This window comes from Clytia hemisphaerica, unplaced genomic scaffold, assembly GCF_902728285.1.
Source record: "Clytia hemisphaerica strain Z4C2 unplaced genomic scaffold, Clytia hemisphaerica genome assembly, whole genome shotgun sequence".
In the NCBI taxonomy this organism is placed as follows: domain Eukaryota; kingdom Metazoa; phylum Cnidaria; class Hydrozoa; order Leptothecata; family Clytiidae; genus Clytia; species Clytia hemisphaerica.
The window spans coordinates 768,185-888,376 of record NW_027104374.1 but is presented as its reverse complement, the minus strand read 5'-3'; the positions used below and the strand labels follow the sequence as shown (position 1 = coordinate 888,376).

Below are 120,192 nucleotides of genomic sequence, written 5' to 3'. Positions count from 1 at the left end.
CGTGTTTGCGAATCTTATATCCAGTTCAACCAAGACGAACGAATGAGATATATGAAGTTGAACCGCGAATTTATGGGCTTGTTTCATAAATTAATGAATAATGGCTTTTATGGATGGTTCTGTCGATCCGTTGAGAAGTACAAGCGAACCGATTTGTTGTTGTGCGCCAAAACCAGTTACGAGCACTTCGAACGAGCTAGCGAGGTGTTATGCTCCAACAAAACACTTCAAGAAAGGGCAGTTTTTTTAATAAAACAACCCCCATGATAACCAAGAGGACAAGGTGAACAAAATCAACGATCTCTTTGACCGACAGATCGAAATGGCCAGAGAAAAGATTTCCACCTTGAAAACCGTACTGGAGAATGCTCAAGACGAAGTTGGCACTCGAGTCACGAAGAAGAAACTGAAGACACTCATGAAGTATGTGGAGTCAGCCAAGATTTCAAGATCCGAAACCGTGGCAATGTTTGAAATTGACGAAGCCGTCAAAGAAATTGAACTTCAAAGAAAACGAGAAGAATGCGAGGCGAGAGGTAAAAAGTTTTGGGAAATCCCTCAGAGCCAAAAACCAATCAACAAGAAAAACATCAAGACGCGAGACGAGGTCGTCCAAAACGCACTTCGAGGCAAATCTAACAAAAACACAACTGTCGTGCTTTTCAACACTGGAGATGAAGGAATTCAAAGTGTGTGTTTCGGAATGGTCTCAAGTCCCAGAACGAGTATTGTAATGAAATCCAAGAACGATGTCGCCATTGCAGTACTTTCTCACGCGAAAGCTCGAATTGGTGAGTTTTTCAGACTCGTTAACGATTGTTTGCCGAGTAGAATGGGTGGGTTGTCACTCAAACTCATGATGACCGACACTGATTCTGTCGCTCTTCAAGCCACTTGCACTGTGTTGTTGAGACGCAATCTGATCACACGTCAATTGGAATTCAGAAATGAAGAAGAAAAGGAAAGTGTAATGTCTGGCCTTGGGAGTGACAAGATGAAAAGACATATCGAAACCTTCTTTTGTTGCTCGCCCGAAATGTGTCGAATTATAGATGCAGCTCACTATGAGAAAGACGCGCCGTACTTCGACGAAAGCCGCAAAAAGGTCGTGGGTCTATACACAGACGAAACACCCCTACCAGGATTAATTGTCTCCTTTCAATGTGTGGGACCTAAAAATTATCAATTTAAGATGTTGAAAGATGTGAAAAATGCTGACGACACTGTGAGTAAAACCAAACACAAAGGTGTACCAAAGTCACAAAAAGTCACTGAAGAGGACTATTCCATGCTTTTGGTGACCTGGGACAAACAGTTTGACCAAACTAGAGCCATAAAATCATATTCCCTTCAAGACAGAAGAAACGCATTCAAAAAATTGGACAAACGTCTGGGCGAAGAGCTTCAATTGTTTGTGGAAAATCAAAAGACCAACAACAAGAAAGGCGGCAAACGTGCTCCCAAAAATCCTAAAGTGGAGCCAAAGATGGTTAGAAACAGTTCCCACTTGGAAGAGATTAATGCAAAACAGTATGCCTCTTACAGTTTTTACACCACCCAACTTGGTGTTTATATGACCAAGGTCGAAAAAAGATTGGGCGTTGCACCCTCAGACAAAGTTGTTTTCCCAAGATATTCATTTGGTGCTTATTCTATTGGTAGCAGATTCGCCAATGCTGTTAAAAGATTTAACAAGAACAAATCGTATGATGAACTTTTTGATAAAAATCATCTTTTTGAGCTTTATACCTTGGAGACCGCTTTCCTCGAAAAAATGCCCAGGTATTACCCGAACGGTGTCGAAGCGAATGCACTTGTGAAACTCGAGGAGGAGATTGATTACAATGTTTGCTCGGAGTATTTGGAAAAGCAGACAGCAAAGTGCAATGAAGAAGAACTTTCGAACAAAATCAATGCTATGAAAGTCGAATATGATAGAAATGTTGACGGTGAAAGCGATGAAGAAATGGAGTAAATAAACACTTTCGCGTTTCATAAATTTTAAATTTTCTTTGTATATTTTGTATCAAGCTTATTTTAATACATTTTTTTTTCATAAATATACCTTTTTGATTTGAATTTATGTTCATTCGTTCGAGCTTCCCTGTGTGAAATGGTTGAGTTTGTGAGTCGATACGAAAAGTTTGAAGGGCACGAGTACAACCCAAACTTGACGGGTCATGGAGCCATTTACGGCACAACTTCATGTGGTAAATCACATCTCGTTGACGACTTGTGTCTTAATGGTCGCTTTTCCCACTGTCGTACAATAGTATTTTTGAACGGGAAGTCCACTAAAAAGTCTGATAAATTCGTGGCTGACATGAAAGACATGTGGGAAACTTTGATATACTCGTACCAAATACGTACCGAGGAAGAATTACTGGCCAAAATAAACGAGATAGAAGATGCTCTAATTCGTCACAGAAACACAGAATACAAAAGACTCGGCGTACCTTCATGTGATGACATAGACCTCAGACCGGGCATGGCTTTTGCAAACGTTAAAATTGTTATAGACGATTTGCACAAACAGGTTGTAAAATCTGTGGACGTGGCAGCAAAATTCGCTTTCATTAGACATTCTGGTGTAGAGATGCTTTTCGTTACACAGTCCTTTAAAAATGTGAACATGCACGATTTGGTGAAGGAGAATCTCATGTGGGTCGTGTTGTTTAAATTGTCACAAAATAAAGTGACACTGAATAGTTTTTTGGACGACTTGAGTTTACACTCTTCCAAGTCGAGAACGAAAGGCCAATTATTTCGATCGTCCCTCCAATACATTTACACAAAATTGGTGTTAATGAATGACTCTGTGCTGGGTTTCGACCCCGATGACACGTCTTACTTGTATATAGAAATGCCTAAAAGAGCACCCAAAAATGTTTCCCACGTCAGAACCGCGATTGCCAATCCCCACCGACAGGTCTGTTTCAAAGAGGAAGGTTGTGCTCAGGTGAAAATTTTGTTCGCAAAACGAACGGAAAAATTGACTTTTGAAAACCGAATGAATGCCATGATGCGAGTGATGTCGGAAAGAGAACAAACCAGATACATGAAAGAAGGACAAGGTGAAGACCATTTGCAAGAAGAAATGGAAAACCCCGAAAATGGTGGGGAGGTTATAGAATTAGGTGAAGGTAGAGGGAAAACAGGTAAAACTAGTTTTGAAACCAGTTTTTCAAAACAAAGAGATTCATTCAAAAATCATAACAGGGGTGTAATCAAGGACGAGTGCGACAGTGGTGATTCAACCGATATTCCAAGTGAAAACGAGGATATTTACCCCCTGAGTAAATCCAAATCTAGATATAAAAAAAGAAGAGAACTGCCAGAACTTCATTTTAGTAGTAGACAGTCCTCAAAGAGCAACAAGTATAGAAAAAGAAGCAGAAGACCAACCGAAAATGGAAGAAGAGAAAACGACGTTTCAATCGTTTCCTTTTCTCGACACGATCGTAGAGGGAAAACAACAAACTTTCCAAAACGGAGACGAAGAAGCAAAAACTTCGCAAAGGAAGAACAATTTTCATTCTCAAATGATATCAACCACAGTAGGCGAAAGTCCCAATCCATCGCAGTTTCTGCTCCAACCGCAAAACACAACAAAGAACAACTATCAAGTTCCTCAGACTTTGACTGACATGAGCAACGTGACGGAAAAAACTATTATAAGTAACGAACAACTCTATAAACAGTACATCGAAGCCCAAAACAAGGTCAAACATCGTCAAGAACAAATAGTTTTGGACCGAAAAATGACAGCTGAAATGGAATCTTTAAAAAAGAAATCATCGAAAACAGCTGCTGCGACAGCGGCTGCGGCACTCAAAAAGAACGAGCAGAGCAAGAATAAGAGGAGTTTTGCCGCAACCATTTCATTGGTTTCCAACATGAGAAAATACGAGAACGTGTGCATGGACGTCAACGGTGAGAAAAAAGTTCAGAGAATTTTACAGCCTTTAAGCGACGCAACCAAGTATCGTGACCAGTGGACCAAACTACCCTCTGACTCTTTGAACGACGAGCAACGTACTAGGATGGGAATCATGTCAGGAAAAAGCCAAAAATCCAGAATGAAGCAAGCTGCTCGTAATTTTTGTACTACCAACAACCCGATTGAAGAGATTCAGAGAGGTTCGCTAGTCTACATTATCATAATGATCTTGGAGACATTTTACCCTTTCAACCCGGCCCTTATCGAGCTGGGAGCCTTGGAGATTAGCAATGCTTTCGTATTGATTCACAATATCATTCCTCAAAAGTTACTCTACGCCGTATGCAGTTCTATTTTCGAGGCAGAAAGGAAACTCCGTAAATCCGCCTCACCCACGTCAAAGAAAAAGATCCCTTGCAAACACGAACTTCTCGTCAACAAGAATAGTTCCACAATTTTCACTCTCGTCAACGATTGGATGTTTAACCAGCTGGAAAAGAGTACGCCCGAGCAAAGTTCCACACCTTTTGCGGAGTACTATCTGGAGAAGTGTGTCAAAGTTTTAAAGGAAAACCGTTCAAATATTGTGATGATGTTCAAAAAGCTCGAACAGAACCAGTGTTCAAATGATGCAACCAACAATTACAAAAAGATGGTTGACCGTGTCCAAGAGATGACTGAAAATGCCGGCTCCATAATCACAAACAGGGCTGCTAGAACAAAACTTAACGAAAATATCTCATACATGTCTGATTTGAGTGCTTGTATCACGAGAATGCTCCAACATCGCAAACAACAACAGCAAAGCCAAAACCAAAGTCAACCTCAAAACCTCAAGAGAAAACAAAATTCAGACGACGATAGTGATGAGGCACATAAGAAATATAAACTGGAAGACCCTAGAAAGACTGCGTTGTCTCAAAACACTAAAGGCTCGTTAATTTTACCTGCCAGTAAAATCGTTCCCTACAAAGTGAACAAAGAGTCCGAAGACGAAGGTAGTGGGTATGAGTGCAGTAGTGAAAACGATAGCAGTGACAGTGAAAGCGAAAATTAAAGCATCGGACAATGTATATTTTACTTGTACATAGTTTTTTTTTTTGTGATTTTTAGTATTTTCCCTATTGTTTAAAAAATATATATACTCAATGAAATAGTTAAATAAATATTATCTTCTTTCGAGACTCCAGGTAAATTTTTATTGAAGTTCAAGCTGAACGGCAGACACATAAAAAAATGTTTCACAATAGAAAAAAGTACAACTCTGAGCGGGAATTGTTGGCGCGTCTCAAAAGAGAAGTTTCAAAATCTCACGAAGAGACCTACAGGCGGGTAACTAAGGACTTTGACGGCGTAAAAAATTACGAATTGTCACAGTATATTTGGTCTAAATTTCAAGAGTACGGTTTCGGCTATCCGTCCACTAACACCCAAATTTTAAGATGTGTCGGGGAAGAGCATGCTTTACAAACACTTAACCAATACGGTGGTAAAAATTACCAAGATGCCTATTTTAACAAATTTAGACGTGAGTACGATCTTTCAGCCAACAAAATCTACTCGCACAACCAACTGGAAAATGAGCTCTTGCAAGCCGAACAAGACAAAACGAAGGCTTATGAAGAATTATTAACAAAAAAACATGAGAGTTTCCGCGAACACATTTTTGGTAAGAAAGACCCACTGCAAGGCTCTCCAGATGTCGATAAGAAAACTAAAGAGAAAATGGATGGTGATAAGGGTGTAGATGATGATGATGATGATGACGACAGTGATTCTAAAGGAGATGGACGCGCCAAGAAAGCAATGAAAAAATCCGTGCAAAAAGAAATGAGAAGATACATGACTTTTACCGGGAAAATGGACGACAACGACCAGGGCAATGCTCCACAAGTTGGTCAAACAGTCGTCATAGAAACACCCCGTCAAAAGTTCGAAAAGGACGCCTACAAAAATAGGGCGATGATTTTGGACCCTTTAAGTGGTCAATACCAGTACGGTTACGACAACGTTGACTCCACGTTCATGCAACGTCAGATGAACGACTCGTCCAAAAACACCATGATTACTAGCAGTGTTGACGCGTTAAGGGCAGGTACAAACAAATCAATTTTAAGGAACGACCGGCAAGTGAGAAACAAGCTCACTGAATTTATTGATGCCAAGGAAAGAAAACGAACGGACGGTTTTAACGTTGACCAACACGGTAATTTCTTGGAACCGCTGAAAGCTCTACAGTCGACCAATGAAAATGGTAAGGAAACAACAAGTTGCTTCGGAGGGCCTTGTTTGGGTGAACTTTTCTCTTCTAGACCCAAAAGACCTAAAGACACTGATGACTTGGATTGGGATCAGTACACGGCTACTTATGTTAACGGTGACAATGATCCAGACGAGGATGGTTTCGGGGGAGGTACACCTTTGACGCTGAGTGGATCACAGCAAGAATTTGATGTCGAGGGTGAAGGAGACGAAGGAGACCAAAATATCGAGGAACAACAAAGTGACTTTTCATCTCAACCACCTTCTTATCAAGGTGGTATGGAAATAAGAGTCGGAGCCATGAAAGAGATTTTAGCAATGATGGACTCGGAAGGCTATGATGATGGTCAAATCAATGATTTTCTAGAAAATATGACCGTGAATCGGGACGAGTTCAACTCCATGCCTTTGGACTTGAAAATCAGTGAGATCACCAATACCCTTGAAAACTCCGATTCTCTTAACGGTGTAGATCCATCAAATTCCACAGCTAGTGCCAAAGACAAGATCGAAATCTACCGCGAGAGACGTTTGAGAAAACTTTTGGGTAAACCCACAAACTTCATGTCTGAAGTTTTCGCCAAAGACAAGGCTTTGGATGCTCTCAACAACTTATCTGGTAGGTTTAAACAACCACTACCCATAGTCCAATCTCAAGTTCCCGCTAGAGAAATAATATCCACGGCTCCCGGCCAACCAAACGATCCATACAGGAGCATTTTAATTGATGATGATGATGATGATGATGAAGATGAAATTATGACTTCTTCTAGTAGACCTGGGAACAACGACGATGGGAGTGGTGCTGTCGCTACAGGTGGGGATACTGAAGAGCTGAAGGAGAGCACTCGTGAGTTTGTCGAAAGGTTTGACGAACGTTTAAACCAATTCATCGGTTCTACCCCTATGCAAGATGAGAACGCAATTGCTCTAAATCAATTCTTACGCCACGTGGTAAAAGAAGATCCTCGTGAATTAGCAAAAGAGACTAAGAGACGAGAAGAGGAAATTGAACTTTCTAGTCGGTTAAAGAATAATTACAATCCAAACCTTATACCCGTCAAAGACGCTCACCGCTATGACAAAATCGAGACTGGGGGCTTTTCCGTTACTGGACCAGAAATTCGATTCAGAAGAGAAGTTGTGCTGGACGAGCAACAAATTGATGATGCTTGTTTTAAAACAACAGACGAAAACGGAAAACCATCTGTTGTGAAGTCTGTGGAAAGCGCAATTAACGAGATCCGGTCGAACGAAGAGAGCACAATGGGAGGCTTGTTGGGAAATACTAACGGCACTATGACTTTCAAAGATTTTACCACAAAAGACTATTATCGCTTGGTTGGTGTTGAAAGCGAAAATCAGTTCCAAGAATTACACGATGATAGAATAAATGCCGACGGGGAGTCCTCAAAGAATATTTTATCCGACTCTAACAAACTCAATTTTTTACCAGGTGAGAGACGTCCTAACATCAACATGCCACCTCTTTCACTTTTGCCCACAGATAATAGTCAACGCATAATCGGTGCAAAACCTTTGTTTGGTGGTCTGCCTGATGAACAAACTCAAGACTTGGATGTAGAAACACCTGCAAAAATGATTTCCATGGAGGTTGATGAGAATTTGACTAACACAAGCGAACAAAGCATAATCGCCGACACTGCAGTTAACGATGTGAACGTCATTTTAGAGGATCATAAGGAGACGTCTTACGCGCGTAGAATGGCAGAACTTCAAACTGTCAAAGACCGTGCTATGTACATTGTTAAAATGATGATGAGAGATGCCTTGCAAACAGGTCGTATTGATCAAACAATGCTTCAGAACAAAGAAGTCGTGAAGATCTGTCACATACTCACACAGGCTATATCTATCTTGTTGAGTAGGCAGAGTAGTTATTTTGCTGATTTTAACGATCCTTCCCGTCAACTGGAAGTGATAAACATAGAGACTATTGCAAATCCAGAGTACGGATATTTTTCACTCCTACAAGGTGGGAAATTTTTATGTAATCTCATTGAAGTCAGCAGAAACGTGTTCAACTTTAAAATGGAAGCTGTGACGGAATCTCAATTCCGAGCAACTGCCAACGAAGAGACCCCTAGAATCCGTGTCTTTAAAGAATTCCTGTACTATGTATTGAGGGAAAACCAAATAGCAGATCCTGACGACATGATTGTTTTCCGAAGCGAAACTCGTTTCAGGCAGTCGACCGTGATCCGTTATCAAAGTTTAGATCCTCAAATGAAAACCAAACATTTTTTTCTCATGCTCGAAAATTACCTCCTTCAATTATTTGTCAGCGGTAACACGTCTGTTGATCAGTCTCTCAAGTTTTTCAACCTTTTGGAGTCTGACTTGCATAGGAGATTTAATGCCGTTATTATAAACTTCATGGCTAACGTGAACGCAACCGTGGAAAGGTTGTTGGCTAAATCAACTTTTGCCCTCTTATTCACTGAGAGTGAACAGAGAATGAACAATGCTCGCTCTTTGTCCTACCGTCGAGTGGTAATCCCTATTTTGAACAATATGTTCGGAAATCCGGCCACATCGGATTTTGATTCCAATTTTGAAAATTGGAACATGATGTTCCATTCCCGGGATGCCGAGCACTTCAAAGATATGGCTGAGGCAGACTTACCACCCAACGGAGACACGATAAAACGGTTAATGTACTCTTACCGTGATCACAACTTTTCTGCATCCACAACCAGTTCTGGAGGTCCACAGTGGAGCAAACTCGAACCTACCAAGTTGATGGACGTGCTAGTCAATTTGTTTGTTGAACATGAAGTAATTCCACCTATCAGTGGTTCTTACAAGAGAAACCTTTCAAATTTTTTTTCTGTGTTGATGGCCGATCCGATTCATCAGATGTTCGTGAAACACCTGAAACCGTTATACAGACGAGGCTGGCGAAAACAAAATTTAGCCAGACAGGCGTGTTTCATTGTGGTGGAGCATTACGTCGGACTGGTGATGTTAATCGTTCAGCGTGCACTTATGCAGAACAACTCACAAATGTCCAATACTGCCAGCTTCATGAGCAACCTTGACGGTTTCACACCAATGATCAAACTTCAAGACGTATTGAGAGAACTCATAATGGCTTTTGATCCACTCGCTTACATTGCAGACGAGATCGGGAATCGTGACTCGCACGAGGCTAAGTTCCAATATCATTTCAAGCGGTACAGTGAACACGTTGGAGAAATAATGAGATCATACGAGCTGTGGTTGCAAGAGCAAGTGGATGGTTTCGATTTGGGTTCAACAAGTGTGATGTCAAGAGAGGATCTTTTTGCTCGAATAAATTCTGCTGGAGGGTACGAGGAGGGCAGAGACCTGTTTTTAGAAGGAATACAAACGGAAATCACCGAAGCTGATGAAGTTACAATGGTAAATCAACCCATGATGACAGAAGGAAATCGTGACAAAAGAGTCGATGAAAAGGGAATGTCTATGCGAGAAGTTGGAATAACGATCAGAAACGCAGGCTCTCAAACTATGGGAATAGCCGAAGCCAACGCAACCCAACCGATAGAGGTAAAAATAGAACCGAATAGCGACAAAACCACTATTGATGTAGACGCATCTCATCCGCAAGTCCAAGGTATGAGTAACGTTGACCTTATGAATTCAATCAGGGAAATCATGAGAGAAGAATTCTCAATAAACGTTCGCCAAGTTGGAGTGCCTATGGAAAACGGTCAATCAAACAGTTCAACTGATAACAGATCTTACGTGGCTTACGCTTCCGATTCAACGTTTGGAGGTTTGCAAGAGAGCGTGTTGAGCAACACGGGTGAACAAGAAACTTTGCTTTACAACTTTTCTGTGAGACCATCTGACAGTGCTAGCCAAGTTGGCTTAGATGGTACCAGTACAGTCGATTATAATCCACCACAGTCTCTGCTTTCAAATGATGCGCGCACCGTCGATTACAACGCACCAAACTCATTGGCTCAGCCAGATCTAGCTGCACCAGGTGAAATCATACTCACGACAGACTCTCCAGATTCTACATCCTTGGTGAGTGTTGATATGGGAAGACCGACCATTCTCACTATTTCAGAACCCACAGTTATAACAGCTATTGGTGGAAACGTTTCGAGTGTTTTGCAAGACAACACCGTTGTGAATACTGTCACAGAAGAGATTGACATCAACGAAGCAACAACACCCTTGATTAGTGATGAACTTTCAAACCGTATAAGACTTTTGCCCGATAAAGATGATCGGTTTTACGAGGATGAACTCACTCTTCTTTCCTATAATAGTGGCAACGATCAAGAAGAGGTCGAGGATCGAATTCAAAGCGAACTTCACGTCGATACCGTTCACGCTAATATCAATGATAATGATGACACGCACCCCGATAACATCAAAGACATATTTTCAGCTAGCAAGTCACTGGACCACACCAGCGTAAAAATAGATGACACGATAGCCAGAATAACAGCCGATGCAGAAAGCAAAATACGTGCAAAACTGTCTCGATACAAAAAGGAAGTAGTGAGCAAGAAAAAGAAACAAATGAAAGAAAAAACTTTGAAAACCCTCAAGGAGAAACAAAAGAAGAAAAAAAATAAGACTGGAGAGTACCTACCTCCCATGGTCGGTAAGAACCAAGCAAACATCGTTGGTGATGACGTGGAGTTCTTAAAACAACGTGTTAGTTTACCCACAAAAATAGGTAGAGACGTAGACAAGCGAGCCAGGAAAGAAATCGAACTCACCAACCAAGAGAAAGATTTAAACAATAGAAAAGTGAAAACCGTGAGCATCAGAAAGAAAAAAACAAAGACCCAAGGGATAGCACCACCTCCACGAAAGAAACCAAAAGAAGACCAACGACAAGAACAGTTGGATAAGGAAGAAAACACAATCGAAAAACGTCTAGAACGGATGGAAAGGAGCAGACCGGAGGTTTTGGTAACCAAACCTCTTCCTAAAAATTCACCATATTTCAATAGGACCGGCGAGGATTCGATTTATTGGGCTACAAAGGGAAAGAAACGGACGGTAGACAATTTGGAAGATGACGACGGTTATTTGTCAGAGTTGTCAGTGGTGTCCTCTACCACCTCAAAATCAATGTCGCAACACAGGAGAAAGAAACAACGAAAATGAACATTAATATTTTAGCAGTTGAAGTGCACATTATTTCAACATTTGTAATTTTCTAAACGTATGTATTGTCACATCATGTTTATTTTGAAATAAATCTTTACAAAATGTTAAAAAAGTCTCGTTATAAAGTTGTCGACAGCAACGATGATTCTGACCGTGCAGAATTAATGTTTAAAAAGAAATTTCAAAAAGCCTACAAGTCTAAAAATTTGGAACATCCCCTTTTTGATGCTAGCAAAACAGAAGCCAAGCGCTTGGTGAGCACAATTCGAGGAAGGCGAGAACTGAAGCAGTATGACCCAGCTCTTTTCAGAGTGCTCACCAAATGGTCAGACGTGAGCACTTCAGAATTGAAATCAAAAGTTGACAAGTGGATAACTAGTCTTAAAATAAAAACCGGTGACACAAAATCCGTATATAGAAAACCAACTCGTGTTTACAACACTCTCACAAAATCAGGAAGTGTCAATCGTCCGTTAGCTCTCATTCATATGGATTTGGCTGACGTGGGTCGTTTGAATCCAGATAACAGACGTTACAGATATCCATTCATTTTGGTTGCAGTGGATGGATTTTCCAATTATTCTGTGTTGGTGCCTGTGAAAAGCAAGTCTGCCGAACACGTTTTAAACGCCACCAAAAATGCTTTTTCACAATTCGGATTGAAATTGTCATGTAAACCTTCCAAGAGAACTCTGAGAAGTGGTAGAAAAGGAAGACAAGCAGACTCTTGTCTACGAAAATGCATGACCACCACCAGAGTGCAGACAGACAGGGGCACAGAGTTCATAAACAAAGATTTAAAAATGTTTCTGAGGCGTCGGGGATACGATCTATTTTCATCTCGAGGTAGCGGTAAAGCTTATCTAGCTGAATCGAAAATCGGTCAAATGAAACGTCAGCTTGTTCGCATTCAAAATATCCTTGAAGACTCTTCGAGAAAACATTTGAAAAGAAAACGAAAATTAGAAAAATCGTTACTGAGAAAGAATAAGAAAAAGAAAAGATCTGATTCTAGCGATGACGACGATTTTGAAGATTTCAAAGAGTACCAAGATGACTGGTCGAAACACATGAGGAAACTGCAAAATAAAATCAACGATAAGGTGAACAGTAGAACAGGTTTTACACCACGACAATTATTTAAACAGTTTAGTGGTGACAAACAGGGAACTAAGAAAGACGTGGAACGTCGAGAAATTGGAATGAGAAACGAAAACGAGACGACCAACAAATTTGAGCCGATTGGCGACACGATAACGAAAATGGTTTTATTGAGAAAAGGGAAGGCCGTGCAAAAGGCAAAACACAGAAAATTTGATCGCATTGTCAATCGCAGCAAAAAAAAAGGGAAAGACCCTAACCTGAGCTGGAAACGTAAAGAGTTGAAGGTTGGAGACCTAGTTTACTTAACCTACTCACGCCTCGAAGGTCACCCAAACGAAAAGGCATTGAACATTTTCGAGAAAAAGTCCACTCAGACGAAGAGCGAATGGAACACTGAAAAAACGTATGTGGTGGATAAAGTATTGCGATATGAGGGTGAAAGGGACTTACCCGTTAGGTACAGAGTTAAGAATAGTAAATCGGGAAAGCATCGAAAGACATTGTATTATCGAGAAGAGCTCTTATTAAAAAAAAAGGAGATAAATTAAATAAATTCATTTTTCAACTTTAAATTATCATTACCTGTAGAAGAAGGATGAAACATGATAGAATTTCTTATTTATTGAGTGAAAAATTTCCATGGCTGAACACAAAAAGAGGTGTGAAAACCTCGTCAACGATGGAAGGTTTTTCGAGAAGGAAAATTTTATGTTTACCAAAACGTGGGGGATAGACCCGATCACGGGAAAATCACCGAACTTGAACACAGAAAAAAATGTCACTAATAAAGTAACACTCCGAGATCCACTACTCAACGGCGTTTCTCTAGATTTAGTGAAAGAAAAACCCGGTGACATTGACAGCCGTATGAATTTTGGTGAGAACTCATTGTGTAAAGTGAACTCAATTCAAGTTCCATCACTTTTGGCTACTTCAACATCCGGTGGTGATGGAGAAATCAATATAAGTAACGATTATATAAAGTTTATCGAGGAAATGCAAAACAAGCACAGTGTGAATGATTACACGATGTGTGCCTACGTAGACGAACAATTGGAAATACTTACTTTTCCGAACTTGCATTTCAGTAGGCACAAAGACAGAATTGTTAGATTGCAGCAAAGATTCCGCACATCAGTTGGAGCATTTGACACGCACTTTCACAGGTCCCTAGACCAAAGAGTAACGTTTCAAGTCGGTGATAAATTGATCGAGACTGGTGAAGCTTACGATGCCAAAACCTTTACTCACACGAGTTTGGCCAAAAACGTGAAACAAAACTCGAGCGGTGACAGAAACAAAATCGAAGAGAAAAATGTACCACGTCAGAAAACAACGTTACATCTCATAAGAATGAACATCAATACAAATGAGTACGAATTGGTTCCCAAAGCCGACATCACAGAGGTCATCAAAATTAAAGAGTTAACCACGGACACAGAGCTCAGGTACGAAATTTTGAATCGCAAAAAGTTTTTCTTTGCTAATTTAGCATGGGGCTATAAAGAAAACACCATTTTTCACGACGATGACAACTTGAAATTCCAAACTGTAAAGTGGTTACCATTGATTAAAATTGTCAATGGCATAAATAATGATAGGATATTTTTGGAATACGTTGTCCAACCCCACACTTACGCACTGTGCGTTGAACGGCTCTATTCGAGGTACGTAAGGGGAGACGGCAAGAGTGCAAATGCTGTGTTCAACGAAAAATTGATAAAACATAATTCTTTTCTACCCCACACAATGGAAGAACTGAATAAACATTTGGGCGGAGACGTGAACAATGATAAAACTTTGTATAAACAAATTATTCACGGTAAGGAGGACAAAGATGCACAATCAGATCCTGCCATGTACGATAGACCAAACAGAATTGATCCGGCGCTACCAAAGTTTAGAATGAATAGAATGTTATCAGCTTACAATAAAACGACAGGAGAAGTGTGTGTACAGTTTTTACCGATAATTCAAGATTTATTAGATGTCACTGATCCCAAACTAACCTATGAGCAATGGTTCATAGCTTTGTTTAAGGTGTCAGAAAAGTTTATGGCCCACGATTTATCGTCATTCGTAGGAGAAAAAAGGAAAATTTTCACTTTAACTTTGATTGACAATGGAAATAACCGCCAACCCGAAATACCAGATTGGACCCACGACACCATGCCCTTAATTAACTTGACAATCAATATTTCAAGAGACCTGCCACAGAAGACAGAAAACATAATCGATGTGTTCATTAGAATTTACTACAATGTCGAAAAACTAGGATTCGACTTGTACGGATCCTCTGACGCGCTGTATACAATAGAAAGATTCTTTACTGAATATATCGTTTTATATGAAGGTGCTTACAACAGTCACATAAAAAAAAACAGAGACTCGCAACCTCTTGAGGTTACATACAGACAAAAGAAAGTAGATTTTTTCGAAGGAGAATGGGAAGACAGTCGGTTGGAGACAAAAACCACAGGTACAGGAAGATTTGGGAAGAAATATCGTCCAAGAATTGTAACCGTGGTGAACATGAATGACAATGAAGACATCCAATCGAATGTGAGATCACAGGCTGTGATTGACGACCTTAAAAAACATCACTTGGGAAGGTGGGTTAAAATTTCAAATTTTTTAACCACAAATCTTTCGGATCTTCAAAAACAATCTCTCGGCAATGGCGGCAGTGACGAATTTTACAAGAACGACCACAGATATCGTCTCGTGTTTCTTGCCGACCTACGTAGTCATGTTGATTTCTGGGTAGAGCCGAAGCTTATTTCCCCCCCTGGCAGTAATTTCAAACACCGGCTCAGCGAATTCGGATTAGACCAACTAAATTTAACGCAAAGAAGAGCCGTCATGAAATTCTACTCAGATGTCATAAAATTGTTTGGTCCAATGACGTCTAAAGGAGTTAAAGCAACTCCAAAAACTCACGATATAGTATCAAATTTAACAGATTTTGGGATTTCATTTACCAGTTTCACCTTACCCGACTACAGGATGCTACCCAAATATGCTAAAGAAAAATTTGTAAAATCTACTTTCTCCATACTGATGATGAGTGGTACAGAATTCGACCTGGTAAAGTACAACAACTACCTCATTGAGCCGTGCAACGAATTGAAAGAACTGTTGACATTGAACAGCGACAAAAACATTACCATTGATGACTATCAAAAGATTAACAACACCCAAAATTATGAAAACAAAGCTAAAGCAGAAATGAAAAGACATCCATTGTATGACCCTAATACCGGTAACTTTATTGGCAGCCCAGTGAGAGGAAGTTTTTGGCAATTTCCCATGTCTACTAAAGAGATAGGAAAAATAAGTCTCAACTATTACTTTGACTCCCAAACCTCTTTGTTTCATCCGGGATTGAAAGGTATTAATGCCAAACCGGCTAGCATAGAAATTGATATAGACGACAAAAACAACAAATGGTTCTTCAGTGACAACGAAATATCCAACTTTGCCAAGAAAAACCTTGCGTTAGGTGGTAAAATCAAAACGAGCTCAATTCGTCTCGAAGCTCCAGACTTTTTGGCTGACGCTTACAATCACCGTGAGCTTTATTATCAAGAGCACGCTAAATTCACGATCAATTCCGATGATAATTTCAAATTAAAGCTTGAGGACGTTAGTAAAGAGAGGAAAAGACAACGCGTTTACAATCTCACCGACGTGGCTTTGCCTCAAAAAATAAAGAAGAGACGGACAGCCAGCATGAAGTGGCATTTCTTTCTGGCCAACGGGGCAAGACCTCAGCAGGTGTCTTCGGAAAACTTGACAGACATCGGGATGGACGGCGTAAAGATTGCACCAATCAGAAATTTTGACGTCACATTTTACTACCCAAAGTTAAATAAAAGTGTTTTCGTAGAAGTCGGCAAGGACACTTTCCTAGAACGAGCAGTCGTTGAGTTGCGTTCTGGACAAAAAAATTTAAAGAAGCTCAACTTGATGATTTCGATTCACAACCTTTACAAAACCGAGCGAAGACTCACAAGTGTCTATGGGTTGGACAGCAAAGACGAAGTTCCCAACATCGTGAGCGAAACTTTGGACGAAAATGCTGACTTTTACAAACGCTTGTTTCGCATGTGGATGTCAATCAACAAGGGCAACGAGGCTTTCAATGTAAACTTCAGAAGCATCTCCGGCAACCTGTCAAAATCCATCAAAGATTATTTCGCGTCACCTGTGGCAGACGAAAAGCCTTTTGAAATGCGATTACACGTTGAAGACATCTCCATGTCTTTGTCCATCGAAAATCTTGAAAACGACGACGTAGTTTATGTGTTGTCTGACCTAGATTTTGAGGCAAACGAAAAGACAAACTTTGATGGTGCTTTTTCCAAGAAAGTATTATGCATCATAAATTTAAAAAATGTACTTAATTTGGACCAAAAGGCTAAAAAACATTTCGTTCAAACTTTTACGTCAGTGGTAGATCCGAACGATAATCACAGTGGTGCTCTCAAGAGCTTTCCGATAACCGTCAGAAGAATTCATGACTTAAAAAACTATAAGTTCTTCTTTGTGAACAGTAAATTCCAGCCAATAAAAATCAGACAACGCGCCAACGATTCTTTTCCTGGAAAATACATTCCCGAAAGTGTTAGTGTTAAAGTCAAATTTTATATCACCAACAAGTTGTCCACTGTGATATAAAAATAGCATGGTAAACCAAAATACTTTATTTTCTTTATAATATAGGCGTTGGTGGTCGCAAGGAGCACTTTTCTATTATGTCTTACAATCCATATGGTAGGCCCGGGTTTGAAATGTCTTGTTTCAACGTAAACAAAACGCGAATGAGACAACGTTTTGACGATTTGAACAAACAAGACTATTCTACCGGTCAGGTCCAGGCCATGAAAGCGAACTAGTTAAGCTCAAGAGTCAACATTGCACTGGAGTTTGAAAGAACCAGGAAAACAGTTAAGTCAGGCTCTGGAGATCATCGAAAACAATCACAAGACAATCAACGAACTCAGTAAAGATAAAGCAATCATAATCGCATTCAGGCTTCGCACAGCTCAAGACGTAAAACGAGCAGTATTTAAAAACAAATTTAAAAGCCACCGAACGTAAACAGAGAAATGAGCAAGAGTTGAAGATTCTTTTGATCGAAAAAATAGAATAATCAACGACTTCGATAGACGTTCGAATGATAAAGATATACGCCAAGTAATAAGCACTAATCCTAATCATGGCATGAACAATCATCAAAAGAGTGGAAAGAAAATATCTTTTGCTCAGCCGTCAAGCCACAGCCTAAGAACTTCTAACAGACCTAAAGAAAGGCGTTACGAATCAAAAGATCAGAATCCAGAAGACAATGATGATAGCGACGAATACGAGGGCAGAAATTATGATCAAGTTGACGGTGGTAGGGATGAAGAATCTTGTAGTGAATATGAAGTGACAAAGATAGTGAAAACTATGATAGTGATAATTCTTACAGTGAAGAAAATGATGAGAAGATGAAAAAGATACACTAGAAAAATTCACAAAAAATCTCACAAAAACTACCAGCAGAAAGATCCGAGAGAAATACGGTTTAGATGATTTTTTGTTTGTCCTTTTGTGCTAGAAACATTTTGTAGTTTAACATTTCACTTACTTGTAATAAAAAAAAATTAAAAACCATTGAATTCTATTTGTCCCATCATTTCTTTCAACTAAAAGAATGAGTAAAGACATGAGACGAGTTTGAAAAATTGATATTAAAACTATGAGTAACTTAGGGTCTAATCAAAACGTGGTGGCAGGCGTGAAGAGAAAAATAACTCAGACCGCCATAAACACGAGCGTTCAAAATGCAAAGATAGCCAAAGTGTTGAATGATTTCGTACAAGACACAAGTTCTGCACAGATTTGGAAAATCGCCGAAGGTGACGATTTCATAAATGTTAAGACCAGAGAAACTACGGCAAAAGCAACCGAGCTCACAAACAATGAAATCGTTTACGATTTGTTGGGTGGAGAAAAATACGTCTTGTTGAACACTGCTCGCTTCACGTTCAAGGTTACAGCACAAAAAAAAAACGGGGATGCTTGGATTGTGGTTCCCGACGACGACATATTGGTTGTAAAACCTGGTGCAATCATGGACCTCTTGAATAGAAATCTTGAGTGTTCGTTGATTCATCCCGGCGAGATTGTGGACAATAAAATCATCAACATTAAACAAGACAAAACCACCCACATAAGTCCCTATGACATTCAAAGAAAATATGACAAATTATACGTGGAAAAAGAATTGGAAAGTGACATGCATATTTGTAAAGAGTGGACCTATGAGCACAATTTTACAAAGGACGCTACCACTCACAATGATTACATACCCGGAAAAGCGAGTTCGATTTACAGGCCAAGAGCCGTCGATAAAAAAATTTCTTTCCCCGAAGGAAGTCTTCTCAAAAAGTGTAAAGAATTTGGTGATGAGTTGAAGGTTGGTAAAAAATACACCATGCACGGATCTATCATGAATGCAATTTTCCAAACTCCCCTTTTACCATCCAGGCACGGAATGCGCGTAAAAATGACTTTGGGTCGCGACGAAGACCACAAGGAATTTTTTGAAGATTATACCGAACTTGCTAATGGTACTGCCCCGAACGTCTACCGGTTTAAATTAGAAAAAATAGGAGCTAATAAAGTCCAAGCTCGATACGAAGTGGCAACACTTACCACTTCCGCTTTTGAGAAATATAACCAATTGTTCGCAGGAGGAAAATCAGTTGAGGTTGCCCAATTCATGGTTCACAACCATTCACACAGAACTATCGAAGCTAACTCTACAGAAATCCAAAACCTAGAATTACCAAACACCAGCAATGTACCTATCTATACTGGTTGGCAGATCAAAAGTCGAACAAACTATGATCACAAATCATCCAGAGACAGTTGGATGGATAACTCTTTCTTGAGGTTTGTCAAGAAAATGCAGTTTCAGGGATCCGAACAAGCAAACACGGGGATTAGAGAAGGAACTTCTACAATCGATTTCGATGAGGAAGTGGACTTGGAAATGCTCCATCGTCAACAGAAAAGGTGGTTTTTGGGTCGCGAACACCAATCAATGTCAGATCAAAAACCCACTTACGGTATCTTGAACGGTGCCACTTCTGAGGTTTACGACAATCAAGGTGAAAGTAAAACCGAGTTTATGAAATTGAATAAGATAAGGCACACCAATCCGTTTATTATAGAGTTTGATCAATCGCGGGGAAAGTATGGGGCAGATGAAAGACACGCCTCAATCGCTAATCTAGCCATTAAGACTAGCTTACAATTCAGAGAGGCAATTCCTGTTGCTTCCGAAGTGATCATGACTAGTGCCTACCGCGGTAAATACGTTCAAAGGAAAAATACCAACGGAACTTTGGACATGAATTTTCTCCAAGTTGATATTTCATCAAATCTTTTGTAATATATATTTTTAAAAGGAAATAAATATTTCTAAGATTTAAATCCTCCCGCACTTGAATACCTCATTCATTCTCGACGGAATATTGAACACGTAGACTGGTTTAAAACCATAAAATAATGGCAGCCTACAAAAGGAGAAGAAGAAACTCAATGCCTAAAAACTCTTTATGGAAAAATTCTCGCAGAGGTAAAAGAAGAACACGTTCGAGGACCTATCATAAAGGTCGTGGGATTTACAACACGACAAGTGTTAAAAGAAGACGAGGTCCCACCAACCCAAGTGGGCGTGGTTTAGGAATTGCTTTAAAAGGGTTGGCAAGATTTGCTGCTAAAAACGCCCCGTCCATACTTAAGGGCGCTCGTTTTTTGGCAAGAAAAACCGGAAATAAAACAATTCAACAAATCACAAACTCAAGAATGATGGATTCCGTCGCCAGAATGATTAAAGTAAGATTTGGTGGACGCGGAGCTGTGACAAAATCGTCCGTAAAACGTCAAGCTAAAACAGTTATAGCAAAAATGAAAAAGTTGTATGGTGAGGAAGGCACTCGGAAGATAATAAGAGCCTATTTGAAAGCTGAAGGGCGAGGAGTCATCGGATCAGTGTTGGGAGGAATATTATCAACTTTACTTCCATTTTAAACATATTGTATATTTATTTTACTCAATAAAAAAATACAAATTAAGCATTAATCTTTTTTTTGCTTTTTTATGTTTTTCTTCTTTTTGTTTTTATCCTTCTTTTTGTTTGATTTTTTCTTTTTCTTCAACCCGCGTCCAAACAGCTTTGGAAGACCTTCCGAATTTAATTTTCTTCCCTGGAAGCGACCAGTGAAATGATGAAATTCATTTGGCGTCAGGATGGTCTTCAGACGTCTCATTTGTCTCGTGGTAAAGCTAGTTTTTCCAGGTAAAACATTGGAACCGAAATGAACAGCAGACAAACCCAATCGATTGGGAATTTTGTAGTTTGAGATTGCAATCTCATAACGTTGGTTCGGCGTTAGTGAACTCATTGTTGATTACGTCATGAATAAATGTTTTTTTTAATTATTACACATTTTAAAACTGGTAAAATTTTAGTAAATCATTCATTCTATAAAACGTTTTCAAAGTGGAAGGACCAATTAACTAAAAGGGAATAAAAAATGTCAGACCTTTTTGCTTCACTCATCAAGCTCCCAACCTTCAAAGATAACTACGTGAAAGATGGAATAGTCGCAAGTTACAACAGCTTGACGGGAGCACTTGAAGTGAAAAAGACTGAACTGGTTAAGGACGCCGACCCAGAAAACAATGTCTTCAGAAAGGTGTTTAAAAAGCTTCCTTCGCATCAACAAATAATAGAAGATTGTTTCAAAAAAGAAAAATATGAAATAATTGAATCTAAGGACACTGACATCGTGGTCGTAGAGATGTGTAGAGAAGAGTATGAGAAACATTTTTTGATGAATACACAAAAAAACAATAAACTCAATGATTTGAATGGAAAATGTGAAAACCGAAGCTTTCACGTTTTTCATTCCAAAGATGTTTTTCATTCCAAAGATGAAAATGAAGAAGAGGACAGTGGTAAAGTTTTCACGCTGGGAAACAAAGAAATGGATACAAAATACAAGGATTTTATTGATCGTCAACAAAAAATGAGCCTAATCAAAAATAACACTATGCCTATAGTCACGATCCAGTTTCTATTTGAGTTGCTCCAAAACTTGAAGTGTTCTTTTGTTGCTATTCTTCCACATATGGACATGTACAAAGAGTTAAGTGACTATACCGAAGACGTCCATGTAGATGAATGTAATGAGGATAATAAGAAAAACTTAAAAACTTTCAAATCATTCCCAAGTCTATTCGATAAATCAGATGACAAAAAAACAATTGAATCATTTGAAGAATACATTGAAGAAGGTGATCGAATCATCATGGAAAATCAACATGGGGCTTGGTACGTATTAAAAGCCCAGGAAAACAACAAAAAGGTTTCAAAAGAAAATCTAGATGAAGTGGATGGTGAAATATGTGACTTACTATTACAAATAGGTGGTACTCTTTTGACCACTTTGGTAATGCTAGTCTCAAATCATGTGAAAAAGTATATCCAAGAAACAAGAAAGAATGCGAGGCATCAGGAATGTTTCAAAAGAGAAAGTTCCTTCATTGACATGCTCAAGAACAATGTAAGAACCCAGAACTCTGAAAAGGAAAAAACTGAAGAAGAACCAAAAATGAAACTGAAGAGGCAAGAAAGTATGGTTGAACAATTGTAATTTTTTCTATTTTAAAATTTTCATCTATATATGCTTGTAATCTTTCCATTTTTTATCAATCAAATAAAATGGATCTTTTTAAACTGTCACGAGTTATTGATTTGATACAAGAGAATCATAAATCTTGGTTGTTAGAATACAAACCGTTTTTGGGTGTTTCCCACTTTGACACTGGAACAAATTTGCTCTTTGAAAACAAGGAAAACGTCAAAAATTGGTGCACAAATTTTAAACAACAAGGAAAGCTCTATTTTTTCATCGCGAACACTTCCACGTCAGACTTAGAAAGTGGTGAACATTGGTTCCTAATAGCATTCGAATCTGATGTAAGAAACGTTTTTTATACATTCAATTCGTATGGAATTGTGAATACATTGAGAACTTTTGGTTATGTTAACGCTGATAGCGAGTTTGAACGAACAGAAAACAATTTTGGCAACATTTTTGATCGGAGGAAAGCGGTCTTGGAACTTTCAAATTTGATTTGGGATCGTAGTTCGAGTAGTGAATGTTGTCTTTACCCAAAGGTCATTGGATATAATGGCATACATCAAGACTTTGGTACAGACGAATGTGGTTATCACGTAATTCGTTTCGCCATCTATCTCTTTAAAAACGTTGTACCAAAACATTCAAAAAATACCTCGTATAACACTGATTGGAAAACCGTTTTAAAATCTTATTTAGAAATTAACTATATTAAATTATTACCTTATGAATCGCATAAATTTAAAAACAAAGAAGAGAGTGACAACATTCTACTTTCGAATGACAACGGTGTGGTAAACTTCGTAGAAAACTATGTAGCATTGGATAAATTGGTTAAATCAGCCGATCTTATCGAAGTGCATGACGAGTACGACTTGTCAGTCAAAGAGTGGTCAACAATTACGAAAAATTACAGGAATAATTACCTTAAAGCAAAAGCCTGTGACTATTTTGAGCACTCAGGTCTCGTTGCTGAATTTGAACCCAAAGGAATTTAGAAATGGTTAGAATGAAAAAGGGAATCCACAGAAGGACATACAAAAAACTCTATAAAAGGGAAGGGAAAAGACTAAAAACAGTGGAAAAACCCATGACATCAACAGATTTCAATAATGAAAGAGTGGCGAGAACAATCACAAGTGTTTCGAAAATGCTGATTCAAGAGTTGTTTCCCAGTAATTTAATTCACCGCTATGATGATCCAATTATTAATAATATACAATATTCTGGTATGGTTGATGACCCCTATTATTTAGATAATTACAAGATAAGCACCCCAGGAGAGGAACATGTAATTATAAGTGTCCGAGATTATTTCAAATCTCTCAATGTGACTCTTGACGACAAGGATCCTTACACGTACACATTGGCTAAGCTGATTAAGAACTATTTCGAATATCATCCCGAAAAGAAACTATCACAACAGCTTTCTTTGAACATTCAAGAAAATCACGCAAATAGATGGCGAAAAGTCAGATAAAAAATTAATAACCTATATTATAATTATCATCTTTGTTATTCGGATAAGAAATTCCTTAACTATGTAATTAAAAAACTTAAAAATATGTATTTTTTTTAATTTTATATTTTGATATTTCAGCTTTATTTATTTCATAATAATTTATCTTTACAAATATAAAACAATGACGTTATAATTACACCCCCAATAAACACTTGAAAAAAGCTCGTCCTGAAATTAAAATTGCTTTTTGACTTTGCCTCAATCAAACTAGTCAACTGTTTTTTCCAACCACCATTTGCGTTAATCCAATCATGATTTTCGACCAATATTTTTTCCAAACATTTGGTAGAGGTTCGGAATAAAACATCTTTGGAATGATCACTCATAATCTGGAAAGGTCCGTTCATAATTTGTTCCACGAACTTGTAGTAGTACAGGATGCGACCCCAATTCATATTACATTTTGGGTTACCAACTCTGATTACAATATTCTCCATTGAAGCGGGTATAACCCTTTCTGACTCTTCGTCAGAAACCGATTGGAAATCCAGTTGTTTAACCAGGTTTTTGATGATCTTATTATCGGAATCTTTTATGGTACCAAAAGCCTCATTCATTAGTTGGTTAAATTGGTTTGCAGATTCCCCAGATTGATAACCCGATTTTTCGGTAGAAAATTCCATCATGAATCTTTGAGCAAATCCGTCGAATTCTGCTTCGAAAATTACATTCTGATTGTCCATTTTCCCCTTTCTGTTTCTCAAATGTAAGTGGTATGTTTGAGCCCTTTGGGTTTTTCTTACTCATTCATATTACTCCTTTTAATTATATGACTGATTACAATTATAAAACAATACATATATAGCTATAAAAAAGCTAAAAAAAGACTTACAACAATAATTACTACAAAATATCTCAGGTTTTTTACACAAATGACTAAATATTACATAAAATTACATTACAAGTACATTGCATCATCATCGTTCGACATCCAAATGACAATCTACACAAACGGAAGTAAGATTGTCACTCGGACCAAAATCAAAAGGACAACTATGTGTTATTTCTTGACCTTGAAGGTTAAAGAGTTTTATGGCTAAACATTTACATGTGTCTGTTTCCAAAGTTCTGCATAATATACATCTTATTCTTCTCACAAGAATATTCTCTCCACCAATCAATTGGTGAAATGTGGCGGAAAACGTTGTTGGTGTGGAACTTTGCGAAGCCATTCAACTTTAAAACGTAAACAAATTCAAATATCTTGGAATTTACAGAAAAATGTTTTAATCCATTCAGGTCTTCTATTTTTTCGGCATTGAGTGATTTTGTTAGAAAAATTATCGGTTTTTATAGAAATTTTTGAATTTTTAATTACAATGGTTTTCCATATACGGTTCACACATAAAATACATAAATTAGAAAATAATTAAAACATTGATATAGCAATGTCGTAAATATTGTACGTAATTAGGGGGGGCATGGTTCAAAAAGACGATGTTGGGGCATACTTATGTCGAAAAAGCAGGGTCTGAATAGAGTGGTAATTATGATATATTGGAATGAATGATTGCGAAGAATATTTTAACAAGTTTGTAACATAATTACTAAAAATGTTATTTGTTAATAAGGAAGTACAGTCTGTGACGTCATTTGCTCAGGTCTCGCGTAAAAATCAACAAAATTTGTGCAGGCAAGCCTCGAATTTTTTTATTTTGATATGTGTGGGGGCAATGTTCTTTTTTTCAAGATTTTTGAATTATTTTAAAAAATTTTGAGAAAAATTTTTTTTTGGTGAACACGTCTTTTTTTTGGGGGGGGGCATGGTTCAAAAAGGCGATGGGGGGGCATATGTCGAAAAACAGGGTCTGAATAGAAGTCACGTGTCAAGCTCGAATCTGATTGGAGTTGCTATTGGATTCAATTGTCTTTTTTTGGGGGGGGGGCATGTTTCTATCATCATCACTAATGAATGCATATGTATCCATAATATTTTTAACAACTGCTGCAATGTGAGCAAAAACAACTTTTCGATGGTCCCCTATGGTTACGTGGGTGGCTGACTTTGTAACTTTAAAATTTCCCCTTTTCTCAAATCGTCTTTTCATTGTTTATGTTATGTACTTGGTTCAGGTCACCTCGGTGGCTAGAATAGGCATGATCACTCCGGTGGTTAGCTTTACATAACTTCCAAATCTCTTCCCTTCTTACGAATATATGCCCTCCTTCCATTATTATAAAATCTGTAATTTTTAAATTGCTTCCCTTTTCACAAAACTAATTTTCATTGTTAATGATATGGTTTAGGTAAAACTTCCCCTTTTCGTGGATCGTCTGTTCATTGTTATGTACTTGGTTCAGGTCACCTCGGTGGCTAGAATAGGCATGATCACTCCGGTGGTTAGCTTTACATAATTTCCAAATCTCCTTCCCTTCTTACAAATATATCCTCTCCTTTCATTGTTATAAAGTGGTTCATGTAACCTGTGTCACTGAAATAGGTTAGGTATTTTCGGTAGTCAGCTATCTGTAACTTCTAAATTGCTTCCCTTTTTATGAAGCTTTTTTTTCATTGTTATGATATGGTTCACGTAGAATTTTCACTTTTCATGGATCATCTTTTTCATGGTTATGTAGTGGTTCAGGTCACCCTAACTTTCTACATTAGTCAAAATTTTGTGTCTGTAAGCCTCGATGATATGTCTTTTTAAGATAACGGAAGTTTGTGTTCAATGAAATGCCATAGTGACCCTGTCAAAATTATCGAGGGTACCCGTCGTTGCAGACGCCCTAAGGTGTCTGAGGTGGTGAGAGGGTTGCTTCTAGGAAAGAAAAAGCCTTAGTTGTGAAGGAGAGGCTCGCGCTGTAATGCATGATGGTTTTAATATATAAATGGTCAAAAATTTAACTCATTCAGCGTCTTTTGTGTCATTTTATTCAGTCCTTTGTTTCTTGGTCTTACGTCACTTTTCTGTTCAGTCTCTTGACAATTAATTCTACGCATTCATTTAAGTTCTTTTGTATCATTTTTGTCATATAATTAGTTTATTCACACTTAGGCAATTATCTAGTATTTTCAATTTTATTCAAGTACGCGTTTTTCTCTCTCGTTTTTCATGAATCATCAATCAAGCTATGAGAAGCGTTGTGTGTGGTTACATCAAAATATGGAGTTTCAGACTTAGACAGTTTTGGTCTTAACTTTCCAAATCAAAGTCAATTCTCAACTTTGTGCACAGTTTTCACAGTTTTCACATACTGGCTACCTGGTATTTGTTTTCTGCTTTCTGCCTTGCCTCTCTGTGTTTTTTCTGTCCATCAGCCTATTTGGCTCAGGTGTCTGGAATTAGATTATTTTTGATATTTTTAAATCAATTTCTTTAAGCTTAAGTTAGGTTTCATTAATTTTGGTATATTTCAAGAGATTTCTTGTGCGATTTTCATGATACTTTTAAGGTCAATTTGATCAATTTCCTCAAGATTTCTAGTCAATTTCTGTTCAATTTTCTTGTCATTTTTTTGTCATATTTCGTCACTTAGTTTTGTCATTATTTTTAATTTTCAGTTTGAACAATCGTATTCACTTCAATCGAAGTTCCAAACTGTGTCAGTTTATTTCCGTGCACAACACGCGCTTTGCGATTGAGCACTGAAGGTTTTCCTGTTTGTTGGCTTCACATGCGGACAGCTTAAGAATGGCGCATATGCAATGCAACCAACGTTGAAACCTTTTTAAATAATGTTAGACGAAGTTTAATCATCAAACAACAATGTTGGATTTTGTTCCGTGTGTTGATATAAAATAATTCGAAATGGTGCAACAAAAATGCCACACCTTTTTATTCTAAACTTTGTGACGTCGCAGTACTTTTTCATGAAATTGACGTCAGAACTTTTTTTCGTTTACAAATAGCAGTGTAGAGTCTTCTCTAATCCGAGTTTTCTACGCTTGTCAAACTTAGCACGAGACTTTTTGTATCGAAGGAGGATAGGTTTTCCAGTCGCAGCGTTCAAATTTTAGAAACCTTAATATGTTACTGGGCTAGCGTTACAGAAATCTTTCATAAACTCAATTAAAGTCTATTCACGATAAGTGTGCACTCTTTTTTCTTTTACCAATAACTTTTGAGGGAATTCTTCAATCTTTATAAATCTGGTATCATTGGAAAGATATTAGTGAGTGGAACAATTTGAAATAAAAAAATCTTCAAAATAATTCTAAAAATGAAGATGAAAATGAAGAAGAAAAAAATGAAGATCTTGTAGAAAAGTGCTATAACTTTCATTTTCATTGGAGAGATTCTTTGATCTTAGGAGATCATTACTGTGAAGAAATTTCATTAAAATATTTATTCAATATAAAGTTATGATACAAAGTTAATAAGTGATTGACCCCAAAAAACAGCAAAAAACTGCAGAAAACAGCGTTTTTAGACGTCAATCAGCTTATAACTTTGTTTGATATCTTTTGACTGAATGATTATTTTTGAGAATTTTTTTCACATTGATGACGTTCGATAATTAAGGATTCACTTCAGTGAAAGTGATAGTTATAGCACCTTTCTACAAGATCTTCATTTTTTTCTTCTTCATTTTCATCTTCATTTTTATAATCTTTTTAAAGTTTTTTTTATTTCAAATTGTTCCACTCACTAATATCTTTCCAATGATACCAAATTTATAAAGATTGAAGAATTCCTTCAAAAGTTATAGGTAAATGAAAAAAGAGTGCACACTTATCGTGAATAGACTTTAGTATAGAAGATAAAATTTTAATTTTTGGTGAGAACTAATTTTAGCAAATTTCGTCACTTTTAAATTACTGTTAAGGGTAATTTCTCTAGCACATAGTTTCAAAGAGATACAACTCAGTATAGTAAGTGTCTGCGGGCCGGGTATGGGCAACTGACGGTATGCGCAGCAGCAGAAATAATTGGCTGAAAATGAAAATTGAACGCACCCTTACACAGCAGCAAAAATTTGGTGAATTCTATACCCGTACAGTGAATTTCCCTGAAATGTTTGGGCACAAATTCTTAGTCTTTCTTAGATTTACTGAGATTTCCACACATACCCGTCGGTCAATTTCCCTGGCTGCCCCCTCCCCAGGAATAAGTGATATTCAGGACCCTCTGAATAGCGGACAAATTTTTTCGCACAAAATGGCCAAAACCACAGATCTGTAAAGCCCGAAGCCTGTGAAGCAAAAAAGTGACTTTTTAAATTTCGTGCCCGCGGATAGGATCTAGCATTTTAATTGTTTTTGGAGCGCGAGATCAAAAAAAGTAGGCGGCGAACGCTATTTCACATCTCTCAAACCGGTGAAATTGCATATTTTAGTCACGTGACATTGGTAGGAAATTCTTCCAAATCTAGGCTTCACTTTTCGATAAAAGTCGCTTATCTAGCCCTTCGGGCTTTACAGATCTGTGGCCAAAACCCCTATTTTAGCTCTCCACTTAGCGGACATTGAATATCAAACGGGTCACAGACGTCCAAAATTAGCCTTATTATTCAAATCATTTCTACAAATTTCCAGTTTTCCCTTGACCAATTCAACGAATTTAGGTGGGCCAAAGAAATCATAAATCACTGGTACTTCAAGACCGTACCCACCACCTCGATTTAACCTTTTGCCAGTAACTCGAGCTCTTTTATGGCCTAGTGTCTGCAAATAAGTACTTTAGACCCCAATTTTGTATTTTCGACACCCTGGGATAGCCTAATTTCAAAATTGGAGCTCCGAGATCAAAAGTTTCTAAAAGGCGGACACTTCTAATAAGCGGACACTAACCCCTTTCCCCGACGGTGTCCGCTAATTAGAGGTTCCACTGTATATCTGAATCAAATATTATAATATCGTATAACTACAAATAAAGGCCTTCTTGAACAAACGGGGAATGGGCTACAGTAATACATATCCACAAAACCCACTTAAAGTTAGATAGATCAAAGATATTTCACGTTTATTTTCAGTCAAAACTGTTTAAACAAACGGTACTTTTAAAAGCAAGAGAGAGAACAGAAATGATTTCGGACTTAAAATATTCACTCAATTTTACATGGACAGCCTATGCTTACGAAAGACAAATTTCCAAGTTCAAAGTTAGAATTTTGAGATGATGTCATAGTTTAATTGCGCAATCAGTTCCGCGTCTAAATGCCACACCCTTTTTTGTGACATGCAGGCCATTGCTCTCCTTTTGGGGGTTTTCTCTCATCAGCTATGTTTTTTCCTCATATAAATAGAGCCTTATTTTTGAATTTCGAATTTCGAACAAAATTTCGAATCAAACATTGTTTTCAAATGGTGCCATTGTTTTGGATCCAAAAAAAATGTGCCCACTTTTTGAAGAAATCCAGAGGAACAGACTAGAAAGGATGGAAACAATTTTCTTGCTCCGATAACACTTACAGAATTAATAAAGTTAAGTATTTTTTTACCTTTCAGTTTTCCTGAATCCATTTTATTTTGCCATAACTTGACTTCAAAGATCGTAGTGGTCCTCAAAACTCAAAGTCTTTTTTAAAATGCTACGTGTTATGGTTTAATTTCAAGTTTTATAGGGGTGAGGGGATTATAAAATTAAATATTGACAATCAGAAAAAAATATCAGAAGTCAATTTATTTTTCGAACGATTTATTGACAATTGATATAGAAATAGAAGCAATGTTTATCAGGTCATCACCAACAGCATCAACGGGTGGTCCGTCGCCAGAATTGCCAATGATCGAGCAGAATTTTCAAACATACAGCCATCTCATAAATTCGCACAACCTCCTCAACTACATGCAACCACTTCACCAATTATCATTAAACACTCAACAAACACCACCTTCCAACAACCGCCCAACTCCTAAAATTCAAATTGCACGACCATCAGAGCAAATAGAAGAAGAAAACTTAACACAAAATCAATCACAATCAGAGCTAACATTTGAATTCCTGTTGGAATTTTACAACAAATACAAATATATTGTCCCGTTTTGTCGGTGTGAAACTGACTTCACGTACACACTTGAAGAATTTAAGAACAAGAACCATCCCAACAATTATGCTGCTCGTATAGTGTATTTGATAAGTTCACGTTCTTAAACTTTAAATTTTTTCATCGTCTTTTGATCGTGATCGATTTTAGAGTATTGGAAGATTTATTCTAGTTCACCTCGCCTCCTTACTACGACCTAGTAATAAAAAATATAAGTCATTCTTTCCTTTACCTTTTCTGCCGAATTTGGTTTATTTATGAAAAACGTGAAAATTTGTCTTAAGGGAATTTTTGGGACTTCTGGTTTTACCCTTTTTCCTAAACGATTTCCTGTTTTTGTCCTTAAACCTTGTACTATATTCAAGAGGTATAACGATTCATTTAATTTTTTTTCAGAATGTTGCTAATAAAGCTATCAAGAGGTTTCAACTCAACGAAGGAGAGGAAAACCATGGTAACGAGATAGGGAAGGCAAATGCTCTTTACTGGGTAAATGTTAACTTAAATTCTGTGTCTCTGATTATGTCGAATTCTTATACGTATCCCGCTCCTAAATTGTTGTTAGAAAGAGCTGTCACTTTAAGCGAGAAATTTGCACTCAAAACATTTTTAGTATACATAGGCTAATAAATAATGCGCTTTTGCTTTCTTTTTCTATAGCTAATGAAGGCTTTAAAGATGGAAACCACGGACAAGCATGCGAGAAAGTTCTTTAGCAAACGATTTTCAGCTCTTCTGGCAACCAAAAAGCACCAAGAGAAGGAGAAGTAAGTATATTTTGATATATTCTATTGATCTATTGTTATTTCAAATTCTCAATAATCATGGTGTAATCTTTCCATATGAACAATACCTTAATCCATGATAAATTTGAATTGGTGTGTCAATCAAAGAAAAGATTACATCATGCAAAATATAAAAATTGCATGCAAAAAGGGAAAATCCTAAGGTCAATTATTATTTTTCCACTTTTTCTTTAAGATTTGGTAATTTTTATAAGAATCAGGAAATTTAGACTTTTGCTGGGCTGCTGTTATTCTTTTGCTGAATTTTTTTGAGTTATTCTGCTTTTCATACGCTGGTATATACTACTTAGATCTGAGGCCAAGAATTAGATATTTATCGAAGGTATAGCCGAATTTTAGCTTTGTGTCTTGTATAACAATGTTCCTATAAAAATACGTGTAATTACCTCAGTGTTTTACGAAAAAAAATTTATGCTTTAAGGATGCAAGCCGAACAAGAAGGAATAAGCCTTTACCAATATCGCCAACGAAGAAAGCTGGTAAATCAGGTGAAGAAAAAGAGAAAGAGAAATACCGACCAACCTACCGACGATCTCGCCACCGACCAACCTACCGACGATCTCACCACCGACCAACCCACCGACGATCTCATCACCGACTATCTCGCCACAGACCAACTTACCGACCATCTCCCCACAGACCAAGTTACCGACCATCTCGCCACCGACCAACCTACCGACCATCTCGCCACTGACCAACCTACCGACCATCCCGCCACCGACCAACCTACTTACCATCTCGCCACCGACCAACCTACCGACGAAAACAGCATCTATCTATAGAACGTCTATCCTCCAGAAATCAAAAAAGGTGATATCGCTGCTGTTGCTTGGGAAACGGAGCTGGGATTTTGTGAGGAGTGTAAAGAAATCAAAGAGGGGGAGATGAAAACGGTGGATCTCAAACAATCAGTGATCAAAGTTCTTCCGTCTCAGACGGATTTCCGTCTCACAGAAAATTTTGTCAAAGTTTTCCGTCTCAGTTATAGCAAGAAAAAGTGATTTTATTCTCTGGAATTATTCCATCAGAAAGAAAGAAAAAAGAGTTGTTTTTAATTAACAAATTTTAGTGGGGCCTGCGGGTGTCACTGTATACTAAAATATCTCTATCAAGAAATTTTCCGTCTCAATAGCATTTTATATACTAGCGCATAGTAGTTCCACTTTTAAGTACATTCAAGTTTTATTTATAAGTATTCGAATTAACTTATATTGATCAATATTCATGGTCACAAAATTGCATTTTAGTTGTTCCAATTTTATTTGTAAATATTCGAATGATGTCCAATAGATTCAAAATAAATGACTATTAACATTACGGTCACCCAGTGTCTTGTACAATCTTCTGTCTGAGCTTCTTTTGAAGCTTTTACGTAGCTGTTTATCTTGAGTGCGAGCTAAATTAGAATAATAACATTCAGGATTATCTTTTTTACGAAAAGAGGCCTAAAAAGATTTAACTTGATTCAAAACTGAAAAGTGGCATTTTTTTTTTTTTTTTTAAACATCGAAACTATCTTACCCTCGTTAATTGTGTTGTTTTGGCTGTGTTTAGTAATCCTTGATCAAGAATCCTTTATCTACCTTCTGGGAGTTTCACTTGGGCGATCTCCAAATACTATAATCGAGAAAAAAAAACATAAAAAGTTAGTAAGAATATTTTCTTTCTTGGGATGGAGTTTGGTTCAAAATTTTAGTTCGAAACAACTGCGAAGGAGCGTTCTTTTTTTTTCTGAGAAACATTGAAACATTGTTGTTGTTTGATTGGCTCGCTCATTGTTTATGGAATTGATTCTACCAATCAGTACGTTTCGAATGTCATGCGTAGAGATAAAATTTGTAAACAAACTAAAATTGAAAAAAACTACTGCTGTGATGGTAGGCAACTGCTTAGCAAGATAAAGGGAAATAAGTAAGTAACTGTTTTGTTGATCAAAAAAAATAAAAGTCAGTATATAAATAAGGCTAAATTTATTTTCATTCTTTATGTAGTACAATTACAAGTTGTAGAAACTGTAAACAAAGTTTTTACATATAATAGTTAACATCATTGTAAGGCAAGACATCAAGGCAAGAGTATCTTCTTAAGAATTTTTTAAGAGGAATTTAAACTAAAGAAATCATTGAATCGTCCTCTGATGCTTTCAAGCTTGACAGTCAATGTAAAAAACCAGCTGTCATCAAAATAATTGACTGTCAACATGTAAATATTGATTGTCAATAAGAGTACTTGACAGTCAATCCAAAAAATTGACTGTAAATAAAGAAATATTGACGGTCAATATATTCTTTTACTTTTCAAGAAAATGGATTGACAGTCAATAGAAAAATTTTTTTGTCAATAATCTGTAATTGACAGTCCAATAAAACTGTTGATTGTCAATAAAAGCTACAGACAGTCATTGAAAAACATTGAACATGAGCCTAAGTCGTTGAAGATTTGAGGTCAACGATTCATACAAGTTTCCTTTTTTAATGCGTCCTATAATATTATTTGATTGATTGATTTTTCTCGCATTTTCTGACTATAACGCAGTAATATTAATATATTTTGTTATTTCTACTGTATTTTATCATCTCACAAACTTTCGCTGTTTTGCCGTTTTCACGAAACTATCCAGGTTTCGCTCTGACTAATTTAAACGAGTGTCTGTCCGAATTTTTTGATTTGATGTGTAGGTTTTTTAAGATAGTTTCATACGCATAACCGTGAAAGCTTTTCTAACTTATCGTTCTGACCTATTTTCATAAGTTCCCTACAATTACTATTTTGATCATGTTTGGTAATCAATCCGTAATCGTATTTTTGTCCCTTACTTTTAAAGTCAAAATATGTCATTAAGGAAGTCATAAATTTCTAGATAATTCATTAAGCCTTATTTTGTACCAAAGAAAACAATGTTTATAACGAGATATGTGTCCTGTAATAATACACCCCCTCTCACATACCCACTTGGAAAATAGACGAAAAAGTCGTCTTTAGTGGAAAATTATACTCCAATTTTTGTCCCCGCTGAAAATAATCAGATAAACAAATCCCTGGTGCAAAATATTGTGCTATTTCTTCCATCCCCAATGAATTTTCTGGCTAAAAAACAACGAAATTCAAATCCCTAGCTATTAAAAACATGCTTATATCAATCCTATTAAGTTTTTTTTACCCCCATTTGCTGATAAAATCTCACCATATCTGTGAGAAGGGGTGTAAAAATTAATAAAGCCGATTAATCTGTATTTCTAAGTACCTCCAAAACAAGTTAATTACGATTCCCGGAAAATTCCCCCTGGTGAATTCCCACCCAGTGAATTCCCCCCCGGAAAATCCTCCCCCTGGTGAATTCCCCCCCATATATTTTTTATATATAATTTTGATCGAGTTTTTCTAGAAGAGGATAAATCTCATTTTCTATGTAATGTTCTTATAAATAAAGGTGCAGTCTGGTTATAGTTTTAGATTGCGTGCGGTTGTGTAATACGACCGTGTAATGAGTATTAATGAATGGTTTCAAAAGGTGAGGGTTGGATGTATTGTTTTTAATAGAAACAACAATAAAAGAGAAAAAGGTACCCTGAAAGGAACCCGCTTTTAATTATATTTTTGTTATATCATTGTATCAACTTCTTGTTCGTCGAAAGTCATGCTTTTATCTTTTATCTCATATCTTTCAATGGGCATCGCAACAAATTTCTTACTTACTTAAAATCTCAAATATTTTGGTTCAAAACGGAATAATGAAAATGAAAAGTTTGAATTTAAATCTTAAAAATGTCTTTCTTGTTACTTGATAGTCAAATTTGTGTGCAATACCCTGGATTTCTTATTCTGTCTTATTACACGAGGTTAGCTTGCTAATTCTGCCTTGTATACCCTTATTACCCCTTATTACACTTTTGATCTGAACTTTGGTCTCTGAGATTTTTGAGATTTTCTTATTACTGCTTATTACATGAGGTTAGCTTGTTTCATCTGCCTTATATACCCTTATTACCCCTTCTTACTCTTGGGATCTTAACTATGGACTTTGATGTTTTTTAGATTTCCAAGCTGGCACACAACGTTGTTTTGACGTCCAACAAAAGTTAAATGGACGTTATGGACTTAACGTCCAAACAACGTTAACTGAACGTTAAAGGCGTTAGATGAACGTTGAAACAACACTGTCTGAATTTTTGGATTTACTCAGATATTGGCTGAAAACCTGCTTACATCAGAAGCACAAAACTTAAAATCTGTGTCAGTTCCGTTGGGATCCCAAAAATTAAGTCCAAGGAAAAAATACCTGACAATTTTATTCAATAGACAAAAGATAATATTTATTTTCTCCAATTCTACTCTCGGGTACCTGATATCCGAGGGGTTTGGAATAAGCAAGGATACTTTAAAAGCTTTAGCTGAAATCTTGGAATGAGCGGGAGAGTTGGAAGGAGAATGTCCTGGGCGGATAATTTTCAAAAAATTAATTAGCGCCCCCCGCTTATTAAGTACCACAGAGTAATTAAATAGTGCCTGTGAGTTTAATCTAAGTTAACTTAACGTTTGTAAACTAACAAAGAAATAGAAATTTGCCTAACTTCATATGCTAAGTTTATCCACAATTTGCCTACCTTCGTTAAACCTAAGAATGAAGCATCTTCAATTTGCGGCACAATACGGAGTTTGCCGAAATATGGCCTAGTTTACCGGAAGTATACGAAGTAGGTAAACTAACGGTCCGTCAAACTTAGAAAAACCAGTTTTCTAATCAAGAAAACTTAAAATTTTAGCCGTGTCAGCAGACCAGAATGGACCGACAAGCTGCAAAATTCACTGAATAAAAAATAAATTCACTGAATAAAAAAGATTTTCACTAAATAAAAAAGAAATTCACTAAATAAATTTGTTTTTTCACTAAATAAAAGAGAAATTCACTAAATATTTCACTAAATAGAAAATATATAGTGTAGCGGCTGAGGCACAGTGTCTGTTTATGGTTCTCCTCAGGATGTTTGGGGTTTTTCAGTTTTTTCTGTGTTTTTCTGTTTGGTCAGTGTTTTCCCTTGTTTCCAGTCTCTTTTTGTTTGCAGTATCTTTTGTGTGTCTTTTCAGTATCTAAGTCATTATTTATTAAGTCTAATACATTTAGTAACATTTATTTATATATTTTGACTTTGTTCTGTAAATTATCAATGTTAAATGTTGGATTGTAAATTACACGTTTTTGTTGTGATGTATCATGTTGTCAAAATGGTAGCATTTTCAATTGTCATGTTTTGGAGGTGTGTCAATGTTGTTATAGTGATGTCATGTTATGTTATTGTATTATTGTATTGTTATATGTTAACTCATGCATACTAATTGTCTATCATCTTGTGAATGTACTGTTATGTATAAAAGTATTGTGGATTCACTTGTCACTTGTGTATATGTTTGTCTAGTGGTGTGCTAATTGACCTAGATGGCTTCCTAACCTTTTTCACTGTGTCCTTAGTAAGTTGTCTTTCTATGTTAAATGTTCTCTTGTATTCATCTCTTGTTGTATGCTTGTCTACATTGTATTATTGTACCTTTGTACAGAGGCTTTTGTATGTCTTGTATGTTTAGTTAATACAGACCTTAGAACTTGTGAATTTTGTTAAGGATAAAGTTGTAACTTAGTTTTTGTGCTATTTTGTTTTAGCCGTACAATATATGTTTATTGACGAGTACAATCCCTAATGTCAGTTCCTGTGTGGCATTAACAGTAAGGACACATACCGTGGTTTTGTGGGAAGGCCATGTCAACAGTTCAACCGACTAGAAAGTCAGAAAGGGTTAGTGTACCCACTGAGAAGAAAAGGCTACTTGATTTAGAAAAATTGTACAAAGCTAATGAAAGCAAAGCCAAAGAGATTTACAAGTTGATTTCAGAGATAGACACTATGCTCCAAACAGATGCTGATTCGAAAGCAATTAACGATAACGAGGCAGAACTTCAAAAGATGTTTTCAGAATTTTCACAACCTAACATCAGCAGCCCTTATGACAGATGAGGAGGAAGTAGAAGTAGCTGATAGGCAAGCTGAAAAACTGAATGAGAATGTTCATGCACATCAACAGAGATATCACGAACATCTCCATGCAGCTTCGTCAATCAAGAGCAAGTCAAAGAAAAGTTCACAGTCAGGATCAAGGTCAAGTAGATCATCAAAGATCCTCGACAAGAAAGCCAAGCTAGCTGAGCTGCAAGTGCAACAAAAGTATCTAGCAGAGAAGCAAGAGCAAGAAAGACAATTAACCATCAAACAAGAGCAGTACAAGCAAAAGCAAAAGGAGCTTGAAGAGGAGGAGATTTCAATCAAGAAAATGTACGAGCAGGCAGAGAATCTCAAGTTGAAAAGACTAATGCTGCCCTGAAGGTATTGGAAGATGAGAATCAGCCATGTCTCGATGATGATCTAGCAGAGATTGAAAAAGTTATGTTTCCAAGTACCTGGAAGATCATGAAAATGCAAAGGCTGAGCCAGACAAAAGTGGGCCAGAGTATCACGTCAAGAAAGAACCAGTTGAGCAAGTCAACCACAGTACAACATCAGAAATTCTGACCTTGATGAGAAGAACGAAAGCACCCTCCATCGAGTTAGAGGTATTTTCAGGAAGTTCAACTGACTACCCATACTTCATTGCTACCTTCACACAAGTTGTAGAGGAGAACATTTTGAATAACAGAGAACGTTTGACATTGTTAGTCAAGTACACCAAAGGAGACGTAAAGGAGCTTGTGAAGTCTTGTATCTATTTGGCAGACATTGTTTGCTATTCGAAAGCAAAAGAACTAATTGAGAGGAAGTTTGGAAGTCCTTTCAAGATAGCAGCTGATTATAGAAAGCAACTAGCAGAATGGCCAAGAGTGAAGCCAAGTGATGCTACTTCGTTGAATAGATTTGAGACGTTCTTGCTTAAATACCAATCATCCATGGCAAGTATCGGTCGAGCCAGTGAGAACAGCCCAGAATTGTTACAACTTCTTCAAAGCAAACTGCCAACGTACCTACAAGACCGATGGAATCGTACTGCATACAAAGTCAGGTCCAAGCATGAAAGGGAACCTGGCTTAGAAAATTTTGTCGATCTGATCAGCAAAGAGACCGTACTCCTTGACGATCCGTTGTATTCTAGGGAGGCAATCAGTGACCTTTCAAGAACACGACCAACAACAAGAGACAAGATCGACAAAGATTCAGAAGTAACCTCATCTCAATGGATAAATGCATTTGTTGTAACTACAAAACACCGCACGATTTGGAGAAATGTCAAGACTACAACAAGATGGATCTAGCTGACCGCAAGAGGTTCATTTTCCGCAAACGCTTATGCTTCTGCTGTTTGAAACCAACCGATTCTTCGCACAATGCCAAAAGTTGTAAGAACAAGCGAACCTGTGCTGTTTGCAGCAATTCACATCCAACAACTCTCCATGAATACAGATTCACTCGAACGACACCACCATCAGCAAATCCTACTGTTTCGACTATCATTACTCCTCAACATCCACCACCTGCACCCACACCTGCACCCGCACCATCAACGTCAACGCAGACAACGTCCTCAACTCAACCGTCTCCACCAGTTATCTCTAATTGCATCTCCAACAGTTCAAAATCCGTCAGTCTGAGTATCGTCAGAGTCATCATCTCTCATCCATCAAATCCAACCAAGTGTATCGAGACGTTTGCACTGTTAGACAATGGCTCACGAGGTACCTTTGTCACTGAAGACGTCCTATTTCAACTCGGTATCGTTGGAACCAAGACCACCATTGAAATCGAAACCATGGCTGGTAGTCATCGAGAAGATACCTCGTTTATCAATCACCTTAAAGTTTCATCTTTTGACAACACGGATATTATCAACCTTCCCAAGTGTTATACTCGTTTATCACTGCCTGCTGATGACAGTGACATTGCAACATCCGACAAAATCAAAAAGTGGACGTATTTATCAAGTATCAAACATTACCTACCAAAGGTTTCTGAGAGAGCTGTTATCGGTTTACTGATTGGAACAAATTGTCCTAAAGCCTTGGAACCAATAGAAGTCATTCAAAGTGAAGGTGACGGTCCCTATGCATATAAAACTCGTTTGGGATGGTGTGTATCCGGCCCAATGAGCAGCAAAAGTAAGAATTCGTTTTCATCTAATCGTGTCAGTATTAATGTTCGAGAGACCATCAAAGATCTTCTCATTGAAAGATATGATAATCACCACTCAATCAATCGATTTTCACGAATCAAATGACTACCAAGTGGTATCCATGGAAGACAAACGTTTCATCCGAATGATGGAAGACGAGACAACATTTGAAAATGGTCATTATGTTTCACCACTTCCATTCCGATCCAAAGAAAAGATAGTTCCAAACAAATTCAAGTACGGCGAGCAAGCAGCTGAAGTATTGCATCGTAACTTCTATGTAGACGACATGCTAAAGTCCTTTCCAGAAGACGACTCAGCCATCTCAACAGTAAACAACACACGACTGATGTGCAAAGAAGGTGGCTTTCGTCTAACTAATTTTTATTCGAATAGTCGTTCAGTTATCGAATCAATACCACCAGAAGAAAGATCAAAGTCTCTGAAGGACCTTGATATGACAACCGACACAATACCCAACGAACGAGCCCTGGGCATGCAGTGGTGCCCAGAACGTGATGTGTTCACCTACAAAGTTCAATTCAAAGAGAAACCATCAACACGACGAGGAGTTTTGTCGACCGTCAGCTCAATGTACGATCCGCTGGGCTTGATTTCACCCTTCCTGTTAGAAGGAAAGAAGATTCTACAAGAAATTTGTGCCAACAAACACGGTTGGTATGAACCACTCACTGAGCAGCAATTGAAACGATTCGAACAATGGAAATTACAATTGAAGTCCATCGAGCAGTTCGAGATCCATAGATGCTTGAAGCCAAAAGATTTTGGTACCATCGTCAATATATCCCTTCACCACTTTTCGGATGGGACGGAGGAAGGTTATGGACAGGTATCTTACATCAGGTACTTGAACGACAAAGGAAGTATTCATTGCCAACTGGTGTTATCAAAATCAAGAGTCGCGCCATTGAAAAGACCTACAATACCTCGCTTGGAACTATCAGCGGCTGTTGTATCCGTCAAAGTTTCATTGTTCCTTAAGAGAGAGCTTGATACCACAATCAATGATGAGTATTTCTGGACCGACGCTCAAGTTGTATTGAGTTACATCTCAAATGATACCAGACGATTCCACGTATTTGTCGCAAATAGATCATCAATTTGTTCGCGAGAAGACTCAACTTGACCAATGGCATTACGTCCCAAGCAAACAAAACCCAGCCGATCATTCGTCGAAAGGTTTTAACCTGACAGCAACCGAAAAGATTAGACATTGGTTTAGGGGACCCGATTTCCTCTATCAGAGCAAAGCACAATGGCCAAAGCAACCTAACGTACTGAAGTTGACAAATGACGACAAAGAAGTAAAGAAGGTCAAGGTGCAAACGTCCAAGGTTCAAACGTCCAAAGTTCATCCAGAATTGATCGATGTTCTCGAAAGCCGTACTAACTCGTGGTCAAAGATGGTACGTATCATATACAGAATGATTCGACTTCGAAAGTCAAACAGGCAAAAGTCAGAAGTTGAAGTCAAACAGAAAGCAGAGAAAGCTATCATCAGATTAGTTCAACAGAAGGCCTTCCCTGACGACATCAACCAATTGAAGAAGAAGGAACCACTGAAGAAAACGAGCCCGATATATCAATTGGCACCATTCGTCGATGGAGAAGATATCCTTCGAGTTGGTGGCACAAGTGTTACGCGTAAGCCAAATCGCGTATTACGAACAACCTCTAAATTGCCGAGTACAGGAGAAAAAAAATCGAAATTGAAAATGGCGGCCAAGCCCACGATGATAACTATCAAAAATCTTCGTTTTTCATTCAGCTATTGCAGCTCAATAAATCAATGAAATAATTTGAAATAAAAAGTAAACAAACCTTGAACCTTTCATGAATCCAAATAAATAAAAGTATTCATCTAAAGTGAAGATTACATTTCAAAATAAAACGATTTCCAAACCAACATAAAGTCAGTGTCTGCAAACTAAAAACTTCTCTGCGGGGTCACTGACAAGGAGTTACGACTTCAGACTTTAGATTCCAATTCTTGTATAGGTTGCAGCTACACTGCCAAATGATCTGTATTACAAAGACTTCCAATTGGGTCCATAAGTTAAGAAAATGAGATTATCTTATAGCACGGGGGTTCTGCTTTTAAAAACAAACTTCAAAATAAAATTGTTAATGAGCTTGTTACTTAAAATATCACTTACTTACATAATTTATTTATGATATAACACCCCTTTCTTAAATAAATGGCCTCTTAAAGTCTTTTATGTTTGCCGCAAGAAGAAAGAAAAATTTAATTTGACCCCCGGTTTTTTCTCTCGTTTTCTAGCCATTTCCCGCGTGTTAGTGTAGACACAACTTTAATCCGGGGAAATGAAGCGTTTTCATTGGTCTAAAATCACGGATGGTCACGTGACCAGAATTTTTATCCAGGGAAATGCCGTGGCCGCAATGTTTTGCTTTAGTGAGATTGACCATTTTGTTGTTTAGATTTGAGCGGGCGAAATTTCTGTACAAACCAAAATATGGCTTCGTTGGAATACCGGTTGAAACACTTGTGGTAGACGTATCAACAATACAACCAACATCCCATATGAAGAGAAGCATCCCATCGTGCTACCCAGACGATCAACAACAACAAAGAGTATCATCCAAAAAGTTCAAGAAGAGATGCAACACGGAGGGCGCAACGCAACGTTGTATAGACTGAGAGAAAAAGGATTCTGGTGTATCAACGGTAATTCCCTTGTGTCATGTTCTTCATCAATGTGTAACTTGTCGTAAGTTACGTGGGAAGTCTCAATCACCAAAGATGGCTGATCTACCCAAAGATCGGTTACAAGATGCACCACCATTCACCTACGTCGGACTGGACCTTTTTGGTCCTTTCCTCGTCAAAGTGCGACGAAGCGAGCTCAAACGTTATGGTATTATCTACACGTGCTTAAATTCACGAGCTTGCCATCTAGAGAGTGTTAATTCTATGGACACTGATTCGTTCAACATGTGTCTACGACGTTTCATTGCAAGAAGAGGACCAGTACGACTGGTCAGATGTGACAACGGTTCAAATTTTGTTGGAGCTCGAAACGAACTCGTCAAAGCGATCAATGAACTGGACGATCAAGCAATCAAGATTTATCTGATGGAACAAAATGCAGACTTTGTTTCCTGGAAGTTCAATCCACCATACGCAAGCAACTTTGGAGGCGTATGGGAAAGACTAATACGCTCTACACGTGCAATCTTAGATTCATTATTGACCACTCATGGTCATTCGTTAAATGATGAATCTTTTCGAACATTATTAGTTGAAATAGAGGCTGTCTTGAATTCAAGACCATTAACTGTTGAATGCCTCAGTGATGTAGAGAGTCCAACACCTTTAACACCAAATCATCTATTGACAATGAAATCTAGCATTGTCATGCTACCACCAGGACGTTTCGAGAAAGCAGACATGTATTCAAGAAGGCGATGGAGGCGAATTCAGCATATTTGTAACGAGTTTTGGTCACGGTGGAGAAAGGAGTATGTACAACACCTTCAAATACGTCACAAATGGAACGATACTAAACGTAATCTACAAGCTGGAGAAATAGTTCTCGTTAAAGACGACGCTAAACGAAATGAATGGAAAATGGCTTTAGTCGATACGGTTCGACATAGTGATGATGGAGTCGTCAGAACTGTTGAAATTAAACAAGGCCAATCTAAATATATTCGGCCTGTTAATAAACTTGTTTTGATATCGGAAAGTGATTCCAAAAATTGAACTGATTTTCGGTTATGGAATTGAATTCCCCACCAAGGAGCCAAACAAAAGGACCTATTAAATACAAAGTGACAATTACAAGAACATCAAACAATTACACAAAAAAACAAACATAAAATCAATGCCCAAACGGCATTAACACTCCCTACCGTCAAGATACCAATCTTGACCACAAACAAGCTGACTTTACCAACAAACAGAAATAAAACAAAAAGAAAACTATCAACATAAAAACAGAAAATTCGAAATATTTTAATATATTCAAAAATTAGTTTGAAAACAATTTGCTTGTTAGTAATAGGAAGATTTATTCAAACCAAAAACATTTTTTGCTTGTTAGTAATAGAAAATTTATTTAAAAAAAAAAATTATTTATTTTAGGATTTTTCAAGATGTTTTGAGGATCAGGCACATCTTGAGGGGAGCCATGTAGCGGCTGAGGCACAGTGTCTGTTTATGGTTCTCCTCAGGATGTTTGGGGTTTTCCCCATTTTAAGGTTTTTCAGTTTTTTCTGTGTTTTTCTGTTTGGTCAGTGTTTTCCCTTGTTTCCAGTGTCTTTTTGTTTGCAGTATCTTTTGTGTGTCTTTTCAGTATCTAAGCCATTATTTATTAAGTCTAATACATTTATATATTTTGACTTTGTTCTGTAAATTATCAATGTTAAATGTTGGTCTGTAAATTACACGTTTTTGTTGTGATGTGTCATGTTGTCAAAATGGTAGCATTTTCAATTGTCAACATGCTGATAAATAACGAGATTGCTCACGGGAATTTCTAACCTGCGCGAGCAAACCCGCACCTGTCAATCATTTTTTAGACCTGTCAATCATTTTTATCTGCTTTTCTTTTCACTTGTGGTTTTGAAAAAAGTGTTTGTAAGATAATAAAAAAAGACGAAAGTCGATTTTCATTTTTTTTAGTTCAAAGTTTTGGAATACTGGATTTTCAAGAGAAAGGGAAAGTCATTTCATAACTCTTGACTCTTGACTCTCCGCCCGCTAAACCAACCTGATCCATTTTGAAATACTGTACTTGAGTCAAACTGCACTGAGGTGCAAAATTTTTGTTTCTTAAAAATATAACGGGAACTTCCAAAAATATCAATAAGACCTCATAAAACCAGAAAAAGGTTGGTCAATGCTCAACACACCGTATAGGATTCGAACTCTCAAAAATGGCATTCACATATCTGACATCCCAACGCCTTATCCACTCGGCCACTCACGATGTTATTTTCGTCACTGCGATCTTTAGAGTAATGTTTAAAAATCGGGGAAATCGAAACTCAATTTCTGTAATAAGTGCTGTAAAGTATCTTAAAAGGACCCCATTTTTTGGGTGAATAAAGCCCTAGTATGTACCATTTGAACACAAAAGTTTTTTTTAAGACAGTTGTTCAAAATCGGATAATTTCGGAAATGTTTAATTTCAGCTCCCTCAATATCCCGCTACATCCCGCGTGAGCTCCCTCGAATTCGGAATTGGAATTATTCCCGATTGGAAAGGAGTAGAACTTTGAAATTTTCACTGTATCTTCGAATTTTAGTTCTTCATCAGATAAAGGAAAAATTATGTCTTTAAACATCACCGATTTTTGTTTACAACCAAAATTGAACAATTTTGAATCCAATTAAAGATCGCCGTGCGTCGAACAATGATTAAGAATACTATCTCTTGATTTCCCATGACCTGTATAATTTTATTTAAATTCTTAAACAAATAATTTTAGATCATTTCCAACATGTGGGAGCCGATAACTCATCGAGATTTTCAGGGGATTTTCAGGACTCTTTAGTCTTTAGTGGGACTGCAGCAAACGGGTTGTAAACCCTGCTAGTACCTTTAAAATTAGAACTTCGATCTGGGGGGGTTAGGACACTCTCCAATCTCCTTGAATTCTCAAAAGAATGAAGAGAGGAGCTTTTTCTAGTATACTGTACCCATATACAGCAGACAGAATTCACAGAGCGTACACGCGCGGGCGATTAAACACGATCGCGCGGAATGCGGGTCAAAAAATTTCCGTGAGCAATCTCGTTATTTATCAAAAAGTAATTGTCATGTTTTGGAGGTGTGTCAATGTTGTCATAGTGATGTCATGTTATGTTATTGTATTATTGTATTGTTATATGTTAACTCATGCATACTAATTTTCTATCATCTTGTGAATGTACTGTTATGTATAAAAGTATTGTGGATTCACTTGTCACTTGTGTATATGTTTGTCTAGTGGTGTGCTGATTGACCTAGATGGCTTCCTAGCCTTTTTCACTGTGTCCTTAGTAAGTTGTCTTTCTATGTTACATGTTCTCTTGTATTCATCTCTTGTTGTATGCTTGTCTACATTGTATTATTGTACCTTTGTACAGAGGCTTTTGCATGTCTTGTATGTTTAGTTAATACAGACCTTAGAACTTGTGAATTTTGTTAAGGATAAAGTTGTAACTTAGTTTTTGTGCTATTTTGATTTAGCCGTACAATATATGTTTATTGACGAGTACAATCCCTAATGTCAGTTCCTGTGTGGCATTAACATATAGTTTTGCTACAAATGAACAACTATAAATAAATACCCGCAAAATTTTCTGTTCGCGATTCGCGAAGATTAATGCCCGCGAAATGCAAATTTTTTTACCTCGCAAAAATAAATCTCCGCGAAAATCTCTCGCCTTAAGGTATTGCTTATTTCTTTCCTAATCTCTTCCAGATTTATGCCCAGATCTCCTTAGCTCTAAAACATTAGAAAGCTATCGTGAAACAAGTTGCATCATGTTTTTAAGCTTACACATCTCTATGCTACTTTTTTTTCGTTTGAACATTTTCATTCAGCATGTTTCAGTTGATTTCTTTGCTAAAAGAAATTGTTCCTCACTCTTCTAGAGACGAATTTAACAATAATAGGAGAGTCTGGTGTTGGTTTGGTCCGATAGCTAATTGCAAGATCAGTTTTGACCATAGCTATGTCCAATTTAGCTGGTCAGTGTCCTCGTTGACTCACATGGTATTCCACAAATGTCAACCATATCGCGCCGACCATACTGCTCAAGATCATTGTTAGCAGTTGAGTTGTTGTTTGTCTTAGTTTGTAGGTCAGTAACTAGTTTTTCAAGATTCTTAACGTCAGCTTTTGATGCTTTGAGACTCGATTCCAATTTTGCAACTGCTTTTACCAGGTCTTTGTGTTTGGCGGTCTGATCATTAAATTCTGCATTGATATGCACCTGCGATTTCACAACCTCCTGCGCGTCAGTATTAAGGGAGTTGACCTTTGCGTAGAGGTCTAAAATTTATTTAGTTTGCTTAAGTCTTTTCTTTTTGAATGAATGGCAGTTAGGATCTTGAGGATCTCAGTGTTCTGTTCAACAAGTTTAACTACTGTTGCTTTTTCAACTTTCGTCTCATCCAATGTTTTTGTAGAACCATAGACATAAGAGTAAAACCATAGACGGGACGCGAACAATGGCCTTTTGTTCGAACTCTTTCAATTTGATTTTACTCGGACCGAGACTTCTCGACGGGGTCAAAACATTCAAAATGGCGGCCATGGCCAGTGGATTCTGCTGTGAAAAGATATATAATGTGTTTATTTTTGTGATTTAGATGTGAATAATATAAGAATTAGAGTAAAAAAAATATGACAGGATCAAACTGTTCCATAGTAGGCTGTAGTACAACCAGAAGACATAAAGATATCTCACAGTTTCGATGTCCAAACCCAAAATTGCACCCTCAATGGAGTAAAGAATTTCTTGCTGTTGTGACAAGTGGTAGAGTCATAGATGCAAAATTCAAGACACAAATTGAAAGAAACAATGTTTATGTGTGTGAAAAACATTTTAAGGAAGAAGATGTCTGGCGATGTAAGTTTTGATTAACCCAAACACTTCATAAATTTAACTGTACATTGCATTGCATTGGGGGGTACATGATGAGACATGGGAAACTTTGGAATTTTTGTATAATTTTTATGAAATCTTGCTCGTCATGATTGTTTAATCTGTCCAATATGTGCAAGGACTAATCTTATATTGAAAATAGAATTGGTTTAATCTTGTTAATTTCCCCTTCCATCTATTGAATTGTTGTAAATATTAAGAAGGAGGAGACAGCCAGTATAATAGCTATATAAATGATATGATAAAAAGTAATATTGTTGTCAGTTGTTTGATGATTTTTAATCACTATCTTTTAGATGCACGCTCCACGCAGTTGTAGGAAGGAAGGGTACCAACATTGGCGTTGCCTGTCAAAAGCCATGCTAATCAATCAGAACCACGATCAACTTCAGCCATCAGCAAGGGGGAGGATTTCCAACACTCTCAACAGATGGAAGTCTCAAATGCTCCTCCCAAGCCATGTTATGCTGGGTATCAGGATTTTGCTCTGAGAACGAAAAAACTTAAACTTTCTATTGGTTGGAATGTAATTGATTATATTGATTTTGTTGAGGCGAAATACAACGAACCACAGTCACAATTCCTTGTACCAAAGTACCAAGTTTTTATAAACCAATCACTGGGCTATGTTCTTAGATGTTACGGCTGGACGATACCACCTAATGCAGAATTTGTACAATGTTTCCCATCATTTAATGTGATCACACTCAGCGATTTTATCAAGTCCCTGGATTCATATAAAAGTTGTCAAGGTATATACTACGTTAAAGTAAAAATATTCAAATATACATCAAATCAAAGACCTGTAAAGTTACCAGTGGGATTTGATGGAAATTAATTATGAATGAATAACAACACGATGTGTCATTTTTTTCATTATTAGGCATTGACCTCGTGGAATTCAAAGAAGCAATCCATCTGAAACACCATTATATCCCAAAAATCTTCCGCTACTCCGAGAATGTCACACTTGATCAAAATTCAGTACCTTTATGTCAAGAGGAATACCTCAGAGCTCCTGCATGTCCACTACTTATCAAAAGTGAAAAATGTTCAGAGTGCAAGAAGATGGAAATAAAAGTGCGATCACAACACAATCAAAAACGAAAGATGTTAACTTCCCCAGTCCACCCAAATGCACCATTGTCCTTTGTTTCACTAGAAAGGCTAATATCAACAATCCAGCTTCAGAGAAAAGAGAATAAATCCTTGGAGCTAGAAAATAAAGCCTTGGTTCAACGTTTGGAAGCCGCATTATCCAAAGATTCAGTCCCTGTTGATGCAAAACTGAATGGTGATCTGATTAACATTTTTGAGGGTATACCTGAGGGTAAAGTCCCCCCCTTCATGAAACTTTTTTGGGAGGAACAACAGAAATACCTCAGAACTCAACATAAAAGCCAGCTGCGATATCACCCAACTATCATCAAATTTGGTTTGTCTATTGCTGCCAAATCTTCATCTGCTTATGAGCAGCTCAGACTGGACAAGGATGGTTCTGGGGTACTAATTTTGCCTAGTCAAAAGACACTGCGTAGCTATCGAAACTACATCAAACCAAAACAAGGTATGTTGTTCTATATTGGAGTTAAAAGTTTTTACTTTAATTTATAGATCTGATCTGATTTGCATATTATGAATATAATTTGCTGACACCCATGTGAAGTTGAGTTGCTCTGTTAAGCTAGTTAATACTCCAAATAGCAAACTTCTGCTGGCTATTAGACTGCACTATTGGGTTGTAACAAATTGCAGACCAGAAAGGTTTCTCTCAATGTGGGTTTCATGAAAGTTTTGTCCAGATTACAGAAGAGCAGCCAAACTATAAAAACATTAATATATAATTAAAATTAATTTTGCTTTACCACATTTGACATTTGAGAAAATTTTGTAAATTCGAGCCTACTTTCTGAACAAAGTAACCCAATTTTGAAGGTACCTGATTTAATCTTTTAGGCTTCAACCCTGATATCATCAAAGATTTAACTGAAAGAACAAAGAACTTTAGTAATCCTGAGCGTTATGTAACAATACTCATCGATGAAATGAAAGTGCAAGAAGATCTTGTTTGGGATAAGCATACGGGTGATTTGGTTGGTTTCGTTGACTTTGGAGATGAAGAAATCAATGAGGCTTTGATTGATGATAGGGAAAAGTTGGCTACACATGTCATGGTTTTCCTAGTAAAGAGTACAATGAGTCCTCTATCCTTCAGCTTTGCAAATTTCGCAACAGATTGTGCTACCGCATCACAAATCTTCTCACTCTATTGGAAATGTGTCAGTATCCTTGAAATTTCATGCAATTTGAAAGTCATTGCCACAGTTGCTGATGGTGCATCAATAAACCGCCGGTTCTTCCAAATGAATAGGGTATGTATTTTAATTGTTGGAATAGTTACATTATATTGGGCTATATTGGTATAACACAATCTATCGAAAGATAATGACTGTCTTGCTTTTAAACATGCATGTGAATAGCTTGACTAACTTGATAATGGCTATGGTACCTTATTCAATGAAATTTTGGGGGATTAGGGAAAAAATAATTTTAGCAGGAATTTAAATTGGTGGATGACAGATTTTTAGGTCGAAAATCAAGGTCAACCCATTGATATTGCATACTTTTAGTGCTGTGAAAAATCAGACATTAAACGAAAAAAATTAAATTTGGTGGGGATTTAATTTTGCAGATGGCGAATAAAATTAAATTTGGCGGAACTTAATTTGGCGGATTTAAGGCAAATCCCGCACATCTGCCAAATTTTCTTCCCGCCAAAATTTCTTCGTTATTTTATTGGATGTTGCTTTGGAAGTATAATTATGAATTCTTTAATCATTCTAACTTATTCCATATTCAGGATCCAGATGATACTAGCTCAATCGTTTACAAAGTCAAAAACCAATATGCAGACTCTGATCGTTACATCTATTTCTTCTCGGACCCTCCTCACCTCATGAAGACAGCACGAAATTGTCTTTGGTCTTCAGGAGCAGATTTCTCATCATGACTTCTTTGGAATTCAGGTGATCTATTTTTTGAAATTTTTGATAACACTTTAATGGCAGTCTCACTTATCTTTGATTAAGATGTTTTTTTACAACATCCCACTCAATTTTTGTGTTACTTTTAATGTTTTCCTCTTTATCTTATAGGTGACTACCTTCTTTGGTCCCACATTAAAAGTCTTTTTTTCGAAGACTTGGAAGATGATTTGCACTTTCCAACCAAACTGACAACAGACCACATCATGCTTACATCATATTCGAAAATGAGAGTCAATCTAGCTACCGAATTGCTGAGTGAGACAGTTGGCAACATAATCAGGGATTTCGGACCCAAAGCTGCACAAGCTACATCTGAATTCTGTCTCATGTTCGATAAATTTTTCGACTGTTTTAATGTTAGAAACAGTGTCGAACACAACAAAAAGAGGAAACCCTTTCTTGAACCATACAGAAAGGATAATTGTCAAGAACGATTCGACTTTCTTGATAGATTTGTTGATTATTTACACGAATGGAAGGAGAGCATCAACGACCGCCAGGGAGAATTCAACCCCACCCAGCGAAACAACATGTTCCTTTCCTTACCAACGTACAATGGAATCATTATGAGTGTAAATTCGCTAAAGGAAATTATTCCTTATCTTTTGGATAACGGAATGGATTATGTTTTCAGCGAAAACTTCTGTCAGGACGACCTTGAGAATTATTTTGGGAGACAACGAGCTATTGGAAGACGCAAAGATAATCCAAGTGTCAAGGACACAATCAAAAATGATAGTATCATTAAATCTGGGTTTGAGACTAAGCCGATATGTGGAGCAAACTGCGAAAGCAAAATGGACTTTTCTATCGATGATACTCCATTAAAAAAGAAAAAGTGACTTTGGAATTCCGAAACCTTTAAACGTTAATAGCAAGGGATTGTACTTAGATTATATTAGAATTTTCTTAAAGTTTTTTTTCAATGCTAAAAATCATACTTCGAGTTGGTAAATGGTTGATTAAGTAATACATAAATACTGACGCTTTGCGATCTTTGATAAACAATATTCTTTTTGAAAATTTATTTTATTCAGTTGAAAAAATGGCGTCCGAAAGAATAGCTTTTCCCTTTTTCCATTTGTCACAAGGATCAAGAATAGTTACTTAGGCTATTTAATGAAAATATACAAATTTTGTTTATTATTTTTTATCCTACTATTTTACCAAAAAAATTTCTAACTTGTCTATGGTAAAAAAAGTACATTGAAAGCAGTATTCGTTTTTTTTCAGTATTCCAGTCATTTCCGATCTAAGTTTTGTTTAAGCCAGACTCCTATTATATCTATTTCAACCAAGTACCAAAAGGCTTTCCCCAACTTTTCGACATTTGTCCAAAGATTTAACCCAATTCGTTGTTGGCCCGATCGGAGTTAAAAGAATCTAATAAAATTGATGAAATGGTGATATTTTTCATCTTCTCCTCTGTTCTCCTACCAAGATAAATCGATTTACACAAAGAACTTTCTTAAGCATAAGAGTAGATATAATTGAAATTAGGGACCTTTTTACCCGGGATAGCCGGATAGTCTTGTGTTTACCTCACGGAACTGCCATTTTTTAACTACCCGATTGCCTGGTCTTTTCCGCTAGTTGCAAAGGAATCTTAGTGCGGAAATGGGAAACATAAGAAACGATGGTATGTTCATTGTTTCATGTGACATGTTGCTATTGTTATTATTCAACTCGGGACAATAGTGTTCTAGACCAATGGGTTTAAGCCTTCGTAACAATTACCGTCGTAATCATGCCCCCGTTTCAGAATCTTTTCCGCTATTTTTACGGGACAGCCGGCATGTGATCGGAAAAGGTTTTTTTCTAAAGGTACAGGAAATCTTGTGTTTTACTGATGAGACCAACTAACTTTCTGAAGCTTATTTTTCAGCTACCCGAAGTCCTTGTCTTTTTTCGATACTTGGCAGAAGAATCTTAGTGCGAAAACAGTAACCTTATACAAAATGACGGTATACAAGGGAAAGTCAAATAGGCCAAAAAACATCGATTTCAACGATGATGATTATTTTTTCAAAATAATTGAGTCTTAATTAAATTTCTGAATTCCAAGACAGGCTATTCAAACTACTCAAATCCTACTATTTTCTTTCTTTCTTATATGTATAATCATTTTTTCAGGGCTTTTCCGAAAGTTTCATTTTAAGGCTTACGAGGCTCATACATGTTTTTTATAAGCATATGTAGGCTCAAATATGGGGAAAATTAAGGATATGCCACCCATTACCTCGAGCCTATGAAAGGTATAAGCTACTTTCTAGTATAGCTGGTTTGTTCTTTTGTGAAGCCATTGCAAAGAAAATCAAATGTTTACCAATAAAAAATTCGAATGTTTCATAAGAATTCGAATGTCTATGAAAAATTTTGTTTCCCTCTTTCCCCACTTCCGTATATGGGCATTAACTCAGCCAAGAATTCTATAGGCAAATTTAAGCATATTTTGAGCCTGATTCATCACCTTTTGTAAACATCCTCGAATTTACCCCAAGCATTTTTCATGATTATTGAACTTTCGACCTAAGCATCTCTGGGCATGTTTTCGGATTTTTGTATACTTATAAAAAACATGTACCTTGAAAGTGAAATTTGGAACCAGGGGGAAGTAAAGTAAAATAGCCGATTAATTATGGAAAATCCTCTTTTAAATAAAAATAGCAAACAGCTTAAAAATTAGTCGTAAAAATAAAAAAAAAAAGCTTTCACAAGTCATATGTTTTTATACATACAAACTACTTTCAAGAATAAAGTTTCAAATAGAAATTCACCTCATTAAAAAAATCTGGTTCTTATAAAAAATGTGTTATAAATTTTACCAGTAAAAATCTGTATCATTAACCTTCCTTATGATCAATGTTTGGAAAACCTTACATGAAGGGAATTGTAACAAAAATGAAAAGTTTGAATAAAAATAAATTATGCAAAAAAGATAAAAGACTTTAAACATCATCCTTGTCTCCAATCTTAAGTTCATTTCTTAATGAGCGTTTTTTTCCTTTTTTGGCTTTAAGTTTGTGTTTTTCTCTGACATTTTTAGCATAGGAAAAGCCCCTGACACGTAGGTACAATCCAAATATTTGTTGGAGCAAATCTTTGCCAATATCACTATTAGCAGATATCAAAGAATTATCCTGCAAATTTCGCCATTCACAATCATGTTTTGCATCAAATTTTCAACAAGCGGTTTGTAGGGAATTTTGGTAACATGTCCAGCAGTGTGTTTTAGAAATAGAAGCTCTGCTTGCTTTAAAGCCAGAACGATGTCCATTGACACATACCAAAGACCACCACGGTCTTTGGAAAAAACAAGTTTGTAAGCTTCTGTTTTATCAATTTTCATTGATTTGAGGAGCTGGATGCATTGCTGAAATTCATCTTTATGCCAGTGCTTGCTTTTACGTAATTTACGATAAATTTTTTGAATAACATGCCCAGCAATGTACTGTAAAACATAAATATCTTTCTCTGTTAGAGTAACTTTTGCTCCAGATGATGTAGCTGCAGATGATTTGTTTAACAGGTGCGAGATACATTTGTTTGAGACATAATGCAGTAGTATGTGACTTGCTCGTTTATTGGTTGTAATTATTACCATTTCAATCGAAATTTTACAAAATTTTTCAAGGAAAGAATCAACATTGCTTTCCTTGAACTTAAGAATTTCATCCTTCAAAGAGGCGAATATCGAATCAGCCTGTTCATCTGTGGCTTCGAAACCCTCAAAGGAAGCACAAAAAGTCTCTGGATAACAGGAATCATTTGCAAGGTGGGTACAAGAATGTTTAATGAATGTCTTAATGTCATTGGGTCCCAGTCTCTCCTTAGCAGCTTTCGTAATTTCTGCTTCAACTTTCTCTTTTTCTCTCAGCACTTCAAATGGGTGCTTCACAGCTTTATGTCGCTTGATTCCACCTTTGGTTTTGCATACTTTGCCACAGCCTTCGATATCACACACATAGGTTTGCTTCGAACTTTCCACGTTTCCTGGAAGTTCAATCCACCATACGCAAGCAACTTTGGAGGCGCATGGGAAAGACTAGTACGCTCTACACGTGCAATCTTAGATTCATTATTGACCACTCATGGTCATTCGTTAAATGATGAATCCTTTCGAACATTATTAGTTGAAATAGAGGCTGTCTTGAATTCAAGACCATTAACTGTTGAATGCCTCAGTGATGTAGAGAGTCCAACACCTTTAACACCAAATCATCTATTGACAATGAAATCTAGCATTGTCATGCCACCACCAGGACGTTTCGAGAAAGCAGACCTGTATTCAAGAAGGCGATGGAGGCGAGTTCAGCATATTTGTAACGAGTTTTGGTCACGGTGGAGAAAGGAGTATGTACAACACCTTCAAATACGTCACAAATGGAACGATACTAAACGTAATCTACAAGCTGGAGATATAGTTCTCGTTAAAGACGACGCTAAACGAAATGAATGGAAAATGGCTTTAGTCGATACGGTTCGACATAGTGATGATGGAGTCGTCAGAACTGTTGAAATTAAACAAGGCCAATCTAAATATATTCGGCCTGTTAATAAACTTGTTTTGATATTGGAAAGTGATTCCAAAAATTGAACTGACTTTCGGTTATGGAATTGAATTCCCCACCAAGGAGCCAAACAAAAGGACCTATTAAATACAAAGTGACAATTACAAGAACATCAAACAATTACACAAAAAAAACAACATAAAATCAATGCCCAAACGGCATTAACACTCCCTACCGTCAAGATACCAATCTTGACCACAAACAAGCTGACTTTACCAACAAACAGAAATAAAACAAAAAGAAAACTAGTCAACATAAAAACAGAAAATTCGAAATATTTTAATATATTCAAAAATTAGTTTGAAAACAATTTGCTTGTTAGTAATAGGAAGATTTATTCAAACCAAAAACATTTTTTGCTTGTTAGTAATAGAAAATTTATTTAAAAAAAAAATTATTTATTGTAGGATTTTTCAAGATGTTTTGAGGATCAGGCACATCTTGAGGGGAGCCATGTAGCGGCTGAGGCACAGTGTCTGTTTATGGTTCTCCTCAGGATGTTTGGGGTTTTCCCCATTTTAAGGTTTTTCAGTTTTTTCTGTGTTTTTCTGTTTGGTCAGTGTTTTCCCTTGTTTCCAGTGTCTTTTTGTTTGCAGTATCTTTTGTGTGTCTTTTCAGTATCTAAGCCATTATTTATTAAGTCTAATACATTTAGTAACATTTATTTATATATTTTGACTTTGTTCTGCAAATTATCAATGTTAAATGTCGGTCTGTAAATTACACGTTTTTGCTGTGATGTATCATGTTGTCAAAATGGTAGCATTTTCAATTGTCATGTTTTGGAGGTGTGTCAATATTGTTATAGTGATGTCATGTTATGTTATTGTATTATTGTATTGTTATATGTTAACTCATGCATACTAATTGTCTATCATCTTGTGAATGTACTGTTATGTATAAAAGTATTGTGGATTCACTTGTCACTTGTGTATATGTTTGTCTAGTGGTGTGCTGATTGACCTAGATGGCTTCCTAGCCTTTTTCACTGTGTCCTTAGTAAGTTGTCATTCTATGTTACATGTTCTCTTGTTGTATGCTTGTCTACATTGTATTATTGTACCTTTGTACAGAGGCTTTTGCATGTCTTGTATGTTTAGTTAATACAGACCTTAGAACTTGTGAATTTCGTTAAGGATAAAGTTGTAACTTAGTTTTTGTGCTATTTTGATTTAGCCGTACAATATATGTTTATTGACGAGTACAATCCCTAATGTCAGTTCCTGTGTGGCATTAACATATAGTTTTGCTACAAATGATCAACTATAAATAGATACCCGCAAAACTTTCTGTCTCGCAAAAATAAATCTCCGCGAAAATATATAAGCCGCTGCACCTGTCGCAAGTCAGGGACTCCAGTTTGCATTGGTTGGGTTTTTGAGTGGGTTTTGGTGTTTGTGTTTTTCTGCTTGGCTTTTTAAACTTTATGTCTATTGGTTTGTTGGTTCTTTTTCGCATAAAATTCTCATTTCTTGACAGGATGTTTGATTGGTTTGATTTATATATTTAGAAAAATTCAAAAAAATGAAAAAAACGTATAATTATAAAAATATTAGTGCCTTTTTATGTTTCATCTTTATTTTATTTCGTATTTTCAACACTTTCTCTCCTTGAGGTCAGATCTCTGATCTTCACCATATATATATATATATATATATTAACACTGCTTGGCCTACCTACACAACCCTATTTCCATCATATAGGAGGATATTTTCGTAAAAGGCCGAAATCCTGTGTAGGTCGAAAACTGAGGAACAGATAATGTGTTTTCTTGAAATATTTTTTGACTCATATTGAGTTACTTCATTCCATCTTAACTCATATTGAGTTACTTTCTTCCTTAAAGTCATTTTAGATCACTAGTTTTACATTGACGGATTTCTATGTCATCATATTTTCCTTTTCTACTCCAACCTGATTGATTTTCTGTGAATGTTCATTCTAGATTTTTGTTGTATTTGTATTGTCTTTTTGTTTTGTGGGGTTTTTGTCTTTATTGTTTCCATTTTGAGTAGTTGAAGGTTTTATACTTCTAGACTATATATATATATGTGTGTTTATCAAAAAAGTTTTTTGCAATTCATTGTTTCTCCACTATTACTTTTCTTCTGTCTTCATTTGGATTAGGTTTTTCTTTCACATACCACTATTTAAATTCCCTTTAACTTTTTGCTAAATTACCCTCTGTTTCGGAATGATTAAAAAATAAAAAATACCAAAAAAATCGTAAATACACACAATTAACAAAAATATTCTTAACTTTTTTCGTTTTTATCAGTTTGAGTTATTTATATATCAATACTTTTCTTTTTCTAAAATGACAGATATTACATATCTTCACTATATATATTTCTTTCCTAATCTCTTCCAGATTTATGCCCAGATCTCCTTAGCTCTAAAACATTAGAAAGCTATCGTGAAACAAGTTGCATCATGTTTTTAAGCTTACACATCTCTATGCTACTTTTTTTTCGTTTGAACATTTTCATTCAGCATGTTTCAGTTGATTTCTTTGCTAAAAGAAATTGTTCCTCACTCTTCTAGAGACGAATTTAACAATAATAGGAGAGTCTGGTGTTGGTTTGGTCCGATAGCTAATTGCAAGATCAGTTTTGACCATAGCTATGTCCAATTTAGCTGGTCAGTGTCCTCGTTGACTCACATGGTATTCCACAAATGTCAACCATATCGCGCCGACCATACTGCTCAAGATCATTGTTAGCAGTTGAGTTGTTGTTTGTCTTAGTTTGTAGGTCAGTAACTAGTTTTTCAAGATTCTTAACATCAGCTTTTGATGCTTTGAGACTTGATGCTTCGATTCCAATTTTGCAACTGCTTTTACCAGGTCTTTGTGTTTGGTGGTCTGATCATTAAATTCTGCATTGATATGCACCTGCGATTTCACAACCTCCTGCGCGTCAGTATTAAGGGAGTTGACCTTTGCGTAGAGGTCTAAAATTTATTTAGTTTGCTTAAGTCTTTTCTTTTTAAATGAATGGCAGTTAGGATCTTGAGGATCTCAGTTCTGTTCAACAAGTTTAACTACTGTTGCTTTTTCAACTTTCGTCTCATCCAATGTTTTTGTAGAACTAGTTTCTGAAGTTTTTGTGCATTCATGAGGTTACTTTCGGTTACAGAAAATATTGAAAAAATTTACGGATGCTAGTAAGTATTCCATTCCCTTGCTAGCAATGTAACACTGTTCTTGAATAGCCTTTTTGGACCTACCCCGTTGGGGTGGAGGTCCTATAAATTAACCCGTGTTCGTTAGTTAGTTAGTTCGTTCGTTAGTTACCAACTTTTCTCGAGATTGGCTCATTTAATTTTTCTGATTTTTTGCACAAAGGTGCATTACTATAAACCCTCGAATGTGACGGAGCCTGATTTTCGAAAAAAAAATTTTTCCGGCCGGTAGAACCGGAAATGTCCCGAAAAAAGCGGTTTTTTGAGATTTTCTCGAGGTTTTATCATTAGTTTTTTGCGATTTTTTGCACATAGATGCACATTAGTACTGCCGAAAAGGTGTCGAAAACCGTTTGCCGAAAAAAAAATTTTTCCGGTCTGTAGAACCGGAAATGTGCCGGAAATCGTCGTTTTTCACATTTCCGTCACATTTTTTAACTTATTTAATTGTTTCTTTACAGAAAAATGTTCTTTATGATGATGCCCAAAACTTAGCATCGTTTGATTTCCAAAAAAATCATCCTTTGAATCCGGAACTCCTTAAAAATCGCCGGAACAGCCGAAAACCGGCGTAAAACGGTTTTCCTTCATTTTTTCAACTTATACTCGACAGATTTTCATGATTTTTTGCACGATGATGTAAAATGGCAATGCCCAAAATGTGACAGAGCCCAATTTTCGAAAAAGAAATTTTTCCGGCCGCTAGAACCGGAAATGTCCCGAAAAAAGCGGTTTTTTGAGATTTTCTCGAGATTTTATCATTAGTTTTTTGCGATTTTTTGCACATAGATGCACATTAGTACTGCCGAAAAGGTGTCGAAAACCGTTTGTCGAAAAAATTTTTTTCCCGGTCTGTAGAACCGGAAATGTGCCGGAAATCGTCGTTTTTTTCACATTTCCGTCACATTTTTTCAACTTATTTAATTGTTTCTTTACAGAAAAATGTTCTTTATGATGATGCCCAAAACTTAGCATTGTTTGATTTCCAAAAAAATCATCCTTTGAATCCGGAACTCCTTAAAAATCGCAAACGACTAATTTTAATAGATCGTCACTATTTTTGTTCTGAATGATTGTTTAACGGTCATGCTCACGTAGATATCAATTAAATTATATATGTGTTAAATGCATAACCAGGTAGGTCCATAAAAGTATCACTTGTTTAATTTTATTTCATCATTATCTAAAACATTTTCCAGATTTACTATTTTATTAAAAAAAATTTTAGTTTGATAATTGTGAATGAACTGACTAGAAAGTTTAGTGGTTGGTTCATTCACAGTGATATAATTTCCCTATAATTCGTGTTTTATGTTCAAATCCGTCATTTCTTTCTTCTCTTTCAGTCGTACGGCCACTCGGATACGGCACGCCGAACCGGGCTCTAGGCCAACTTTTCAATATTGCTTATTTCTTTCCTAATCTCTTCTAGATTTATGCCCAGAGCTCCTTAGCTCTAAAACATTAGAAAGCTATCCTGAAACAAGTTGCATCACATTTTTAAGCTTACACATCTCTATGCTATGCTGGTTTTTTTTTTCGTTTGAAAATTTTCATTCAGCATGTTTCCGATTACCTTTATCAGATAGGTCCATTCAGCATGTTGCTTGTTCTTTTTAACCTCAAGGCAAGCTGTCAAACAGCCTTGCCAATTTCCCTTCCCACATTCCCAACCTTAACCATCAGTTACCAAGAACACCATTGGCTTTAGTGAACCGTGTTCAATTCCGATCACTCTATCGTTGTAATGGCGTTTCTTGTCCGTTTTATTTAGCATGTTGAAGCTTTGAGGTTCTAGGGAGACAGATAAGATAAGATAAGATAATTATATATTTCACCGTGGATGATCATAAAGAAAAAATTTACACTGACCTTCTAAATCTAAAACTATGTACTATGTTACATTTAAAAATTTCTTTTTAAGGTAGCTATGCAAAATGTCTAGGGTATATAATCTTAAAAATGTCCATATTTGTTAAATATAGTTTTGTTGTAACAAAAAAAGTATAGAACTACAATAAAAACTATAATATAAAGACTACTTACTATAAAGACTGACTAAACTATTTATGATCAGTTTTATATAGGGGAGCTATTAGGTTTGTATTGGATACGGAAGGAAAACTAAGAAAATTAGACGAGCTAGTGATGACCTTAGCAACCTTGAAAATTTTAGGGAAAGGCTCATGGAAAGTTTTATTTCAAAGAGTCTAGTGTTGTCATAATTGTAGTAATGCATCAAAGGATTTATAAAGTTTCAGAGTCGTGTTCCAAGAGGGAGACTAAAATGAGATTAAGATGTTTGTGCTTAGGAATATAGGGGTGATAAAATGAGAGATTAGGGAAGGGTGGGGAGCTGTTTAACCCCAGAGGGTGGGTGGGGTTTAGCCAGTAGCAAGTTTAGTAAGAAGGTATGCGCGAAGGTGGGCTTTGAAAGTGGGCTTTGAAAGTGGGTTTGCTAGTGATTTCATCAAGGGAAGGCAGATGGGTGTGGATTTCGTTCCAGTCCTTTGTGATGAGATTTGCTACGTTTTGGGATCCATACATTACCGTTTTTGTCATGGTGATAGACAGTTGTTTGTTTCGTGTGGCATGGAGAGCATTATTACCTTGGATTATGAGCTTTATTTCTTCATCGGAGGATTGCTCAAAAGGTATTTCTGATCGGATACATTTGAGACAGGACCAGGATTCATTGGATGCGATCAGTTTGGTATATTCATTGATTGAGGTGTGGTTGCATTTGATGTGGATCCAATAAGAGCAAGTATCACATTGAATGGCACGATGGTTTTTGGCAACTGGTTTCTTACAGAAGCCACATGGGAACTTGACTGGCATAGGCAGATAGGGGTAAAGTACAGCTTAAGGTTGGGTGGACTCGAGACGCGGGAGAAGGTTTATGGAACTTGGAACAAGGGTGACTCTGGAGGTAATTTACAACAGACTTGCAAGCCTTATAAGTACATCAAGAGGCAAAAAGGCTAAAGGAGGGCTTTTGTTGCTCATCAAGCGGTAGGGGGGGGGGGAAATGTTATAAATATGAAATTTATAGCTAGAATTTTTCTACAGTTTGGAATTTCGTGTTTGAGTCCTTGATTCTTCCGGTTAGAGTTGCTGGATAAATAAGTCTGTACTCCATTTGGTCATCTTCTTTCATTAACTGTTGTCTACGTTTGAGGGCAGCATTTCTCTGACGGGTGGTTCCTTTAGAAAATTGCTGTGAAACCAAAAGATTACCATTTCTACTGTTCTCTGTAATTATTGTCGAAAGTATTTCATTGGAGTCCTTCCAGGAGAGAAACTTCACACTGATGGATGGATGAGAGTTCATGTTCTTGTCAGTGATTTTCCTGTCAAGTTTAAAATTTCTGTGTCCCCTTTCCACTGCATTCTTGAAGAAATCTATGCTGAGGTCTGGACAGTGGTGGTTGACAGCTGTGGCAAGGATGTCAATTGGTTTGTTCGCATCGGTTTCAATTCAATTATCAAATTTAATGTTTCTGAAAATAAGCGTTGAGCGTAGGCTTCTGTCAATCTGTTCTTCCTGACCACCTTCTAACGATTTGATTTTATTGTCAAGTTTTTGAGATGATTCGGTGAGCTTGTTATCAATTTCAATGTCAGCAGTGAAGTGGTCCTTGTTGATTGGGTTGTTGTTGTTAGTGTCAATCAGATTTTGAAGATTGTTGACCTTTGTTGTCAGATCCAGGATCTTTTTATCGTAATCAGTCCTGATTTCTTCTATTTTGCTTTCAATAAATTCTTTGAGACTACCAAGTTTCTCTTCCAGAGATTTTGTGATTTTTGTGGTAATGTCTTGTGAAATGTTTTTTATGATGTCGAATTTGAGTGTATTAAAATCCATTGTTGCCATTGTCAGTTGGTTGTTGGATGCAAAATGATATCAAAAAAGAGTCGACTATAGATTGAAGAATGATTTTATCAAGTTTTAAGAATCTTTAGAGTGATAATTGAGTAGATTTATTTTGATTTGTATTGGTGTTTGGTTATGACAAACGTTCTAGTGAATTAAAAATCTTTATTTCAAAAAGTAATTTATGGCCTGTCACCCAAAAGTCTCTTGCTGGAACATGTAAATGGGCTTTGTCTAATTTCACTGATGACTACAAGGTTTTCGACCCCTACCAACGATAGGAGGCGGTTTGTGTGGTAATTCTTGCGCGATCTAACGATTCATGATACGCGATGCACGATCCATGCATACATTATGTTAATTTTTCTAATTATTCTAAGTATGCATGAAAAATTTTTCTTAATATATGAGTTAGCTACAAACATCATATAACAATACTGGAAAAGAAAAAAAGAAGGGAGTCAAAAAAACTGTTTTTGCCCCTGCATCTGTCCAAGTCTTTGACAAGGATGGTAAGGTTGTATCGTTGAAAAGGCAGATGCAACCAAGCATCGTGGTGAAGAGTTTGCTGCCACTCCAAAAAGTAGGACTGATTCAAGAAGGAACTATACCAACGGTTTTATAGACAGGTTGATTCAGAACAAAACCCGCACAAGCGATGATGGCATGGTTGTTTTACAAGATTCAGCTCGAAATGAAACCTATTTTTATGCAACCAACCCAGAGAAACTTAACGAATTAAAGAATTAAAGAATTAAATACTAACAATACGGGTATAAATAATTGAAAAAATCTGCTTTTTATAAGAATATCTTAGACCTGATTTTAGAAAACGGCCCAAACCAAATACTATCTTCAACGATGAATTCTCCTAGTTCCTATATAAAAAATATTTCTTTCAAATTTTTACACTCAAACTGCAATTAATCTGATCATGATTCTGGGGCATATTTAGTTGGGTTCGTGATTCTAGGGCAGTTTCAGCTGGACTCGTGATTGTCGTGATTCTAGGGATTTTTTAGTTTTTGATTTTGAGCAGTTTGAAGCACGAGAATTCGAAAAATTTCTTTAACCCTTAGAAGGCGCACTTTTTTTTTGAAGACAACAATTTTTTCTCAATTTTTTTTTTAATTGACTTCAAATGGCGCGATTGAGGCTCAAAAAATGCGTTTCAGACAAAAAATTTGGCACCGTTGGAAAGCCCTCGGTCTCAGCTTTCTAAAACAAGGACATTTTTGCTGAAAATGCAGTAGTTTTGAGCTATGACCGGCCGGTGGAGGGTCGGTAAATAGCCCTTTTCCGAACGTATGCCATTAAAGGTTAAATCCCGTTAAAATTAATCTCTTCCCCAATCCGCCAAATTTAATTCCCTCGAAAGAAAATGAAACTTTTTCGTCCATCCGCCAAATTAAATTTCCGCCAAAATTTGTTCTGTCTTCCAGGGAGCCCATTCTAGTAGAACGAAGAGCTTTATCGAGTCCTGAATTTTTAAAAAGGTTCCCCCAGTTTCACGCATCACGAAGATCGCTCATATTTGTCATCAGGCAAAAATTAGCGAAAAATAGCCCAAATCACGCATCACGCCTCAAACTTTCGCTTTATCATTATCAAGTTAAAATCTCGAGAACGCCATCACGCCAAAAAAATCTCTAATCACGCCATCATGCAAGAAAAAAGTCCCAATCACACAAACCACAAATCGATGGGGGGGGGGGGGTCTTTAAGAAAAGTACCAATTTTCAAGACTTTTTGATCATTTTTCAAGATTTTATGGAAGGGGGGATGTTTTGTCCCCCCAGTTTATTTAATTTCAAAAAAGCCCAGTCTAAATAGGGTTAAAAGGGTTAACCTAACTTAAAAACACTGTTTTAGGGTGTTCAGAAGTCTCTTATTTTCGTCTTATCTATATTATTCAGTGGGTAACGTAGGCTAACTTTCAGACAAAGCCCCGTTAATCCTATATTCAATGGGTAACGCAGGCTAACTTTAAGATAAAAGCCCGGTCCAGAAAAAAGGCGTCAGAGCTGGTCAAAGCGTCTTCATTCAACGGACTTTTCTGACATAAAAAAATGTATTAGTGGGCGGGGCATTTATAAGCTTTGAGAATGTGAAAAGATGCAAAATGCAGTTCTAAATCTTTTCGCAGCATCTATTCAATTCAATTTGTATATAATAGGAAAACCAAGGCTGTTTATGCGTAAGCAACACTACCCATCATTTGCGACAAAAACCACCAATATTTCCATTTATTAATGTCATTAACAACCCTCTCGTTTATGATATTTTTCGAAAATGTTGATCACCCCCTGCTAAGACCCTCCCCACAATTAGCTGCTAAAGAGTACATATTTTATTCATCAGGATTTCAGTGGAAGGCTCTCTAGTTGCAGAGTAAAATTGAATCAAAACTGCTCTATGCAAAATATACAAGCTGGATGCTGAATGGACCTACCTGATGAAGAAAGTTAGCCAAATAAAAGAAAACATGGACATTAATGGAAGAACGAACGAACGAGTAAACGAATGAAAGAGCGAGTGTAAGAATCAAGCAAAAATTAATGAATGAAATATTGAGTAAGATTCGAGAAATTGAAAAAAAATTATTTTCAGCAGGAAAAAGATGTTTTTTCGAAAATCGGGCTCCGTCACATTTTAAGTTATGCCATTTTGCATCGTGCAAAATTTCATTAGAAAATATAAAGTACAGCTCGAGAAATTCAAGAAATACAGTGTCTCCGGCGAAAACCGGCTGTTCCGGCGATTTTTTAAAAATTCCGGCTTCAAAAATCAGTCTTATTAACAATTGAACCATGCTTGATGGCGGGCATTGTTATTAAGAATGTTTTTGTATAAAAAAACAACGAAATATAAGGAAAAAGTCCAACGAAAATTTGCAAAAACGGCGATTTCCGGCATATTTCCGGCATTTTCGGCCGGAATAGAATTTTTCTCAAAAATTGGACTCGGCTATGTTTTAGCAATTGCTAATACGCATCTTTGAGCAAAAAATCAGAAAAAACTAATGATGAAATCTTGAGAAAATGCAAAAAAACCGGTTTTTCCGGCATTTTTTTCGAAAATCGGGCTCCGTCACATTTTGGGCATTACCATTTTGCATCATTGTGCCAAAAATCAGAAAAAACTAATGAGCCAATCTCGAGAAAAGCTGGTAACAAACGAACGAACGAACGGACAATGGTTAATTTATAGGACCTCCAGGTAGGTCCAACAAACTTGTATCACGTTTTTGGGGGTTTTCTGACCAATATGTGGTGCATTTTTTTCATGAGTAAAGATCAATTCTTTTCAGTCAACAAAAGAAAAACTTTTCTAAGCCTAGATGAACTACAAATAAAAAATAACAACAATACAAACAATAGTAACGAAATCAAACACTCGGGGTACCCAAGGCATCCCCCAACGGTCGCATGAGGTATTACCCCTTAGCATAAACGTTTTTTAGCTTTTTTTGAAGCGTTTCAATATAGAAAATGGGATGGGGCATGGTCAGATGGTCCCACTTGCTCCATTCCTTTCTATTTTCCACTCCTTATCTAACCCAGAAAGTTCAAAACACATTGAAATTACACAAATTTGTTTTCTGAGCATATATGACTTTTTTTGTACTGAAAAAAGTGACCACATTAAAAAATAGACAGGTTAAAAACTATTTCAATTGATGGGGCTTTTAATAAGGAACCTCTACCAAAATTCTACAGCGTTATATTTTTTCTCAGGACCAGGGCTTTTTCCGACTAACTACTATAAAAATCTTAAACAAAATAGAACACAAATAAAAATGATCTAAAATACTATAAATAAATGTAAAATAACTTTTAAAATATCTTGTTAAAAATGTCTTTTTCTAGATGAAATAAAATAAATGTAAATGAGCTTTAATAAACTGTTTAAAAATGTCTTTTTTCCAGATGAAATAAAATAAATGTAAATGAGCTTTAATAAACTGTTTAAAAATGTATTTTTTCCAGATGAAATAAAATAAATGTAAATGAGCTTTAATAAAATATTTAAAAATGTCTTTTTCTAGATGAAATAAAATAAATGTATGTATACACACCGTAAGCAATAACCTGTTTAAAAACTTAAACGTCTTTTTCTTAAAAAATGAATCTGGGTATATATAGGCGTGAAGTTTCAATATGGATGCTTGCAATTCAGAAGGCACTCATTACAACGAATGTTAAATCTACAAAATAAACAATCTAAAATATAATACTTGTTAAAAATGTATTTTTTTTCTAGTACACAATTTTCATTCATAAGCAACTTAACTAAGCAGCCCAGCCCTGAGACTGATGAACTGATGAAACAAAAGCAACCAGCTAAAATGTCTGAAAATGAGGTACTCAATTATTTAAAGCAATACACGTTTTTATAAGCATAACGCTTATAAGCATATCCAGGCTCAAATCTTGTAAAAACTTAAGCATTGGCTTAGCATATGCTGAGGCTCAGTTTACGAAATCTCAAAAGATTGAATTCAAAATCTACCAGAAATAATATCAGAGATATTCATTCAATTTGGCAATGTTAGATCGAATTTTTACGAAAATGCAGTGTAATATATCGGGGTCAGAAAAAATAAACTAACAGGGTAAAAGACGTACCTCGTTGCATAAGCATAGCATAAGCATATTTGAGGCTCAAAAATAGAATTTTGTTAAGCATAATGAGGCTGAGAAAAAATACCCCTATGCTTATAAAAAACGTGTATTTGGTATTTATTTGCAAGCATGTTAAAAAGATACCTAGGGATATAGGACAGCAGATATTTTTAGTTCATAAGGTTTTTTCTCTAAAAAAATTTTGAACTGGATTATGAAAATCATTGGCAACGCCAGTAATAAACCCAAAGGATAATAAATATTATAGAATAAACTTTAGTACCTAAAAATACCTACTTATGTAGTAGGGGGTCTCATTGCAAGATAAAAAGTAACTAAATGGTATATTGTCTAAAAACGAGTAAGTAACACAAGCTAACTATCTGGAAAAATTCAAAAATTTCATCAAGCTATTCCATACGTTTTACAATGTCTGAGGGCATATTCACAACGTTCCTGAGTTTTATTTCGAGGAATTTCCATCATCAATCCACAAGTTGAAGTCTTAGGTAGCCTGTCAACATTTACAAATTCTATATCAATTTTCTTTTCCAATCCAAACACTGGAATTCTATCCATTCCGATGGCAAAAAACAAAAAACAATAAACCCTCAAATCTATTTGAATCAAGGCCGGCAAGAAAAAGTTCAAATTCAACAATGGCATCTTCAATTTCAATGGATTCGTTCGACCCTTCCTCACCTTTGATATAGTGTAAATTTTCACGTACTTCATCTAGTTTCAACTCTAGGTCTTCCTTGATGAGGTATTTGGATAGACAACAGCCTTTTGCGATAAGATTAGGATCGATAGAAGTCATACCTGTAAAATAAAATGTTTAGTACCCTTATTCAAGAAAATTTTGAAAATAAATTACAAATTCTGTCCCATAAACGATTCTAAAGAACTTGCCTTTATCTTTTCAGGTTGGTTTTTATGTTTTAAAAAGGGTAATCTGATAATCCAAACACGTTCAATTCATAAGTAGGTACTCGATTTTGAAGGAAAATCATGTTTTGGGAAACTTTTAGCTGCTTTCAGGGTGAAAAAAGTGGCTTGAACGCCGTTGGTACCTACCGTTTCGAAATTGTTCCATTGCTGCTGTGGGATAAATAATACAGAAATATTCCTTGAACTTCTCCAAATCTTTTTGTGTATCAGCAGATGGCACTATTTGAGCATCCAAGAGATGTGCGTTGTCACCATTTTGAATATCCTTTGCCTTGGCTTGAAACTCAGCATTGGTGATTTGATCTTCTAGTTTTTCTGGCAATCGTGGGAGATTCAGCATGTGCTGAACTGCAGATAAATGGAAGCATTGGGGACCTCTTCCAATGGAAAGAATAGCAATTGCACTGAGCTGTCCCAAAATATAATATTGTTTGTCAATAATCGCCTGAGTATATCCAGAAAAAAAAAGTTCATTTGGAGAACCAAAGAAACATGATGTCAACAGACTGGTGTTTTCCATGGCACGCAACAAAAACTCCTTGAAAGGACCGCCATAATCTGAACAGGTTTCTCCAGCCCAAATAACTCTGAAATGTTTGGTAAAATCAACGAAAGCCTGTTTTTGAAAAATTATTCGTCAAAAGGAAGATGGCCTTCTGTGGACAATGAGGACATTTGTTGTGTCAGTATCTCTTCTGTTTGTGATAATTGATTCCTTCAGATACTGGTCTAGATCACAGCAGCATGTGTGATTTGAAGATGTATCTACATTAACTGTAGGGGCTTGGATCATATTTACTTCACTGTCAGCATAGCAGTATACATCATAATTCATATCAACAGCAGCAAAACCATTTGTTGTAACCTCACCATCAGCTTCCATTAAAAGGGCCTCATCTCTTTCCTCCATTACTAAGACTTCTTTTCCAAACGATTCAACCTTTTCCCAGCATTGCACAGTTCTTTGATTTGGGATGCGAAGGCCAAAGAATTTGGGTCTTTCTGATAGTGAACCAAATGCAAATGTAGCATTTTGTGGGAACAGTCTTCTTTTTGTTCCTAGAGTTTTGTGTCTCACTGAAATAACTGTATGTTCTTCGATTAACTCAGGCTCAGGAAGCACTCTTGACAAACGATCCTGTTGCAACTTCTTTAATACCTCTTCATCTTTGGACTTGTTAGCCTTCTCCCAATCAGTTGCTTCACTTTTACGTAAAGCATCATCAATCTCTTCCTTCAAATATTTTCGCTCTTGTGATGATCCAATAAGCAAGCTCTATGGACACAAAAAATAGTAGGCAAAATAGGTTAGATACAATTGGGATTTGAAAGGTAAGTGTACAAAAAGCTTGTTTTGAAAAAAATGTTTTGCAATTAATTACGAGATCAAGTCAAGTAAAATTTAAACATTTTCAAACTTTTGAGTACAATGAATCAAATTGTACAAGTTTCCAGCCTATTTTGCGTTAATAGTGCATTGATAGTGAAAAAGTCAGAAAATATTGGTTATGCAGTTAAGAAAAAAATTGTACTCTGAACATAACTGATGAGAGGATAAAATCTCATGTCTTGTGAATATCATTTTTCTGGTAAAAATTTCTTGCACAAATCAATAAACCAACCTGTACATTTGACGTTGGTGCAGTTATAGTACAGCTAGCTGTTGTAGATGTAGGTAGATGGGTAGCAGATGTTAAAAGCTGGGAGCTAATTGCAGACCATGAAGTTCTGGTTCTACTAGATGTAGGTGGAGATGAGGTGGCTTTTGAAATAGTGTCAGTAGATATCAACTGATGTGGAGGCTCTTCCTCTTCTAGAGTGGGAACGTTTTCTGATTGAAGGGCATGAGCAGGTATGTGTCGAAGCCTGCAATACAACTTTCCCTGGCCCCAAAGGACCTTTAGACGGGCTGCATTCCACTCCATTCCTGGAGCTGTTTCTGGAATTGAAATTTTTCGTTGATTGCACTCTACAAATTCAAAATCACTGCTGCCAATCAAATCTAATTTCTTCTTAAAAACCTCGACCAAACAAGCACGTACTTTGGCTTCGGTCGATTGAAGATCTATATCCACATACCAAGTGTTTACAATTTCGTCAGTTTCAAAGCGATATTTATCACCTCTTAGTTCATAATCATAATCGAGTAAACATACTTTAATTGTTTTCAATTTGGGCTCCTTTTGGGTTGCAGCTGATAGCCTATAAGGATGAGTTTTGTTTTTTCTATTTCTAGATTGTTTCGCAGGTTTACGCAATCTATCTACCTCAAATGGGAGCTTAGCTTGATTAGGTTCATTACCATTAGACTGATTTTGTATGGAATTTTGCATCCTTAGCTGAGGGGCAACAGATGAAGCTATGTCCCTTATCAACGTTTGGGTCTTCCCATACAAATTTGGTGGAATCCGATCATTTCTGTGCTTGTCAAGTTCTTGCCTAAGAATAGTTCTCAATCTCTCTTCTGTTTCATCCATAGTGTTTGTTATGTTATTAATTTCCTAAGAAAAAAACATATCATATCAGTTTAGTCTCAGAACAGGTCCATGGTTTGAAGATTAAATATCCAAATAAAATGTTCAAACACAATTACTTTAATAAGAGAGGAAAATTTTGCATGCACACAATACAACCAATTAATTGTAATTAGCTGAGTAATCAATTAGAATTAGGCCAAAACCCATCAAAGCCTGTCGAAAAAAACGGTGTAAAGATAAAATTTTGCACAGAGTTCCAGGAACATGTCAGGAATCACCAAAAAAAATTGCCACCGCCAGGAAGATGGGAACACCCTGTGCAAAATTTTATCTTTACACCATTTTTTCCAAGTAGTTAAGCAATTCTACCTGATTACAGATCAAGATCTCACAAACAGAATAAAAGTTTTTGACCCAATGAGTTTTGACAGAGAACCAGCATAGAATACTACTCCATGATCAATTTAGCCAGCCTATAGCCATTAGGATTTATTTGTCCAACCCCGAAATAGCTCAAAAACATTTAATTTCAAACATATTTAAAGTCTATCTCAAAATAGTTTGCAGCCTTTTGTGTCTTCTTCGTACGGGTGAGAGTAGATCTTGTATTTTTCATCTTTGATGTAGTTTTTTGAAGTTTCTGAACCTTTTGGATGTTTCTAAATTGGACTCGAGTTCCAACCCTGACCCTAACTGATCCTGACCCTAACCGATATGAACGATTTTCACCCGTACGGATTGAATAACAAAAAATCTACTTTCACCCGTTCAAAGAAACTATACCGTTAAAAGCGCCCAAGATGTAGCAACCGACAAAGTGCACCCGACTGTCGGGTGTTAAATTTCTAACTTCGAACACCCGACAACAGCACCCGACTGTTGGGTGCACCAGCAGGGTCGTACTGGGAGGGTCGTAAAGAAGACAGGAGGGGGGAGGTTGTATTTTCAATAAAGCCCCTTTGGCTTTGCTTCGCCTTTCTTTCTCCAAACCAAGGAAATTTCTAAGAAAAGTACACAAATAATTCACAGCCTGAGGCTGTTAAATAAAAGGAAAGTTGTTTGTCGACAGCCCCTGCCCCTCTCTCTGGGTATCTATATAAAATGTAAAATGGAATTGCCTACCTAGTCATATAGAAAATAAAGAAAACATACACCACACTACTTAGTTTTTTGTTGCAATTTCTTGTAAACTTTGCTTACCTACCTAGTGAATACATGCATGTCCAGACCTAACCTGCTATCCTCTGTTGGTTCGATTCCATGCTTGTTTGTTTTAACCCGCATTTGCGACCTGTATTTCTTGGCAGGAGGATAAAATACTGACCATACTTACCAATCTGCGCGTTCTGTCACGTGATCACTAAATATGAATTTTTTTTCACTGAACATGTATTTTCTCCACTAAATAAAAATATTCTGCGGAAAACAGAACGTGATTTTTTTTCACTAAATACAAAAATTTTTCACTGAATGTAAAAATGTTTCCACTGAATAAAATTATTTTTCATTGAATGTAAAAACATTCCTTATTAAACACAAAAATATTTCACTGAATGTAAAAATATTTCACTGAATGAAAAAATATTTCACTGAATGAAATAGATTGACTTTTGCTACAAATGAACAACCATAGTACTTCTTGCCAACGAATATTTTCAGCTAAGAAATATTTTTTACCTGATTGTTTTAGATTACTTTGTTATTTTTTGCTTAAAACTAAATGCTATGAATGCAAAAATTGACAAAATTTTTGTCAAATGAAAAATTTTTTTTTGACAAAATTTTCCACTGACGTATTTTCTACCGATAAGGTATGTAAATTAGTAATACCTGGTGAATGGTTCACTACAAAATTGTCGGGTTTCTTTTTGACAGGACTGTCTTCTTGACCATCGAAGCTCAATTCAATACCATCTGAAAACGAGAAGGGTCTTGCAAATAAAAAAGGTTGAATATCTGATATTCTAAAACTTTGAATACAATTGACGTCAAAAATACCCAAAAAATCAATATCGGAATTTAAATTTGATCCATGCCAAAATTTTGAAGAGCCTTGATTTGCGAAAATTAATCCACTTAAAGTAGAATGCAATCTTATTTTCCTAATATTCAACAGACTGATTACTCATTGATATCCATCGTTGATCTAATCGATATTCCCTATTTTTAGACCTCAATTAGCTATCGATTGCAATCGATGGTCGATTTTATCGATTACGACCGTCTGGGGTAGTCAAACAACTATCGTTTGATTAAGTTTGATGGTTCAAATACGAAAATCGGCTCGATAACGTTTGTTTGACATCGCCTGGTAAAGTAGAAAAATCAATCTCTCCTTTTTTGGAAATTTTGGGAAAAATACGTGGAAAAATTATAAAGTTTTGAAAATTTTTGGTAATTTTAGCCCCACTCATATGACAGTATAATCACTTTTTTCACAGAAAAACACACCCTGTCAGTCGGCAATCAAACCAATCAAACTTCATCGAACAAAAAACAGTCATTGAACTAAATCAATTCAACCAAGCAATGTTTGAGATGAATGCACAATGTAATGAGGAAATTAAAAGCTAGATGATTCTTATTAGAGGATTCTTTAACACTGTTGATGTTTTGACATCTCAATTTAGTGAATAGAAAACTTGGCCTGCATCCATGCTTCCTCTACCTGATATTCTTATACAGAAAAATATCTGGCTAACCTTGAAAGTTATGGCAAACAGCAGATTTCATTTCTTGTTAGCTGAACACTGCTGACTGGGAAAACATCAACACGATTCCACATTTCAGAATTATAAACTTACACTTTTGCAACCATGCTCTAAAATTATCTAAAAGTCAGCTTTCCTAAAGATCATTTTCATTTCAAGATTCAACCGATGTTCCAGCCATTCCATTTTCCTTTCTTTAAGTCTTTTGCTGTGCTTACTCAAAAACTGCGCTAGACACAAATTATTGGTAGGTGCGCGCATTTCGAAAAACGATCAGGGGGTAAAAGATGGAAAATCTTTTATTTTTTCATCAACATAGAATATTAAGAAATTGAAAACAAGTAATTGGCTCAGTCCGGACATCTCAGCGGCGCAGTCGTAGCTCTATTTTTTGGTCCTCTATACATTGACTAGAAGACGTCATCGGGACTTGTTGGATTTTGATTTCCTTTTTAACCTTTAAACACACAGTGATCTTTGCCATTTGAGAGTAGCTCCGCGATACAGATCAAATATGCGTCGGTAAGATCTGACTTTGATGCTTGAGGAACATCCATAACTTTAAGTGTAATTTCTTTCCCAGGAGAGCTAATAAATCGACAGAGTGATCCCAAAAAAGGGATTGGATATGAAAGACGTTTCTTTCTTGAGTTAAAATGACTTTTTTGAAATGGATCAAAAATAAACACCTCGCTCTGGGGAACTGTTTTCTTTGACTGAATCTTTGGATAACTACTGCTAATCACTACCCAGTGGTAACTTTTAGAGTTGCAATTCAATATTTGGAGAAAACCCAAATCACAAGCAGAAAACTCTCCTTCGGAAGATGTTTGAAAGTCTGTACTACGACTGCTCTTAAGAAAAAGCATTGCTGCTTCCATTATCCTAGAATCAAAGGGTCGTCCAGAAAGTATCCAACTTTTATCCTTAAACCTCATATCAAGAATGTGACTGGAATCTGCATAACTCAAATCCCATGGAGTGTTGGGGTCATTACAACTTTCCCTGTGTGCTACACCTTTCTTCGGCAATTCTTGTTTTTGTTTTTTAATGACCCTTTCATTACACTCGAAACCTAAAAACAGTTTACGTTTGTGTCTCTTTGGTTGAGATCTAGTTTTGCAAACATTAAAAATTACTTGCGATTCGGAATTTGTAGATTTTGGACTTGGCTGATGATTAAGATCGATTGAAGACTCCGGGTCACTTATTTCATCAACTGGTTCAGATTTTAAACTTTGATTAGAATCAATTGAAGATTCGAAATCACCTACTTCAGAAGCTGGCTCTTGTGGAAAAGCTGTTTCTTCCATTGATAGAGAAGCTGTACCCTCATTGCTAAGCGTGGAATGATTGCCAAATCGGATTCTACCAAGGATGTCAAAGTTATAAATTTTATTTTGCACGGTTTTGGTCACCAAATTATTATTTTTTCTTTTGTTATAATGACTTAGCATTGAGCGAAAAAGGAATATATGGCTTGAAGGTTTCATCATATTAAGAAAATGTCTGGCCCTTCCAAAAACAGAATGAAGTTGCTTCACAACTTGTGTATTAACAATCCCGTGTAGTTCTTGGATTGTTGTGACCCGTCGTAAAACCTCAACCTCTGCTTTGGTATTACCTTCATGGAAGCGATCAAATAAACAAAACCGACGATCACTTCCAGATACAGGATGTGCTTTGGGATCTCTAACCTCACTGGCTTTTTTATGGTGAGTCGGGTCCATCCATTGGAAAGAAAGTTTCAGATTTCTAGCATGAGCAGCAGAAAAGTTATCAGGATCATCAGGGTCAGCAACTCTACCGTCAAACGGAAAGAAGAGAAGTCCAGCATCGTTACCTTTATTCAATCTTGAAACGTCTTGCCTTCTTGAAACACTCGCAGGGCTAGCAATTATATGTGCCATATCAACAATCACAAGGTTTGGCGTGTGCTTGAACGACAAAATCCCATCAACGTAGTCTCTACAACTCTCCGCCCTTACTAGAAATTTAACGTAGTACACGATACCGTGTAGGCAAGAAAAAGTCTACCAACGTCCAGAATGACCCCAAAGCTTGGAAAAGACCTTTTAAAAACTTTCTGTGTCACTTTTGATTGCTTTTTAATACGAACCAGAATGTCAAGTTTCGAACCTTTATCCGACACATTACAAAGTCTTGAATTCAATTTTACACCTTTTAAAGTTTCATAACTAAGCAATTCTAAAATTCTCTCTTCAGACATTTCTCTGAAGTCTTCCTCCATCTTCCCAGTATCAGCAGAAATCTTTTTGTACTCAGTATTCAACATAAGTGATGAATTTCGTGATTTTCCATTCATGTAAGACGCCCAATTAGTCAAGCTAGGCCTTACTTTTGTTTGACTTGAAAAAGAAAAAGCCCTTCTAATAACGTCAAGCTCCACCTCTTCCCAAAAGCTTTCTGAATCGACTTCTCCGTTATATTCAGGAAGGGTTTCATCTTTTTGTATGTCTTTGGTGGAACATTTAAAAGCGATTTTTCTATTTACGTCTGTCACCAAGGCCCAAGGATGGTCACAACACACGTCACATTTAAAAGTTAGATTAGGCGTGGAAAGAAGTTCAAACAAAAATTAAGAATTCGAAATAATTTGCGAATTTAGATTTGTCTCATATAGTCTGGACCACGCATCTGCAAAAGAATTAATTGTGTTTTTTAGCTGAACATGTTCTCGAAGCAGAAGACAAATAAAAAGTCTTAAAAAAAGAATCGTTGAAGTTATGAATACCGTCATTACTGACTGTCCTGGTATCGATAGAAAATTCCGCAACTAGTGCATTTTTTAACGTAACTATGAAACCCTGAATGAATTCCTGTCAAAGAGAATATCTTGGCGTTTTTTAATACCAAAATATCCCGAGAGAGCATGGTTTTGCAAAAATGACATACCTTCTCTGAAGGCACAATATGTCTTGGCATTTCATTCACATCAATAAGCCTTCTATGTGCAATATCATGAGGGTCATAACGCTTATTCTCCCTTATGTACTTGCACATCTTTTCAGAAGCTTCACGGTCCGAATGAAGTGGGGGATAGGGATCCCTGTCTCGGTTATTCTCTTGCATTGATTCTTCAAGTTCGGCTGTGTTATTATTTTCTATGTTAAGATTTATGTTTGATGAAAGGTTCATCTTTTGCAGAAAAAATAAAGATAGTGCTTTATGCGGACATGTGACCTTACGACCGCAGCAACGACAGTCAAATTGTCCATTCTTTCGATTGTATGTAACTACGAATCTACCGTACTTGGCCTTGTCGTGTGTCCTTGCTGTGAATATAGATAAATGGATGTAATTATCCATCACCCATTTCACAACAGGAAGTTTCGAAAACGAAGTCGCTGTGTCAATCAGATTGATGGCTTTCTCGATAGTCTCCTCTTTTAAGTATTCCGACATGTCCATGCCCATAACATGGCTTGCCGATATAAGATCTATTTCTCGGAGACAATGGCTATTTACTGCTCCTAAATTGTCACATAAACCATGTTTCTCTTCACTCAAGTTTGACACGCCAAAGAACGTTTTTCAGTGAGAATTTTCACACGAAACTTTAGGATGTGGACCATGAAGAAGCATTTGTACGTGAATTGGATATGGAATACCGGAATGATTTTTCAGAACAATCAAAATGGCGTTTTCTTCATCAACACATACACTTTTGAATTGTTGAGAGGTACAATGCTTCAATTTGATATGCCTAGACAATGAATCTGACCTCATTACCTTTTGACAATGTGGACATTGAACATCTGATAAAGGATTGCGAATAATCCTTTCTCCGACATGTTCAATCGCACTCGAAGATGCACCTGTACTATCACTAGTTCTACTACTAGTTCTATTACCCTGTTCAATGACCTCTTCTGGACAGTGAAAATGCGAAAATACTCTTTGAGAGGATTTAGATGAAGGTTCATTGCAGTGATCAATGTTTTTACAAGGTAAGCATATCCAATTTTTATATTAAACATAATAATTTTTGATAGATGTGATTGTTGTAAGTGACGTATAACTTTAGATCGAAATTTGACAGAAAGCAACTATATTTAGTGATGTTCCTAGGATAAGATACCGGGTGATGGCTATCGCGCTCGAGTGAATTTAAGAATGAAAAATTAGAAGAACTTTTCACTGAGAGAATCGCTGACACTATGACATTAACTCCGCAAACCATTCCACATGTTTGGAGTGGGTAGTTTTTCGAGCAGTTGGGTAAACAAATATGTTGACCTTGAATGTTGGCAGAATAATGGCTCTCGGATTTTAAATCCTCTGTTATTGTTATTATCAATTACCTGTATTAGCTCATTGATTGATTCGATAAGTCCACTTGGTACTTCCCACCCCAACGAGTCACAATATTGAATATATTCATCATCAAGGTTTATTACTGCTAAAGTGTAATGATCAGATTCAGTTTTATTGTTTTTCTCATCGATTCTTTCACCTATAAACGTTCCTGACTTTAATCTGCCCACATTGATTGTAATGACTAGCCTTCTTGCACGGTTACTACGAAATTTTCGCCTCAAACGCTCAATAAAACTTTCCTTCCAGCCCCCTTTCTCAGCCCGCTCGTGGTACCAGGAGAAGCAAAAAGAGTTGCAACACTCATCATTTAGCTTATTGTTAACCAAAGCAATTAAAGAATCAGTACTTCTTTGGTTATATATCAGAGATGCTAATGAAGAAACTCTCATATTTCCAAACTTCCTAATACAGGGAACAGAAACTTTATCATTGGAGTCTTTGCCTTTAATCAGTTGCCCTAATTTATCCAATGTTGAATAAAAAGAATCTGGAACTTGGTGAGGGGATTTACGGTGCAGTCTTTTACCTTGCGTGCTTGCGATAGATTTTGACTGAATACCACCACCTGAACCTTTGTGAGATTTGTTAGGCTAACAGGAAAATTGGTATTAGATGTTTAGGAAAAACGTATTTAATTTTCAATTTGTCCAAAACTTTAGAACAAATAGAGAACAAACTGAGCCTCAGAAATTACTAAGAAACTACTTATTTTGACAGATCTTAAACCCATTTTAACTTTTTAAGTAGAGAAACTAAGCGTATTAAGTAAATTGTATGAACCAAAATTTAAAAAAGCCTGAATAATTCAAAAACTATAGCCCTGTTTGAGCAAAAATTTGCTGGTTCTTATGAAAAAAGCAAAATTTCAATCATTTTGTACCTTTGTACTTGCAAAAGAGTCTTTTGAAATGCAAATCGCCAACTTTTCACGAGTAAATGATGAATGGTTTAAAGACATGGACTTCTTGATCTGAAAGGACAAATAAAAAATTCTTCAATTATACCAATTATATATTGCTACCTTATCGCCACGATTCTACTTTATGCTTTCTTTACACTCTGGTAAAAAGGATTTCATTGGCATCACTATACACCACTTTAGATTTATGGTATAACGTGAAAAATAATGAGGAATACCATACCATTTCGTTTTCTTTAATAGCTTCTTCGAGAAAATGATAATCCGTTCTTTGCTTCTGTTAGCCAGGAAACACTGGCTAAAATTTCCCTATCTTACAAAGTGATGAGGGAAATAGTAGCCAGGTCTAATCCACAAGTTTGAATTTTGTAACTGCCACTTTTTTTGACACTTCAATCAATTTCAAAAACAATAGCAGAAACAAATTCGCATATATTAAAGATTAAAGATGGCAGAAAAAAATCAAAACAAAACTCAAAATGGCCGACTTCCTAAGATGAAAACACTAGGAATTGATATTTGATGTACTGTTTTCAGTAAATAAGTGGCTTTTATAAGCTAATCCTTTTTGAAAATATTATAGATTAAAACTTACCATTCCCTTATATATATATTTTTTTACGTCCGAGACACACAAAAAGGAATCATGCAAAAAGTTGAACGTTGAAAGTTTCTGCGAAGAAATAAGTGTTAATTTTAAGCTAAAAAACTTGTTCCTTGCTAACTAGAGGTGCTTTTCCTTCGGCCATTTTGCCTTCCCTTTGAAATCTGTTCGCTTTCGTTTTGAAAGAATGTTTTGATATCCTTGGTTGTCTTAGCCCATGATTTGTTCAAGGTTTAGATAGGTGTCTATTATAATAATGTTTGACCAGGGCTTTGTTTTGATCTTCGAAGCGATGGAAAGAAGTTAAACGGAAGCAAATCAGATCTCTCTAGAAGTTGATTATCTTTATTAACGTAATTTTTCAAACAAAAGTGTTTTTTCTAATTATTATAAGTATATCTTAATTAAGTTTTATTTATACTCAATCACAATAAGGGCCGCGAATCTTTTTTCCGGAGTTTATGGGGACAATACCTCATAAGCCATTGCAAAATCAAATTTTACATTATCTAAATCCTTCTGACACCAAAACTCGTTCTAATTTCATTGACTAAGTGTTCAAAAAGGAAGATTTACCTTCTCAAGGACAATAAACATGTTTCTTGCTTTTAAAACCATCCATTTTGTCCATTTAGTGAGAAAAATGATGTTTTTTGACTTTCGCATGACAAAATCTAAACCAAACCCTTGCATGTTTGGTACCGACGGAAAGCACAGGGAATTCCCCATCAGACCCTGTTTCGATTTTTCGTTAGTCTTTTCAGGGGTACAATAGCCTCGAATTACCAAAATTTGTCTTCTTTCCCTTCAATAGTCAAAAAATTGACTTGGACAAATTGAACAAAAGTAAGATCAGAGGCATATGCACAATTTATCTACTTTCTCGTTATACTTTTAACTAGGTATTGTGTCCCCTCATGCGAAGTAAAAAAACAACCCCTGTATGACTTATTCCTGTAATTTTGTTTTCTAAATAAGTTGTTTTTATTTACAAAGATCTCAGCCAGATATGCGCTCGCCAAAAGTTTTAAGAACAATTACAGACCATAGAAAGCCTTGCACGATATCGGTCTTAATTTCGAACGTCTGGTCTTTTTTTCGCACGTCGAACGACCACAGCTTCGCGCAATCTTTGACAAAAAATAAAACCAAACTCAGTAGTAGGTAGAGGAAGGAGAAAGAGAGTTTTCTGTCGAAAATGAAATTTAGAAGTTTGATATGTTTCATCTTTTCAATGAAATTTATCAGAAGTTTTGGGCTTCAAGTGGAATCTTGGAATATAACTTCAGTAGTCTTTTTTAGTATTGAATATTTTAACTCGTTTAACACCTCATCAAGCGATGGTTTTCTAATCCAGCAGCAGCGCACTCAACAGAAAGCTATCATGCAAAGAAAGACTTTGGGTATTTCTTATGACACAGGGTTCTTCAAAAGGTTTGTCCACATATTTATTGAATTTTAAGCTTATTGAGAGTGATTCTTATTATTTGCACAATCTTTGGGGTACTTAGCTAGCCGTAGATAGGTGGTCTTTCTCCTTTGTAGGTTTTGGTGAAGGGGGGAGTCTTTTCTGACAAACGATAGATAGGGAGACTGACTAACACTTGATGATTATCTGGTCAAACCCCTAGGAAAACAAATGTCTTAAACTTCGTTCAACTGCAGATAAATAGGTCAAGCAATTCTTTTTTCTACAAAGGCATCTGAAAAGTGAATTGCTTTGATTCTGTTTAGGTCCAGATTAAAAGCACAGATATACTAGCAAGAATACATAGAAAATTTGATTTAGGTTTGACTACTGTTGTCTCTATATTTTTGACCAAGAGGACTAGAAAGAAGGCAGCAAGGTGAAGTTTTTCTATCTTTGAGAAGTGGAGAAGGATTATTTTTTAGCTAGGAGTATTTTTCAAAAAGATTTTGGAAATCGTTCGGAGAATTACCAAAATCTGAGTGTGGCCTTACGCAAACCTTACGCGGCTATATGATTCCACGTGAATTTATTTTAGTAAAACAATCCACGGTTTTTTCAAAAATATTTCAAAAACTCGAGCGAAAAAAAGATGTTTCAAACCCCTTATTTTCATTGAGTATTAGAGAAGTTTTGATATTTCTATTGATTTCAATAAATTTATATCTAAGATATTACTTTGATTATCATACTTGCTTTCCACTTTCGATATCACGAACGCACGCGGGAAATTTTTTCTCTTTCGCTTCAAAAACAAATTCCTCTCTCTCTAACCGCAAATCGTATTAAATGTCATTGTGTCATCATGGCTTCAAATTTCAATTATATTGAACGTCCAGCAAACAATAGCAATTATTGCAGATTTTGTAATCGCCCATATAAGGAATATAGAGATAAGAACAACAAAATAAAGCATGAATCTAGGGCAAATCTTTTCAATCAAAAAGGAGATAAGCCCTCTTTGAAACAAAGGCTTTCAGCTGTAAAATATTGATAGAAGATGACCCGAATCTCTCTCCATCGATTTGTGATAAATGCGAGAATAAGATTAAAAAGTTGGAGGAGGCAGAAAACATCAAGAACGGTTGGTCGGGAGTCAAAAGAAAACGTGAAAGTCAAGATCAAAATGATGGCGCGCCTTCGAAAAAATCAAAAATCGAATCGCCCGAAGACAATTTAAAGGTTTGCAAAGTTTCCGAGATTTTTTTTTATGGCTTTCCGATTAATATTTTCATTAAATCAAATATGAATTTGTGAATTAATTAATGCTAATTAGAATAATTTTTTTCTTTTTGGTAGCGAATTGTTGTGCAATTAGATGACGTGAATGACATTTCCAAGGCATGTTATAACGAGTTCGCGAATATGAAAGCTTTGGATTCAAATGACTTAGATTATATAGTGAAGTTCGATGATGTAGAAGCGTGCAAGAAAGTAGATGAACTCTGTCCGGTTTTGTCAAACGCTTTGAAAGGTGCTATGGGAGGAAAACATCTGAAATTGGATGGGGAATCACCTTCAGATCATGCTATACGCACGCTGTGCTATGGTGCCATTCTGAAGGCTAGGTATATACTAATCATTACAATTCAGCATTCCATACGGCGCTACTAAATTTCGAAAAAAAACCCTAAAATTTCCATTTTCATCAATAAAATCACCGAGATTTCCTAATTTACCATATACCAGATTTATATCGTGACATAGCTAAGATTAAGAATATTATATGCCATAGCATCCTCTTATCGTTTTAGACATCCAAAAGGCAAAAACGCTGTAGCGACACGAAACGATCAGCTATTGAGTTCGGCAGGGGCTAGTAAGAGATCGTATGCTTGGTTTAACAAGATGGGAATATCAAATGCCTACAGCACCAAGGTTGCAAGAAGTGGGGATTTCGGAAAAGGTTACGATACCCAGGCTCTACGTTGGAAAGCAGAAATCGAAAAAGACTACAGTGAAATAAAAACCATTCAGGAAAGTAATGCTTGTTCGTTCAAAGAAGCAACCGAAATTCGACGCTTGACGAATCCCTTACCATTTCTCTATAAGGTACCATTCTCTCTTAGTTTGATATTCGAATCTTTTGAGCAGCTAGTACAGTTTTAGGCAAAAGTCCATTCCACTTAAGTTGGAAACCTTGTCAGCGTAATTAGACTCTAGTTACCAATTGGTAGTAAAAAAACTGCTAAAACTTAAATGGGATGGACTTTAAATTAAATTGAGACCAAGAGGAAAGTTAATATCTGAATTTTTCTCTAGATCATCGGAGATAATCTTGATATTGAAAAGACAGCAAGGCATCAAGGCATCAAAAATCGAAATACGAGCCTTCACTGGTTTCACTACATGGCAGTTCTTCATAGATTACATTCAACACAAGGTATGAAACCAATTATTGAGCCTCGTGTTAAAACAATAAAATTAATTTTGTTCTTATTTTTAGTGTTTTCCTCGTTTATTTTTCAGCCAACAGAACACTAGAAGAATACCAGAAAATGCCGATATTTCCGAACTCAGACACGCAAGATGTACTTTCGAAAACTTTCAAGATTTTAATTGCAAGGAGTATCGTGACATTTATTCCAGCCTTTAAATTTCTCAGAAAAAACGTTTGTTGGCACATCCCACACGACTTCTGGCAAGAAATGGCCCAAAAATCTATAGTTGTAAGTTTTAGGCGAATATAATAATGATAACTTTTAGCCTTTAAAAGAGACCTTCTTCAAAATAAGGCTGATAAATACAGTTGATGAAAGTTACGAAGAATAAATTTTACTTTTAAAAACTTGCAATATATACCTAAAAAATTAAATATAACTCATTATGTACTAAAATTTTTTATCTCAGGTACCTCTTGGATTGCTATTTCATGCAGAAAATTCGACATCTGAAATCATTCAAATTCTCAAGAAAGTACAAGAAGGCTATGTCCCTATGGCAACGGAGACTGACGAGGACGGAGAGATAATCAAACACATTATATTTGCCCTGGCATTTGGTGGTGATCAATTGACCGAGGAAAGGATCTTTAATGCTCAGCAAGGTTTTATAGACGCTCGTAACGATTACGAAATGCTTCAAGGTCTCAAACCAGCATATGAAGACTGGCACCTAAAACGTACACTGTATGAGGTAATTAGAAAATACTCGGTTAATAAAGCTAATATAATAAAATCACAACAAAATATCCTATTGAAAAAATTAAAAAAATGCTAAAAATAAAAAGGAATAGACTAATACACCAATCAAATGTAACATTCATTTCTCAGGTAAAAGAGACAATTTTTCGAACACGAGACTCTGGCGCTCAGCATGGAACAACGCAATGGAACATGAACGTATCAGATAATTCGAATGCAAAAAAAGGAGCAAAAGAAGACTTCAATGCTGTAAAAGAGTTTACTGATATTGAAACAGATTCATTGATTGTCTCAGCTGCAATGACTCATTTCGGAATGAACAAAATTGATGGTAAAAATTTAGGGATAAAAGAAAAATTTGAAATTAGTTTTTAGTTTGAATAACAAAAATCGCAGAGAAATACTGAAGGATTGATTTTATATACAGTAAAAAATTTCGATAAAATAGAAACATACTACTTTTAAAAAAGTCAAATAATATATTACATCAATACCATTTCTATTACAGATGATATAATCCCTAAAGAAATAAAAGATGGTGGTGAAAAGGAAAAGTTTGAATGGTTACAAGGTCATGTAGAAGAGATCTTTAACAAGTAGGTAAAATTTTGCTTTGTGAAAAAAGTTGGGCTAAAATGCTTATCCAAAAATTCAATTTCATAAAAGAAACTTATATTGATAAATAATAAATTGATATAACTTGATGATTGTCATTTAAATTTCAAACAAGGTATAGGCATGAATTGAAAATGTATTTCATTTATAATTTTCAGATATACTGCAACATACGATATCGATATGGCAGCTGGTAAAGAAATATCAAAACCTGATAGTAATGAGATCAAAAACATCACACTCTATTTCTGTGGGAAGTGTCCAGAGGAAAAAAGGTTTAAGAAACCATTCAAAACAGCTGCTGGTCGAAATAAGCATGAGCAAAAGAAACATTCATACCAAAGGTAAATCATAACTTCTAGAAACNGACTAGAAAGAAGGCAGCAAGGTGAAGTTTTTCTATCTTTGAGAAGTGGAGAGGATTATTTTTAGCTAGGAGTATTTTTCAAAGATTTTGGAAATCGTTCGAGATTCCAAAATCTGAGTTGGACGCAAACCTTACGCGGCTATATGATTCCCGTGAATTTATTTTAGTAAAACATCCACGGTTTTTCAAAATATTTCAAAATCGAGCGAAAAAAAGATGTTTCAAAAACCCTTATTTTTTATTAGAGAAGTTTTGATATTTCTATTGATTTCAATAAATTTATATCTAAGATATTACTTTGATTATCATACTTGCTTTCCACTTTCGATATCACGAACGCACGCGGGAAATTTTTTCTCTTTCGCTTCAAAAACAAATTCCTCTCTCTCTAACCGCAAATCGTATTAAATGTCATTGTGTCATCATGGCTTCAAATTTCAATTATATTGAACGTCCAGCAAACAATAGCAATTATTGCAGATTTTGTAATCGCCCATATAAGGAATATAGAGATAAGAACAACAAAATAAGCATGAATCTAGGGCAAATCTTTTCAATCAAAAAGGAGATAAGCCCTCTTTGAAACAAAGGCTTTCAGCTGTAAATATATTGATAGAAGATGACCCGAATCTCTCTCCATCGATTTGTGATAAATGCGAGAATAAGATTAAAAAGTTGGAGGAGGCAGAAAACATCAAGAACGGTTGGTCGGGAGTCAAAAGAAAACGTGAAAGTCAAGATCAAAATGATGGCGCGCCTTCGAAAAAATCAAAAATCGAATCGCCCGAAGACAATTTAAAGGTTTGCAAAGTTTCCGAGAATTTTTTTTATGGCTTTCCGATTAATATTTTCATTAAATCAAATATGAATTTGTGAATTAATTAATGCTAATTAGAATAATTTTTTTCTTTTTGGTAGCGAATTGTTGTGCAATTAGATGACGTGAATGACATTTCCAAGGCATGTTATAACGAGTTCGCGAATATGAAAGCTTTGGATTCAAATGACTTAGATTCTATAGTGAAGTTCGATGATGTAGAAGCGTGCAAGAAAGTAGATGAGCTCTGTCCGGTTTTGTCAAACGCTTTGAAAGGTGCTATGGGAGGAAAACATCTGAAATTGGATGGGGAATCACCTTCAGATCATGCTATACGCACGCTGTGCTATGGTGCCATTCTGAAGGCTAGGTATATACTAATCATTACAATTCAGCATTCCATACGGCGCTACTAAATTTCGAAAAAACCCTAAAATTTCCATTTTCATCAATAAAATCACCGAGATTTCCTAATTTACCATATACCAGATTTATATCGTGACATAGCTAAGATTAAGAATATTATATGCCATAGCATCCTCTTATCGTTTTAGACATCCAAAAGGCAAAAACGCTGTAGCGACACGAAACGATCAGCTATTGAGTTCGGCAGGGGCTAGTAAGAGATCGTATGCTTGGTTTAACAAGATGGGAATATCAAATGCCTACAGCACCAAGGTTGCAAGAAGTGGGGATTTCGGAAAAGGTTACGATACCCAGGCTCTACGTTGGAAAGCAGAAATCGAAAAAGACTACAGTGAAATAAAAACCATTCAGGAAAGTAATGCTTGTTCGTTCAAAGAAGCAACCGAAATTCGACGCTTGACGAATCCCTTACCATTTCTCTATAAGGTACCATTCTCTCTTAGTTTGATATTCGAATCTTTTGAGCAGCTAGTACAGTTTTAGGCAAAAGTCCATTCCACTTAAGTTGGAAACCTTGTCAGCGTAATTAGACTCTAGTTACCAATTGGTAGTAAAAAAACTGCTAAAACTTAAATGGGATGGACTTTAAATTAAATTGAGACCAAGAGGAAAGTTAATATCTGAATTTTTCTCTAGATCATCGGAGATAATCTTGATATTGAAAAGACAGCAAGGCATCAAGGCATCAAAATCGAAATACGAGCCTTCACTGGTTTCACTACATGGCAGTTCTTCATAGATTACATTCAACACAAGGTATGAAACCAATTATTGAGCCTCGTGTTAAAACAATAAAATTAATTTTGTTCTTATTTTTAGTGTTTTCCTCGTTTATTTTTCAGCCAACAGAACACTAGAAGAATACCAGAAAATGCCGATATTTCCGAACTCAGACACGCAAGATGTACTTTCGAAAACTTTCAAGATTTTAATTGCAAGGAGTATCGTGACATTTATTCCAGCCTTTAAATTTCTCAGAAAAACGTTTGTTGGCACATCCCACACGACTTCTGGCAAGAAATGGCCCAAAAAATCTATAGTTGTAAGTTTTAGGCGAATATAATAATGATAACTTTTAGCCTTTAAAAGAGACCTTCTTCAAAATAAGGCTGATAAATACAGTTGATGAAAGTTACGAAGAATAAATTTTACTTTTAAAAACTTGCAATATATACCTAAAAAATTAAATATAACTCATTATGTACTAAAATTTTTTATCTCAGGTACCTCTTGGATTGCTATTTCATGCAGAAAATTCGACATCTGAAATCATTCAAATTCTCAAGAAAGTACAAGAAGGCTATGTCCCTATGGCAACGGAGACTGACGAGGACGGAGAGATAATCAAACACATTATATTTGCCCTGGCATTTGGTGGTGATCAATTGACCGAGGAAAGGATCTTTAATGCTCAGCAAGGTTTTATAGACGCTCGTAACGATTACGAAATGCTTCAAGGTCTCAAACCAGCATATGAAGACTGGCACCTAAAACGTACACTGTATGAGGTAATTAGAAAATACTCTGTTAATAAAGCTAATATATAAAATCACAACAACAATCCTATTGAAAATTAAAAAATGCTAAAAATAAAAAGGAATAGACTAATACACCAATCAAATGTAACATTCATTTCTCAGGTAAAAGAGACAATTTTTCGAACACGAGACTCTGGCGCTCAGCATGGAACAACGCAATGGAACATGAACGTATCAGATAATTCGAATGCAAAAAAAGGAGCAAAAGAAGACTTCAATGCTGTAAAAGAGTTTACTGATATTGAAACAGATTCATTGATTGTCTCAGCTGCAATGACTCATTTCGGAATGAACAAAATTGATGGTAAAAATTTAGGGATAAAAGAAAAATTTGAAATTAGTTTTTAGTTTGAATAACAAAAATCGCAGAGAAATACTGAAGGATTGATTTTATATACAGTAAAAAATTTCGATAAAATAGAAACATACTACTTTTAAAAAAAGTCAAATAATATACAGAATACCATTTCTATTACAGATGATATAATCCCTAAAGAAATAAAAGATGGTGGTGAAAAGGAAAAGTTTGAGTGGTTACAAGGTCATGTAGAAGAGATCTTTAACAAGTAGGTAAAATTTTGCTTTGTGAAAAAAGTTGGGCTAAAATGCTTATCCAAAAATTCAATTTCATAAAAGAAACTTATATTGATAAATAATAAATTGATATAACTTGATGATTGTCATTTAAATTTCAAACAAGGTATAGGCATGAATTGAAATGTATTTCATTTATAATTTTCAGATTATACTGCAACATACGATATCGATATGGCAGCTGGTAAAGAAATATCAAAACCTGATAGTAATGAGATCAAAAACATCACACTCTATTTCTGTGGGAAGTGTCCAGAGGAAAAAAGGTTTAAGAAACCATTCAAAACAGCTGCTGGTCGAAATAAGCATGAGCAAAAGAAACATTCATACCAAAGGTAAATCATAACTTCTAGAAACAATATCTAATCAATTTTGACTTCATATATTATAAAATTATACATGAAAAAATAATACTACAGCTATATCAAAGACTATGAAATTATTCTAAAATTTGAATTACTTTATCTACTTCAGGAGTGATGATAAAGCTATGGAAGTCGAGGAGGAAGAAACAGAGCCTATAAACCACAGGCTAAGTTACCAAAAAGCTCTCCTAACATTCAATCTACTTCTTCGATCAATTAACGATTCCATAAAGGAAGGAGATGGAGAACGTTTATTTGATTTTTTTCGTGTTGCATTGTTATACTTCAAATGTTATGGCCGCACAAAATATGCCCACACCGTCATCAAATCCTTGTTCCGGATTCAGATGGAGCCAAGTGCAGCATTTTTCCTTATCTGGGAACGTTTTGTGATACCGTGGAATGAGAGGCTGCAATATCAGCATGGATCTACACCTTGAGCATTTGAATAATTTCTTGAAAGAGCTTCTCCGAGATTTAAGGGGCAACTTGGATCAAAATAATGCAGATAGGGTTTCAAAATCTGTAAATAACTTGTACACAATCGTCCAAAATTTTGAAAAGAAAATGAAAATAAAAAAACAAGTCTCTTCAAGAAACAAGGCTAAATTATCAGAAGATGTCAGAAATCTAAGTGCAAAATTTCTGGAAGATAACATTTTTGCAGAAGACCCAAGAAAACAAAGCAGTTATGACTCTTTCCCAAAATTTAATGAAGAAACCCTTGCACCATTAGACATGGACACCCTCCTGAAGTGGGCCAAAGATAAGAAGGCCGAATATGAACGCATTTATCAATAGAATTTTTTTATCTTGTTCATATAGATTTCCGTGGAAAGAAATTTTGTTGATTTGACCAAAATCCTGCAAATTAAAAGTCCCCTGAGAATGAAACTTTACTCTTTAAAAATTTGTTTTAATTTAAAAATTTGGCTGAAATTCCTTCTATGATGAATAAGGTTGTGGAAATTTATACACACAAAAATACATTAAAAGTGTGACATTGAAACTTGGAAATTTCTTTTCTTAAGCCCTTTTAAGTTTTTATAAAAATGTAAAATGATATGTAAATAGTAACCAAAGGTGTAAAGATATGTACCAACTTTATAAATAATCATTTTCGAGATCTGTATCAATATCAGAATATTCATAGTCTGAAAATGTATACTTTTCAATATTAGTATCTGTTTTCTTTACGATTGGTTCGATTTCCATGTCAATATCAAACAGATCATTCAGATTTTTATCAGAATAAAAATTACATATAATCTCAAAAACACATCCAGCCACGTTTGAATCAAGTATGCTCAAGTTGTCCATCAAAAATTTTGGAGAGTCTATGTATTCCAGATTATTTAAAATTTCTTCAACGATTTTCTCTGTTAAGCCACTCATTGCAGAGGATGGAAAGTTCAAATTTTCTGATAAGCAGTTTCTGTGATAGTCTTTCAATAGAGTTCTGATAGATGCTTTATCTTTTTCGGAAACTTCCCTGATAGACACTTTTGGAGATGGCATGAAAAAATCATTTTCTTCTTCAAATGGAAATAGAGTGGTATGGTCTGTATCACATGTACAGGATGACGAACAAATCGAACAACAGGTATGTCCAATCTCAAGTGGTGGGACATTGTTTGATTCACTGAACGGAGAAAATAATTCAGTGCGGAGACATACATCCTTTGATTTAATGTATGCCTTCATTTTCTCGTTGATTTTTTTGTTTGCCGATGGATAGCTGTACAACACTGCATGGCAGTTTGGGTCACCGTTTCTGCCAGCACGACCAATTTGTTGACAATAGTCAACCAGGGAATAGGCAGGTCCAAAATGACAAACATACTGAAGATTTTTGACATTGATACCACAACCAATTGCACTAGTTGCAATCACCACTCTGGGAAGCTGCTCGTCACTTGTAAGGGACTTCAAACATCTGTTTTTAACAAATTCTGGACTGTCTGCATGAAACATATTTATCAACAAATTATTTGGGTCCTTGATGCCATTGACGTACATATCGAGTCCCAGAACTGAAGTGAACTGGCCAAACAACCAGGAGACAAGATTTTGGGAATTGCAATAGATCAAAACTTTCGAACATTCACTCTTCCTTTCAACCAACCACTTCATAAGCCAGTTGAAACAACTCACTGACTTTGCTTTAATTGGCACAATGGAGAGTCGTATGTTAGATCGATCACTGCATGAGTGGATTAGCCTCATATATTTTGACATGGAACAGCAAGCTTTGACAATGTCAGCAAAGTCAATATCAATCGTTGCGCTTAACGCCAGAATTGGTACTTTCTCGGCACAAAATGAGCGGATTTCCCCTATGCGTCCAAATGCTTCACGAAATGCACTTTCACTTGATGATTCGGCAAGACCCCTATATTAACAAAAAATAAAACTTAGTATAGAAAAAGCAAGATTCTTTTTAAAAAATAACCTGTTATTGGAAAGAACGCAAAAGAATTCTAGAAAGACATATAAGGAACTTGAAAAAAGCAGCCAGATTTTGCTTGAAGTCGCTTTGAAAGTTTCTAATCTCATCCACCAAAGTTTGCATGTGTGAATTGTGGTCTAATATAGCTAAATGTGGATAAAACCAATGATTTACGACAGTAAAAAATTATACCTACCAGGCAACTTTATGAGCTTCATCAACCACGACACATACAAGGTTTCGTCTAAAATAGCTTGATGCCAACATTTCCTTCACTGGAGTTGAAAGCCACAACTCAGGAATTCCAAATATTAGATTGAATCCACCACCTTTGATGGAATCTACAGTATTGTGACTGTCCAAACTACAGCCTTTTATCTGCAGAAAAGTTTCCAACTCTTTAATTTCGTCAAGCTGGTTTCTGATGAGTGACTTTAATGGTGAAATAACAATAACCAATGGGTTTGTGGCCATGTTCATCTCAACAAATAAAGCTGGCAACATTTGATATATCAGGCTTTTGCCATAAGAAGTTGGCAATATTGCAAGAGTATCTTTCCCATTTACAATATTTTGCATACATGCAGACTGTTTCTGCTTCACTTTAAAAGTAGAATTCACTTTCTGAATGACATTATCAGCAATTTTTTCAAAATCTGTTCTTGTTCCTTCTTTTTGTCTTTGTAAATCAACTTGAGCTGCCGCCATTTTGTCTTTCTGTTTTGTTTTGATCTGTGAAAAAACGGCGCGTATATTCGAATAAATTAAAATTATACAAGGTCGCACCTACGAAAATAAAAAAGCCGTAATGTTTACAAAACTTTTATTTTGAAATCTTGACCACGGCTTTTGCGAGGTGAAATCATCTCGCTCAAAAAGACCCGTCTATCTGCTGAACAAGGAATTCGACATTTTGGAGGTTTCCGCAGTGAAGCGATAGGCGGGTTTCCTGTCTATGCTTCTGTGGGATTTTTTCGACTTCTTCTAAATCGAGTAAAGTGATAACAGACTTGTATGAAATAAATAAGATAAACGGAATATTTCAATATCCGGAGTTTTAGCCGAATTCACAACAAAGAAACATCATTTTATTCACAGCTTTTTTCCTTAAAATGGAAGTTTTATTTACCAGTAAGGGTTGTAAGGCCTTTTAGTTAGTTAGTAAACCTTTTTATCCAGCGAAACAAAATCATCGATCAGAATGGGGAGCTTCTAGTTTTATTATAACAATTATAATATGAATTATGTCCGAACCTTTTTTGGCTTGGTTGTCTGGGTTTTTGATCGTTTCTAAAATAGATTATGGATGAAAAAATTTGAATATAGCCTATAATATCTTATATATCTTGAACTTTGTGCTGCTTCTGCTCATTTTGAGACGGGGTTGTTATTGTTAAAGAGAATGCTTAAATTCGTTAAACCAGTTAAGGGAACCCAGGAAAGACAACGAAACGAACGAACATTTTCAAAGCATATCATCCCTTACGCATTCTTTACGTGAAGCTAAGAGGTCCCTTCGTGTCGGGGGCAATCAAACCATGAAAGTAGGGCAAAGTACTAAATTTTCATTTGATTAAACTTACCAAATAACGTTACTTTCTTGTAAGTTTTCGTTTTTCAGGACCCTATAAAAAAAAAGCGAATTACTTCATCATTTAAAGTCTGTTCACGATAAGTGTGCACTCTTTTTTCTTTTACTTATAACTTTTGAGGGAATTCTTCAATCTTTATAAATTTGGTATCGTTGGAGGGATATTTGTGAGTGGGACAATTTGAAATAAAAAAAGTCTTTAAAAAAATTCTAAATACGAAGATGAAAATAAAGAAGAAACAAATGAAGATCTTGTAGAAAAGTGCTGTAACTTTCATTTCACGGGAGAGATTCTTTGATCTTAGGAGGTCATCACTGTGAAGAAATTTCAATGAAATATTTATTCAATATAAAGTTATGATACAAAGTCAAGTTTTGACCCCAAAAACAGCAGAAAACAGCAGAAAATAGGGTTTTTAGACGTCAATCAGCTTATAACTTTGTTTGATACATTTTGACTGAATGATTATTTTTTAGAAATTGTTTCACAGTGATGATGTTCGATGATCAAGGATTCACTTCAGACTTCAGTGAAAATGATAGTTATGGCACTTTTCTATAAGGTCTTCATATTTTTCTTCTTCATTTTCATCTTCATTTTTAGAAAGACTTTTTGATTTTAAATTGTTCCCATTGTACCAAATTTATGAAGATTGAAGAATTGTGCACACTTATCGTGAATAGACTTAAGAATGTGTAAAGAGTTATCTACTAGTGTAGGATGGACAAGGTCTACTAAATGAAATTTTGAATTACCGATCTTATTGTCGAGTTTCGAATAAGGCTCAGCCAAATTTTAGGTGTTCTAATAAAAATATAGCGTGTAAATTTTCTTAATAAACGAATCTCTTCACACAAAAATCTTTCTACTAAATGAAATTTTGAATTACAGATCTTAATGTCGAGTTTCGAATAAGGAAGACTGCGCAATTGTTTGAACTTGATATGATTTTGGTAAAACCAGTTTCTCTGAAATAAAATTAAAGTTTAGTAGATACTATATTGAATTTTTTTTTTTGCGATTCATTGTTCCAAAGTTCGAATTCATAACTCTTTGAGGGGGTTGATTTTCGATTTTCGTAACTTTGAAACCCTCAACAGACTCTGCTTATTAATGCTTTTGTACCCCTTTGCGGGACATTTGAGAGTGAGAAAAAGGGTCACTATGGCTCGCACATACCGAACACCTATTTTGCCACAAATTCATTTCCGATACCGTATTTCTTTGAATAAACACCTCCTCTCTAGGAGTACCCTGAGTGAGGTTGAGAATGTTTTAACCTCTGCAGACCAATAATATAAATTTTATCGCGACTTTATGTTATGATTCTCTATCACTGACTCTTTTTAAAAAGCAATGATGACATTTTTGAGTTGTGTTTTAAACGACGGGAATAAAGATATCAACTTTGAACTTAATCCAATATCTTGGATGGTCGTCATGGTTACTTTTCTCTGCGTTGATTGCGCGCTGAGTCTGGATTGGTCGGCACAGCGTCGATATATGATTTCGACCTGTGCTTTTCACGGTACTCTAGGGCGGGGTGTCTATTTGAAACAAGTAACTGTAAGGAAGTATAATATAAACGAAAACTTAGATATACAATAATTATTGTATTCTATTCTTGACTTAGGAATTTTCGAGTTAGCTAAATTATGTCATAAAAGAGCAAATTATAGTGTTCGAGCTGATTTTGACCCGTTTCAACATCCCTAAATTGACGTAATTGCACTGAAATAATAATGAAAAGGTTCTTATAAACCCATTCACGTGATCACGCAAAGTACTGAGGGGTCCTACCTATGATAAAAGATAAATTGTAAACCATGTTCTTACTTGATATAGAATTTAAACAGGTTGGCACTTTTATCGGCTCTAATGCACAACTTCCTAAAAGAATTCAAGAATTTGAGAAATAGGAATAATATTGGCACAAAGTCAAAATTTAGGATATGTTGCCCGATGTTACCCTTGTACCCTTTGGAAGGCTATATAAAAAAGTATGGGGCACGGTATTTCGCCGCTTCTAATATAAAAATGAAAATGGGAAAAACGTTTTTCATTTGGTATACCCATGAATCTGGTTCCAGTTGTTCCCTTTTTCTTGCTTTTTCGAGCTCATAAATCTAGACGACGTTGGCGCAGGTCGCTCTTTTTGACTGGTGGTGGTAACGACCTGTCTCCATTGTGGTGGGATATTTGGAAATACTAAAATTTGAAAGGTTTTAAAATTTAACAAAAGTTTTTTACGCCATTTGCACTGAGGTGATGATCGTTTCCGCTACTGGTTTATCTGGCACCCAGAGGGTGAAATTTTCATCCGACATGCTAAAGCTCTGAAGTTTACATTACGGAATTTTGCGAGACCACGTGAAGAATTTCGCAGCGGGAGGTCTGGTAACCCAGCCCTCGTTTTAGGGGGTTGGCGGGCCCAACCGAAATATTTAAACGTTTACACACAAGGGCTGTTGAACCCGACTGGGGGTGCGGCACATCAAAGGCCGACTATCATTCCTCTCGTTGGGAAATTGGCCCGCTCCTTTAGAGTTTTAGCGTGGGCGTCCGCCAATCCGCCATCGGAATATCAGATAAGCTACTGGTGGGAATTGAAAACAATATGATTGAGTGTCCTTTTAACTTAGAGGGAAAAAAGCTTAAGAATATGTGCCCATAAAACTTATTGAAGCCGTCATTTCCTTTGAAAAAAAACATAGTTTTGAGATAAACCATATATCTTATTTTCAAGAGAAAACTCTATTTAATTTATTTAAAAAGTCTATTCATTCTCTCAAATTACTCTTTTGTAAAAGCAAATTTCATGAAAAGCTTACTATGATAATCCACTCCTACTGATCTTTTCAACCAAGTATGGTTCGTTATGATGTGATAATTTGAAATCGAGAAATCCAAATAAATAAAGAATATTAAACTTTTGTTCTTGTCAAAACCTCTATAGGATCGCGTTTTTTTATGAAGAATTCCGTTTGCATACCATCGCCCTAAAAAGTGCACTTATGGAAATAAAATTCCATCCCTCTGAGCCATCACTCAAAAAAGAGGGTGATAAAAAATCCGCACTGGTGGAAATGGTACTTTACTGAAATACTGACCATTTATTTCCCAAAATTACGCTTATTTTAGTTTTTGGTGATTTTTACAACTTAAATTCCCCTCCTTCCATTTTACCAGAATAGAATAGAATAGAATAGATGCTTCAGTTTATTTCTTACTGTTTTGGGCAGCAAGAGACATCTGATCCATGACAACTGGTAGACCTTGAAGACTGAGATGAATTTTGTCCCCCTTCTTCCAAAACTTAAGGTTGTCCATTGGAAATTCAATTTTTAAATAACCACATATTTGACGCGAGCAGACGATTTGCCAAATTTCGTTTAGAGTCGTAACATCCTTGTCAAGTCGAGGTGGCACTGCCCAGCAAACAAAATGACATTATTTTTGCAAATTCGATTTATGCCTGATGTTATTATGATATTGGGACACTGTGTGAACTCTTCGTCACGAATAATGTTAAATTGACTTAAAATCAAAAGGAATTGTGTACTAAAGAATCTTTCATTGCTTTTTTTTTAAATCAAAATTTCACTCGAAATATTTTGTCATAAAAAAAATTATGAGGTTTATTCGAAATCTTTACCTTTTAGTTGTTTTTTTTCATCTTATGATAGCCTAAGAACTCAAAAAACTTTGAATAGCTCCCCAATAGCTGTATTTTTTACAGAACCTTTTTTAATTTCTCGATAATTGAATTTGCTTTGCTTAAAATTAAGAATGACACAATTTTTATACGAATTTGAAATGATTTATTTACTAATTACAAACAACAAGAGTTACAAATTATATACAATCATACAAATATTTAAAAAAACCATTTTAACGAGATAAATGATAAATTCCTTAAAAAAAAAAAAAAATAAGCATAAATATTAAAAGATTTTCATTTTCGTCTTGGTTACGATAGATCTCGTCACGGTCATCGTTTTCTGAAATTAAAAGATAAACAATTATCAAGAATCCTGATTTTGATGGATTTCGTTTCAATTAAAAGCATTTAATTAACGCTTTCCGAACGCATGGGTCACAAGGGACCATCTGAGGACTCATTTTCAAAGGTAATATCTCAAAAATTAAGACTTTCTAGGACATGGTTCAGCTACCCTTGCAAAGAGGAGAAAAGTCTGAGCAAAATAGTTGAGAACATACTGGACTTCTTATTTTTTGAATATAAAATTCTAATATTCCTGTTTCAGAACCGATATAAATTCTTCTATCTATGTAGATTAGGGAAAAGGAGACGTAAAATTTCATCGGGAATTAATCTTTTCTACATCGATATTATCTTGTTCTAATTCGTAGACACTCTAAGAGAAGAATGCTAATTTAGGGACATTGTTCCCAACGACTCTTATTAGCCTTTTCATTCTTTTCTCGACGCTATACATCAAAATTCACAACTTTTTTAACAAGGATGGACCTTTTTTCTAGTAGAGCCGAAATATTATGCTATTTAGGGGGGGGGTTGTACTTTTGCGGTGTGACGGGATTGGCCATTTTTTAGTACGGTATTACGGGGTTTGACACAAAAAAAGACGGGAAAACGGTATTTTAAAATCAGACGGTGACGATATTTGGCCGTACTCTTTGTCATTATGTCGGTATTTGAACCTCTACAAACCGGTGTGACGGTGTTATTTTTTTTTCAATTTTCGGCATTCTGGGATTCAGCAAAAATTTTGACGGGAAAACGGTATTTCGAAACCCTACGAACCCCCTATTTATTTTCCACTGTTTTGTTAAATAATATTTCCAGCCAGCAGAGGGAGTCGGGTACGGTCTGTGATAAGGTTAAGAATCAATTTTTACATACCATTTCGTCTTCTCCTTGATACAATGATCTTTTTATGGAATACCATCTTTGGTGCTTTGGTGCTTAAAAAAAAGTTAAGTTAAAGTTGAGTGTTAAATCTCTGACGTATTCTTATAAAAGTTTATTATTATTTCATAACACAGAAAAGATGATATAGTTTAATAATATAGAGATAAAAATTCACCTACCGATTGCTTAATTTACTTGCTTCTATAAAATAATTTTTTTAGCTTTATCTTAAAATTAAAAAACAACGTGACGAATTTGAAGTTATTTAAAATTTTTGAAAACGAACGGCGATAGCTGCTTGCAAAAGCGAAAATCAATTAGACCTAAATCAAATTAAAGGTTTCCGACTGTCAGTACTGTATCAATGTCTTTGGTACCCAGTGGGGCTACTTTTTCTAAAAGTTGATTCGATTCCCTCTTTTTGAATAATGTCATTAGCAAATTTCGAAAATGCTGACAGGGGAAATTTTCCAAAATAATCACCCAAGAGTTTAGAAAATAGAAATAAAAAAGTGAAATATATTAAATAAAGAATCGCTGAACGTGTTTTTACCGCCATTTCTTTTGATGGCAGAAAATGTTTTTTTTTATTGGTGAAGACTTTCCAAACAGGTTCTAGACCATCGGTTCTGTAATGTTTTGTTCTAACTAATCTTTTGAAAGAATTAAGAACGAGGTCCACAACTTGAGTACATTAAGATCTGTTTAAGATGTTTACACGATTTTCATTTCATTATGGAGATTATTAGTTTTTTGGGAAAAGTAAATCCTAAAACATTCTTAGGTTGGGATCCACCTTAACATCAAATCAGTTGTCAGAATAAGCAAATTTAAGGAAATTTAGACTTTTTAGTTTTTTAAAACACTTTGCCTGTTATTGAGAGAAAATGGGTATAAAAGCTCCAAAAATGGACATTATGGGTTTTTTTACTTAGGACACTCTTAAGTTTTTGGTCAAATTCACCTATAATATTATTTTCAAATGTATTCTTATAAAGAGCCTAAAATTCTTCTTCAATTAAGAATTTTTATAAAGCTTTTGTCGGGTTTTGTAAATTTTTGTGAATTGAGTCTTTCCTGATTCGAAAAAAGTATTGAGTGTTTTTGAATATAGCTTCTCAAAGGTTAACAAAAAAGCTTTTTGGAAAACGTGCAGAAAAGCTCCGAAATTTGTAAAATCTTTTAGCGCGTCTTATTATATGCTATTTTCTTTATTGCAATAGTTTATGCTATTAAAAAAAATCTTCACAAACAGCCAACAGCCAAGGAAGGAAATTAGAAAAATCAAATTAAAGTGGAATTTTGTTTCCTTCTTTATTACACCCCCTTCTCACAGACCCACTGGAAACCCTTCTCACTGGAAGATTTTACCAAAATATCGTCCCCGGTGGAAAGCTATCCTCCCATTTTTGTCCCCACTGAAAATAATGAAATAAACCGATCCTCACTGCAAATTATTATGCTATTTTTCCAATCCCCATTGAATTTTCTGACTTGAAAACAAAAGAATTTAAATCCACAGCTATAAGGAATATGGGAAAATCAATCCCCATCGACTTTCAGTCCGTTACTTTTACCCCCATTGACTGAAAGAATCCTACCGGGTCTGTGAGAAGGGGGTGTTTTATTTAATGAGAATATGTTTTAAATGACACTGTGCAGTGCATTTTGAATCTTTTTTAACTATCAAAGAAATTTCCTAGTAACAATCAATCATAAAAAAAGCTAATACTTAAAAATATTGTTTTTCCTTATTTTAATTTTTTATTTTTTTTCTTCATAAATATAATTTATCAAAAAGTGAAAATTAATCCTCTGTTTGTTCTTCTGCCCCCCCTTCCTCCCCCACCAAGTCTGTCTGGGTCAGTGCATAACTCTTTGCCAATCACATCCACAATCTCTTTTTCAGTCGCATCTTTGTTGACTAAAAGAGCTGTGTCTAAAATGAAAAATAAAAACCTCATTAAAAATGACATTGATTCATCCCAGCAGACACAACGTTCTGACGTTAAAACAACGTTCCGGATATCTCTTTAGAGCTTGAAATTATAATTATGACTCAAAGTACTTCAACAATTAAGAGATTTCAAAAGGGATAGATAGATGGTTTGAAAGAAATCCGATTTCACTTGACTATTCAAAAGTGTTGCTTTTTTATTGTTAACCTATGAAGCGCCATCAGCTATAAAAGTGCAGAATTTTGATATTTCCAACACTTCAACTCAAATCATTGGTTAAACTAAGCGAAGTTTATTACTCTTGGACTTTACTTACTTTGTGGCAGGGATAGGCAAAATGGCACTTTTAGCTCCTAGCTTCACTAAACCGAGCGGTCCAAATAAATTAGCGAACTCATATGATGGTTGAAACACTATTGTAGTCAACTTACCGATAACAACTTTGTAAAAGTTTGTTTCTTTGAATGCCTTCTTCCTAACCCTGTCCGCTGATGCCTTTTTCTCTTTTCGGTTAACGCCTTCCCTGTTGTAGAGGGCTTGCACTTTATTACTCATCACCCTTGTAAAAATATAAATGACATTACATTTGGTATACATATATTTTTTATAAGAACGATAAAAAACTTGGAAACTTACGAATGAACAAGTTTTAAGTTTAAAAAGCCTGATAATGTTCTTAAAATGTTCTTATTGTTAACCTTACTTAGTAAGCTTACTCAGTTCTTTTGAAAAGTCTGCAAAGCCCTCAAATGTTCTGAACATGTTCTTAATTTTTTTAATTTTGAAGCCTTATATTCTTATATACTTTTTCGTATAAAAAACGTTGATGGACATTCATTTCGAATTGTCTATTTTATTGGTATTTCTTCTTCTCGTGGCCTTGCTATTCACTTTTGGTAAGAACGCTTTAAGGAAATAAAGACAGCGTCTCAAAATCATTTATACCTTCTCAAGATAAATTTCGTTGTCTCCTTCGCGTTTTTCCCACCGATACGTGAGAGTGCCAATATCTAAACAATAAGAAACGAAAGATTTTTTCGAAAATTTTATGAATGACCCAACGTTGGAAAAATAGAAACAATAAAAGTAAGTATTATGCTTATAAAAGGTGCAAAAGAGTTAAAGTCCTTAAAGTAGTAGTAAGTAACGTTTTATTTTACAAAATCTGCCAGTCATTTTATTTATGAGCCGACGACTTAAATGATTTTGAAATTAAAAAAAGAATCCAAAATGAAAAAAAAAATATTTGAAATAATCAAACTTAGCTGATTTAAAATACACCCCCGTTTCACAGATCCCGAGGGACCCCCAGTTTAAATCAACCCCGGTGAAAATAATAGCATAGATATCCCTGAGATATTCTCACTAAACTTTGATCAACGTAAATGCCCTATCCCCCGATATTTCGAGCAAAGAACAATATAATTTCGCATCGCAAAAATCCGTTTTTGATAACCCCTGTTGGATTTTATGTCTCTTTCTTTATCCCTACTTTTAAAAGAATTCCCACGGGGTCACTGAGACAGAGGTGTTTTAAAATGCGGGTTGGAATATAGTTTTTTTACCCTATAAAAACTTTATACTTAAATAAAAAATGACCATTTTTCATTACTTTTATCTTTTTCCATAACTTAAATACTGCTGATTGTTGTGGTATTTTGCGCTCTACAAAGTTTAAAAGAACTTGAAATTTCAAGAAATCAAATATTTACCAATTTCTTTTTTTCCTCCTCATCAGCAATTCGCGCATCGAAATCCATAAAATCTTCATCTCTAGTGTATGGCTCCAAATCAAGACCACAACCAGCAGCATCTGTAGAAGTTCCAGCAACGTCTAGCTTTTGGATAATGAGTTGCAGGTGGCGCCTAATTTCAATCAACGTATGAAGCAGCTGTTTTTGATTTTTTTCCAATTCTGCAAACGATAAAAGAATGAATAGTGATGACAATGAATAAATAGTGATGACAATGAATAAGTATGGTAAAAATATAGTGATGAATAAACTTCTTATGTTTATGAGCTCCAAATTTTCAAATAAATCACCGCCACTTCTTTGATAAAAAGTTAAAATATCTGATTAATTTCAAAGAAAAATAAAAACAAATACATACTTTTCAATTTTTTATTTAAGTTCCTCGATTTGTCCACCTGGTTAGTTGGGTTTAGAACCGGTGATTTTGTGCGAGATCTTGAGCGAGATCTTGTAGGTGATCTTGTGGGAGATCTTGAGCGAGATCTTGTAGGTGATCTTGTGGGTGATCTTGTGGGAGATCTTGTGCATATGGGTGATCTGACGGGCGATCTCGATCTTGATCTTACGACCGACCGTTTCTCATATGTTGCAGATTTCGATCTGCTGTTTTTGTTTGTTTCTGATTTATTTTTGTCTCTTGGTGGTTTAGGTAGGTGACTGTTGGAAGCTGAAAAATTTAAATGAATTTTATAATAAACTTTTTTTTAGCATGTAGAATCATACTGAAAAATAAAGCAATGTTGAACGATTTTGCTCGAGATAAGTAAATTGAGAACTAAATTATTCTATTGAATGATTTTGACTGATCATTTTAGATTTGACTCAATATTTTAAATCATATTAACAATTTGTTAAACGAGAGGGACTTAAAACTCCCAATGATACTGTGTCTTTGGATCCAAGTTTCGTTTTTGCTTACCTCCTTTCTGGTCTGGTCTTTTTTGTGCTTTCGGATGTCTGATTCACTTTCCGTTAAGTTATATTCGTCACAAACTGTTTTGCTTTCTTAGTAGAAAAAAAAATAAAAAAGATGAATAATAAAAAAACTGGCATTATACACGCACTTGAATTAAAAATTCTCGTTCTATGAAAAGACCGAGAAAATGTTAAAATAAAATAAACCACGCAATCAAGCCTGAAAAAACCCTAATAACACCATCACAGGGGCCCTTGTTGACATCAATCTTGTAAGAAAAAAAAGTGCTGTACAGACTGTACATCATTTTTCTTACTATTTGTACATTTGATTTTGTCAATTGTATAGACAAGCCAATCAGCTCCGGGCTTGCTTCGCTCCTCGATGTAGATCCTCAGTTGAGTTTTTTGATAAAATAGTTTGTTCTTGATAGAAGATGGAAGCACATCTTCGTATGTTTTTTCTCCATCGGTAAAGACTAAGCGAGTCCAAATCATTTTATATAAACTTTTTTTGTTTAATTGACTATAAAGAAAAACAGATGACTCATAATTACCTTTCCATAAATTACACACTTAAGATCTACTGCCTCATTTTGTATTGAGCGATCCGAAGGCTTGGATGCATTTTGTGAGACATAATTGTTAAGACCTATGTTAATTGGTGTAATGTATGAAAGTGAGGCAGTCAATGTAAGTTAAAGATATATTAAAATATTTATTGATGTGACTTACTGGTCATATTGAACCGGTCGAATGAAAGATATCGATTGATATATTTTGTTAAAATATAGTCAATAAAAATAAGTTCTATGAAATTAATAAACAATCAAACATTTGCATGAAGAAGAGGAAATAACGCATGCCCATTGTTATGAGGTAAACAAACAAATTTAGAGATAAAATCACTTCTTTTGAGCGTCTTTTCCTGAAATTTATTTAGTGTTTCCTTTCATGAACCATATATTCAATTTGTCCGAAGAAATCGGTTTTGAAAACGTGTGTTTAAGGTATCTAAACCTCACAGTGTTACAAATAACGTCATTATTTGCCTTGATGTGTTTTACGAAAACAAGCGATCGCTTTGTTCCAAAGCAGTTATCCTTTCGTCTGACAGACAATTTTACTCTATTGGCTATTTTCTTTGGAAATAGGCTTCATGATTCACATAATCTATTCGATACTTGAATAAGCGGGCTTTTTGAATTTCTGACCATTTTCTTCAGAGTTTGTAGAACATTTTCGAAAGGAAAAGCGGAAATTTCATTCAAGCTGCAATTGTAGTTTTTGACATCATCAGCAATGTGCCGCAAATTGTGAACATTATAAACAGTAAAAGTTGATCCAAAAAGCTTTTTACAGTTTGCGACAAAATACTTTAATAGCTTTCCAGCATATCGAAGATAATGATTCCTTTTCTTTGAATCCGAACTCAATAGAATAGAAACTGCAACACTGAGAGATAAAAAGTGGGTGTACATGGTTGGATTTAAAATTCCAGAAAGTACGACAGGTCCTGTGTACAATAGAAATTGACGAAACTCTGTTGCCTTCCATCTTTTTAACTCTTTTAAACCTCTTGGTTGGCGAGCAAGATCCGTAGGAATTTTACCATTAAAACTATCAATTCTTTCAGAAACTCGTTGCACTTGTGAAGCTGAAAGTCGGCATCGATACGGTCCAGTTTTTAAGAAAAACAGTATCATCTTAACAACCCCGAGGCAAATTAAGTGCATATAATCCAATGGAAACTGACTTATGCACTTAATTCTGGCCTCTATCAAGGGTGTTTTGCCTTTTTGGTGTTTGCTATAAGCTATTCTTGCAAACTCATTGTCTGTTCTAGCCACCTCCTCTTTAATTGAGTTGAAAACGACCCGTCCATCCCAAGATCCCTTGATGCAACAGCGTTCACAGGAATAGTAACCCGTATGGTTTATAGTTTGTTTGAGAAATGCTCTTGCAGGTGCATCACATATAATACATTTCACCGTTACCTTAATTGATGAAAGAAATACATTAGAAATGACTTTATGACTTTATTCATTATTCTCTTGGACATTCGAACCCGGGGGGGGGGGTACTACTCTTGCCGACCGAAGGGGGTGCTCCGCTGAGGTGCTCGACATCTAATTCCATCAACTGCTCGCTCTCTTTCCTAATCGATCGATAGTGTTTCCAATAACTCATTTTAAAACTAAGTTCTACTCTAGAGATTGTAAGAAGATAATTACTGTCACGGAATTGGAGTCGTTGGAGTGTAAAGAAATATATCAACCTTTTAAAATCAGCAAAACACCCTAAAAAAGTCTATCCAGATAAAATTGACCTAAAATTGGCAGTGGAAGCAAAAATGCCTGTAACTTTTGATAGTCAAATATAATTACAAAATTTTTTTTAGCATTTTTTAGAGAATCCTAATAAGGTCCGGGGGGGTTGGAAAATTTTCGAAAAATTAACAAGCCGGGAGTGGGGGGGGGAGGGGCCCGTTTATTTGGCACCTAAGAGTAAGTAGAAAAAAACTCAATTTTTGCAATCGCAAATTTAACCGCTAAAAATCGTGAATTTCTGAACCAAAAATACATTCAAATGTGGCGCTTTTTTTTATTGTATAATACAAGCAAAAAAAGATTTTTGCTATTATATTTGACTATCAAAAGTTACAGGCATTTTTGTTTCCACTGCCAATTATATCTGGATACACTTTTTTTTTTTTTTTGCCTGCATAAATCATGCAACCAAGAGATTTTCAAAACAAAAGGCCCCGTATTACTCAATGAAGTCTAAGCCCGAAGGGCTAGAATCGAATCTCCTTGGTAGGATCTGAAGCCAACAAATTCAATCAAAGTTGCACGGCCTTTGAGCGGCTTGCCTGGTTTTTACACAAATGACAGATTGAAACTAAAATTTACCACTAAATTTCGAAAAAAAATATCAATCGTAAACAAAGGAATTGCTAGATTCAATCTGTCGTCAAAAAATACGGCGCATTTTTTAAGGCTTCACTTTTTCTTGCCTGAGAAAGGTTAGAGATTCTTCTCTAGCCCTTCGGGCTTTAAACTCAATGGTATTACTTCCAATAAACGCCCCCTCGAATAAACGCCCCTCCTAAAAGGAAAACTATTTAACAAACGCCCCCTTATTTATTAAAAACTTGTGACTTAGATATTTTGATACAAGTTTTGATTAGGATTGAAAAGGAAGATATTAGTCTTTTTTGTAACCAGATCAGTTTTGATGCAATTTTAGTCGCTAACCCAAAGAAATTTGCACTGAAATCCTAGTACAGAACTAAAACAAAGAATATATTTGCTCTAAATATTCGATGTTAGACTCAAATAATTTATAAACGCCCCCTTCATTTAAGCTCCCCCACTACTTCACTAAGGAGTTTTTAGAGCATAATTTGATTATTTCAATAAACTTAAAAGTTCTTTAAAAGACTTCAAACAAAAGAAATTTAGTTCATCCTTACAAAGGAAATTTGTTATCTTGTTTTTTCTTTTGAAGTTTGCCGGTGCGAGTATTGAATTTCAAATTTAAAGCCCCGTTAAATTTCAGAAAAAAAGAGATAGAACAACACATAAAAAGGAAATTCATAAAAGAAATTAAAAAACTATAAATCCTAGTTTTCAGTGATTATCTAGACCTAACGACCTAAGATAACGAACGGTTCAAAATATTCAAAGTTCAAGCTAGAATATTACCAGTCCTCCCACCATTTAGCAAACACCATATCGGGGAATTGATCTAGTAACCACGGGTTCGCTAATTGAGTATTTAGAAAGAGTTTATGAAGGCCTTTACTTGGTTTGTAGTTTCGGCTGTGAGAGTTTCATCTAAAGTTAAAAAGTGGGTAGCGTCTGTAAAGAGGTATACCCTGTTTTTTATAAGAACACACTTTATAAGAATGTCCATGATGAAAATGGCCAAAAAATTAAGAATATGGTAAGAATATCACCATCATGGAAATTAGCAACTGAACCTAAGAATGCCATTTATAATGCGTTTTAACCTGTAGATTGCCAATTTCGATCTTAACCTAAGAATATCATAAGAAGATTTTTGGATGATTTTCGCCAAAAAGTTAAGAATATCCATGATGAAATGAAAAAAACACCATTCTTATAAAAAAAACGTGTAAAATGTTTGTCCACTAAGTAGACTGTCCGCTAACTGGAAAAAACACCCCTGTGTCACAGACCCGGTGGACCCCCACCCCGTTGGAAAAATAGGCCAAAAAATCGTCCCCTGTGGAAAAAATATCTTACAATTTCAACCCCACTGCGAAATTGCTCTATGATTTTATCCCCATTGAAAACTGAATGTAAAAAATTGCACTCCAAAACCATTCCCACTGGAATTTTCGAGCTGGAAACAATAGATTTTCTACCCCCATTGGCATTTTGATAGAAATTTTCATCCCCACTGAGGGAAAAAGTTCCACCAGGGCACTGAGACAGGGGTGTGAAAAAGGACTGTAAATTTCTAACCCGGTTGAAATGGATTTCCAGAAACTCCATCTAAAATCAGTTAATAGTTAAAAAATTTCGTCGGGGTACTAAGATAAACTTTGATACCTAAACTTCATTAAGATCTTCATTTACTCCAAGGACCATCCATCTGTGTGTAATAACGTCATGTTCGGTTGTTCAAATGTAAAATCAATGGTACTGAAATTTATTTTATATTCTTTTAACAAACAACGAAAAATAAAAGACGATTGATTTCTTTTTCGGATGTTAGCGTGTGTTTACTGTTAATTTTATGTTTAATTTAAAAGTAAATAATAAGCAAAGAATGGCACACGCATTTTCAACTACATACCTTATTACATGAAAATAAGTAGACAAGTATATAACGACCTTGAAATTAACACGACATGAAATTAACGTGAATGGCCAGGTGTAAACTTTAGAGGGAATGGTAATTAACACGAATAACACCTTTTAAGAATTCAAATGGTGCTTAATTAACACGATTTTGAGGTAGAGGTAAGATGGTAAATTTACACGAGTCAAAAATTAGTTTTTATTAACACGAAAATTTTCCATTAGTGTTAATTACATGTCTCATGTATTCATGTAATAAGGTACTCTATTTCAAATTTACGAAAAAGAATTAACCCCTTGTTAAACCTATTCACTTCATTACTAAGCCTAACACACATACTTTAATCGGAAAGATTTTAGCGAGAGAAATTTCAGCGCTTATCTGGGCTTATTGGCGAATCACAAAAACTTTGTTATCTTGAGTAAGTTTTGCTGGTTTTCATGTATTATGTTGATTTGCCAAAAATAAAATTGGAATTTTTCTTTTTGTCAATACCTTATCGGGGAAAACTTAGTCGGCCTTAATTATTAGTCGGCCCTATTTTTAGTCACCTCGTCAAAATTTAGTCACTAAGGACTGCCTAAGTGGTTCTATTTACTAAATTTTAAGTCGGCCCTTTTTAGTCACCAAGCGAAAATTTAGTCACTTAGGGCCGAATAAATTTTGGCCGATAAGGTAGCGTCATTGACTTTCGGGCGAAACAATTAAAGTTTAAAAGGCTCTTTTTAAATATAACCAGTCGATAGCTCTCAATGGGTTGTGTTTAAAAATTGGGTTCCTTTTAATCCAAATCCTTTTAGATCTTAAGAAATACAGTATTTTATTATGCCTATATATGTGGAAAAAAATGACAATTTCCTAGGCTTGACATTTAGGCTTGGAAATTTCTTTTAAAGACGGGGGTAAAGTCAGGGCTTTTCTTAAATAGAAAATCGAGAAATTAGAATTTCAAAATCTCTAAACTTCAGAGTCGTTCATTAACCCTAAGGAACCTACCTATAAAGGTTACAGTTTTTCGACCACATGCACGTAAAATCGTTTGCAAGGCTGTCCTTTGGGAATTTCCCCGACATTCTTACCTGACTTTTCCTTCCGCTCAAAACTTTTTGAGCGTAAGCAAAGGCCTTAAAACACTACGTAAGCTTAGGGAAATTCGCCACTCTTCAAGGTCTTAAGTAAAATTCTACGTACATGTGAAAAAAGCTTGAGGGCAACGAAAATCGAAAAAACCGATTTTTTTCGTTGTTTAGAAGTTCCAATTTCAGACGCAATCATCTCAGCTTTGGAGCAATCTAAATAGGTCATGTTTGGGTTCGTTGGAAAGCTCATTTAATGCTCTATCTTTTAAGTTTGCCTGATTTTTAAATCATGTCCTCACAAAAAGTCATGGCAGCCGAAAAGTATCGTTTCAAATAGAACGGAATTAGTTGGGGCCGTGCTGAAAGAGTTGAGCGCACTGTAACGGTCGAAATGAGCAAAAAAAACAAAAACGAAATATGCAAAATCTGATCATGATTTGCCTCAAAAAGGTAGGTCGACAGTTTTTAAAAAACGTAAGGTTTTACTCAAATTGGGTTAAATTTTATCTGTCCTGTAAGGGTCCAATTTCAAAGGCCAATTTCAAATTTCAAAAGGGGGGACACTGACCTTGACGGCTGACGGGGACATGCCACTGGAGTCTGAAAAGTGGACACCTCGGCAAAATTGGAAACTGGGAAGTGCCACTGGTCAGGGTCCCGTTTTTAGGCTCTGAAGATATCTGACAGGGTCCCAAATTTAGTAATTTTCAAGATGTGAATCTGACAGGGTTGACTTCTGGTTATTTTAGACAATTTTCAGGGTCCCAATCTTCTATTCTAGCGGCATGTCCCCGTCGGCTGTCAAGGTCAGTACCCCCCCCCTGGGTCACGAAAAAGCAATGAAAAAGAAGCCAATAGTTTCTGTACCAAAATTATTCCCCTTTGAAGTACTCTCGGCATTTTAGCTCCTCTACTACGAGTAATCTCGTAATTGGCAGCGAACGTGTTAATACGCTTCTTTTGTTTTGAGCTATAAGAACTGACCATTTTTGTCTCGAAATGATTTTTATAATTTATGCGAATAGTCAACTACGTTCACCTTTGACCAGACAAAAATGGAAAATGTCTTAAACGAATCAGATTTGATGAGATCTAATTTACTAAACAGGATAGATAATTCAAATTTATGCCAGACACTAACTGTAAAATTAATGGCGCATTCCACAAATTCATTTCAATTTATCTTCTCCAACAACCATTCAAACGGCTTTCTCAACAAAACACGTCCAGTACATATAATTTTTTTTTAATCCGTAACGATGACTTTGTTAATATTTTCTTATTGCCGACCCAAAAAAATATCAGCGTTTTGATTGGTCGAGAGCATCGAGATATTTGCGATATTTCATATTTCTTTAGTCTGGAAATATGACCGCGTTGACTTTTGGGGGACTGGGTAAGCGGCAACGAAAACCAAAACAAAAACGTTCGAATCATGAAAAAATCAAAACAAAAACAAAAAAAATTTTTTTTCGGCTGTTGGGAAACTTTTTGACAAGAAAAATAACATAAAATGGATCGTTTTGGTAGTTGTGATGAAAATGAAATTCAAGAATTTATTGCAAAATCTAAAAATTCTAATACTACAAAATCTACCAGTCTGTGTAAAAGAACATTCGACACTTGGGCTGACCAGCGACAACAACCAAAGGATATCGAGAATCTTGACCCAACTGAACTTGACCAAATGTTGCAACGCTTCTTTGCTGAAGTAAAAAAAACAAAATGGTAAAGACTATGAACCTGGTTCATTAGCAAGCCTTTAATCTGGCATTGACCGTTATTTGAAAGAAAAATATTACAACTACTCTATCATTAAAGACAGAGAGTTCTCGAGCTGTTTTAGAAGGAAAAGCTAGGTTCTTACGAGAGCAAGGAATGGGGAAAAGACCAAACAAGGCGATCAGCTTAACGAGAGCAGAGGAGGAGACACTGGGAGTGTGGTCAATTTGGTATTGAAAATGCATTTTCCCTTATCAATACTATCTGGTGGCAATTTACAATGCATTTCGGTTTGAGAGGTCGCCAGGAGCATCACATAATGAAGGTTGAAGATTTTACATGGAAAGTTGATGAAGAAGGAAACTTCTCACCTTTGCTGAAAGTTTTTCCAAAACCAGACAAAATGGTCTTCGAGAGATTCACAGATCAGTGCAACCCAAGATGTTTGCTAATGGTTCTTCTCGTTGCCCAGTGATGATTTACAAATTTTATCTCTCAAAACGACCACTATCACTTCGATTATCGGGTCCAATGTATTTGTCTATTAATCATAAATAGTCGAACGTGCGCACCGCACTGGGCTCAACTTCAGATTTTCCCGTTATTAGAAGGCCCAATTGTAACATTTCAAATATTTAGTATTAGGTAGCAAATATACTTTGTCCGTTTTGGCTGAAATTTGGTAATCTTGTTCCTTGGGTGAATACCTGGGGGTGTTTTTATCTTAATTTTTTCATTTTTTTATGTGCGTTAGAATAGTGTCCTCGTCCTAAGAGCCTTTCAAAATAAATAACTTAGGAGAAAGTTCCTCAAACCTTTTGTGGCTTTTGTTCACACGTTGCTCTGAAAAATTAATTTCCCATAATTTATCATATACGAAAATTGATTTTAAAATTTATCAAGATATTAAAGTTTTCTTGGGTTCACAAATGTTTACTAAATTTGGTCAAGGTATCTTGCATGTTATTGATTAGTTGTTCCACATTCATAGAAACATTACTAATTTTTGATGGAGTAGTTGATTCCGGAAGTCTCCTTTTTTTAGTAGGCGTTACGTTGCCGGAAAAAGAAGAGCTGCTTGCTGGTGTATCCAAAAAGGTTTTTGGTCGTGACTCGGCGTCGGTTGTTGTTGTATTAGACATATTATGTTTAGTATTGAGTGTATTTTATATCTGAAAAAGATGAAACATTCCATTAGGCAATTATTAAATATTTGCATACAACAATATAAACTTACTGTTACTGGGTAACTATTGAAGAATTGAAAATTTAAAAATATTAAAAAAACTCCCGAAAAACATGATGATAATATAATTTCTAATTGAATGAAATATTCGCTAGAAAATCGTCAAAAAATTAAGCAAAAATAAAAAATTATATGAAAAAGTTATGAAAAAACTCATTTGATTAGTAATTTATGATGGAGTAATTGATTCTAGAAGTCTCCTTTTTTTAGTAAGCGCTACGTTGCCGGAAAAAGAAGAGCTGCTTGCTGGTGTATCCAAAAAGAGTGTATTTTATATCTGAAAAAGATGAAACATAATTATTAAAAAATTTGCATACAACAATATAAACTTACTGTTTACTGCCAAATTTCAGCCAAATTTGACCATTTTTGCAGTCTCCAGGCTGCCCCAAAGTCTTAGCCTCGTTTTGGCGAAAAACTCGTCCCCAGGCCCCAAAAATCAAAATTTTCAAAAAATGAAAAAAACACCCCCAGATATTCACACAAGGAACAAGTGTGCCAAATTTCAGCCAAATCGGACCGTTTTTAAAGTCTCCAAGCTGCCAGCCTCGTTTTGGTGAAAAACTCGTCCCAGGCCCCAAAAATCAAAATTTTCAAAAAATGAAAAAAACACCCCCAGATATTCACCCAAGGAACAAGTGTGCCAAATTTCAGCCAAATTCGACCTTTTTTGAAGTGTCCAGGCTGCCAGCCTCGTTTTGGTGAAAAACTCGTCCCCAGGCCCCAAAAATCAAAATTTTCAAAAAATGAAAAAAATACCCCCAGATATTCACCCAAGAAACAAGTGTGCCAAATTTCAGTCAAATCCGACCTTTTTTGAAGTGTCCAGGCTGCCCCAAAGTTTTAGCCTCGTTTTGGCGAAAAACTCGTCCCCAGGCTCCAAAAAACAAAATTTTCAAAAAATGAAAAAAACACCCCCAGATATTCACCCAAGGAACAAGTGTGCCAAATTTCAGCCAAATCCGACCTTTTTTGAAGTGTCCAGCCTGCCCTAAAGTTTTCGGACGGACATACATACATACATACATACAGACATACATACAGACATTCTCAGATTATAGCTCAACTGAAGTTGAGAATCAACAACAAATCTTTGGTTCAAAAACCAAAACATGGGTAAAAATACCATCGACTCAATCATGAAGAGAATGATTCAAAATTCTCCTCTTGCGGCATCTACGTCTGGTAAGAAATTGACCAACCACTCAGCTCGAAAGACAGTTGTGAAGAGATTGAAAGCCAACAGTGTTCCTCGTTCAGAGATAATCGGCATTACTGGACACAAGAATGAGGCTGGTTTGGATGCCTACGACAGCGGTGACGAGGTGGAGCAAAGAAAAATCTCCCATGCTATTGACAACGTCCCTTGCTCCAGTTCTTCCCGGGGTTCGAACCAAAATCCCCAAAATGTCATGTTGGTATCTTCTACAGATATGAGAATACAAAATCCTACGTTTTGTACCCACGCACGTCAGCATTTAATTTTCATGGATGCACTGTCAATTTTTGCGAAGCGAATATACATGAGCGAAGCAGTTTTGCTATAGTGTGCATGTACCTTTAAATTCTATATACCCAGGGGAGCGCAAGACGAAAACAAAAATTTAGTTCCCATCTGTTAAATGTGGATTATTATTCACATCCCTGTTGTTTTCATCCAGGTAGGAGGCTTTTCAATATCGGTTTGGTAGATTGTATTTAGGATAGTTTCGTCCAAAAAAGGAACCACTCTACGGCGCCGAAAATCTCCGAGTCAGGGCAATTTCCATAATAGATATTCCATCGTTCCCGTACATTTCCTCCCGCCCCCACTATATCAGACAGCTGATTGGTTATGATATTTTCGTTGTCATGGTTTCGATCTTTGTGTATATCCATTTTGAATTTTTTGCATTCAAGAATTTCCTCGACCTCGAAGCTCAAACTGAAAATTCTGCATATTAGTAAATTTATTGCTCTGCTGTCTTTGTTATTGGTGTTGCAGTTATCACTTGGAAAAATCATATCTTCAGGTTCATTCACCATTTATAGTTTTGGATTTATAACACCACCTACACACAAGACAAGTAACACAACTTTTATGTTACCATCATCAGCATTATCTATAGCTGTGTATAGGGAAGTACATTTTGTTGACTTTTTCCTCACTTAGTTTCACTGCTTTGTAGGAAGGAAACATATTGAATTAGGGTTTCACTCCGTTCTTTATAGACCTTTTAAAAGTTTCACTTAATTTTTGCGAAGGAAATTCAAATTGTTAGGAATAATATCAAATCATTTATCAACGATATTGATAACGTTTAAAAAATTAATACTGTAACAGAAGAGTCCCACACTGCGCTATAAATTATCCAATACCAATCCATCGATCGTGTTCGCAAAAAAATGTCACGACGATCACGACTTTCCCCACTAGGGCTAAGAAATTTGGGCCAAAATGTCTGCTTTTTTAATTCTGTTATTCAAGCATTATATTCTCTCAAGACTTTTCGTGAATTTGTTTATGAATTTGACATTAACAGTAATAACTCAGGAAAGACAATGATTAGAGAATTGTTTATTGCCATGACATCATCAAACATACCAATTGAAACATACCACCTGATTCCCTCTTTTCATTTTGGGGCAGAATATGATCACAGTCGTTTTCAACAGTTTGATGCTCAAGAATGTCTAATATATATGCTGTACCAAATTTATGACTTAAATCTAAGTTCCGCACCAGAAGAATCTGTGTTTACCATATCTAGCTTAGAGTCTATATTATGTCAAACATGTTATAATGCGTCAGAGAAAACTTTATTTGAGACTATGTGCCATATTGAGTTTCCTAATCGTTTCAATCATTATTCTATAAAAAATGAAATTTCGAGACTAGTAAACGATCCACATGGAGAATTGCTCCATGACTTGTATGATTGTGCAAATTGCCCATTCCACACACAGGCCACAAAAAGTAAAACTATTATCAACATATCTGAATATTTGATTGTCTCACTAAAAATATTTTGCTATGATCATGCTTCAAACACTTCAAGAAAATTAGTTCCCAACTTGAATATTGAAACTTATTTTGAAAATACATTGCTAGGGAATCTAAACTTGCAAGCAGTTATTTACCATCATGGTGATACTCCTAACACAGGTCACTATACTGCTGCTGTTAACTATGGGAACATATGGTATTTTGTCAACGATGCAAAAGTGTCAACTATTCCAGATCCCAATTTCAATTGTAAAGTCAATGATCAGATTGTTCCATATTTGTTAATCTATAGAAAATCAAACAAAAAAGAAGGGGCAACACCCAATCAAAATTCATCAACCCTTAATTCAAAAGAAAATAGTATTGTCAAACCACACATTTTTTCATCTCTAACATTGTCTAAGGGAGAGAAAAATACAACATACACAGGCAAAGAGAAACATCGTCAAGACAAAGCTGATAAACTTTTACAGGGAGAATGTAGTATGTATAATGTCACCTTTTTACCACCTATTGAAAATGAATCGATTACAACAAAGAGGAAACGTAGAAAAGCTATGCGAAGTGAAATTAAAGAAAAAAAAATTTGTGTAGAGAAAACCAGCAATAATGATAAGAATACAAAGTCTGTTAATATTGAAACATGTCATAATAAATCTAAAATAAATGAATCAAATGCACAAGAAATTCATTTTGAAATTAGTTCTGCTAGTGTGTCTAAAGACTCTTGTCACAACTCAATATGTACATCTCCATCACAAAAGAACAAAGAAATTAACACTAATCCTCCTCTTCATTCTCAGAAGGCTGACCAGAATTTAAAGATAACTTTTCCTCCTGTGTCAAAATCATATCAACAAATACCCATAGGTAAATCAAAAAAGCATCAAGAGATCGTCAAGGAGCTAGACATCTTATGTAAAAGTACGTTTTTCCAAAAAATCCACTTACAACACAGAAAAACGATATACAACTACATCATTCAGATGATAACAATCATGTTCCCTTGCAAAATAATGGAGACATTGAAATGGTTGAACAACCTGAAGTAACAAGCAACGTTATACCTAACTCATTTGTCCACAGTCACGGTGATCTTCAAATCCATGAAAACGTTCTTGTTAAAGAGGCTATTTCAAAATTTATTGAAGGAGAAGACAGCCATACTGTTTCTGAATGTATTACATGCCAGGAAGTCAGGCCAGAATTTTTTTTACAAGTCCCTAAAAAGCAAAAGGATCCTAACTTTTGGCAAGTTCAAGAACAAAGATGTAATAGGTGCAATAATGAATTTCATAAAAAGCAAAAAGGTAATCAAAACCAAGCACTGTTATTTTCAGGAGCTCTGTCCTCTCCTATTGATTGTTTTCATGATGACCAAAGGAATTTGATGCACAATAATCAAAACTTCATTGATGTTCCTCCATTTTTAAAAGGGTTAACTTTTGTTGAAACATTGCTAATTAGAAAAATCTCTATTGCCATTTATGTTCATTGTTTGAAATATGGCATGCTTGCTTCAAAAGGACACGCAGTAGCCATACCTTCAAATTTAAAAATCTTTACAAAACTGCCTCAATTGCCCACTGAGATTGGTATTTTGTTGATTAGAAGTGGTAGCAATAACTCTAAAGCATACATGGCCTCTAGACAAAGGGTTCAAGATGCTCTCAATGGTTTAGTTTTTGGATTTCCTTATTATGGGCTAGACAACCCACAACACGGATACACACAGTATCATGGAAAAGATCATATATCAGGGAGAATTCTGAAAGGTAAATATTTTTTATATCAGCCCAATCCATATTATCATGATGTAACAATTGAACTGGATCGGCTTCTTAACATTCCTGAAAATCATGGTATTGTTGAAGGACTTCCAATAGTTTCAGCTGATAATAATAACACTGAACAGGCTACTGAAGATAGGGGACCAGCACCAGGTCAGTTTGAAAAGCTTGCTGTAGATGAAGAATTAACAACATCTTCAGGATTTGCAGCCCAACTAACCAACTCTGATGCAGATGAAAATGTTAAAAATGCATTACGCCTATTTCTTGGAGAAAATTGCAATATCGAAGAACTTATTGAAACAGGTGTGATAGCCGACATAGGTAAGCTACACAATAACAAAAGGGAAAAACCTATCCCAGAGCTTTCCACAGAGGGATTTTTTACTATGTGCTATCCTCATATATTTGTTAATGGAACCTGTGATTACACTATCAAAGCAGCCAGGAATTTAAAATTTGAGGACTGGATTGATCATATATACTTTTGTAAAGACAATCGTGTACCTGCTCACAGATTCTTAAAATTTCATCTCATGAATATCAGTCTGCGTCAAAAAGCTTTAAATCAAGGAAGTTTTTGCGTTAACCAACAAATTAATGAAAAGCACATAACAAGGGACGAGTTAGTTCAACAACTAGAAAATGAAAACGAGGCAATTCCTCGCAAAATATTATCAATGAGTGCTAATCTAGTTGACACAGCACCATATTGGCGAGAGAGAAAACATGAATTAGACTCACTTTGTTTTTTTATGTTGAAAGAACACCAGGTTTACCCTACTTATTTTGACACCAGTAGCTGTGCTGAGCACCACTGGCCTCAATTGCATAATGTTTTGATCAAATATATTGCTCAAATTAATGGAGAATCAGAAAGTGATGTTAGACTTAAATTTACAAATGATTCCAAGTACCGTCACCAGGTAATATTACAAAACCAACACATTGTCACCTCTTACTTTGATATAAGACATACCAATTATAAAGATACTGTTTTAAAAGACCTGTTTCAATATGAAGAGTTTTGGAGTCGTTATGAATTTGCCAAATCACGAGGCCAAATCCATTCTCACTCATTATATTTTTCAAAACTCCACTATCTAATAGTCAAGGCTATATTATCTCAAGATAAGGATGATCCAGCAGTCAACATTGCCAGTGACTTAGAAAAATGGCTCCAAACCAATGAGTTGAACGGAGAAGGTGTTTTTTCTCCCCAATTCGTTTCTATGCATCCTGCAGGGGGTGCAGTTGAATACTATGAGGATAAACCACCTGAATGGATTCCAAATAAACATCAATGGCCACTACCAGAAGGAACTTTGCCAAATGTAGATGCTAATGTGTTAAAAAAATGTATTCTCTGTCAAACAGATGAAAACAAAGTTAAAGAACTACATAGTGATACAGTTAATAAGGTCATGTTACACTCTTGTAGCTCATATTGTCTCCGCCGGAAAACTGTTACCACAAAGGAAAAAGATGAAAATGGTCAACAGGTTAAAAAAGTTGTTCGATACTGCAGGCATCATTTTGGTGAGTATGATGAGGAAAGTAAAAGATCTTCTGGAAAAGAGACAAATCCTTTTGCAGCTAGACTTACAGAAGGTGAAATACAAAGATATGAAGGGAGAAATGATCATCCTCGGATGGTTCAACATATACGTCTCAGGCTGTTATCCTGGGCAGGGCAATGTGACACCCAACCCATTGTCTCCCAAGACCTTTTAGCACTGATAAGATATATAACTGGATATTGTTGCAAAGGCAACACTTCAACCCAAGAACTGATTGATCTATACAAGCAAATACTGAATAAAGCAGAACCAACAATATCCCTAAAGTCGGTGGCTCAGAGATTGCTTTTAAAGACAGTAGGTTATGTAGACACTCCATCATCTGCTGCTGACTTTATCAATACTAAAAGAAAGTTATACAGCTGCAGCAGAAGATTTAAAAGAGCTGGTATTAGTGGTTACAGAGTGTGTGATCTTAATGCTAATGATGGACAAGTTACAAAGGAAAACAAATTGGATAAATTTCTTGGAGAAGGCAGAAGAAATGAAAATCCTTACCAGACTTTTTATGACTTTCTTAAAAAATGTGATTGCCCAAAGAGATCTCCTTGTGGTAAGGACCATGTTCCTGTTTTTACTGGTTGTCAACGCTTTTGGGTGTGGCCAACTGGTGAAGACTTTTCCAAAGAACTCCTGATGAAGTTCTCACCTGGTACTTGGAGAAAAGTTGAAGATCTTATGAATGGTTTTGATACATATACAGAGTCCTTCTCCGTTTTCCTTGATTCTGAACACTGTCCAGAATCTGTCAAGATGATGTTACAGTTTGCCAAGATAGAATATGATAAAAAGGTTGCAAGACGTGAGAAAAAAAAACAAAGACAGCAACCACAGGAAGAGATCAATTTCTCGCAATCTACACTTGGAAGTCAAGATAGTCAAGCTTCACAAGACTCTGTCTTTGACACAATGGGAGCCCTTCTCCTTAGAGACATTGCAAGAGAGAACAGAGAATCCATTGAAGAGGCTCCTGTTGACGAGGAAGTGCTATATAGTGGTGGGGATGATTTCGATTGGCACACAAATGGTTTAAGATGGTTTGGTGTTGAATCTCTTTCTGATGCTCAGATTGAAGAAACTAAAATGTGGCTATCAGACGTATCGAAGCAAGCCAATGAAGCTTTTCTTAGAGAAGGAAGACTTTGTACTTTGCCAGATGTAGACCCAAAATTAGTGAACCACATTCAAATGCTGATTGTTAATTACAATATAAAAATTCTATTAGAGTATGCCAGAGGTAATTTTTCTGTTGGGTACGAGAATTGTAAAAGACTTATTGTTCAGGGCCCAGCAGGTACGGGCAAATCACAGATTGTGAAAATCGTCACCCGTCTTGTTCGCCGCATTTTCAAATGTAATCGATCTGTTTTAAATGTTGCCCCCACAAGTGCTGCAGGTCTGCTTTTACCTGATGGTGGCACCATTCATTCATGTGTTAACATTCCTAGAAAAACAAAAGAAAAATTTACTCTTGCTGACCGCCCCATGTCTGCTGATCAGAGCGACCATTTAAAAACTTTAACACTTGATGACGATAAGAAACAACTCTCTCTCATGTGTCTTAATGCAGACGAAAGAGGAATGGTGGGTCAGTATGTTTTGGCATGGTTCCATCGAAGGTTTTCTGAAATGTCAACCAATCTATTAGACATTGAAAGTTGTGTACCATTTGGATGTATTCCCACTTTTAACTTTTTTGGTGATATATTTCAATTGAGAGCAATTGGGGAACGCAATCTATTTGATAAAGTCCTTGAATCAACTGAACCAATTGATATAGCAGGTGCGCTCGTTTATAAAAATTTTGAAGATGTTTTTGTATTAGAAGAAATCATGCGCCAACAGCCCAACCAATCCGCATTGCTGAGACGCTTAGACAATCTACGAATCGGTAATGTAACCAGAAAGGACTGGGAGGAAATAAATCAACGATGTTATGATAATTTATCTCCTGAAGAAAAAAAGAATTTCGATGATGAAACTTCAGATGTTATTTGCTTAACAGAAACATGGAAGGAGGCAAATTGTTACAACCGTTCTGTTTTAAACTCAAAATATCATAATAATGAGAGAGTTGTAAATGCTGAATTCAAAAGCACTGGCTATGGAAAACACCACAACACTGCAAAAGAGTCCTTGTCGCAAATACCCAACAGGACTGTCATTGCTGTTGGATGTAGAGTTATATTGACACGAAATCAAGGTTGTATGACCAGGCTTGGATTAAACAATGGTGCTATTGGAACAGTTATTAGTATTATCTATAAACCTAATGTCAAACCACCACAGATGCCAGAGATTGTTATTGTTGACTTTCCAAGATACAAAGGACCAGTTTGGGATGAACACCACCCTACCTGGGTTCCAATCACAGCCAATATTGTCACTTGTGAAGATGTTAAGAAATGTTGTAAGCGTACTGGCTTTCCATTGATAACAGGTTATGCCATCACTATTGCAAAATCTCAAGGTATGACAATAGGGCCAAACCAACAAGTCACTAATGTTATAATTAAATTGTCTTCTGAAACTACGATGGAACAGTTAAACTGTGGAACATCTTACACTGCTTTTTCACGTGTTACACAGGATGAAGATTGGTGTTTAGCGGAATCAGTACCATTTTCAAGGTTGGAATACTTGAACCGAAACCCACAACTAAAACTAAGAAAGGAAGAGGAAAAACGACTGCAAAACCTCTCTGCAAAGACAAAATCAGAAAATATGTGCTCTATTGAACAATACTTACAATTACTCAGAGAAGTTGATTCTTTTTGTGATGATGGTATATATGATGCCAATTGTACAGTACCTAATTGTTCTAAATGCGTGATACACAAAAATTGAGGTAAATTTCAAGTGCATGATTAACACTGACAAGGAAATAAATGGATGTGGATTTTTTTATAAGACATGTCTTTTGTACAGTTCACGCTAATAAAATGATGACATTTGTGGAGATTGTCGGAGTTGGGCATTTATGTTAAAATGCATGTCTGGAAGGGTGGTTGGGAGGCCCAGACAAATTAAAATGTTTTTGAGTGTATGTCTCACTCTTCTTCAAACATTGCACCATCTTATATGTTAAGAAGATTTGTGCACCACACCTTTTGAATATTAAAATAAGAAGAATTATAAAGTAATCGGGTGTGGAAGTAGCATCCATTATGATATGTTAAAGCAGTCTGACAAAAAAGTCAACTTGCTAAGGATGTGAAAATTAAGAGTGTGTGTCCCACTCTCACTTCATGAATGAATCACACCATCTCATATGTTAAGCAGATGTGAATGTGTACCACATTGATGTTAGATGTGGAAGTAGCATCCATTATGATATGTTAAAGCAGTCTGACAAAAAAGTCAGCTTGCTAAGGATGTGAAAATTAAGAGTTTGTGTCCCACTCTCACTTCATGAATGAATCACACCATCTCATATGTTAAGCAGATGTGAATGTGTACCACATTGATGTTAGATGTGGAAGTAGCATCCATTATGATATGTTAAAGCAGTCTGACAAAAAAGTCAACTTGCTAAGGATGTGAAAATTAAGA

General features: G+C 35.9%; 11 protein-coding genes and 1 long non-coding RNA gene across 12 annotated transcripts; 9 read left to right on the top strand and 3 right to left on the bottom strand.

Annotated features, from left to right (window-relative positions):
* The first annotated feature begins 37,975 nt into the window (after nucleotides 1-37,975).
* Nucleotides 37,976-38,615, top strand: LOC136818784 (uncharacterized). Its single transcript, XM_067075021.1, has 2 exons — nucleotides 37,976-38,435; nucleotides 38,545-38,615. Exons 1-2 carry the CDS (start codon nucleotides 37,976-37,978, stop codon nucleotides 38,613-38,615), a joined length of 531 nt encoding a protein of 176 aa, XP_066931122.1.
* A 10-nt stretch (nucleotides 38,616-38,625) lies between these two features.
* Nucleotides 38,626-39,687, top strand: LOC136818783 (uncharacterized). Its single transcript, XM_067075020.1, has one exon. The coding sequence runs from the start codon at nucleotides 38,626-38,628 to the stop codon at nucleotides 39,661-39,663; it is 1,038 nt and encodes a 345-aa protein (XP_066931121.1). The 3' UTR covers nucleotides 39,664-39,687.
* Nucleotides 39,680-42,315, top strand: LOC136818782 (uncharacterized). Its single transcript, XM_067075019.1, has 3 exons — nucleotides 39,680-40,654; nucleotides 40,824-41,223; nucleotides 42,131-42,315. Exons 1-3 carry the CDS (start codon nucleotides 39,680-39,682, stop codon nucleotides 42,313-42,315), a joined length of 1,560 nt encoding a protein of 519 aa, XP_066931120.1.
* Nucleotides 42,316-42,343: 28 nt separating this feature from the next.
* LOC136818781 (uncharacterized) lies at nucleotides 42,344-43,306 on the top strand. The gene has a single exon (XM_067075018.1). The coding sequence runs from the start codon at nucleotides 42,344-42,346 to the stop codon at nucleotides 43,304-43,306; it is 963 nt and encodes a 320-aa protein (XP_066931119.1).
* A 6,133-nt stretch (nucleotides 43,307-49,439) lies between these two features.
* On the top strand, nucleotides 49,440-50,769 carry LOC136818760 (uncharacterized). The gene is made up of 3 exons (XR_010848356.1): nucleotides 49,440-49,575; nucleotides 50,064-50,229; nucleotides 50,359-50,769. It is a non-coding gene; the product is annotated as an uncharacterized lncRNA (long non-coding RNA).
* A 3,385-nt stretch (nucleotides 50,770-54,154) lies between these two features.
* Nucleotides 54,155-54,847, top strand: LOC136818780 (uncharacterized). Its single transcript, XM_067075017.1, has one exon. The coding sequence runs from the start codon at nucleotides 54,155-54,157 to the stop codon at nucleotides 54,845-54,847; it is 693 nt and encodes a 230-aa protein (XP_066931118.1).
* Nucleotides 54,848-66,600: 11,753 nt separating this feature from the next.
* On the bottom strand, nucleotides 66,601-69,954 carry LOC136818761 (uncharacterized). Its single transcript, XM_067075000.1, has 3 exons — nucleotides 69,080-69,954; nucleotides 67,584-68,733; nucleotides 66,601-67,328 (listed from the first exon to the last, which is right to left on the bottom strand). The coding sequence occupies exons 1-2, from the start codon at nucleotides 69,932-69,934 to the stop codon at nucleotides 68,095-68,097; spliced, it is 1,494 nt and encodes a 497-aa protein (XP_066931101.1). The 5' UTR covers nucleotides 69,935-69,954; the 3' UTR covers nucleotides 66,601-67,328; nucleotides 67,584-68,094.
* An 11,478-nt stretch (nucleotides 69,955-81,432) lies between these two features.
* LOC136818739 (uncharacterized) lies at nucleotides 81,433-84,091 on the top strand. Its single transcript, XM_067074976.1, has 8 exons — nucleotides 81,433-81,545; nucleotides 81,732-82,029; nucleotides 82,240-82,360; nucleotides 82,447-82,646; nucleotides 82,828-83,112; nucleotides 83,250-83,451; nucleotides 83,629-83,716; nucleotides 83,894-84,091. The coding sequence occupies exons 1-8, from the start codon at nucleotides 81,457-81,459 to the stop codon at nucleotides 84,081-84,083; spliced, it is 1,473 nt and encodes a 490-aa protein (XP_066931077.1). The 5' UTR covers nucleotides 81,433-81,456; the 3' UTR covers nucleotides 84,084-84,091.
* Nucleotides 84,092-85,473: 1,382 nt separating this feature from the next.
* Nucleotides 85,474-87,453, top strand: LOC136818778 (uncharacterized). The gene is made up of 6 exons (XM_067075016.1): nucleotides 85,474-85,771; nucleotides 85,982-86,101; nucleotides 86,188-86,387; nucleotides 86,569-86,853; nucleotides 86,986-87,187; nucleotides 87,362-87,453. The coding sequence occupies exons 2-6, from the start codon at nucleotides 86,068-86,070 to the stop codon at nucleotides 87,451-87,453; spliced, it is 813 nt and encodes a 270-aa protein (XP_066931117.1). The 5' UTR covers nucleotides 85,474-85,771; nucleotides 85,982-86,067.
* A 178-nt stretch (nucleotides 87,454-87,631) lies between these two features.
* LOC136818738 (uncharacterized) lies at nucleotides 87,632-88,673 on the top strand. Its single transcript, XM_067074975.1, has 2 exons — nucleotides 87,632-87,812; nucleotides 87,952-88,673. The coding sequence occupies exons 1-2, from the start codon at nucleotides 87,652-87,654 to the stop codon at nucleotides 88,280-88,282; spliced, it is 492 nt and encodes a 163-aa protein (XP_066931076.1). The 5' UTR covers nucleotides 87,632-87,651; the 3' UTR covers nucleotides 88,283-88,673.
* A 172-nt stretch (nucleotides 88,674-88,845) lies between these two features.
* LOC136818737 (probable ATP-dependent DNA helicase RecS) lies at nucleotides 88,846-91,008 on the bottom strand. The gene is made up of 2 exons (XM_067074974.1): nucleotides 90,488-91,008; nucleotides 88,846-90,234 (listed from the first exon to the last, which is right to left on the bottom strand). The coding sequence occupies exons 1-2, from the start codon at nucleotides 90,997-90,999 to the stop codon at nucleotides 88,947-88,949; spliced, it is 1,800 nt and encodes a 599-aa protein (XP_066931075.1). The 5' UTR covers nucleotides 91,000-91,008; the 3' UTR covers nucleotides 88,846-88,946.
* A 7,562-nt stretch (nucleotides 91,009-98,570) lies between these two features.
* On the bottom strand, nucleotides 98,571-101,017 carry LOC136818777 (uncharacterized). The gene is made up of 5 exons (XM_067075015.1): nucleotides 100,906-101,017; nucleotides 100,448-100,650; nucleotides 99,681-99,745; nucleotides 99,167-99,294; nucleotides 98,571-98,716 (listed from the first exon to the last, which is right to left on the bottom strand). The coding sequence occupies exons 1-5, from the start codon at nucleotides 101,015-101,017 to the stop codon at nucleotides 98,571-98,573; spliced, it is 654 nt and encodes a 217-aa protein (XP_066931116.1).
* Nucleotides 101,018-120,192: the final 19,175 nt, after the last annotated feature.

Excerpts from the sequence above, each read along its gene's own strand:
- LOC136818784 (XM_067075021.1), top strand. The coding sequence starts at position 37,976 with ATGAGAAGAACGAAAGCACCCTCCATCGAGTTAGAGGTATTTTCAGGA. Across the intron at positions 38,436-38,544 it reads CCTACAAGACCGATGGAATC|GGAGGCAATCAGTGACCTTT; the intron begins GTACTGCATACA and ends GTTGTATTCTAG.
- LOC136818783 (XM_067075020.1), top strand. The coding sequence starts at position 38,626 with ATGGATAAATGCATTTGTTGTAACTACAAAACACCGCACGATTTGGAG.
- LOC136818782 (XM_067075019.1), top strand. The coding sequence starts at position 39,680 with ATGGAAGACAAACGTTTCATCCGAATGATGGAAGACGAGACAACATTT. Across the intron at positions 40,655-40,823 it reads ATGATACCAGACGATTCCAC|AGCAAAGCACAATGGCCAAA; the intron begins GTATTTGTCGCA and ends TTCCTCTATCAG. Across the intron at positions 41,224-42,130 it reads TGGTGGCACAAGTGTTACGC|AGAAGCATCCCATCGTGCTA; the intron begins GTAAGCCAAATC and ends TCCCATATGAAG.
- LOC136818781 (XM_067075018.1), top strand. The coding sequence starts at position 42,344 with ATGGCTGATCTACCCAAAGATCGGTTACAAGATGCACCACCATTCACC.
- LOC136818780 (XM_067075017.1), top strand. The coding sequence starts at position 54,155 with ATGTCGCTTGATTCCACCTTTGGTTTTGCATACTTTGCCACAGCCTTC.
- LOC136818761 (XM_067075000.1), bottom strand. The coding sequence starts at position 69,934 with ATGGATGAAACAGAAGAGAGATTGAGAACTATTCTTAGGCAAGAACTT. Across the intron at positions 68,734-69,079 it reads CACCAACGTCAAATGTACAG|AGCTTGCTTATTGGATCATC; the intron begins GTTGGTTTATTG and ends TTGTGTCCATAG.
- LOC136818739 (XM_067074976.1), top strand. The coding sequence starts at position 81,457 with ATGGGAGGAAAACATCTGAAATTGGATGGGGAATCACCTTCAGATCAT. Across the intron at positions 81,546-81,731 it reads GGTGCCATTCTGAAGGCTAG|ACATCCAAAAGGCAAAAACG; the intron begins GTATATACTAAT and ends TTATCGTTTTAG. Across the intron at positions 82,361-82,446 it reads TAGATTACATTCAACACAAG|CCAACAGAACACTAGAAGAA; the intron begins GTATGAAACCAA and ends TTTATTTTTCAG.
- LOC136818778 (XM_067075016.1), top strand. The coding sequence starts at position 86,068 with ATGGCAGTTCTTCATAGATTACATTCAACACAAG. Across the intron at positions 86,102-86,187 it reads TAGATTACATTCAACACAAG|CCAACAGAACACTAGAAGAA; the intron begins GTATGAAACCAA and ends TTTATTTTTCAG. Across the intron at positions 87,188-87,361 it reads CGGAATGAACAAAATTGATG|ATGATATAATCCCTAAAGAA; the intron begins GTAAAAATTTAG and ends TTTCTATTACAG.
- LOC136818738 (XM_067074975.1), top strand. The coding sequence starts at position 87,652 with ATGGCAGCTGGTAAAGAAATATCAAAACCTGATAGTAATGAGATCAAA. Across the intron at positions 87,813-87,951 it reads AAGAAACATTCATACCAAAG|GAGTGATGATAAAGCTATGG; the intron begins GTAAATCATAAC and ends TATCTACTTCAG.
- LOC136818737 (XM_067074974.1), bottom strand. The coding sequence starts at position 90,999 with ATGGCGGCAGCTCAAGTTGATTTACAAAGACAAAAAGAAGGAACAAGA. Across the intron at positions 90,235-90,487 it reads GAAGCTCATAAAGTTGCCTG|GGGTCTTGCCGAATCATCAA; the intron begins GTAGGTATAATT and ends TTGTTAATATAG.
- LOC136818777 (XM_067075015.1), bottom strand. The coding sequence starts at position 101,017 with ATGCACAAGATCTCCCACAAGATCACCCACAAGATCACCTACAAGATC. Across the intron at positions 100,651-100,905 it reads GATCTCGCACAAAATCACCG|AATTGGAAAAAAATCAAAAA; the intron begins GTTCTAAACCCA and ends TATCGTTTGCAG. Across the intron at positions 99,295-99,680 it reads ACGAAATTTATCTTGAGAAG|GGTGATGAGTAATAAAGTGC; the intron begins GTATAAATGATT and ends TATTTTTACAAG.